Genomic DNA, 144,179 nt, shown 5'->3' with positions numbered 1-144,179 from the left:
AAAAAAAAAAAAGGTCATATGGGACCAGTTGGATTTACTGCAGAACTTATCACTGATCTGTCATATCTGACAATTAATAAATTTAAAACAATAATAGTCTGAGGAAGTCCTTTGCTGCCTTTACCCCTTATGCAGATTCACCAATTTGGACAAGCCCCCATAAACAGGGATACATGCCAGAGAGCTTTTGTGTTCATAGTCCACTTATGAGTCACACTGAGGGGCGGTGAGGAGGATGTGAGGATGTCAGGCTAAAAAAGCAAGCCTACAGTGAAGAGTTTCTGCAGCAGTGTGGGAAGAACGCAGTATTAGCCATCCAAAAGCAAATAACCTGAGCCTTCTGTCCTCCCCTAAGTGGAGAGTTAAGCACTGGTCCCTTGGTGCCTTCATAACTTAATGCAATATCAATCTTGGTTTTCTAATGTCAGTAGCTGTCTATGTTGTGCTATCTATTATTGGGTGATTGTGTTTCAATTCTGTACAAAGCACAGTCAAATTTCTCTTAAGGAAACATTAAGAAAAAAAGAAAAAGTCCTTTTGTAGATCCATTATTTTTCTCTCAGTCTCAGGCTTTAATCCACTCCATTTTTTCCTTTCTCCTCCTAGGGAGTGAGGACGTAATGTGCTCTCCAGACGTGGGGCTGAGCTCACTCTCTGACTAATTTTCCCAACTGGAACACCACAGAAAGGGGGAAGGGAGCAGTCGATGACTTTCTGTGAGACATTTTTCCAGCAGAGCGCAGGTCTGGACAAAGCATATTCTGCAGGCCTTAAAAAGAAAGTGTGTGCATGAGTGTGTTGCATTTGGATAATAGTAGTTTTTGTTTTAGATATTAGACCAGCTTCATCCTTCTATCTGGTGAATCTGCAGTTCGTCAGATATCAGTATGAGGATGTAAAAAGGAAATGATTATATTTTATGTGGTGAAAATGTAAAAGTTGATCAGTTTGGAAACCCGACACCTGTAAAGTATTTGCCTGGTATGACTCTGATTTACCAGCAAAAAATTGTATTAAATGTCATATTTTGTATGCCTTATCAGCTAATAAACATGTAGCTGAGTCAAATCTGATAAGATTTTGTTTATTTAAGACTATTTTGTTCATTTGTTTATTTACGTTGTAAGCCTTATAACTGAATGTGAATAGAAAATTGCTGATAAAAGAACAACATTAGCATTAACCAGTAACACTGCTAAAACAAGTGAAGTGGCTAAAACATACAATCTTACAAAAACAGTTTCAGCTAGCACCCTTTTTGGTTCTTTGGTTTATCCACCTGTGGGAACCCTTAAAGATTTTATATAAAATCTTTCCCTCTCAGGAAACATTCCAAGGTGCAGTCATTTAAGTAGTTATGGACCCATAACTATCTGAATAACCCTTAAGAAACCACTTTCTGTGTGTAGCGTGGAACTCATGGAACGTTTGTACACCTTGACTTTCCTATACTGTCTGGTTTGATTCTTTGGAATTCACTGAATGTGAAACATCTTGTGGAGACATTGCAATTGCAGTGAGCCTAAAGTCAAGCATGCTTACCTATAGAGAACTTCAACAAAAGTTGTGAAGAAAAGAGACAAAAATATTTCTAGTCATGATATAGCACCTGGTGAACCTGATATGTCTACCAATCCTTGCACCAAAACGCAATGGTAATTTAATTCAGGTTTTGTTTCCACTAATGAAGATGAGAGATGTGATTACTTATGAAAGTGTGACTACATGCTTGAAGCCTGAAGTAACAGGCTATGTGGAAATGTGGTCCAAATTTCAGTTGTACTCAATAACTTGTTAAAGATATATAAATCCATTGATCCATGTTGGATGACTTTCACCTTTGAAAACACAATGAAAACCTAAAAATACTCTAAAATGCCAAAGGATATCAAAGGCATAGACAGATTTGCTTAGCTCTCAGTTTCTTAGACATGCTTAAAAGACAGTGGGAATTTTCCTACGATGCCTAGGATCCTAGGAAATTGTTCTAACAATTGGAGTCAATTATCAGTAACTCACTGAAACAGCGAAAATTCTGGAGATCTGGGATTATTTTTCTGGCGGCATGAAAACACATGATCCTAATTAGGAAAAAATACCTTCTCATATAAGGTTTATTCTTATATCTACTTTGTTCTTTCAGTCAGGAAGATTCCATTACCCTTTTTGTACTGTCTGTCTCCATCTATGCAGAAAGTGGAATGGTCTCATACAATGGTGAGGAGTCAGTCAGGTGCCTTTGATAGATTTCTTTAATTGACCATAAGGAAACATTCTGAAGCACAGATACTATGAACAGAGGTTACAAAATAGCATGATCATTTGACAAAAAATAAGGGTTCATGCTCAAACTGTGATAGATGGCTAATGGCTGAGGTTTCGTCAAGGGTTCTTTGTATAGGGAACCACTATGTTATAGGATCCTACATAGAATCTCTAAGGGTTCTCCCAGAGTGACAATGAATCCTGAAGTGATCTAGATCTTTTTTTTTCAGTGTACCAGCTAAACTGTGTTTTCACACTGGTACATTTGCTTCATTCATGACTGCAAGACTGAAAGTTCAAAATCCTTTATTGTTACACAACATATACACTCTTGGTTCCTTAAGGATTCTTTGGATATTTTTTAGCCTCCTAAAGGGGCTCTGCTTAAAGCCTTATCTAAAATGGAAACTCTGCTGTATGGTTCCTTATAGAACATGTAAGAGTTCCTTGAGAGATGAATCGAAGTACCCTAGATTTCACCTTTTTTCGTAGAACGTAGGTTCTATTATTTCTTTTCGTATAGTTGGACCAAGAATGTCTCTGATTTATAATGATAAAATCTTCAAATGTTGGCGTAGAATATGGAAAACCATTTAGAGCCATGTAGAACCACTACCTGCAGAAATTTTAATGGTTCAAAAATTAAACCCCTAAGAGTACAACCTATAAATAAGTCAAAAAAAGTATTACCTTACCTTATGTTTTTCTCAAAATAGTTTTACTTTGAGTTTTGTATTGTATATAGCCTGAACTTTTATTATCTATGTATTTGTGGAAAGATATCTTTTTGCAGAAAGCCATTTTCTGCATTGGAAGTATGTTCATACCTCAGTCTCAGCCATTTTCACTTTTGCATCCTTACTTCCTAAAATCCAGATTCCACCCTTCCCCCACTTTAAGAAGAGGTTTCTCTAACTCCCTCATTCCTGTCGTCCCTCTACTGTGCTGTTGTTGCTGGCAGTGCAGACTCAGTCATATTTTCCATCAGCTCTCTCACTCTTCTTTCTGCCTTATAACGTTCACTGTGCACGCTTAGTAAACTTGTGAGATGTGTGTGTGTGTGTGTCTACTGCCTGGCCAATACAATGGAATGTATCCCCGACCTCTGTGACTCCAGGGTCTAAACTGTTTTGACTGTGTGTAACTGCAACTGTTGCTTTTTCAGCTGGAGAATGAACAAGAAATTTCATAATAATGCCATGCGTTCTGTGTCTTATAGAAGCTCAGCACAACACGGACAGAGAATGAGCACATTAGGACTGTATCATTCCATTATCAGTGTAATATCTTATTAGCTTTTACAAATAAGTGACTGGCTATGAGTCTATACAAAATAGGTAGGGTATGACCATCCAGCTAATTGGAATATATTAAGATGTCATCTATGTAGGCTATGAACACAATATTCAATACAGAGTTGATGGACCCCCTACTTCTAAATGAAAAAGAACCCTGAACATGCAGGTGAAGATCTAATGTAATCTTGTTTCATAAAAATATACTTCCATGGCTATATTTTCAGTAGGGATAGAAGTAAACTTGGAGCAGTGGTATCAGAGAGCAGATCAATGGCACACTCATTGGGGTCTGGGAGTGGGCAGGACACACATTTTGACTTTACTAAAAACTTTTCTATATTTGGCATAACAGGATGGAATTTTGCCCGACTGATCCACCTCAGCTTTCTACTGAGATGAACGCTATAGTTGTGGGTAAGATATATGGGTATTGTGGCAGTGAGATCAGGCTGTGATTTTGTGCTCTGACCACCAATATTCAGTTTTGTTTTGTCAATCTGCATGAGCTCTGGTTTGGGAGGCAATGAATTGTGACAAGCCTTCTTGTGACAAGTCTTGAATTGTGACAAGCCTTCTTCTTTCAGTGAGAAGTTTATCCAGATGGATGGCTAACACAATGAGGGTATCCAGTGACAAGTTACTGTCTTTACTGTCTAGATACTGCCTTTTCTCAACCCCTAACAGAAAGCAGCGATGAGAGTCAAACACTACCCACAACCAGTGTTGAATTCTAAAGCAAACTCAGATGCCATAGGTTGTCCCTGTTTAGGGTTAAGAGGAGTTCCCTGTCTACTTGCAAGTGGTTAAAGCCATTATGGAACAGATCAATCATAAGACTGTCATAAGACTGCATAGTTCTATGTCAGTTTAGCCAAACCGAAAAGGCCAAATCCAGTGCCTTAGCAAGCGCTGGTGGAACAGGGCTAGGAACTGCTAACAACAGCTGGTTAGCACAGGTTCCCAATGTGGCATGGATGGTAACAATCTGTAGTCATTTCTTATACCCAATGCACACACCTGAGCTGTGATGGTTTGATTTAAGTCATTAAAACCTACTGTGTCCATGTTAAGGATGAAGACATTAGGATGCAAGTGCAGATTGGGATTTATTGGTTTGGATAATTAAAAAAAAAACAAAAAAAAAACCAGGAGGATCAGGCAATATTCAAAAATCAAAAATCGGTAATAGGTAATCACAAAGCAGGCATCTGACTGGCATCTAAAGGCTCAGTAATGTCACAGACTAGATAGTTGAAGGCATAGTTGAAGGCACAGCCACTGCGGTAACAAATAATATAGGCTACATTAAAATGAATCTTTAAATAATAAGACAAAGATTTAAGGAGTTAAACAAGTCTGTGCTATGAGGATTTTTCTGAATTTCATATTCTTTCACTCTCATTCCATCAGCTTCATTCTCTGATTATGTATGCAGAGTTGTCAGGTTTTCTCAGAAAAATAAAGGCTGATGGGGAGGGGTTTGGAAGCCCTGCCTCAACCTGAAACACATAATCAGATGGAGAGAAGATTAAATTAATCCACACAAAAAAAATCATTCCATTCTCCCCAAGTGCTTCAGCAAATTACAGCCTCTCTCTCTAGCTCAGGTATAAGAATAGCCCTCCCTTTCTCTGCCTCATCTGCTGATCTGCTAAACCACATCAGCTGCTACACACATGCATGCTTATGAGTGAAACTTGGAAATTTGTTGCCTTCTCTTCTGACCACAATACCTTTTTGCTGTTATTTGGTTATGAAAATCCTACGTTTTCTTCCAAGGTTTCTTGGGTAGTTAAGTGTTCTTAGCTTCTATATGGAACCCTCTCTAATAGGAAACCTCTGTTGTAAGGCATCAACACAGACCTTTTAAGATTCCACCAGAGGTGCAACCCAAAGAACTGTTTTTTGCCCCGTTTTCTTCCCAGTGTTAGTAATTTGCCAGTTCTCACCCACTATCTAGCTCTTCCCTATCATACAACAGCTACCAAATTGGGAGGATGAAGTCCCTTATTCCACTAAATTCTATTATTGGGACTGAATCTCAAACATGTGTTTGGTCTTCTGTCATCAGGTACAAAATATTGATAAGAATTATTTGACCTTTTAGTGATGTTGATGTATTGTGTAATGCTGCATATAGGCTGATCATGGTACAGTCTTACATTACAGGGAGAGACCCCTAAAATCATAGACTGTAGAACACAAGGATGTCTAAAATGTAAAAAACTCCATGCATCCTCTGTGATGCCAGTGAACTGCAAGGAAGACACCAAGCAACCCTGTAATTGCACCCCGCCCAACCAGCTTAGAGTCCCCTTTCATTTTGCCAAAAACACTGCTTTGGTTGGGACATTCTGGCAGGGGAAGAGCTCTGCTGGTGGCTTTTTCACACACATATACACACAAGCAGACTCCATGGCCCTGGCTCAGGATACTTGGGCCCAATCATTACTGCTGTCTGTGTTTGTGTTGGGTTCTTGAGGAGCAGGTATCCGGTGCAGCGTGGCATACAGGTGTGCCTGGATGGGGGGCATCTCTTGTAGGTGTCCCTTGAGTATGTCCTTTAAGTATGTGGTGTGGCATTGCCCAACCAGGGTTTAAGTAATGAGAGATCTGCTTGTACTGTAGGCATGAAATGTCTTCAGCTTACCAAACAGACCACACAGAAGTTCTTTTAAAAACAATATGAACTATATGATCAATAGGAACCAATAGTCATAAACCCGGTGGGAACCTTGAGAAAGACAGTACAGATTCTGGATTCTGATATGCTGTGCATTTTGCTTGCTTATTTGGTCTCTTTTCTCCTAGAGACACAAAACTGCTCCAACCAACACAAAAAACCACTGAGACAGAGACAGATCTAAATTAACCCATACACTAATACTAAGGTAATCGTAACTTGACTGGCATTAGACACTCTCTAATTTCTCCCAGTGGTTGATTTGATTGACTGAAGTAAGCAGTTGGTGGTGTACTATCTTTTCATAATTTACAGAAGCAGTTTTACATGCAGAAAATGAATGGGTAGCATAATAATTCATATGCAAATCTGTGAATGTTTTGACTGGATTTAACAAAATAATCTCTTATTGTGGTTTCACATTGTGGTTAGCTCTTCTGGTTGTAAATCATCTTGCTGACTCAGCTCTTATAAACCCAATCAGAACCTGTCACAAATTCATAGACCAAACCAAAGAAGGTGATCTACCACTGCTTTACTCTAATTCATCTAAGAATACAGAGCCTTGTGCTCCCCCTTTTCATCTCCCTTATCATCTAGCCATGGTCACCATCTGTATATATTAGACTAAGGAGGGCTTCGGTGGGCACCTGTAATTGCTAGGGTTGAATTTACCTTGATGCTAATGACAGACATTTATAGACGTCTCCACCAAAGCCAAGGTGGCTCTAAAAAGGCTGATTTCTCCCCCTCACTCGCCCTGTTATTTGTCTGGAACGTGAGGAGGTTATCAAAGCAGGAGCGCTGCCATGCTTGCACCAGGCAGCTGTGTGGGTAGGGTGAGGGACTGAAAAATACAGCTTGTAGCATAAAGTTTAATCAGCACCACTATGTCCCTTTTCATCCAGGTAGCTCAATATAGGAACCAGGGTGTAATGTCATATTTAGATTAATTTTTCCTAATTTACCTGATCAAATATGCAAGTATGTACTGTATGTTTAAATCAGAGGCGCTTGCTTTAAGAATACTTGGGAAGCCTAGTCTCCCCTAAATTTTCATTAAAATGCAATGAAATATTTACCAATGTGTCTATAATATTCATCACTCTTGGTGAAATACAATATTAAAAATAAAAAATAGTTCACTGCAATAACGCACTGTTTGTTCATTTTGCAGATCTATTTCCAGATCTGTTTTCTTCAGTGGGATCCTATGACAGATTCAAGTACACTGTGTGGTAATGGAAGCAAAGATTACTGCTCACTGGACAGTGGGCTTTTAGTATGTCATTCTGGGTCCCATCTGGACACACAGCTTCAGTGGAAGTCAATGAGTGTATGGGTGGGTTTTGTATGGAAAAAATATCTCAATGTGTATTGGACAGTGTGTTGTGTCCAGTGTAGGATAAAGGAATGCACCGTTCTGTTCATAGAGACTGTTCGGTAATCACGATGCATGTCTGATTGTGCTGTGATCGTTTAGTCCTGCCTAGAGCAGGACGTGTTAAGAAAGTAGAGAGTAACAGGAAACATTCAGATGTTCGCTACATCTCTGGTGTCGTTGCATTCATTTAACAGTACACAGTGCACTCTTTGCTTATTTGATTATTGGCATTCGTTTAGGAAATTTTTAGCTTGTTTATAGGTGTAGCTAGCTAGATGTCAGTACCTTCTTCAGTGATATTTAGCTAGCTGGTTATCAGCTTAGCTGCTTTTTAACACAACATGGTAGATACTATTAAATTTGTCAACCTGATTTTGGGAAAGTCTTTTAATGTTCTGAGAATTAAACTGGAAGCCGGCCCAACAGATGAAACATAAAACATAAAACACACAGATATACTTCAATAACAGACACCTATGCTTCCCCTATTCTAAAAACTACTAGCCACCATTGTTTTTTTTAATGTATGAGATATAGTGTTAAAAATCATCTGCTTTACAGAACAATACAAAAAACCATGTAATCAGGAACACCTAAATAGTGCATGATGCATACAGTATGTATGCATTTAATCAAGGTTTTCTTTTGTGTCTTTTGACCTTGTTACTGTGCAGTGTATGAGACTGCAATGTCTGGGCAGAATCTGACAACTATAAAGATTTTATGAACAGTAAAAGAAGCATTTAGACAGCACTCCTTGAACACCTCGGGGTTATGATACCTCTTTTCATAAGTATAACTTATGAGGTCTCTATCTATGCTCAACACAATATCTGTGCCTCTTAAACATGAATCAGCTACTCTCTCTCAATCTCTTAAACACACACACAGTACTCCATTACAATTGTAGATATTTTCAGACTAAAGTATTCTGCCTGGAGTCCTCACCTGACATCATATGCTGCATTAGGAAAGGGCAAACAGACAGCTACTCTGTGGTTTAATCATGGATGAAATGGCAGTTCCCATCTACAGTGTAGTATGTAACTTCATATCTAACCATTTCTTATAATCTTAGGGGAAATTTTAACTGCTACACAAAAGTTCATGGTATAATATATAGAAAATTAGGATATTCATCAGCTCTGACATTGTTTTGCTTTTGATTTTTTTTTAATATACAGTATGCTGGTGCACCCAAACTTTATTCACATCAAAATACCACTTGTAATATAAAGTGTATCTGTTGTTGACAGCACCATGGAAGTGATTAAACAGAACCGGCCATTCTATTACAGGAAAATAATTACCAACAGAGTGGTGTGATGAAGTGGATTATTTTCCAGTAAAAGCACATCCTGAGTGGTTTATTCCTCTTATACCACAGCAATTTGCCAACGATGTCCCACAGCAATTTGCCAACTATATATTATTACCTGAAGAACAAAGCATCATATTTTTATTCATTCATAGTTATGTTTAATGCTTAGTTCCTGTTATCATGTACATTATAACAGCTATAAATAGTCTTTCCCTGACCAGCCTCTCCTTTATTCCCTCTCTTGATGTTACAAGAAAAGACAAGAAAAACACAGCTTGTCATGTTAATGAGAAACCTCAAAGCCCTCTTTCCCAAAGACTTTCACATGGTAGAAAACTTAGCTTTATAGCTTTACCTCTTAGTGTTACAAAGCATTGCCACTTGAGAGTCCTTCCAAAAATGCTAAATAAATGTCTCCTGTGTAAGTCTTTGTGCAATTGTTATTATAGAAATAATAATGTATTGGAAGGAAAAATAGAATTAATATGAACCTTGCAGCTGGCACTACTGTCAGAGGTGCTATTATAAAAAAATTCCCTTTGCTTTGAGACCAATCAGAATTGAATATTCAGCAGCAATGGCCTAAGCAAAATTAATTATAAATGTGATGCTGCAACAATGATTTGTGTGTGAATGTATCTGTCAGATACTGTCACTTACAGCATGACTGACAGCATACACCACTAGAGCATTTAGAAGCAAGTAGCAACTGGAAAACCATTTAAATGCACTTTAGAGCTCCTTAGTCAAGCATTCAGGCTTGCTTGATCAAACAGCACACATGTTATGTTGCAGGGTGTGACTTGGCACGGAGTACACTGTAGGTCTGAAGTGATTCCTGATGCAGTAAAGTCTGCAATGAGTTTGTATTTGTGTCTGCGTGTACGTGTTAGTTTCCTCACCTGCTGGGCAACAGAAGCACCTTGGCCAAAACAGGCGCCAACAAGCTGATCCTCCCTGTCCCGTAACTGCCAACAAGAGCTCTTGAAGTGTGTCTCACAGCATGCAGCTAACTGCCTTAGCACACAAGTGTGTGTACACAAACTGACACTAAACACACAAAAAGGTATCCCCAGCTACACAACTATTACTCCCCCTGATGCAAAGCATAGAGGATTGAGCCCACTGAGCCCAAGCACATTCTAGTGTTCTTTTCTCTGTGTTTTTTTAGGTTTAGGTCTGTTCTTTGATTAATAATCAGAGATGAAATGTCTAGGAAAAGGGACTCATCTCTCCTTTATTTTCTAATATGATATTAAAGGAAATAGAGTTTGTCTGTCATAGATAAATGAAGCTGAATTCAAAGAACAGTAGGAAAGAAACCTGCATGTGTTCAAATGATTTACCTCAAACAACATTTTCATTTAAAAATGTTGTTCCAACATTGTTTCATTTAAAAGTTTGGTACTAATGTTTTTAACAAGGAAAATAAAGCATGCCACTGTAGGGAAGCCTTGCTCTGACTTCACTTACTATAACTTAAAAGATGCCATTTGATTGATAGGCCTCCTCCTAATGAGGTACCTACATGGTGCCCATTCTAAGTGCACAATTTTGCTCTAAAACTGCCTTGAGCAAGCACTTCATACAGAAACATCTGCATACAAGCTGCTACAAGCAGCAAAACACATATGGGGAGGTATCTAACCACTGAAATTGGTTGCATGCTCATTAGGTTTCATTAAATATTACAGAAAGCCAACTGGGCATGTTATCATGGTGGTTTTGTATATAAGAATCCATGGATCATTCAAATTTTTTATTTGTGATTATTAAAGTGCTTATCAAAATATATGGAACAAACCATTTATACTAACATAATACGTTTAACAGTTTGTAAACGGATACATTGATCATCTAGATGATCCGTGGTTTAAAATCTTAATGTTCTTTCAGGCTATGTTTGGACAAAAAGCCAATACATAAATTAGATTTCTTTTAGACCCCTTTAAAAAAGTGTGTGTTTACTTATGAAGCTGAATAGGAAATTACATTAAGTGAAAAAAAAGATATATGGATACAATGCAATGCATTATTGTATAAATTATTTGATTACTTGAATAAATGTCTTAATTTTAACAACCCATGGTAGTTGCTTATCAATTAGGAATATATTAGTTTAAAATATCTCATATTATTGTTTTAACTTTGCAAAAAATTCACCTATTCTAGTGCTTATCATTAAACTGCAGACTTTTAACCCCTTAAACTTCTGGAACCCTTCTCATAGCTATATGCATTTCCTAATTGTTTTACTGTAGTTCCTAAATAATACATTTTAAGGTGAATGAATAATCAGATAATTAACCGAGACTGTAAGGGGTGAAAGCTTACAGCTTTCTGTCATAACCCTTTAGCCACAGTAGTGTGCTCAGGTCTCATGGAAAGTAGTGTCTTGATATGGCTAAAGGATGTTAATGATATATGACATATATGACAAGGTAATGAAACCTGTCTCTCATTACTCTCACCTTTTTCTATAGTCAAACATTATGACAGAGTAAAAGTGCTAGTCTAAAAGTCATTTAACAATACAAGATGAGAAGAGAGATGGAAGAATAAAACCTTGCCTCAGGTGATGAACACTTTATTTAAAAAGCTGATCTAAAGCTCTAAAGACAGACACTGAAATATCCAATTTACTGGTGCCCTGGTCCCTGTTTTGCGGATGTATGCAATCTGTGTGTGTGTGTGTGTGTAATGTATGATTATTAGGCTTAAGTGTGTTGTTGGCCCCCCTATCTCCCACCCGCTAACAGTGCTTTCAGCAAGCATGTGGCTTCTGACAACACTTCAAACGCTGGGCTTCCGTTCATAAAAACAGGGGGCTTTAAAACGAGGCACCTTTTGGGTCAGGCGCTTTGTGAGGATGGTTACAGTGTACTCATTAGTCTTTTCTTATGAAGGGTGATGGAAAAATAGCTGTCATAAAGACTTCATAACTTGCTGCAATGCTCAGGTGTTGTTAAATGGCCCAAAACAAGTTTAAATGGCTTTAATCAGAAGATTTTTGGCTTTGGGTCATAAAAAAAATGACTTATGTTTGTTATTAAACTGGAATTTTTATTATAGCAATCAGTGATTGGATATAATGCAAGGGAGTAAGGGTAAGGGAGACAAGTTTGCTAAAATACACTACATAAAGCCATATTAGGTAGTTATGCTTGTGGATTACATATAAAATATTATATATAAAGCTGCTTGAAGGACTCCCCTAATTCTCTGTTTAAAAAAAAGAAAGAAAGAAAGAAAGAAAGAAATAAATAAAGAAAAGAATGTTCATATATCATATGATGATGAAAATCTGTGGTCACATTTACTTTTTTTTCATGCTGACAATTTTGTCCCTAACTGTAATTCAACATTTTAGTAATTCAACTTCATTAAATTCTACCTGCATTAGAAGCCTTGCTGTTTAAAAAAAAAAAAAATCCTGATCCTCCCTCAGTATCTCACTCTTCATTCCAAGCTTAAGCTGTCTACAATCTCAATTAGCTATTGTTTTTTTGTGCTACTTTAGAGAAAGTGGGAGCGAGAACAGAAAGAAGTAGAAGTTTCCTCGCAGTAGAGCAGAGCTAAAGTCTGTCTCCAGTCAAGCTCCAGGCTGCTATGCAGTCCAGCAGCACTCCACCCATAATCACCAGTTTGAACCCAGAGAGACGTTCGCCACACAACTATAGATTACAAAGACCAGGGTCGGATGAGGAGGTTCTGTAAAATGGCAGTTTCTATTTCCACCCAAAACCCCAGCTGCCTCTGTTCCACTCTTGCACTACTTATTCAATAAGCCTTAGGAAACAGCCGTGGGAGGACAAGGTGCATGATGAGGGCGTGACTAGCCTTACATTTCTACACCATGTTACCTTCATGAGGGTTTCTTCAGATTTTTATTAAAAATCTTCCGTTGTTCCATACAAGCCGCTCTCAATTCATGTACATAAACATGACTGTGTGAAAAAAAATGTAGAGATAAAGTACATTTAGTACAGAGAAAAGCAGAAATAATATGATCAAGTTCTTATCCCAGTTCCATTCTTCAGATTCCTCATACGTATTTCCATTCCAAGACAATTTGCATTCAAGCATCTGGCAGACCTGAGCTCCAGAGTAGAGTATTTTTCCATGCTACCTGGACTGAGTCTACATTTAATTCAGCCCTGTGGTTAGTTTAACTGCCACAAATTTCTCTTCATCTGATCATCTCACTGCTTAATATTTGTCTAATGTGTAGCTAGATTGCAAATAAATATAGCTCAAGAAAAAAAAGGTTTTAGTATAATTTTCATGCAGAAGTCATCAGGAAGAACTAAAAGTCAGTAACCCACACTGTAAAAAAAAAAAAAAAAAAGACCCGCACATTTACAGATATCTTACACTCACTGAGCACTTTATTAGGAACACTACACTAATATTGAGTAGGGCCCATGGTTTCATGCTGTTGGTGCCAAATTCTGACCCTACCATCTATGTGCCTCAGCAGAAATCGAGATTCATCAGACCAGGCCACTTTTTTCCAGTCTTCTCTGTCCAGTTTTGATGAGCCTGTCCCCACTACAGCCTCCGCTTTCTGTTCTCGGCTGACAAGAGTGGAACTCAACATGGTCTTCTGCTATTTTGTGCATTCTGAGATGCTTTTCTGTTCGCCATAATTGTACAGAGTGTTTATCTGAGTTACTGTAGCCTTTCTGTCAGCTCTAACCAGTCTGGCCATTCTCCATTGACCTCTCTCACAGCAAGGCATCTCTGTCCACAGAAAAAAGATGTTTTTTCTTCATTGCACCATTCTGAGTAAACTCCCAGGAGATCAGTAGTTATAGAAATACTCAAACCAGCCCGTCTGGCAACAACAATCATGCCACGGTCAAAAAACTCAGATCACATTTTTAGCCATTTTCAAAGGTGCTGGCCCGTATCTGCATGATTTTACGCATTGCACTGCTGCCACATGATTGGCTGATTAGATAATTGCATGAATGAGTAGGTGTTCAGGTGTTCCTAATAAAGTGTTCGGTGAGTGTAGTTGGTACGTAGTTGCTATAGATACTGTAAGGTTTATTTACAATAATGTGCAGACTACATATTAGTTTAAATATCACTGAAATTTTACAGGTACAGTTTAAACTCTTTTATTGCCAAATCTACATCTTAAATAAATTTGAAAAAGTCCTAACAAACGAATCTAATAAAATGCGTTTATTAATCATTTCATTTTAGTAGCTGCTCCGAGTAGCCCTCTAACAAACTTTGCTAGCTGAGTATTAGAATGTTCGTGTGTGAGCAGGAACTAGCTATTAGCTAGCTATGTTAATGTAAGTCTAGGAGCACAACGTAATGATGGTCTCCCTTAGTATCAGTCAACCCTTCCAGTGTTTGATGGAAAGTTAGTTATAATTGGTATTTACAGTATAACTTGTATATAAGTAGCTGCTGTTAACTGTATGGATTACTTGTTTAAACTTGCTGTACTTACCCTGGTTTGCTGGTATTACTGAAGCCATGATGCTTTATCAAAATTTAGGAAAAAGGATTTAAAAATAGCCAGTACAAACGATGGTCCTTTGGTGATCAGTTTTACAGTAACATTAATGATACTGCACATAGTTACAGCAGTATTACAGAGCAACACAGTAAAAGGTACTGCTGGTACTGTACATATTTTCCCAGAATACCTGCTGTATCAAACTGAAAGCACATTTTCAGTATTGTACACGGACACATGGAGAAATTACAGAATTACTTTACAGAGTACATGCACAGGACCACGGGTCACACTGGTTGCTACATTCGGGTTTTCACATGTAACTAAAAAATAATCCAACACATTATTGAACACTCAGAGAGTACACATAGGATTGAAGGTGTTTTGTGGTGAATTATATTTATGGCTGTCAGCAATATTGCTTCAACAATGACAACAACATTTTGACTGTTTTGCTTTTTTACTCTTGAAATACTTTCAGCATTCAGCAAACCACAGAAGATATTATACATTATGTAATGCTTTACTATCTGTAGTGGAGTTTATATGCCAATGCAAATTTAATCATGCTTAAACATGAGATTTCCTTCTTAGTATAGTAAATGTTTTATGCATGTAGAAAACATAAAGATTCTGTTGCTGCAGAAGATGATAAAATTTATTTTATAGACTTCTGCATCTAGTTAAAACAATCATTTGAGCAATAAGCATACTGTTGTTCTCATGCCTGCCAATGAACATGCTTTTTTACCAGCACATTGTAGTACTTTAATTTTTTTCTTGGGAGTTTGGTCCAGGAGTTGATTTGTTTACGAGCAGCGTAACTGCTAAATCTAAAGCAAGGAGAAGAACATTTTCTTTTCATCAAACGTTAAAAAAATCTAGATGTAATGAATTAAAATGGAAGAAAAATGATCAAATGATCACTATCTCCATATCTTGTCTGTTATTCTCCACATGCCTTTGGAAGTTCTGCAAAAATTCTTTATCATACACATATACTAAGCTGCACTTTTCAGGGTAGAAACATGTCACTGGGGTGTTACTTTTACTGAGAAGACCTCAAGGATGTGGTACCTTTAAAATTTATTCAAGATGGACCACTATTGGAGCTTTGAGGATACATTTCCATTGCTTGTACCTTGATGAACAAATATGTATCTCTACAGCACCTTTTTTATGTCAGTGTATCTGATTTTTTTGCTGGTTTTCAAACAGGATTCCAAACGACCAAGAGGATGAGTACCTTCCTAAAGAGCAACAGCTGCAAAGTCTGCTTAATGGGGTAATGCTGGTATTTCTGTCATGCCAGGATTCTGTTTCTTGAAAGCACAGTAAGTGTAGGAACACCTGTTTGTCTAAAACAGACACCTTCCCATCAGACAGTAGTATTTTCAACTGTGTGAGGCTGATCTGGACATCTTAATGACACAATGGTTGGGCATCGATGCCAGCGTACCCCAATGGAGAACACTGTATTTACCTTGCTTGATGTGGGCATTCATAATACTTAATCAACTGTGAAAATGTTTTAATCAACATTCAATAGATAATTACACATAGCTATTTATTAAGCAGAATTTGTTTGGCACTCCAGAGTACCAAAATTACATTTTACCCCCAACTTTCCTTTAGATTCCTTTTTATAGGATATACAATGGGCTAAATTGGTGCAGCAAACTAACACAGTACATTGAATATTTTGTGGCTGCTTCAAACATACAGTAATGCCAAGGAATAAATTTGTATTCTCTTGAATCTATATCTTGTCTCACATGGTAATACACTTTCTCTAAAAAAGACAAGCCATGAAAAGATGAGGCTTTATGAATACTCTTCACCGGTTTTTCTTTTCCCTGTGTCTTGTCCAGGTTGGAGCCATCTGAGCTCTCTGTGTTTTGCTTGGCCACTTCTCGCTCCTGCTGACTTTGGACAACGCGAAAGCTCCCAGAAGCCTTCACTCTCCATGGATAAATACTAACACTTGACTTTTCTCAGTTGCTTCTGTTTTCATTCATTAGCTAGTCCCTTCTGTCTCCATAAATTTTCAGTTTCTTGAGTTACAAGCATGTATGCATTATTAAACAGCAAAAATCAGACTGAGAAGAGATGGATGCCTGCAGGTTTAGAAGGGCATAGCGATATCCAAACGGGACCTTAATGTACAAGTCTCTTTGTTGGAATCATTGAGAAAAAAATACCTGCACTCTTTCTCAGATATAGATGAACTTTCAGCATTGAATTTCTTTATTTCCACAAGCCTGGAGTGTTCATAAAGTATTGCTTGCTCTGGCTCAGGCCACATCTATTATAAATCCAACAGCTGGTAATTCCTATTTACAGTAAGACTCATCAAGTACCGCAAAAAAATTCATTCCTTACTCTCAGCTAAACGTGTGCTTATATAACTTCTCCTCAAACGGAGAAGTGTGAATGTTTTTATAAATGTGGATTTAAAAAAAAGTCAAAGATAATTCCATGGCCTATGATACCTTCAGTCTTGAGGAGAACAATTTCACTTGCCTATAAACTATCCACAGCTAAAACTGAATTTGATATTGAGATCCAACTAACAGAAGAGTGGCTTAAAATTCCTCTTTCCTTTATAAGGAAGCTTTACTAATTTCCTATAGACTGGATAAAGTCATGTGTCACTCCTTATGCATCACTGCAGGAGGGTTTTTAATTGTGTATGTGTTTGTGTTACTTTATATTTTTATTTTATGTTTCCAAAATATGCAATCAACTGTACATTGGGGAAACCAATAGAAGGCTGGTGGATTGTGTAGTTAAGCACCTAGGTACCATCAGAAGCAGTCATTTCTCAGTAAATCTTCTGGAAGGATATCTTCTTTGCAATAAATGGCCATATTTACTCTAAACATGCTTGATGCTTGTGTGTGAGACTTTTCAACTGCATGTACATCTCTGCTCAGGATAAGTAGAAGTGTGTTTTGGGGTGTTCATTTTTCACTTTCTCACCTTGTTTATTTGTTTGTTTGTTGTGGCCCCTTGTGCCAACTTCATCTATTTTTGTAGCTATTCAAGAAGCTTTTTTTTTTTTTTTTGTGAATTTCAAACAAAAGGTGTGTTTAGTTAATGGATCTCAGAAAAACTATTCATTCTCTACAAATATGAAATACAATTTCATTAATTTTCATTCATCTTCAGCAACTGCTTTATCCTGGGCAAGGTCACGGTGGATCTGGCAACACCGGGCATGAGGTGGGAACACAGCCTGGATGGGATACACTCATTCACACTTGGGGCCAAGTTAGCATAGCTAATCCAGCCAGTGGCATGCTTTTGGGAGGTGGGAGGAAGCCGGAGTACCCTGAGGAAACCCATGCAGACATGGAGAGAATATGTATGGACACCTGAGCTCAGGATCAAACCGAGGACTGTGTGGCAACAACGCTACCCATTGTGCCACCATGTTGCCTGCTATCAACCCGACCACCAGAAATGGTGTTATACATAGCATAGTGCATGATTTATTTTTTTAAAGGATATGGGAGGCTTGGTGATTTCAAAATGATTTGGCAAGTAACAGGTTTAAGAACAAAAAACATGCATGCAGATGTCCAGAATAAAAAATGGATGAAATAGCTGTCCCTAACATGAGGACAGCTGTGGCAAAAAATTGTCTTATATTGTCAGATATTATATATTATATTATAATCTCTGTATATAGCTTTAGACAGATTAAATAAGTATTACACAGAAATGCCTGATTTCCAAGTCTGTTTTTCATCTACAGGTTAATGCAGAGAGTTGTTACTTGATCCCCTATAGCTCCACTGGCAGCACTTGTTCAGCAGACATTGCTTGAGAATGAAGAGCAGGAGGTTTGCTCTGAGACTAACCCTAAACGCACCTGAAGGCGATGAGGTGGCGTTTTCTCTCACGAGCGCTCACGCTGCTTTCACCTCCCGGTGGTTAAAAGGAAAAAGAAAGCAGAGTCAGTTCTTGGATGGCGGAAAATACACGAAGTTAAAGAATGAGGGGGCAGAGCTGTGATTGGATCCTCACAGAGGTGCGACGTCTGCGGAAGAGAGATGAAATCCTGAAGTCGAAGTACTGTGTGTGTGTTTTTTTTGTTTTTTATAGCGTCAGTACGCGTGTGCGCAAAGCGGCTCGTGCGTGGCGCGCGTTGGCGCGCACGCGCTGCTGTGTGTCTGTAAAGTTCAGTATCCTTCTCTATCTGTTTTCTTTAATAAATGCTCTTATTTAATGCAATGAATTGCATTCGGTGAGTTGATTTGGAACCAACAGTTTCCAAACCTGGCCTGCATTTCATAGTATTTATAAATGACGCACAGAGGCTTAATTCCCAGTTCAATTCACACACCATTCACAATGTGAGACAGTCACATGTTGTTTATTTAATTTTTATTTTTAAAAACCTTCAAAACGTCCCCATGCACTGTAAACACTTTGCCAACACCCCTATTTGAAGGTGACATTTCTTCCCAAACCTGCATGAGATGAGGAGAATAAATTCAGATGAGATATGAAGTAGTCATATTTTTATAAAGTGCTCAGATTTGCACTAACCTGAGACAAACTGTACTAATAATTGAAGTGAATTACTTACTACAGGCCTAGTTATGTTGCACCAGAAAATCCTAAGAGATTAGTAAACACATGATGAGTAAACACATCTGTCACAGCTGAATACAGAAAAAGTCCCCAGTGCTGAAAGCGTTAATAGAGTTGTATTATTTTGCTATACTATTTAGTGCTGCAGCATGAGAGTGCATGCATTTAGCACTGGGGCTTTTGCTCTTGAAGTCGTGTGCATTCACATAAGAATGCAAAGCGCACGGAATTAACAGATAAACAGCCCTATACACTGAGAATACCTGAAAATCTCCTCCATTCGTTTCTGCAGGACATCACTAACTTTCAGCTGAAAGATGCTTGTGGCATGCCACTCTGTCCAACTGAATCAAGAAGAGGGTTTTTTTTTGGCTTAACTCTCACCTTTTCTTTAAAAGATCAAGTTTCTTCAGATGTTAGGGCTAAAGAGGAAAAAAAAAAAGTTTTAAGACAACCCCTTAGTCTGAAGAAGGAGGGACTTTTCCCCCGTTAAATGGGAACATGCCCGAGTTATCTGGTGTGGCCGGCACCTCCCCAAAACTTTGGAGTATAAAAGCCTGGGCAAAAAGTTTGCTTGGGCAGTAGGGAGTTTCTGCTGGGGTCCGCACTGGAATCAGAGGAGACCGGACCCTACTGTGTATGACTGGAGTCTAAAGGGAGAAAAAAGAGAACTTCCCTCGCCTCAAAGAGTCTACATGTCTAATATTTAGACATGTTCAGCTTTGTGGATATCCGGCTGGCGCTGTTGCTCAGCGCAACAGTGCTTTTAGCAAGGGGACAAGGCGAGGACGACCGTGAGTATAACTTTCTTTCTTTCCATTTTTTTTTTCTTTTTCTTTTTTTTTTTTTTTTTTGCTCTACCTATCTGAACTGAGGAAAAGCGATGCTATAACCAGGATGCAGAATGCAGAGGCCCCAGTGGGAAAGTGCCTCCTCTGGACTTGCAGAGTTGTTCTCTTTGTTCAGTGTTTTCCTCTTTCTGGTGCTTGTGAATAGCTCATGTTAAATGTGATAGAAGTGCAGAATAGGCTGTGGTTTTGAGGTGCACTAGCCCCCAGTGACCCTCTTTGCGTGCTTGCGAGCTCGAGCCTGTGAAGGCAAGTTGGTGCAGGTTTGGAGACGCGCGCCTCCACCCAGCCATGCGCTATCTACAGCCTGCAGCTACAGCTTTTACCATCTGCACATTAACATCACCTTCCTAACTGCTCAGGCAGGAGAACAGGGACAGCACAATTGCTGAGCATGACAACTCTTCAGATATGCTTTGGATATGTGTGTGTGTAGGTATTGGTAGCCTAAACACTCCAAATTTACAACAAAGCATGCTTGGGAAGATTGTGAATAGACATTAGATGAGTATAAACATCGAATGAATGTCTTGAGAAGGAGTTACATAAACCACTTTAAGCGTGTGTGTTTTTTTCTCATGGAAAAAGTGATGATCTCATCCTTGGATCAGTGGATGGAGTGGATCACGTAGCATCAGGCTGAATAAGCGCATCACAGCAGACTATGTGGCTTTGCTAGAACCAGAGCTAGAAATGCTGCCGAGTGATTAAAGAGATGAAACCTGATTTAAATTAGAATTAAATTAGAATTGTTAGCTTAGATGTTGAGAGCTTTGTCACTGTTAAGTGAGCTGAGTCTCTGTTCCCATAATCCAACAGCGCCTCCACGTGGCTGTGTGTGGAACTGAATGTTTTGGCAACTGCTTCTGAAGCCCCACCTTTTCCACCCCCCCCCCTTTTTTTTTGGGATAATGTAAAACATATGTGGACTCAGCAGACTTTCCACAAAGGGAAAAACGCAAGTCGTTGCCAAGTCGACAGTTTTCAATTATTTTCTGATAGTCACTCAAACCCAGAAGACGTGGAAGTTTTTTTTTCTACAGGGTGAACATTTTTACACAGTGTTGCGCCACCTAGTGTCACACATTTATCCAGCATTTCAGGCTTATTGGTTGTGTATACGTGTATATATAAACACATATATGTATATATTTATATATATTTTTCAAATTTATTTTGAGCTAATTGTCACCACTTTCCAGAAGTGCCTTTGATTGCCATGTTGGCATGATACTATCTGATTTTTAATATTGCAACACATGAGAGTTATCTTTTTAGCTCAAAGCATGGATGCACTTGGATAATAAGAGCATGAAAACACAACTTCATTTCATCCTCATCATTGTGTAAATTTAATCAATACAAATGCTTGCAAAGAATTATTTTCTTCTCACAACTAATGAGATTTTGGCCTAACAATAATATACTATTATTATCATTATCATTATTATTATTATTATTATTATTATTATTACTACTACTGCTAGTATGCACACTATGTTTAGTAGTAGTGGTTTAGTAGCTACAGTACTGACATACTCTCTCTTCTTTCGCTTAAGGCACAGGCAGCAGCTGCACACTAGACGGTCAGGTCTACAATGATCGTGATGTGTGGAAACCAGAGCCATGCCAGATTTGCGTGTGCGATAGCGGCACGGTCATGTGCGACGAGGTGATCTGCGAGGACACAAGTGACTGCGCCAACCCAGTGATTCCCCCTGATGAGTGCTGCCCTGTCTGCCCTGACGACGGTACGCTGGCTAGCTTCTGTGTTTCAGACGGAGCCTTACCATACTCACTAGTCCACATACCAGAAAAATCTAAGTTTGTACAGAACAGAATTCATGTAATTCATGTAAATTAACTCATGCTCATCACTCTATGACAGTCATCAAAGCCATGCCCATTTCACTATATAGATTCTATGTAGACTATATGTATTCGCCTGACACATTATCGGTGTTCTGAACTCACTAGAGCACATCATTTGGATCTTATTGCATTTTGTGTTGCATTGTAGTGTTTCATAAATGTGCTGCATATTCTGCACCAAGCATGCTTACAACATGGCAGAATCTCAAAACACTGCACTATATAGGAAATGGGGTGTGGTTTCAAAGTCGGTAGCCATCTTTCTTTTACTGTGGGAAATTTACTTTTGGCAAAGCACAACTGACTCTTTTTAATAGTTTAATAATCAACGTTGGCTTTAGAGAAAAAAAAACATACTGGAGATTATCAACAAATTCCTCTGGATTTCAGAGTGAATTCAAATTTCATTTTCTAGATGAAATATTATTGTTCTTGTTATACCAGAGCTTGTGTATTTCCACCAGTAGGCCCAACTACACATTTATCCCAAGACTTTGGTCCTCTTAGTAAATCTGGGAGGATGATTCAGGATACAGGGTCACAGTCATGTTATTAGTTGTCAAAGGTCATGGGCTTACCATGCCTAAAACATCTCTTACTGGATTTAGAAAGACAGCATTTATTATTTCTTTTTTATTAATTTATTTTTCACATTTTCACTTTTTTTCCATTTAGCAGAATTCCAAGAACCCAGAGTTGAGGTAATTCCTGTTTTATCACAACTATCAAAAATAATTTTATCTCTATTTATTTACTTATTTGTTTGTTTAGTGTCTAGTCAATGGTTGGCAATATATACATATCTGGTTCAAAGTACAGCCATATCACAGTGCATTAATCGTATAAAATGCTCCAAAATATTTATATAACATCAAATTAATTCATCTTATTGTGGGGAAAACCACAAGTAACTAATTTTATATTTTTTCTTTACTGTTTATTAGGGACCCAAGGGTGAGCCTGGCGAGAAGGGTGACAGGGTAGGTTTCTTTCCCTTTTTATCTTACCATGACTAATGTTACTTACTTTTATTGTCTTCTTGCTTTGCCTGGTGTTAGGATATTTATGGGACAATAAAGCATTTTATACACACAGTATGTGATTTACCAACAGTATTGGCATCATTAACTGTAACATTATAGTAACTCTAATATACACTACAGTGATATAAATATATAAAAACAACAGATGGTAAAATCCCCAATGCCAAATTAATGCTTAGTAAATACAGCATTATTTACACTGTACAATACTTACAGTGTTCATCTGTGTCTAGCTGGATTTATATTCACTGTCAGTGTTCATTCCACATTGCTATACCAAGTTATATCTCACAATTCTATTCTTCAACACATTGGTTAGCTGTTTGGCATACAATTTTAGATGGAAATATGAAAAATATGCACCAGAGAGGCTGTGTTTTTTTTTTACAGATATTGAGCACAGCTGGAACACAGATCTGTGGACTTTTATCCTGCATATTTATTTGCACTGAAGGAATAATTACCAGTGTGCTGACTGTAAACAGACAGCAGATCAGTGGCTGAATGCCATTCCTCTACAATTAGGCGGTTTCCATATGCAATAAAACAGATATTAATACAAATACATACAACAGCATAATCAGATTTGATATAGTATGTAAGCAAACTTATAGGTCAGGACCTTTTCTTACCTAAAGCCTCCATTTCTCATACACCCACTCATTTTCTCCTCTGTTATCAGGGTCCTCCTGGTCCTCCCGGCAATGACGGAATTCCTGGACAGCCTGGACTTCCCGGACCTCCAGGCCCCCCTGGACCCCCTGGCCTTGGCGGAGTAAGTAGACACCAGGAGAAGAACAATACCAGACAGACCACACAGGAAGAGAAGCAGATAGTCATGCCCTTAGTTACTGCTGATCGATCAGACTGATCTGTGAGTCACAGGTCAAAGCATGAGAAATCAAGGAGAACCACACAGGTTACAGTACAAATATATTTCAGCACCACGGGAATGGACAGCGTCCTGTGGATGGACCAGAAATTTGCAGTATTCCTCCATGAATGCTATGAAAGGGATAAAATCAATACTAAACTTTTGGTTAAACTGCCTTACTTTTTTTTCTTGACTTCTTTGCACCGTTGATATGCATCTCAGTACTCATGTACTTCACCTTTCTAGTGCTCGTCTTCCATTGCCCCTGTAGTAATAGCCATCAGGATATTCATTTGGACAAATTGGGTTTTGATACTTAGGAACATTTTTCAAATGTTCTTTCTAATGCAATAATGGCTTTCCATAATCACTCACCTCTAACCCTGCTTTCTGTATTTTCCACAGAACTTTTCTCCTCAGCTGTCTGGAGGTTATGATGAGAAATCTGGTGGTGCTGCCCTGGCCGTTCCTGGCCCAATGGTAAGGATAGACATGCATGCACCAAAACAGACAAAAAAAAGATGACAATTCCATATATTACCACTTTATAAATTGAATATAATCCTAATGTCATACTTTAAATCCTACGGCCTACGTAATTTAAATCCTAAGACATAATTTAAATCCCACGACTAGCCACAATACTATAGAAACTTTGGTTTGGGGTAGAAGAGGGAGACACCAAATTCAGCCACAACTAAATTTTTTTAAAAGAGGTCCAATGCTAAACTCTGCAATCTACTGGAGTCTGACGCTCCTGGTCCACAATTATACAAATTACAGTCATCACCCTTTCCAATGAATCTGATTGAAATGGCTTTAACATTAGATGATCAGTTGCATACCAGTGTTTGACAGCCATCTATTTTTATTTCCTGGTCCTGCAAGGAAATATTTTCAGTATTTATTAGTTAAACTGCATTATTTACAAATGCAGCAAGATTTTCTCACATACCCATTGTACATGTCTACCATGAATTAACAGATTTAGAATTCCACAAAAAGTTAATGCAGTTTTGTTAGAAGTGCTCCAGTGGGTTGATCTGACATGACATAATATAATACAAATGCTATTATAAACAAATGTTGTATGAAGCATGGATGGATGCCAATAACAGTGTGACTGCTACATTTCAATGCTCCTCTTCTCTGTGTCTTTCAGGGACCCATGGGCCCTCGTGGTCCCCCTGGACCTCCTGGACTTTCTGTAAGCATTGTTTTTCTTGATTATTTACAGTTTGTTAAGAAGAAACATGCTTTTTTAAATAGTATTTTGCCGAATGCAACTCTAAACTTGCACTAGATGTATTAGATGCTGGTGTTCACCAGTAAATTGTAGCATCTTCATACTAGTATCTCTTATACGCACTGTAAATCATTATTGTGAAAATGGAAACTAGTTAAATTAAGCTATAAGTAACTGAGCTGACCTTAACTGATTTTTAGAGCTGTTTCAACTTATCCACAGTCTCCCTTGAGATTAAAGATATGATTCTCATTTTTAATTTGTGCTTTGTTTCCTACTATAGGGACCTCAAGGTTTTACTGGCCCCCCTGGTGAGCCTGGTGAGGCTGGTGCTAGTGTAAGTGTCTGAATATATATCATTGATAATCACTCAGACATAAACATAACCTCATACCCTCACAAAACGATCAAAAGATCACCAGTGTAAATGAGTGTTGGTCCAAGTGTCACTCAGTACCACTGTACTCATGGAATGCATGATGTTTTAATTATAATGACTTCATTTTGGTTAATCGTTTTTCTGTTTGCTCTTATGTGCTTTCTCTTTCTCAAGTTCATATGCACATATAGACACACATAGGCACATGGCTAACCTGGTTTGTGCTGCTTGTCTTCTATAGGGTCCAATGGGTCCCCGTGGTGCAGCTGGTCCTCCTGGAAAAAATGGAGAAGATGTGAGTAGTTCAGTCCATCTCAACACAACATTGTCCAAAGACAAGATAATTCAAGTTTAATTTCCAACTCCTCGCTACTACTGAATATTCATAATATTAGCTCATGTGCACATCCAGTATGTTCAGTGTGTCTGTAATAGAGTGCATTAATATGACTCAAAACATGTATACAAGGATAGCAGTCTTGTTCAATTTCTTTGTCCTCTCTAGCCTTTTTGATTCACTGTACCTGTCTTCTGTAGGGTGAGTCTGGCAAACCTGGTCGCCCCGGTGAGCGTGGTCCTCCTGGCCCACAGGTCAGTATCTCTGCATTTAGCATTGGTCTTGTTAACAATGCACATACACTTTTGTCATTATTTTGTCCAATCTTGCCCAATTCTTGTCTTCTCTCTTACACAGGGTGCTCGTGGATTCCCTGGAACTCCCGGACTTCCTGGCATCAAGGGACACAGAGTGAGTGTTCATGCTAGTCAACAGGCACTGTCTTCAGCTTGGTGTATCTCAGCATCACCCAGCTTATCCTGAATCCTTCTTGTCATCTTCTTTATCTTAGGGTTTCAGTGGTCTAGATGGAGCTAAGGGAGACACTGGCCCTGCTGGACCTAAGGTTGGTGCCACATTCTAAATTCTTATCATAAATGCATTAGAAACTACAGATTACATTATGCAGTGCTTTATAATGTCCTGATTTGCCCCACAGGGAGAGCCTGGTGCACCTGGAGAGAATGGAACCCCTGGCGCTATGGTAGGTGTCACCAATACATACCATCATATTCATAATCTAGTTAATAAAGGAAGGAATTTCATATATTGTGGTTGTGCTCCAGCCTGACTTCCTCTCTTTATCTAACTCCCAGGGTCCTCGTGGTCTTCCTGGTGAGAGAGGCCGTGCCGGTCCTAATGGAGCCGCTGTAAGTCACTTCACCCACTGACCCACTGACTCTTAGGCCTATGCAACTAATTCCATAAAATCCATAACATTTCATAGACTTAAAAATGGTTTGTTTCAGTATTGAATAAGAACACCTAATTTCACAAATCAGATGCTAAACTCACCTGGAGTTGTATAGACTAAGAGCATGGGTTTGGTTGCTAAGCCTCCCCCCATAGTCTAGGCTCATCTTAACGATACATAAAAGTAGCTACTTAATTATGAATGAATGAATTAAAAACTGCTATGTTCACAGTTTTTTCTAAAATTCTCAGGTGTTGGTGCTTTAGCAAACAAGCAGATACTGATATACTTTTCCAGTCAGTTCATTTGTTAGACCAGAAAAGCATATATTATTATTTATATGATTTATTCTTAGTGTAAAGCTAACACACTGTGCTGTTGAGTTGTCTCTACATTGAGATTGAAATTCTTTGTATTTCTAATGTGCCTGATGTTTCCACAGGGTGCTCGTGGTAACGATGGTGCTGCTGGAGCTGCTGGTCCTCCTGTGAGTAGCCAGCTTTTATTCATTTTTAACCTGCATTATATATTTTGCTGTATGCTAGTACTTTTGTTTTGACTTCATTTAAAGATTACACATGAGTTTTGGATAAAATCAAATGTGAGGCCTGACATACTTTTTATCATTTATTCTAGGGCCCAACTGGCCCTGCTGGTCCTCCCGGATTCCCCGGTGGCCCTGGAGCTAAAGTAAGTGATCCCTATCAGCACTACATCAAGCTAAAGGCTGTAGAGCTAACTGTGTGTTCTAGCACATCTACTCTTGCATATTTTCTGTTCAGCATTTTTTATGGCACTCTGAAATTAGTTATACCAGTGGTGTATTTGTATTGGTTAAACTAAATAGACAAGCTTCATCAGCTATATATCTACATAGCAAAACCTCATTAAAAGATAGGTTATTCTGGGTCAGTGTGTTAATAGGGTAAATAGGGGTAAATGGGTGAAGCTTGAATTAACTAAGGACATTGGAGGTCAGATAAGTATGTCTTGTTACCTTCTACATCTCAGATAGCAATTTATATAGATAATATTAATTCATTTCAATCATTGTGAGAATCTGCCATGTATCTCACCTAACAGCAGTGGGTCTTCAACAAATTGGCTTTATGCTATTAGTATTTGATCATGATAGGCCTATTAGTTTCTTACTAGAGAGCAGTGAAAATGACTTCCTGATGCATGAACTTAATTGGTCTTCTGTGTACCTTTCAGGGAGAGGTTGGTCCTCAGGGAGGTCGTGGACCTGAGGGACCCCAGGGTGCTCGTGGTGAGCCTGGTAGCCCTGGCCCTGCTGGTGCTGCTGGACCTGCTGTGAGTGGATCTCCTTAACTTGAATGTTATTGCAAATTATTCATTTCAAAGCTGGAGCATTAGGCAGATTCCACTTTGATTCCACCTTTTTGGTTTTCTTCTACTCTAGGGCAACAATGGTGCTGACGGTGCTCCTGGTGCTAAGGGTGCCCCTGTAAGTATGATGTGTTTAAATATATTTTTTTTAGCAATCTGTCATTAGATTTATTTTAATTTCTTTTAATCAACACATACATTGCACTGACTCTTTGCTGCACTCTAAAGGGTGCGGCTGGTATTGCTGGTGCTCCTGGCTTCCCTGGACCCCGTGGTCCTCCTGGACCTTCTGGAGCTCCTGGTGCTGTTGGTCCTAAAGGTAACACTGTAAGTATATATTTATGTTATCAACTTTTCAAATCTTTTTTTTATAATTATACTTTTATAATTATATTCAATATTAAAGAATGATCAACCAACTGGGCAGTCATTTGTTCCAACATTAACATTTTCTTTCTTGTGTTACAGGGTGAAGCTGGTGCTCCTGGTGCCAAAGGAGATGCTGGTGCCAAGGGAGAGACTGTAAGTGCATCAACACAACTGACTTATTTCACAATCCTAATTAAAACTGAGTTCAAATCTGTTTTGCGAAGCCAAAGTTCAATCAGTATTTAGTCACCATTGCATCCATTTAGGCTGCACAGGTTGGCATGAGTTAATATTCATTCACAGTACGCAGCACTGATTCATTGGCCACTTTGTCTGACTCTCTCTTCTATGTAACTACTCAGGGTCCACCCGGAGTTCAAGGTCCCCCTGGCCCCGCTGGTGAGGAAGGCAAGAGAGGAGCCCGTGGTGAGCCCGGTCCTGTTGGTACCCGTGGACCCTCTGGAGAGCGTGTAGGTGTCCCACTTGTCTTCTGTGCATCTGCTCTCCCATATGCTCTAAAATATGTTTCCTTATTTCCATATCAGTTTCTCTGATCCTTTGTTTGGAAATAAAGGACATTGACAAAGCTTAATCGGTCATTATTCTGTAGAGAGAGACAGTAACTAAAAAGTCCCCTGTCAATTTTCCCAACATTTCCTTGTTTAGTTCAGATTATTTATGCACACAGCAAATACAATATACAACAGAGCATAAATATAGGCACACTAAGTTTGATCCACCTATTCTTCCTTGTATAGGGTGCTCCTGGTGGTCGTGGTTTCCCTGGTGCTGATGGCTCTGCAGGCCCCAAGGTAAGTCTAAAAAAATCACTTACTGGAATATAGCTGGACAATTTAGATGATTATTGACAGTGCATTCTTCTGTGCAAAAAGCCATTCCTAACATAATGGAACTCATCAGCCACTTGTCAGTCATGCTTAGCTAATTCCCATCATGTCCTTCTTTTTATTATAGGGTGCCCCTGGTGAGCGTGGAGGCCCTGGAGTTGCTGGACCCAAGGGTGCCACTGGTGAGCCTGGCCGCAACGGTGAGCCTGGCATGCCTGGATCAAAGGTAAGAACTAGTTTCTTGCATTTTTTTATTATATCTGAAAACTAGAAGTATTAGACAGGATATTACCATGGTACCATGGTGATTTTAGCTGGTTCATCCAAGATGGATGCTGGAAAAATGAAATGCTTCCCCCAGAAAGCTCTCCCTTTTAGTAGCAGTCATTAGAGATTTTTTTTTTTTTTTGCCTAGCTAATTTTGTTGCTAGCTCAGGTGCTCCCAATTGAAGATCACAAATGCCTGATAACTGACACATGCAATTGTGATCATTTAAAAACAGTGTCCATTCTATTCATTCTAAGAAATCTTTTATTTACTCAACTTAAAACCTCTTGCTTTTGAATACAATATTTATTTCTTTATCTTTCCTGACCTTTCTTCCCCTCGCTCTACATTGTAGGGTATGACTGGTAGCCCTGGCAGCCCTGGACCTGACGGAAAGACGGGATCTGCTGTAAGTAAACACTTCTCAGCCATCACTGACAATATTTATGCATCATTTCACTCCAATTTTATCCACACTACCAACAATTTAATCAGTTTTAATAACATATACCTCCTTAACCATAAAAATAGTAATATTTCACTGAAATAGCAAAATGTAGCTTTTGCTGTATTTGAATAATTGTACAAGTATGTCATTCTGTCACGTTAGAAGAATATTATGACATAGCAAGGGTCTGTTAATTTCTAATTATCAGAGTGCCAGATGCCAAGAAATACAAATATCCACACACATATACACATATATCTGTAATATGTCTGCTTTGTTTCTGCCAGGGTCCTCCCGGACAAGATGGCCGCCCCGGACCCCCAGGCCCTGTTGGAGCCAGAGGTCAGCCTGGTGTTATGGGATTCCCTGGACCTAAGGGTGCTGCTGTACGTATTTCATCATTTCACCTAATCTCCTAAATTGGATTCACTGTTAAAGCTTATACAATTTGGTAACATTTTTCTACTTTCTTCAGGGTGAGGCTGGCAAGCCTGGTGAGAGAGGTGTGATGGGTGCCATTGGTGCCCCTGTAAGTGTCAACATCTCTTCTTTGCAACACAATAAAATTTGCAGAAAAAATTATTTATTAGTAATTTTAGGGTTGTTTCTTCACTCTTTCATCATATGCGTTTGTGTATATATATGTAGGGTGCTGCCGGTAAGGATGGTGATGTTGGTGCTCCTGGTGCCCCTGGCCCTGCTGTGAGTATTTTTTCCATGTATCCCTATATGTCAACTAGCATCTTCTCTCAATTTCCAGATAACTAAATCCTCTGGTCTAATTACATTCCAAAAATGTTTTTGCTTTTGTCTGTAGGGACCTGCTGGTGAGAGAGGTGAGCAGGGACCTGCTGGTTCACCTGGATTCCAGGTGAGTGCCTACTTCCCTTGACAGAACACAAAGTCTCCTCAAGTACTATGATTCTGACAATTTGTATACTCATTACTTTTCATTTCTTTCTGTAACAGGGTCTGCCCGGACCTCAGGGTGCTACTGGTGAGCCTGGAAAGTCCGGTGAGCAGGTAAGACATTCATTTACATTTACAGCATTTGTCAGATGCCATTATCAGGAGTGTCTTAGAAATGTGTTTTGTAGTCTCCATCAGAAAGCATATCCTCATGCTCATAGGTCAGGGTCTAAGAATACCATTAAACTAAAACCTTGTTAGACAGAAATTAGTAGAGTGAGTTATTGTAGCAAATAAAGAGTACATGTTGAGAGATTTTACACTGACCCGTGAAAAGTCTTGTGTTTAAAATCTGTCAAATCAGAAATTACTGCTTCTTTTAAATTGCTAGTAAGCAATTTATGCAGCATGCATGTACAGTTCTACTGTACAATAGAACTAATGGATTATGCTTCTCAAGCTTAAAATGAGTTAATCAAAATTACAACCAGCACAGGGAAATGAATAGTAAGAGTTCATGTACTTCAAAATTGATTGTTGTGATTCAAGTATAAACCTCTTTGTTACAGGGATTGCCTGGTGAAGCTGGTGCCCCCGGACCTTCTGGAGCTAGAGTAAGTATCCATTGCTATAGAAGTTATGGGATCTTATTTGACAAATCTGCAGACCAGACCTAATGACACTCAAAACTTCAGTTCTCAGAATGATACTCATTCTCCCTCTCTTCTCTCTGCTCAGGGTGATAGAGGATTCCCTGGTGAGCGTGGAGCCCCTGGTATTGCTGGTCCTTCTGGCCCACGTGGTTCTCCTGGTTCAGCTGGTAACGATGGTGCCAAGGTGAGAGCTAAATGTTGAACTTGGTTGTCAGATCAAAGAAATGTTATCTCTAGTTAAGTGTTTAGCACAGCAATAAGCTGTTAAGTTTCTTTAAGCTTATTACTAGTCTTGACAATTTTCTTTCCATATTTCCCTTTCTTTAGGGAGAGTCTGGTGCTCCCGGTGCTCCTGGTGCTCAGGGTGCTCCTGGTCTTCAGGGTATGCCTGGTGAGCGTGGTGCTGCTGGTCTGCCAGGCCTCAAGGGAGACAGAGTAAGTGCCACCATGTTTCACAGAGATTTTCATTTGGACAGGATTTATTTAATTTCAGTAACAAAAACTGGATTACAGTAAAGTAATGTTCTGCAATGCTAATGGTCATGTACAATGTGACGAGTATTATTTCCACTGTGTACATAATCACATTTATTAGACATGGATGTGACATGCATTATAGTAGGATATAAAATTGGAGTTTTGTACAGTACAAATATTGTGGCTTACAAGTCTTACCTCATGGATAATGCATTGTCACAGTGGGGTATGACATAAAAGAAATTATATCAAAATAAATAGTCTAAAATAAAACAGAAGAAAAAGAAATACTTTCAGTATGAACACTGAACCAATTGTATGCACTACAGAGGCAACATACAGTCCTTCCCCACTGACTGATAGCTTTTACTATGTCAAGGCATTTTGATCACTAAATTAAATATAAATAAATAAATTAAAAGTAATGCTTCACTAGCAGTGAAAATTTTCTTCCCTGTCTGTGTTCAGGATAAGATTTTGTTGGTTGAAAATGTTTGATCTCAATGGTTTCTGACTGGAAAAAAAAGGAAAATGAACCTTTACCACTTTATCTACAAATTTTTTTACTCCAACCAGACAAAAATGATCCTGAATACTGCAAAAAAAAACAAACCTAGTGGATAAAGAACCAAAATAAAGAAATCAAAGTCATGAACCCCCAAGAAGGCAAGAATATCACATCTGACAGAGTTAAAACAGATATGTCAGGAAGGTATAGGCAAAAACTGGCCAAGCAATCTGGCAGCATTAAGACAGACATTCAAAAGAATGGGGGAATACTACTCAGTATAGAATAGTCCTGGCTTGCACAATTGATGGACAGCAATACTTCTACACAGTAAAATTGTCAAAGGAGTGATTCAGTAGATAGTGTATGATTTTTCACTGCTTTTTAAACTTCTATGTCTCTACATAATCAGTTATAGTGTTATATTGCATCAGGCAAACGCTGATGTCGCGTTGTGTTTCTACATAGGGTGACCAAGGTGCTAAGGGTGCTGATGGTTCCCCTGGTAAGGATGGCATCCGTGGTTTGACTGGACCTATTGGACCTCCTGGACCAGCTGGCCCTCAGGGTGACAAGGTTAGTCTCTTCAGTGTCTCTATAGCTTTCCATTGTTGCTCACAACCAGGCTATTAGAGGCTAACTGAATTTATTCTATCTTTACCAAGGGAGAGCCTGGTGCTGCTGGACCTCTTGGACCTACTGGTGCCCGTGGACCCCCTGTGAGTACTTTTTTCTCCTCGGTATACCAGACGCAATATCAGTTCCTCTCAAGGAATACAAACATGGTTTATTTTGATAATATGGACACTGATCATTAATTATTCTATATAAAGAGTTTCTAAATCATGGCATCTTTATTGCTAGTGTTTATTGCTATTATCTTCCCATGAGTGACTAGTGTCCATTTCTAGGGAGAGCGTGGTGAGACTGGTGCTCCTGGACCTGCCGGATTTGCCGGACCACCTGTGAGTATCTATATAAATTCCAAATCAACCAGATTAATGTAGCATATTTGTCTGCTCACTTAACTTAAAATTCCACCTTACCAATGATTGAATTATATCTATATAATCCATTTCAGATTGATCATGTTGAGCTCTAAGACTCAAATCACTATTAATATGTGTGCTATTTAATGAGAAATCATGTGAGTCCTTATAGACCTTAGTTGGCTTTTGAACAGGTTGCATCTAAGATCTCTATGTTTCTCATGTAGGGTGCTGATGGTCAGCCTGGTGCTAAGGGAGAGGCTGGAGACACTGGTGCCAAGGGAGATGCTGGTGCTCCCGGACCTGCTGGAGCTACAGGTGCACCAGGACCTCAGGTACAGGCAACATCCAGAACTCTGTTTCTTTCTTTTTTGTTTAATTTTCTATTCAACCTTTATAGAAACTGATGAAAGCCACATACAATGCTCAAATGTTTAGTCAAAAGTGTCTCACATATATAAAAGTATATGATATCAAATAGTTAGTAAATATGGCATAATAATTCATTTCTCCCTTGAATACTTTAGCCATAGACCTTGTCCTTGTTTTTTGATAACCTTATAAAGCTATCATTATAAAATTTAAGCTGAATATATTTAAAAATTCACCAAACACAACATTGTTCCCTTACAGGGTCCTGTTGGTGTTACTGGTCCTAAAGGTGCCCGTGGTCCTGCTGGTCCTCCTGTAAGTATCACTTTCTTAAATGATACTAAGCTTCACTATTTACTTATTTACTTTTTTAAGATCAGATATTTTTTGACTATTCAGATCAATCTCTGTTTCTTCTGTTAAGGGAGCTACTGGTTTCCCTGGTGCTGCTGGAAGACTTGGACCTCCTGGCCCTGCTGTAAGTTCTTTAGTATTGCTACAAGGCAAAATTCTTTAACCACTTCTCCAGTGTAGCTTCAGTATAACTTCTTGACTACACATTTATTCCTTGACTACACATTTATTGCTGTTCCATCCTTGCTATTTCCTATCCAGGGTAACCCCGGACCACCTGGACCTCCTGGAGCCTCTGGAAAGGAAGGTGCAAAGGGTCTTCGTGGTGAGACCGGACCTGCTGGTCGCACTGGTGAGATTGGTGCTGCTGGTGCTCCTGGTGCACCTGGTGAGAAAGGAACTCCTGGAGCTGAGGGTCCCCCTGTAAGTATTTCTTACTGGGTCTAAAAATAACCTTACAAGTCTTACAAGCCAGAAAAAGGACTAGTGTTAGTCTAGTGCAGTATATTTGGTATTTATGCAGTATGTATGTTCATTCAAAAATATTTAGTCATGGGTTGAAAACAGACTTTGTCGAGTACCAGGCTTTCTTCAGCATTAGCTTTTCTTAACAGGGCCCTGCTGGTATACCTGGACCTCAAGGTCTCTCTGGACAGCGCGGTATTGTTGGTTTCCCTGGACAGAAAGGAGAGCGCGGTTTCCCTGGTCTCCCAGGACCATCAGTGAGTATTCCGAGTGAACTCTTTAAACATACCCTTAATACCTCCAGTCAGTGTCACCCAAAGTTGCTAAACAAGACAGGAGATAACATTAGTTTTGCCTGGTTGAGCACACTAAAAGAATTCCATGTACCCTACCTTGCCCTCTACATGATAAAACCATCATTGGTACTGAGGTTCTTCAGAGTACTCAATATGTCGTGGAATTGGATGGATGTCAACCCATCACTTGCTCTTGTCACCTTCTAGGGAGAGCCTGGTAAGCAGGGACCTGGTGGCCCCTCTGGCGAGCGTGGACCTCCTGGACCCATGGGACCCCCAGGACTGGCTGGACCTCCAGGCGAGGCTGGTCGTGAGGTGGGCACATTCACCTGTGCACCCCTACTTTATGCAGACATAATTTGAATGAACTAGCACCATCTTGACTTTAGTTAGCAACGTGTGCTGAAATTCGTTATGGTCTATAGACAGTGCAAAATTAACTGCTCAATATTTCACCATTAGGGAACTCCTGGTAACGAGGGTGCTGCTGGCCGTGATGGTGCTGCTGGTCCCAAGGTGAACTGCACTATCATTAATCACCGTAAGAGTAAATCAGTCCTATTTTTTTTTTTGCTAGTGTTGACCAGGTTTTTTTGTATCCCATAGGGTGACCGTGGTGAGACTGGTGCTGCTGGTGCTCCTGGTGCTCCCGGACCCCCTGGAGCTCCTGGACCTGTTGGCCCTGCTGGAAAGACTGGCGATCGTGGAGAGTCTGTGAGTGTTTATTTCAGAACTAAAGATAATCTAGTCACCACTGAAACTACTGTTAAAGATACCTAGTGTGTCACTTAGTGCACAGTGAATCAGTGTCTGAATGAGTTCATTCAGCATCATCTGTCTCTTTACTCCATTAGGGTCCTGCTGGTCCCGCTGGTGCTGCTGGCCCTGCTGGCCCCCGTGGCCCTGCTGTAAGTTTGTGCTTTAGTTATTCTGTTGTTACCACACAACAATCTGATTAATTGTGACCCAGTAGTATAGTTCATAATACTCTATGGCCCACATATCTCACTGTGCAGGGACCCGCTGGAGCCCGTGGAGACAAAGGTGAGGCTGGTGAGGCTGGAGAAAGAGGCATGAAGGGACACAGAGGATTCACCGGAATGCAGGGACCACCTGGACCTCCCGTAAGTGATGGCCCATTTGCCTGATGGAAGATCTACTACTTTAAAAAAATATATATCTTCACCAGTACATAAAACCATAAATACCAAAATTCGCTGAATCCACACACAAACTGGTTATTTTAGTTTAAACACTCACAAAGACAAAACACTAGCACTGTAATGGGGCCATAAAAGTGAACTGGGAAGATTTGTTCTTTTACTATAGGGACCTTCAGGAGAGCCTGGACCTGCTGGAGCTTCTGGCCCTGCTGGACCTAGAGTGAGTTTTTTCTATTTTACTTTGCATAGGTAGTATATTGACATGTTATTATACAGATGGTCACTCATTTTTTGGCTTTATGTAATAATAGGGACCTGTTGGAGTTGCTGGTTCTGCTGGTAAGGATGGCATGAGTGGACTTCCTGGACCCATTGGACCTCCTGGACCTCGTGGTCGCACTGGTGAAATTGGACCAGCTGTGAGCTGCCTTTTCTTTTTAGTTTCTTTTTAAGTTTTCAGCCTGCACACAAGACAGCCATGTTACACCAGTATTTCGACCATTCTTTAGGGACCTCCTGGACCTCCCGGACCCCCTGGACCTCCTGGACCATCCGGTGGTGGATTTGACATTGGCTTCATTGCTGCACCCCAGGAGAAGGCCCCTGATCCTTTCCGTCACTACCGTGCTGATGATGCCAATGTGATGCGTGACCGTGACCTGGAGGTTGACACCACCCTTAAGTCCCTGAGCCAGCAGATTGAGAATATCCGCAGCCCCGATGGCACCAAGAAGAACCCTGCCCGCACCTGCCGCGACCTGAAGATGTGCCACCCTGACTGGAAGAGCGGTATGCAAAACTCAGCGTTCCTTGTAAATTGTGATAAAAAATAGGCAATTTTTAACCTACCATCCAAGTGTATATTGGGTCTGAAGAGATGTGTTTCACTTTGGTATAAAGAAAACAGACCACAGTGGAATTCAATCAGAACAGTGTATGTTTAGTAAAAAACATAATCCTGCTGTTGTTATGGTATTTAACCTGGTATGTGGTTTTGTAACACCTGTTCTATAAAAACAGGTGAGTACTGGATTGACCCTGACCAGGGCTGCAACCAGGATGCCATCAAGGTCTACTGCAACATGGAGACTGGCGAGACCTGTGTCTACCCAGCACAGGCTGACATTCCCAAGAAGAACTGGTACACAAGCAAGAACATCAGGGAGAAGAAACATGTCTGGTTTGGAGAGGCTATGACTGATGGCTTCCAGGTGAGGGTCCTCTTAATGTGTGCATCGTTTTAAAAAAGGAATTATACCTAGTGATATGCAGCATGTTCTCAAACTTTCTTGTCTCTCTTCTCTCCTCTTCAGTTCGAGTATGGCAGTGAGGGCTCCAAGCCTGAGGATGTCAACATCCAACTTACCTTCCTGCGCCTTATGTCCACTGAGGCCTCCCAGAACATTACATATCACTGCAAGAACAGCATTGCATACATGGATCAGGCCGCAGGCAACCTTAAGAAGGCTCTGCTGCTGCAGGGCTCCAATGAGATCGAGATCAGAGCAGAAGGCAACAGCCGCTTCACATACAGCGTCACTGAAGATGGCTGCACGGTGAGTCTTTTTTCCAAGTCTACCCCCACTGTATGTTCACAGTATATGGTTATTTATAATGTGTTCCAGAATATATCTGGGTTGTGATTAAGTTTAAAGCTAAAAACCTAGTAGCTTGAGTGGCATACTACTAGTAATATATGCAAGTAGTACATATATATATATATATATATATATATATATATATATATATATATATATATATATATATATGCTGGTGTTGAAAGGACAGTTAAGGGCAAATAAAGGGAATTTATCAATGAGCTTGTCTTTGAGACACAGATTAAGCCTAGTCTTGAACTCAACTGCAAAATTAGTGACAGCATTAATTTGAAAAAAAAAAAAACTTACACCACAGTGCTTATACTTTTCTGTTCATTCCCTGTAGTCGCACACTGGTGCATGGGGCAAGACAGTCATCGACTACAAAACAACGAAAACATCTCGGCTGCCCATTACTGACATCGCTCCTATGGACGTTGGTGCACCCGATCAGGAATTTGGCATTGAAGTTGGCCCAGTCTGCTTCTTGTAAAAAAGAAATCTGGACTTGAAATTGTTTGTGTGTTGTGTGTGTGTTTTTTCTAGCAGTCATCTCTCTAAAATCTTTTCTATGCATTAAAAAAAAAACCCTAGACTTCGATTTGGCTGTCCGAATGGTCCACTTGCTTAGAACTACGCTTCAGAAGACAGTGGTTATGTGTTATCAAGCTTTTTTTGGGACCACTATTTTAACACCACCAACACCGAGGACACTTTAGAAGACTCATTTGTTTCACTGGCCACAAGAAAATAATATATACTTGTAAAGTGTAAAATCCCCCTGGAAAAAGGAAAAAAACATCAGAGATACAGGTGACTTTTTTACCACTGCGGAAGGACAATGAAAAAGAGAAAACAAATGCTTTGTACCATGTTCAGGTGTTAAATAAATCTGTAAAATGACATTTAAGTGTCTTTGTGTTCTACCCATCAGAACAAGTGATCAACAGGCACAACCACCATTGTTCTCAGACAGAACAGAATTAATATGAGACAGGGGTTTTGATATCTTATGTCTACCTCAGAAAAGAAACCTATATTATTACCCAGTGTTGACCAACACCAGGTTAGGATTTTACACAGAAGTATGGTTAAGAAAGCAAGAAACAGCTGCAAAAGGTGCTATTTCATGAGGTCCTGTTAGTGGGATGTGTTAGAGCAGTTTCTAAAGTAATGTATTATTTCACTCTTGCTCACAGGGCCTTTGGTGCTAAAATCATATTCTCTTGCTGTCCAGTTATAACACATGCCCCTCTTGCTAAAGGACACTGCTTCAATTTCTGTAGCAGATTCTTTGTTAGGGAAATATAATTAAGCTTTGACGCACATCGTCTTTTCAAGTGTAGAAATAAGCAGGTGGAGTCTATTATTTTTCCAACACCTTTTGACACTTTTTGGTTGTTATCTTGATTTCTTTACAAAACATCCCCATGTTGTCCAGTGATTACTTTCAGTGCTTCCATTCTACCACTTTTGTATCAGGATTTGTTGGTTTTCAGTTTTTGTTTTTTTTAACTAGGGATTTTCAAAGATGGCAAGAGAAATAGGGATCCCCAAAACTAGTGAGAGAAGCATACACACAATAGGGGGTTAAAACAAGATGATCTGTACCTATTTTGTATATGTATAATAATTTGAGATGTTTTTAATTATTTTGAGTGCTGAAATAAAGCATGTTAAGTGGTCGATCTAATGTTTGTCAGAAGTGGTCTTGACTCATCCCTAAGTACCCAATGGACTTTAATGAAGCACAGCTTGCACCTGTTACCATTGTTTTGACTGGAAGGAAGATTAAAGAAAAATAACAGAAACAGAAATGTCTTACAATTGTACCTTTTTTTAACTCTCAAATTAAAATCGTAAAATCGAGTTTTAGTTTGTTCTACTCACACAGATGCCCACCCAGTCACTGAATTTAACCAGCAGTGAAGTTTTAATGACTAGCATAGCCTAATGCTCCTCTGTAGAGGTTCAGCACATTACCTGCTTTGAGTCTGGGCTTCTTCTTCTGCTTTGAATAAAATCTGATATAATCCAAAAAAAAAATGGGATCAACTGATTCTCTGCTGACAATCCCATCCGTCTGTGGAATCTCTGCCATAAATCCATGGAGACCATTCTTCGCTCTCAGATTATATCTCCACAAAAGAAATAACTACGTCTGACTAGCTGAGTCCTCAGGGTCACTCCATGCAGGGTCACTTCGTAGACAACTCTCATAATCCACCAGAAGGGAACTCGGCTTCCAGCTTTACCTGTACCTCACAGCCCTGGTACTGAAGTGATCTGTGCGCCAGTGTGTACTGAAGAAATCTTCATGGTGAAGGGAAGCTTGTCTTGCTTGATACAAGGAGGCCATTGTGTGGCTAGGTATGTGCAGGCTTCCGTAGTGGGGGGCTAGCTGAAATGTGAGCCGGTCTCCTGCTTTGATTTCATTTGGTATTCTGTAGATTCATACCATAACATTTCATCTACATTCCTATGAATATATTCTACCTGTTGTTCCAGCTGTAAAATTGTGTACTTATCTCCACAACACATCCATTTTTGTTAGGGCTTTATCTGTTTAATACACTGTGTATCTAGTAGCCTTATGATCTCTGTTTAAGCAGTGTGCACAGCACTGGTGCTCCCAAATGCCTCCTTATTTCCAGTATAAGTGCACCAAATAAGGTATAATAGAATGGCTTTTACACTCTTATAGTCCCCTATTTATGTGCAATGGAATTTGTTTGTAATTTATCTATGGAGTCATGCTTTAAAAAAACAAGGAATCTTATCAAATAATGCTGGATTAGATAGGCGTTAGTGAACCCAGATTAAATGTACTGTATGTCATCTTTTCAGATGAACATCACTTTACATCAGATTTCACAACTCAAAACATTAATTAAGAGCAAAATTAATTAGTTTCAATGGTGGAATGGAATGGAATAATGGAGAAAGGAATACTTGGGGAAGTAGGGGAAATGACCTGTATGTGTACTTAAATTACAACACTGTCTGTACTTGTGTACTTAACTTACAATACTGTCTGTATTTAAATTATAACACTGTTTCTACTTGTATACTTAAATTATAGCACTGTCTCTGAAGGTTCTAGGAGCCACTGAAATGTACAGTCTAAAGATGAAGTGAAGTAAGGGATTAAGCATGCTAGGTGTCAAAACCAGGTAAGCCCTGCATCATTTCTTTTTTTTTGGTTTTAACTTGAAAATGACAAGAGAACACCCCATCTAAATATATTTTAAAATTTACATAAAATAAAATAAGACAAAAATAAAATAAAAACCAGATAGAACAGCAGGCAAATGTAATAAGTTAACACAGTTAACACTGGTGGAATTAATGACCAAAGTATTTTCATTCATGCATCTATCAGTAATTTGAGTTTCATTATTGAAAATGGCGAAATGTCAGTCTAATATAAAATTGTGAATTCGTTTTAGCTGATTTTCCCACATGCCATCTTTTCAGGCACCAGAGATGGACAAATCTTTTAGACAGACAAATATCGACATCTACTGGCCATGAGGGGTCTGGCAATTCTCTTCTGACCTCTCTCATCAACAAAGCATTTCCGCCTGCAGATCTGCTGCTCACTGGATGTTTTGTTTTTCACACCATTCTGTGAAACCACTAGAGACTGTTGTGTGTGAAAATCCCAGGAGATCAGTGGTTTCTGAAATAATTAAACCAGCCCATCTGGCACCAACGGCCATGCCAAAGCACTGAGATCACATTTTCCCCATTCTGATGTTTGAACATTGTTTCTGATGTGAACATTAACTGAAGCTCTTGACCAGTAGCTGCATGATTTTATGCAATGCACTGCTGCCATATGATTGGCTAACTGGATAATTGCATGAATGGGCAGGTGTACAACTATTCCTATTAAAGTGTCCAGTGAGTATATAGATAGATAGATAGACAGGCAGGCAGGCCTCGGTGCTCTCACTGTTGCAGCCCAGGTTCAGTTCCTGGCCAGGGAACCAACCCCAGCCACTGGGTTTGCACAAGACAGTGCTAGTCCCAAGCCCAGATAAAAATCGGGGATGGTTGCTCAGGAAGGGCACCTGGCATAAAACCTGTGCCAAATCAAATATGCAAATCAATGATCCACCATGGCAACCCTTAAGAGGCGCAGCTAAAGAAAAAAAATGCAATTTGCTCAACTTATTTGATAAAGCGTGGAAAAGAGAATAACAGCACTGAGCCTCATCAAGTAATGCTTAACAGAGATGCAAAATGTTTTAAGCTCCTTTATGTGGACTAACCACTTCATTTCAGTCCCAAAGATGGCTATTCCACTGCAGTATGCTCATATTGCATTCTCCACGGCAAATTTTCAACTGTTCCAAACTTTTGAAACTTTTTATTAAATTCTTTTGTGTGAATATAATGACGATTAAGAATGATTTTTTTAATTTTATTTATATATTTTTAGCATTTCTAATATTAATTTCTTGACTATTATTATTATTATTATTATTATTTTTTTTTTTTTTTTTTGTGTTGAAAGCTCTTTGGTTTTTCCTGAAGGGACAAAGAGATTTTACATTGCCATCCTCATAATTATATGATGACAGTGATGACAGTTTGTTTGCAGTTGTTAAATATATATATTTAAGAAAGAAATTTAAATCATTTTAAACCTAATGTTTAGGTTATAATAATAATTTAAAACCTACTGACTGTTACAGGAATTGTTCACTAGTTGTCTGAGTGGAAAAATCAAGTCACTGTAATGTTTTATTCAATAATTTTTGGCTTTTTTTTAAGGGTGGCAATAATTCTCGAGACGAACCCACATCATCACAATTTAAAATCCAATAACATATGCTTGCTCATTCTAATTGTAAAGAATTTTGCATGGGTTTCTTTTATTTTATAATACAGAAATAAAGTCCTAAGTCCTACAGCAAAAAAAAAAAAAAAAGAAAAATCCATGAATATCAGGCTGGATGGTCTACATGTTGCCTTCAAAAAAAATTTTTTTAATTATTCTCAAACTAAAAAATTTTCACTCAAATGTGTCCCGCCATCTGCTTCCACATCTGCATGGAAATACAACACAGAAAAAATGCACAACATAATAGACACTAATCAGACACAGGTGAGGCTAATAATGGGTTTACAAGACAAGAAACAATGAACACATAATGGGGCAGAGTAAACAAAACCAAAACAAAAACAGAAGCACATCTGGATTAAAACTCCAAGGAGGTCTGGATTCTAGGTCCTTTCACTGCACAGAAACTATCTCTGGCATGGATGCGAGGGAAGTGAGGAGGTTGGTAACTGAGGACACATTGGAAGGGAGTTGTTCATGTTGGATGAGATAGTTCTGGAATATTCAGCCGAAGGGAGAATTGCTGTAGACTACAATGAAACGACAGAGTATGTCATTCAGGATTTTGTTGGCAAAGGCCAGAATTGGTGTTGGCAAGCTCATGCAGCAAAGTATTTATAATGTCCAGGGTGGTGGTGAAGGCCATCTTCCATTCATTTCATTCCCAGATACGTACAAAATTGTATGCGCTTCCGAGATCCAACATTGAGGCAACTGCTCCACTGTAGCTGGCAGCAATGGTAAGGGGTTGAGATACTTGACAGTGGCCTTGATACAGAGGCAGATTTCACCATCTCTCTTCTCCACAAAGAAGAACCCTGCTGAGGATGATGAGGTGAAAGTTTTGATGAAACTGTGCCTTAGTGCTTCATCGCCTCTATCTCCTTGCATGACAGAGGATATACCCAAGAATGCGGAGGTATAGCAACAGACAAAAGTTCAATGGCACAGACACCTGGTATATGCAGAGGAAATTCTGTAAACTTGGTTTTGCTAAACACCTACACTAAGTCACTGTACTCTAGAAAGGGATGTTAGGTTGTGATGAGACCAGCTCTCAGTGGAGGTGGAACCACACTGGAGTGGGAGACAGCAGCTGTAGCAACAAATGAACCAGTGTGTCAGCTCTCTCTAAGTCCAGGAGATCAGGGGATCATAGAGAGTGAGCCAAGGGAGTCCTAGCTTCAGAGGGTGATGAGGTGACTGAATGACAAAAAGCTCTATCTTCTAAATCCTTAATCCTTAATCTCCTTAATGATCTCCAAATAGTAGTGAAATGGGAAGTGTTCATTACTCAACCTCCTCCAAGCCGAGAGTTCAGCCATGCAGGTCTTGCCCATGTAGTGGTGGCTTGCAGGGTATTATGATGTTTTTCAGGACTCTGGCCAAATATCAATCTATGAATCAAACTATAAATCCTACCAATCAGGTAGGAAAAAAATCATTTTAAGGTGAAAGACTACAGAAGAAAACTGTACTTTACTCACTGCATTTTTATGTGTGTTTGGGTTAGCTCAACAACTGGCATAGAGATGATCTGAATACCCGCAATACAAGCACAGGCCTTGCTGATGTCTATGCTGCCATTACTCCAGTGAAAACTTAGTCCTTCCCACCTCCATGGGCTCAGAAAAACTGGCTGAATAAGTGCTGAGTGGTGTTTTCCTCTCTCTGAAGAGATTGTCCAGCTGGATTGAGAGGACAATGGCCTGGTCAAGAGACAGGGAGGCATAATGACAGGTTAGCGTTCTGTGACTCTTCCCACAATTTGCAGCGATATGTGTCGATTTGAGCAGAGTGATTTCAACTGCTGTTTGCAGCCAGCATATGAAAAGAGAGTGCATATTCTGCAGCTAGTTTATTTCCCTGAGCCAGTCATAGCGGTTTTTCTCCATATCCTTTATCCTCTGTAGGATGATCAAAAACTACCTTAAAGCAGGATGTGATCATACCACCATATCTCCATCCCTTGCAGCCCCATGGCAGCCCACTCTCTAGCTTTCCCAACCAGCAAGCAGAGCACAAAAAGAAGTGCTCTGATTATCACAATCTGCTAGGTTGTGTCTAAATGACAAAGAATGTGTTCTGATGTTCCTTCATCTGTATCTATTTTCACAGCATTCTTCCATCATGCAAAACCAAAAGACACAAAGAAACTGAGAATGCAAACTCAAGAAGGATGTTTAATAGCAACTCAAAAGAAAACACACATGGATTTACAAAGAAACAGGGATTAAAACACATGAGATGGAACACTATATGGGATGTGATTTTAGTTTTAGTTTTTTGGACCATGGGGCAACGGAAGAATGTGGCCTGGTCTGATGAATTAAGTTTTCTTTTACGTCATGTGAACACCGGGATGAGTGTGCGTCACATACCTGGGGAAGAGATGGCACCAGGATGCACTATGGGAAGACGGCAAGCCAGCCGAGGCCGCGTGATCCTCTGGGCAATGCTCTGCTGGGAAACCTTGGGTCCTGGCATTCATGTGGATGTTACTTTGACATGTACCACCTACCTATACACTGCTGCAGATCAGGTACACCCCTTCATGGCAACAGTATTCCCTTATGGCAGTGGTGTCATTCTTCTCCAAGAGACAAATAATTTTCTAAAGTGCAAAATTGTGGCATGTTTACTTAAGAGCATGTCGCTCAATAGCATGTAGCATATGCCTACAATAATAACAAAAACAGCTGATGGCTTTTCTTATTTTTTTCTATATACTTAGCAATTCAAAGTTGCTTTTTATATGAACACAGTTGCTGAACAATTATTTCCTCTTAAATGTGCCTGTCTTCACTAAATGAGTCTGATGACATGTAGGCTATAAGCAATTATATAACCTTAAGTAATGGGGGGCAGATTTAGTATAAGTAGCTTATGCCAACAAAGGCAACAGTTTGTAATTAGTGCAAATGGAGGCTTTTTTATGGGCATTTTGGATACATTACATTAACTATGTCAAGATATCAAAAATTAGATAGAAAAATAGACATTCAGATTCAGAATCAGCAATGCTAGGAGATCTAATGAGTTCAGATTTTTAAAGTTATTCAAATTAGAGAAAAACATGTTAGATGCGCAACATCCTTGCTTCCAAAATTGTAATTACTGTGCAGTAAGTACAATAATTATGTAACTTATTGTATGTAAAGCTTTTTGCTTGCATTGGCTTTGCCTGTGTGTATGTGTGTGTGTATGTGTGTGTCCATGTCCGTCCGACTGTCTGTCTGTCCGCAGAGATGTGCGTATAGTGATTAAACTGTATATAATATACATTCAGGTAGAGCCTGTTTGTGTTTTAATCAGGTCTTTAATTTGGATAGACACAATGTGGTTACGTGCTTACAAATTTAATTCACGAAACTTCCGTTTTATTTCCACCTTAGCACAGACCCACTTGTCCCTTTAGGTATACCAACTTTCAACCCAAGCCTACATCCATATCTGAAGGCCTGTTACCAGTGCAGGTTGAATCCATGAATGTGAAAAATCCGGGTCACCATGGTGGCAGTGAGGAGGAGGGGTTGCTATGGAAACTGTATCTGTGAGAGGAGGGGAGTGCAGCAGTATTAAGCTGCTTCTGCATGAACCACCTGCATTTATACATCAGCACCTTCTAGGAATATACTTAGAGGTCTTACTATTTAATGATACTCAATATGTTTCTTACATTTTCAGTAGACTTTGTGAAACATCACTGAATTCCATAATAGGACACGCATTCACCAGTTTATGAAGCAGTTTATAAGACATAAGCATAAGCATGAGTCACATGCTAATGTGCCACATCCAGGCTCACTTTTCTTTTTACCTTGGCATGGTATCATGTGGTGATTTAAGGAGAGTACCATATTTCTTTTCTAACAGTTTATTTAAAGGGATTGATTATGCACAATTTCTGTAGGTCTTAGCACTAATCTTTAAGTGGTTCTGCTCTGATTCTGTGCATTTTATCCATCTTATCCCCATACACAAAAATTATGAGAACTAGATAACAGTGAACTCTTACACACACACAAACACACACACACACTGGATTAGCTGGCCATATCAGCAAACAGAATTCCCACACATGCATTACTGTGCTTGCTGTGTGTAGCACTTTACTGTTCCCCAATTTTGCAAAGGTAGCCTATGAAATTATAATAAAATGACGAATTTAAAGCAATAGGTACCTGGTCAGAGGGGTGGTCTTGCAGCAGTGACGTTCCTCTAGGCTCTAGGTGTCATGTCCCCAACCCATCACGTGGTGTCGCTCTTCTCAATGCGCTTTCCAGAGGAGATGCACATCATGCCAAAATGGGTCAGTGTGTCTCCTACAGGGTGTAGTGTGACTGCTGCAGTGATTTCATTCAGCTTGTCTGATGAATTCACTCCTCACATAAATCTGATCTTAAGCTCATGAACAAAAAAAAAGCAAAGATTAGCTGTGATTTTATTGGTAAAGGTTATTGATGTCACTCAACACTTGTTCTTTAATACTAAACTACACACTTATCATCAACAAAATCAAGCAAATTATAAAAGGCCCCAATCCTTGCGACACTCCCTTTCCTCTAACAAACTTGTGCAATATCAAAAGAAATTAGTATTTTGAAACATTATACACTTTTATACTTTGTGACGAAATAGCACTTGCCACTCGTTGATGTAAGATTTTCCAGTAAGATTTGCCCTCTCTCCTTCTCAAAAGATTGCAAAGGCTGCAATCTGACTACTCTATAAACTCAAAGGATCAAACAGTAAAAATGTGTCTTATGTTTATCTTATTTAGTATATTTCTGCACTGCCTGTCATTCACTGGCCTAAATAATATAATCCTAAAGAGTCTTTTTAATGGTAAACAAACCATACAGCAGATGCTTGCTTCTACCAAACTGGAAGGGTTTTTTTGGGCCTAAACTACATTTCTCATGAAGTAGTCATGAAAAGCTGATGAATAGATTAACTTATATCTTTAAACACATATTTTAAAATTAAAGCAGATTTATAATCAAGAAAATGGCAACCCAGGATTCTGAAAGATCTGTTTTAGGGCCTTTGCTTGTCAATTCTGTTTTTTTTTTTTTTTTTTTTTTTTTTTTTTTTTTTTGTCTTTTCAAGAATGGATACTTTATTTGGAACTGCTAACTAAAATTTGTTATTTTTAGGAATGTGCAGAGAGTAGCACTGACATTTCACACCTCCAGGGTCCCCTGCTCAATCCTGAGCTCAGGTCGCTGTTTGTGAGTGTCTGTGTGGGTTTCATCTGGCTTCTCTGGCTTCCTCGGACTACACAAACATGCTAGTAGGTAGATTAGCCAAAATAAATTAGATGTGTGTGTGTGTGTGTGTGTGTGTGCATGGTTCACTGTGATGGACTGGCTTCCTATTCCCAGGGTGTATTCCTATCCTATGTCCAGTGATCCTTGGGTAGACTCTGAACCACTGTGACCCTGAATAGGATAAAGAGGTTACTGAAGATGAATGAATGAATGAATGAATGAATGAAGATATTAACTGTGGAAAATCTGTTAAATATTCTGTTATAAATCATTTGCATGCCTATCCTTTGGCTTTGTAACTATCTTCACCCTCCTTTGTATCCTTTGACCAGCTTTTGTAATCTAAGTAGTAATGTTTGTTGTAATATTGGTTATTTCTGTACAATGTTTCTGTTTGCTGCTTAATAATCTGGACTGTTGTCCTGGTGCAGGGTGCCCCAACAGCTTCTTACACATGAATTACAGTACAGTAGCATATTTTTCACTCACAAACCACGGGGATGCAAACTTTTGCACGGAGCTGCATATGTAGTATTCACATGTTGAGCAATGCTACCACGCTGCATGTTTCTAAGCCCACAGGAGGAAAATGTGATGGAAGCAGTGATGCCATGCGCGAGAGGAGGGGCGGGGCTGTGAGCTGAGCTGTGAGCGCGAGCCGGGGAGAGACAGCGCGGCCGCGTCACTGCTGCTCGCTCGCGGGGAAACCGACAGGCTGAAAACGGCTCGCGGACACAATGGACTCGCAGGCGGACGGAGTTTAACGCACTGGAGCTTTGATGAACACGAAAAACAAGGTGAGTCCGTGTAGTGACGGTGGCGCGAGCCGCTGGTGGTGCGTTTTTGTCCTCGTTTCTGTCTTTGATTGAAAAAGAGAACCGTTATTTTGGGCGACAGAAGATGCAGGAAGCGACGTAAGCGAGACAAAGGCTACATGCAGAGCCGTATACTAATGCATTAAATCGCAGTCAGCTCGTGCACAGCGTTCTGCTTTGGCATATTGCTATTTTTTGCGGTATTATTTGGACATGCGGTTTAGTGCGGTAGTACTGCGGTTGGGATGTAGCCTGTGTATTAGGCAGTGAGCGGGGGCCTCGCCGTTCCGCAGGGTCCTACTGTCGTGTTTTGACAGCCTTCCTGTTCGCTGACACACCGCAAATTAATCGCCTGCTATTCCGATAGGCTGTAGTAATTGCACCAAGCATGCGATTTTAGCAACATACAGTACCAGAAGCACAGAGTATAGTCAGGATGCCGTGTTTCGGAGAACTAAAGCCTAACCTGCTTAGATAAAATTAGTGGCATCAATCACAGGCAGGGTTTATAACAAAGCCTACTGCACCATGCCAGGATCTAGCAGGCTACAGGAGCGCATTCGGATTTATTTCTTATAGCCCGAGGAAAGCTTATTATCCAAGCCTATTAATGTTTTAATCAAGATCACACCTTTACAACAGAACCCATATAGTATTGCACGAACACCTTCTGATTTTAATGCAGCTATAGATCCCAGTTGGTGTAATAAATAAAATCCACTAGCAATAAATGCACAGCAAATACTGTTTTAATGTTTGTAACTGGCATAGTTACATATAAAAAGAATTACAAAGCCTCCTTCAATCAAGGACATAAATGTACGTAAAATCTAGGCCTGTGCTGGAGCCTATCATACCCACTCAGTGGATAATAAAGCAGATTAGTAGCAGATTCCTACAGTGTGTTCTTTCTTCAGCCTGATCATACAGATTGAGCTGAGCAAGGAGGATATGGTTGATATTTGTTGGATTTCACACAAATGAAGTTGACAGAAAATGTACGAATGCTAACCCCGCCCCTAGCCTTACAATTTTAGGGGCCAGAAAGGCTTGATCTAGCATCCTAAAGTTTTTTGGTTATGTTGTACTGAGAGAACCCTTAAGGGTTTTAGGTAGAACCCAGCAATAGAGGTTTGCCTACTAGAAAAGGGTCCAAGCAGAATCCCTTTAGAAAAATGGAACGTAAACCCATCCAAATAACCTTTACCCTCAACCTTCATTTATTTCGATATGACAGAGTTGTGTGAATTGTTCAAATTTGCAAGTGGGACACCATATTGGCCATCTTCGTAGGTATGGCTAGCATTTTAGCCCTCTTTTGCACTGACTTGCCAACCATTTTATATTTAATAAAACCTTGTTGTAGTCGCTTTCATATTTGTGAAAGGTTCTTCTATGTCTCGATCTTTTGCCTGTTTCATAATACTGATAATGGCCCCTGATTTGTCTCCGCTTCATGTTTGCTGCTGCTGTTGGGGTTCCACCTCCAGGGGAAAAGGGAGGAGGCTATGCCGTTTCATCTACTCTTTACCACCATTTGATTAACCATGATGAAGACTGAACCCCCATCTGCAGCCAGTGGCACCACAAGCACCACTCTCGGAGCTCGGAGTGCGTCGCCACACAGGAATGCATACGAGGCAGGAATCCAGGCACTTAAGCCAGTCAAAGACCCTGATGCTGCGAACGGTGAAGATGGCAAAGAGGGGAAGTCGCGACCTCTGGGACGGGGTCGCAGGTACGGCTCCAATGTCCATCGCATCAAGAACATGTTCATGCAGATGGGCTCCCCTGGGGAAGAAGAAGATCCGTCAAAGATGAAAGACCAGGCAGTGCGGCTCTCCTTGCCAAGAGCCAGCAGTCTTAATGAGAATGTAGACCACAGCGCACTTCTCAAGCTGGGCGGAACCGTTTCTGAGCGTGTGAGTCGCTTTGATGGGAAGCCTGAGGGCGGAGGTTCCCGTGGGCCTTCCTCTGGCTTCTCTAAGCTGCAGGAGACACGCAAGATTTTTGAGCAGCGCCACCTGCAAGAGAAGCAGGCTGCAACCAACCGCATCCTCCTGAAGAAGGAGCGTGCCTCAGGCTTCCAGGACAGCCGCCTGGACGTAGTCGTACGATTCAACGGCAGCACAGAAGCCCTAGACAGACTGGACACGGAAGGTGGGCCAGTTGAAGCAGTGTCACCCACCGTCAGCCAGCTGAGCGCCGTGTTTGAGAAGGCAGAATTGCGGAACAATCTCCATCGGCCGTCTTCAACCTCACTTCTGCCCTCTCGCCCCAAAATCATCCCCAAAAAGGTGCTAACATTCCCTCAACCAGGAAGCCAAGAAAATGATTTGCAGGCTAAGGAACAAGAAGCAGCCCCTAGAAGTCCGAGGAGAACAGGATCTCAAGCTAACACAACAAGCAACAAGCCATCAGCAGATGAGGCGTCTGTTTTGTCTGCAGAGCCAAACGCAAAGCAGTCAAGGGAACTCCAGGACTCTGCAGGAACCAATACAGAGAAGGAGTCCAAACCTGGGGAACAGGATGCTGCTAGTAACCAGGAAGCAGGGAGCAGATTGGTGCACGCGGAGGTTCATGCATCCCTTGAGAATGGGGAGGCTGAAAATAGTCACAAGGCTGCCGAGCAGAGAGATGAGCGCAGGCTGAACCAAGGAGACACCTCCACTAAAGAGGAGGAGGCAGCAGAGGAGGAGCACCTAAAGGAGGATTATTCAGAAGCTGACCTGATAGACATCAGTGCCTATAGTGGTATAGGTGAGGACTCTGGTGGGAGTCAGCTGGATGAGGACGAAGAGGCTGATGATGATGATGAGGCTTATGAACCGGAATCTAGCTGCACAGAGATTCCAGGACTGCTGACAGAGGATGATCCTCCAGCCAGTAGGAAGATCCGTTTCAGCACTGGGCCTATTAAGGTAAGCATTTTATGATGTCATTGATGTGATTTTTAGGAGTCAACCATTAATTGTAAAATAATCAATACTGCAGTTGTGGCCATTGGACTATGTTAGCAACAGAAGACTGGATGATATTTTGCTCACATGAATAGATTTTACTGTGTTATCTTCTGCAAGATTCTGACAAACCATAGTGCTCTTGCTACTTGACAGGTCATTTTTCGTATTCTGTATTGACAATGCACAGTACACTTTTTCTGTATTATTCACATTTCACTTAACCAGGGTACTCCTGTGTAATAATGTTCCACCTATGTTATTAATGCCAAATGTGGCTGAGAGTTTTTAATTTAGAGAAGGAGTGTCAAAGGATAACTACCAAGGACTGCTATTACTTTTACTATCACATAAATCACTTCGGTAAGTGCATAGGTAATTTTAAGCACACACTGGCCCTATGGCAAGCTGGTAGCCATTTCAGCAACACACATTTCAGCCAATGACAATCAAGCTGTTTGGCAGCATACAAGGGTTTGCTGAGCAGTTTGTGTCAGCTTCATTCTGCATTTCTACAAAGTGCATCCTTTACTGCAGGGTACAGCCACTTCCTGTAAGAGCTCTGGCTGATCAGGTGCCTTCATATGATCACATGCTTGCATGCTTCTGCAACGCCCATCACGCTGGCATTTGTACCCTCAAGAAAACTGTTAGGACATGTTTTTTTTTACATGTCACTTGCTTCACCTTCAGTCACTCAGGATATGAAAGCAGCATGTCACATTTTTCTACAAAGGGAGGACATATGAAGTATTTATATCAACTCTTTTTAATGGACTGACTGGTCAATAATATTCAAGCTTCTCTTTATATCTATCTGGTTAAAAATTCTGTTCTGTGGTCAAGTGCTGTCTGGTATTAGTGCAGTCTCTTGTGAAATATATAGTGGCATTTCATGATTTTACTGCCACAAGGCAGTAAGCTCTTATGGTACACTGGGCCAGCAATTTTGACTTGGCTAGTGTGCGGAAGTACCTTCTGTTTAGACGATCTTTGGCATAGCTAATCACAACTTTTGCTTATTTTGTTGCTTTTGCTTACTTATTTTATAAGTCAGACTATCCGGGCAATTATGCCTATATAATGTATGTATTGATGGGAGGATGTCCACATGATTGAAATATGAGACCTAGTGTTCTGTAAATATGAGATGAAGATAATTGAAACAGGTGTATTTATTACATTGTAGAAGACTTAGTCATGTAATGTATGGGGTTCCACCTTGAATGCTTCATGGATAGCAGTAATTAATCTGTCTTCTATAGGCAGTGTGCTGTAAGTGTCAGACAATGAAAAAAGCTGTATTCAACACTGAACCTGCCTGACAGTCATAGACAGAGGAACTGAAAGTAGGCTATTATTATATGTTAGGTGAATTCTGTACATCAGTTCACCTAACAAATTAGACCTCTCTATCTGTAGAAGTAAACATGGAAACACAAAACTGGTCTTAAATCCAAATACTGGGCATCTTTGTTTTCACAGCCTCAAACTATACATGGTTGTTCCTGCAGCTCTTAGAGCTATTACACCAAACAGTTTTACTCTAATAACAAGTAAGTGTTGGGAAAAATGTCATTTATCTTTATTTATTTTATCAAAGCAACTTACAATTAAGCTGAGCAGATGAGGGTTAAGGGCCTTGGTCAGGGACACAACAGTGGCAGCTTGGCGGTACTGGGAGTCGAACTTACATCTTTCCAATCAATAGACCAGAGTCATAATTGCTGAGCCACCCCCTTTCAATACTGTATTTAATCATCCCATCGTCGACTTCCGCCCTCGAAAGTATGTAATACCTATGTCACAAAAGTGACCACTTGCCGAATGAGGAAGGCAATTTGTTACACAAGGCCCAGTTTATTTGTAGGAAATTGAATGTTACGGTTTAAAAATATGTATTATTTCAAAGTATTTTATTGCTCTGGCTAACCTTTTTTCTGTCCCAAATCCAATGTGCCAGTTCACAATAATTTCTGTTATTTGAGCGAATACAGTAATGGACAGGCCCTTAAGATGGTGTCAGGGATTCCACCAAGAGCACGTGACAAGGGCAAGTCACCGTGTTAAAAACAGTGTTGAAACAGGGTGTAGTGATATGTATAAGAAAATTCAGTCCTGTTTGCGAGAAGATAAATTGTTTTAGGAAATCTTTCCAAATTAAATTTTCACACAGTATTGATTTTATGTGTGAGCATTTTGTGTGTCTGTTCACAATGCATATGGATTTTCTGGTTTCAGTGATATCACAGTGAAAATTTAAAAAGATGCTAACAATATCAAGAAAGGTTTTGTCCATTCATTCACTTATAGGGAATGGATTATTTCCATGAATACACCAGGCCCGCCAAACTGAAAGCACTTTGTATGTGGTGCTTTGCAATGCCAGGCTCCCAGTATGTAGGCAGAATACACACACTGTGCCAACTTATTGACATAGACAATATCACTGAAAGGGTTTTGTCCCTGCACCAGTGAATAAAAGCATACCCTACACTACACTGGATTTTAGGCTTTACTAGTGCTGCAAAGCTTTTCAAAAATACTGCCATAGTGACTTTACTATATGAAGTACTTTTAAATTATACCCAGGCTGTTCACTGTGTACCATTTCAGCACCAACAATTTTCTTTGTGACTTGTTTTGCCTTGCAGAGTAATTATAGGCTGCAAGAACCTTCTTCACAGTGAAGGTTTCCTTATCCACAACATTAAGCACTGTAAGGCAAATAAAAAATAGTGTCTAAATAGCAGGAAAGGGCAATTTCTACCAACCCTAGCCAGTCGTTTGCTCTTCCCTTCATTTTGTCCTCTGTCATTCCCCCTTTGTTTCTCCTCCCTCCCCTTGTTGTTCATCTCCCATCTGTAAACTTTGCAGCCTTGCAGATAACACTGCAGCAGCTTACAGTACTGCTAGAAACAAACTGCATGGTCTAGAGTGAAAGAATGAGACAAAATGATATGCCTTTGCAGTTTTGTATATGGTATTGTTATTTACGTGTTGTTTTTTTAAGAAGCAAGCATCTGTGTGGGGTCTACATGTATGTACATGCCCAGCTTTGTGACTGGCCTTATTATTAAGTGCTTCCTGATTCCAGGCAGCTTTGGGCGGCCCCTCTTATCCTTTCAAACACAGGAAGAGGTCCAGCAGTTGCGTGGAAGGAGGTGGCCGGCTTCATTGAGCTGGAGATACTTGTCCTTTTGTGCTAGTCAGAGACCAATATGGCATTGTCTTTGTTCTGGAAACTTAATGCTTGGGTTCAGCTTTTAAAGGACTCGTCCTTGTATACTCCCCATTCTGTAGAGTGAAAGGTCAAACGATGTTATGCGTGAACAAGAACTGTCAAGGCAATCAAAGAATGAGGATAGAAATTGATTGTCTGTGTCTGTACATAGCATTCAGTTCACTAAGAGCCAATATTGGATAGCATAGTCTTGTGTGAGCTCCCATTGTCACACAACTCATGCTAAGGTTGCTACTGATCTTATAGTCCATTCATTCTTTAAAATTTTTTTTTATTAAGTATGTATTAACTATAGACAATATACGCTCTTTATTCAGATGTAATTTCCTCACTTGGCTGCTAACTGTCAGTGGAAAACACAGCTGTCAGTCCAGTAGGCAGTCCAGCACTAGGCTAATATACTGTTCATATTTTACCCAGAAATGCACCAAAATCTGGCATCTGTCTCAGAAAACTCCTGTCACTTACAGCATTGCATCACCTGAACAAATGACAGCTGTGTGGTTTTGAAGAATGCTAGGAAGAGCTAATTGCTAAAAACAAACAGCGAAAGGTTCAACACCTTCCCTCAGACTTTACAACAAATCGCTTCCACCGAAACACAAGATGTGAAACATGGAAGCATCTCCAAAACAGCAGTTCTTATGAGGTGTTCCCAGTATGCAGTGTTGCAGATGGTTAGTATGTACCAAAAGTGGTCCAAGGAAGGACAACTGGTGAACCGGCAGCAGGGTCATGGGTGCCCAAGGCTCACTGATGCATGTGGAAAGCGAAGGCTAGCCCGTCTGTCCGATCCCACAGAAGAGCTACTGTAGCACAAATTGCTGAAAAAGTTAATGCTGGCAATGACAGAAAGGTGTCAGAACACACGGTTCTCTCTTTACATTCTGATCAGATATCAAGTTGCTCATCTGAGATTAAAAAAAAAACAGCATTCTTGACTTTTCATCCTAAAATTAGAAAATAAAGAATTACAGAAATATGCATATGCAGTAATTTAACTCTAGTACTTAAATTAAAAAAAAAATGCACAATGCACCTTAAATCCATACCAGTGGCTAAAAACAGTTTTCTTTAATCCAAAAAGAAATCCTTAGTCTGTGCAGGTGGCCTCAGAGAGGTCTCAGTGATCAGCACAATTCTGATTCAGTGCACACTGGATTGTGTATTTATGGGTGATTGCACATTATATTAATTATAATCTAATTATATAAAGATTTCAATATAATCTCATTATAATGTAATTTCCTGTCAGGTAGCTTGGAGGTAAAAATGCTTTCTAATTTTAAAAGGGTGGTTGGAAGGCTGTCTTCCAGGTTCAAAGGAAGCCTAACCATTTACTCGGTTAACATGGAATAAACGAACTGGGGCGTCTGTGTTCTTCACGCTATTTGTTTGCATTTGAGGCCATGCTCCATAAAGGTCTGCTGTAAAGAAATATTTTTGACCTTTCTGTAGTGATATAAATACAGGCTCCTTAATACGTGTTACAGAGAAATGTGTCAAAATGCAGTTAAAAATTGTGGAATTCCTCTTTAAAATGTAATTGAAGTAAAGTTTGTATTGTAGTTTCACTTTCAACTGCACTCAGGCTTTTTGTGTGTTTAACATTTTTCGAAATTATGGAGATTAAATAGAAGACATTAAAATTAGAGGGCACAGAGTGCAATTATGTAGTGAAACAATGATGATAGAGTTCTTTTTGCTTCTGTTTAGTCACTCTTAGTCACATGTTTTACAATTCGGAGATTATTTCATTATGTTTCTCACTCAGGTTTCTCGGTCGTCCTTGAAGAGTCAGAATGAACATTGTTTTACACACAATAATCTGCAGATGAATATTATGCTGGTTCGTAGCCAGTGCCCGCCATTGCGGAATTTGAAGAGCAACTCATACGAATTTTCAGTGGAAGAAATGAAGAGGTCTGAATCTGGCTCCAGTCTTTGCTTTCTCTTAGTGCTGTCTCTTTGTGAAGGAGTCAAAATGTATATTTCTAGAAAGATGAAATCCACTGTATTAATGTTATCTTTGTAAGAATAGCTTTCTTTGTCAGAAAACAAATCCTTTCATTTGCATGCACACAGTTTCTGCATGTTGCCTGGTTAACTGATGCCCATTACACTGTTATTGCTGACTCAGCAGTTAGCAGTTGCAATGGAGGTAATTTGTTTCACATTAATAGGAGAGATGGGCTCTGGTAGCCAAGATTTGGTTTGTGCCTTTATTTATTAAATGCTCTTAGAAGGTTTTTGAAGGTATTCTATAAGAGGCAAATTGTTTAGGTAGTCACGTTATTTTGTGTCTGTAGACCTTCTGGTTGGCTCTGCCTAATGGAAACTACATGACGTATAAAATTTCAGAATCAGTGTGCTGCTCATGAAACACAATCTGTATTTTACCTGGGGCCTTTCTGGACAAGCACAGTTTGATCCCAAATACCCAGTGTTTCCTGAAAATAAACATTGCTGCACCATGGAGACTGTTCGATTTGCTGTAGTTGTTGTTTCTGTGCTTATTTGTTCTTAAATATGCAATTAGATCATTCTGATAAAAACCCATAAAGATTATCCAGTCATGCTGATGCCAGTCTTCTCTTTATTTTCTGCAAGTATGCAGGATGCAGATCGTCCTTCACAGTGGTCATTGATGCTCTGGTTGTTCCCGTATTATCCCTTCTTGCACATTCACTGGCTATTGATGATAATGATTTTTACTTCTTATTGTACAGGTGCTCAGACTTTAAGTTTGATCACAGATAAAACTGCTGCACACAGACTGAGCACATTGCTTTGCTCAGTTGGGAGGGAGAGGGACACTGTCTGACTTGATGGCTGACTTGAGTAGCAGAATGACTGGCATACCTTCAAAACAGCAGACTAAATACATACATCTATAGTTGTAGTCAGTAATAAACAATATTAATCCTTCCCCATGCTTAAACATAGGAAAGGTTTCTTTTAGGTGTGTATTTGGCCGTATAGTTTTGGAGATTAAATATAAGGCATCGAAATTTGAGACACTTGAGATTCCTTGCTTTTTTATTGTAAGCTGTGACTATTGATTGTGTGGCTGTTGGTCTCCCCATTTGTCTTCCTGCTTTGTTGGTTTGGCTTTTTTTCAAGGACTGAGAATCAATCTAGTATGCTTAAAAAATCTGAAGTTCCAAGTAGGAGCAGCCATTTGAAGATTGAATGTCATCATGTGGCCCGTTGTAATTTGTTGTTATGTAAGAGACAGTCCTTAGACCACTGAGTCAAAGAGCAATGAGGATAATAGGATTACTACAATTGGTCCATTCTCTAAGAGCATGTTGAACAGTAGTGAAGTTTGTATGACTGGAAGACATTGTTGGAGTGCCAGAAGAATAAACCCCAATGTTTATTATCCATCTACAGTACCATAAAGTCCCAAGCTATATTAAAAAACAGTGGTATGAAATGTGCATTTTTGCTACAGTGAGATTCTGGTTAATCTGTCTCCTGGATGGACACTGAATGATATTAAGCTCAAATGTAGTGTAACATATGAAGGTTATGTCAAGAAGGCTTAGCAATAAGACAGTGTATTCACATATTGGCGATGTATAACACAGAATCGGTGCTAATCTAGCTGTCGCTCATTTTGGAAATGGATAGAGAAGTAGAGAATAATTTTAAACAGCTTGTGAATAAGGCTATTATTCCCAAAATAGTTTGCTTACATTTACTTATTGTACAAATAAGATAAATAACAGCAGCTTACCAATAATACTCTAAATGTAGTGATTACAGTTAAATTAGCGAAGGCAGCAGGCAGCATAAATAAATTCCTCATGAAGTCAATATGACATGATGTAGGCCATATTAGTTATGAGGCATTTAGTTATTATGTAGAACTAAATTGTTCTAAAATTTAAAGCAGTTTTAATTTTAGCTTGTTGATGACAAATACTATGAAACAAAAATACTGGGTGGCGTGGTGATGTACTCAGATATTGTGTTTTTTTTGTTTGTTTGTTTGTTTGTTTGTTTGTTTGTTTTTGATTTTTGATATAATTTTGAGTATTTTTAGATATCTTCCAATCCTATCTATCTACGCTTGTGTGGTACATTTGGTATCTACATTCAGCCTACTTTTCTTCTCAAGACTGATGGAGTAAAGACATAAAAGGAGGTCACAAAAGAAATAGACCTGCACTCTAAGCAGCAAGACTCAATAACCGCCAAACTCTCAGATCCTTCTTTTTTCCTCTTCTCGTAAAGCCTGTCTATAAATAGCTTACACATTTTTTGCTCTCTTCCTCATGCAGATTTCACAGAGGTATCATAAGAAATGCATTTATTCTTAAATTAGTCTCTTACAGGAAGTGGATACATAAATACCACAACATAACTTGTGGTCATTGAATTATACAGTAACACAGGGATAAAGTCAGTGTGTAATTAGTTATTAAGGCCAATTAAAATGGTTTATAACACAAAGGTAGCAAATTTCTGTTCGTGGGTATATGATTGTTCAGCAGCACAATGCACAATACAGTCAACTCCAGAATTATTGGTACCCTTCATGAAAGTGAGCAAAAATAAATATATAAATTGGATATCACATGCAATAACAGCACTGAGGCACTTCCTGTAATGTCTAACAAGGTTGGAGATACTGGTAGAGGGATCTTGTTCCACTCCACCATGCAAAACATTTCAAGCTACTTTTCTTAGTATTCTTGGTTTGCACATGTGGACTATCGTCTTCAAATCAGACCACAGGATTTCAGCAGGGTTCAAATCCAGAGTGAGAGGGCCATCATGAACCATTGATTTTGTTTTGAATTTCTCTTTTCTGTGTTTTGATTTGAATGTACTGTAGGTTTGGTGTCACTATCTTGTTGGAAGATCCATATATCAGCAAACTTTAACTTCCAGCCAAGTTTTGGACTAAAATACCGTGGTACTTAACAGAATTCATGATGACATCCATCTTCACAAGACACACTGGACCACTAGCCACAGAACTACCCCAAAGCTTTAATGATCAACCAAATGTCTTTTTTAAAGGATGCCAATAATTATTACAGTATTCACCGACAGGACCTTTACACTTGTGGTACCCTACAGTGTTAACTAAAAAGTCTAAGGTGTGAAGGTTAGACAAATAGTCAAATGTGGAGTTTGACCCACATAATTAAGAACCACTACTGTATGAAACCTTGGGCTTTCAAGAAACATTCAGATCTGGATAATGATGCTTTGTGACTATTGGTTGTCCAAGTACTATAAAAACTACTACATGTTATTGAATTGTTTTTCACTGTAGTGAGATAGGTTATTTGTTTCTCCTTGTTGAAGGTCTTGGAATTGACAAGTTGGCAAAATGAGCATGTTTTTGCAAGCAAATCTAAGAGTAGTGTGGGGTATAAATCTTAAGAGAGATTTTGATTTTGTCGTGTTAGAAATGAAACAGTTGTGATAATATTGTGTTTATTCTACTCCCAAGGCCGCCAGCAGAGGACTTTGTGTAATAAATGTATGAATCTGACTGTCTGTCTCTCCTTGACAGTCCCCGGCTTCCCTCACAGTTATATAAGCACATAAAGAGACCAGTGACGCACAAACACAGGCCAGTCAAAGCACAGGCCAATGCAGGATTTGTCATTGCATTGCCATTGGTTGCTGTCCTCATGCATTTTGCATAATTTGTAAGAAGTGACAGAATATTTTTTCCATTTGGTGTCTGGAGTATTTAAGACACAAGAGAATAAATATTTTAACTGTTTTGTGGTAAAAATGCTTCTGTTCTGCTAAAATGCATCCTTCGGATATAGATTGTATAATAGTAATAATAATAATAATAATAATAATAATAATAACAAAGATTTTGGCTATTAGCTGCATTTCACTGCTTTAAATTGCTTGTTCACACAAATTTGTTAGTGTAAGAGGTTGAAAAATGTCACAAGAGGCAGTCTGTGTGGTAATTTTACTTCTTCACACATACACGCACCTCACAGGCTTTCAGACCTAAGAAGTGAGCTTGAGTTTAAGAGAAGCTGAACAGTATTAAACTGATAATAAATAAAGACATCATATTCTCCAAACTGTGAAAACTACTTCTTTGTTGTCATGTTTTAGAAATGTCGGTGATTTTTGCATCTAAATGCAACCTGAATAGAGTTACTATCAATTTTTTTTTCATGGACACTTTAAAAAGGAATCCTTTTGGAAATCACCACCGTACACCATACACAACGTATCAAAATTTTTTTTATATACCTATCAAACAGTGATTTGTATGGCTGCCCTTCGAGGATACAGAGGATAAGTTACAAAGAAGCCTTAGAATAAATGGAAATAAGCTAGGGTCGTAAGGGCTAAGGCCAAATTAAAAAAAAAAAAATGTATGCAAATAAAAATGTCATGCCATAAACAGCTTAACCACTACGCTTCCTTTGTGATATGTAGGAAGTGAAATACGATAATGTAGTATACAGGTTTTAAAAGAACAGTCTGTTTTTAGCTGTGCTTGATGCTTTCTTTTTTGAGAGAGAGAGAGAAAGAGAGAGAGACAGAGAGGAATGTCACTGTGGACCAGTGGCACTTAGAGAGGTCTTTGTGATCGAGTGTTAAGCAAAGGCCATAGGACGAACACAAAGCATCCCTTTTAGAGGAGGACCTTAATGAGATTTCATCAAAGCTTTTAATATTTTAATGTTTTTTGGAGTATTTTTGTGGAGTATTTTTGTGATTGTTCGTTGGACCTTTTCAGGTTTTCTCAGCCAGTAAGTGAATGTAAAGGCTTTACCACAATGGTGGGTAGTTCCACCGCTGGGTATGGTGCGAAGAGGCCCTCAGTGCAGTAGTCAGTGTAGCAGAGGGGGTCACGTTGGAGTGTCCAGCACACTCGTTCAATCCCTTCCTTCTCCTCCCCCTTCCTCTTTAGCAGTCTTCTGGTGGCCTGCGGCACACTGCACCCTCTGTTCTCATCTCATGTGCCTTCCTCTCTCTCTCTGACATTCCCTCTGTGCTCTCACTCTTTCAGCTCTCTTCCACAAACAGCCTCTTGCATACAGCCTCCTCTTCCAGACACGCTCACTATAATCTTCTCTCTCTAAATATATCTCCCTTCTCTGACATATTGCCCTGCTTCTCTCTGCTTCCCGCCTCCACACTGTCTCTCGTTCTCTCAATCGTGCTTTCCCCTAATTCTCCGTTTATCTTCCTATTTGTTGTTACTCTTGTATCTATTACAGTCGTTTTATTTCTCTCATACATACAGTGTACAGTGGAAATGCACATACATGGTCTGGAGGGAGAAAGAGATAAAAAACTGACGTGTAGAAGGCAGGGGAGGAAGGACATATTATGCACACTACCCGGAAAAGACAAAGGATATAGGGCTTGTTCCTTTTTTTCCTTCATGCTCTCTGCCTTCACCTCCCTTTACATTTTTGTTTTACACAGACATTAAATCAGCAGATTGGAGGCTAGAGGACTAGTGGCTGTCATCGACTTAGGGGTGTTACCTCCTGGCTTGCTGGAAACCACGTTCATTCTGTTCCTGTATTATTAATTCAAGCTCTTGATGATTATGGTCATGTTTCTTTACATGAATGGTTAATATGTGCCCCAAGCTGTGGTTTTGTAATTTCTCTGATAATGAGTTATCTGCAGCTTCATGTTCGAGCGCAAAAGCAGTTATGTTGTGTTGAGAGAAGTACAGAGCTCAAAATGCGAGTGAACCAGAGCACATATAGATGTGTTGATTATGTAGTGTAAGTTATTATACACTCCTTATTTCTCTTGCGCTTTATCTTCTATATTTCGCAGCTTAGTACTCTCTCCACTATGTCCTGTTACTATAGTGTGAGACACAAATTGAGTCAAACGATGCTGATGTGCAAGAAGAATAGGGATTATTCTAGATATAGAGATTCTATGTAGTAATAAAGCATAATCTGTTGTGTAGTTGTGTAGTTCATACCATTTATGGTTAGGTTTAATGTTATGTAATGTCCGTGAAACGAAGACTTTCCTGGGTCAGAAATCTTTAAGGAACAGTGTAGTCTGTGATTGTTACAAAGCACTGGAGATTCATTCCAAAATGCTAAATAAACATCTCTTCACACAAAACCTATCAACAATTGTGCACAAGTTCATTTGGAGTGTCCACCATACATAAAAAAGTAACGTATTAGGACTTGCACATTAATATAAACTTTGCAGCTGGAACTATCGTCAAAGGAAACGTAATCAACATCTTCTGACCAGTCATACATAAATGAGTGTGTTCTGAAGTTTTTCATACCACAGCAACTGAAAGAAAAGAAACGTATGTTGTAATTTACATACATTTATAGTTACATGTAATGGTGTGGTACCTCTGCGAAACCAGTCATTTATGTTATAGCAGCTCTAAACAGTTGATCCCGCACCAACATTCACTGCCTTGTTTTTTTTCTCTTTTTCTTTGCATTTGAGTGTTACAAAGTGCTGACACTACAGTCTCCTTTGATAAATGTTCATACATAAATCTTGTTAGTTGTTACTATAGAAACGGTAATGTGTTACAAGTGCATACGTAAGCAGTATATGTAATTTGCTTTGCAGTCAGCACTACTTGTCTATAACCATGCTGTTATAGAAGACTCATAAATGCATTCTGAACCAATCAGAATTCAGCAGTTCCATGGTATTTGATTGTATGAAGGTTTAAAACTGATGAAAACTAACTATATAGAATACAACTATATAGAATTTATAACTAAATAACTATAAAGGCTGTCTATTGCTTGTTACATATCAGTAGTAAAGATAGCATTAATAGAAGGTGGACTGTTGCAGTATACCCAGTAAGTAACTCAAATAACTTCAGATAATACTGTATTGGTGTGATGTTTTTTTTGTGTGTATAAAATCATAGGTCCTTACCCTTGTTGACAGCATCCATTGAGAAAACTCAGAGTATGGCCATAATTGCCTCTGTCACTGTGCCCTGATCTTCTGGCCTTACTTACCAGGAAGTAAACAGCTACATATTGGCTCTAGTAGACATGAGACATTTTAAATACAGTTTTAAAAATGTAGACTTTTTCAGTGCGAGATATCCAATCCGCATTTCAGAACTAGACACGCTAAGGTAAGCTTTCATCCCTCATCCCACATTACTACTGATATACACAGAGGCCTTGATTTTTTTTTTGGAATAAGATCATTGTATAATAGATGATAAATTGTGTGCACAGTAAGTGAGCATGCTGGAGGTGATTTGCAAAGAAAAATTAGTAATGACGACACAGGAAAAGTAATGGCAAGAAAGAATATTTAAATAATATTATTATGTGCGCTATGTTTTGAAAGGCGAGTTTATATCGTTGAGAGACTCACTGAAGAGTAGAATAAAACTTGCCATGCATAATCGTGCTTCAAGTATAACAGCAATTAACAGCAGTAAGAGGCATCGAAAAGCAGCGTAAATGTAAAATAAGAAGTGTAGGCATGAGTGTGCGTTCTATTTATAATGTAATGCAAAGTAGTAATGCAAACGAGCTGACCCTTTGAGTCGGCTCTTTTATGTGAACGTCTGGAGTCGACTCTGAAGAGCTTTTCTTTTTTTTTTTTTTTGGAAATGTCAACATGGAAAATTCATCAGTAATCTGTAATCAAGATTCTCTCTGTTAATCACATCCACATCCAGTGAACTCAGATGCTGTTGTTTTGGCATATAACACTGTAGTGAGAATATTAAGATGTGTGTTTGACTCTTTTCTCCTGAGGCTGCATGAAGGTCCGACTGCACTGGTGCTAGTTATAATGTGTAGCGTAGTGTATTTGGGAGGTGAATATCACAGTGAATGGACACAAATCTCCATCAATTTGGACTTCAGTCAAAGTTAAATGCAGACATAACAGAATAATAATATTAATACAGGAACAATTGCTGTATTAGGCAATGGAAATACGTAGCACCTCACTGTTTTTACATTAATTTAAATGAAATGAAAAGTAATAAGTATAACACACTTTTGATAATCACAATATTTTATTAAACAATTTAAACTATAAATAGGCAAAGAATGACACATTTGGCTGGTTTTGAAAGAAAATCGCAGTGAGTCATGTGGGTACAAAAAGAGTCGGCTCTTACTGGTGAACTGAGCCGAGTGCTCTGGCTCTGGAAGTCCTATCGCTAACCTTTTCACGTGCTTTTTAACTGCTGCTGTCATCGGAAGCAGAAATGTGTGGTGAATACTGAACAGGAAACCAAGCTTACTGCAGACATTATTTTTATCATTTTTAAAAGCATTCTCATTATTTTGAGAGGCCTTTCTTGTAACTGGCAGAAGAAATGCGTACAAAAATATAATACCTGCCTTTCGGTAGGTTTATTTTGCGCACTTTATTTTGCGTTATACACGAACAGACTTTAAATCTTAGTAAATGACTTTGTGGGTGCTTAATTAATCTATTCGCATAGACACCTCCCTGTAAGTAGAAACACAAAATGTATAAGACATGCTATTTTATGCATTTGAAAGTTGCAACCCTTCATCGATCCTGTTTGTAAATCACCTTGCACATTTTTTAGCGGGTGTTATCATGTTTGCTTGTGTTTTTACACATGCAGACTTTTACTACATAGGGGCCTCGTTTGCTTAAGTATTTAGAGGTGCACTTTGTAGGTCTGCTGTAGCTCATTTGTTGCTATTCATAGTTTGTCACACCATCTACCATTAATGGAAAGATAACTGATGGAGATGGTGCATGGAAAAAGATGAGTAATATCTTTCATACATGTTGTACCAAAAGTTAGGTGCGTTTAATTAAGAAGGCAGTGAACGTTTTAAAACCCAGCAGTACTGCTGTACCTGATTCAGTCGTGTCGGAGATCAGGAGTAGCACATGGCCACACTTCCTGTGCGAGATTAATCTAGGAGCCTGACTCTCGGGGATTAGTGTCACATCCAGCCAGATTAGAGCATTACCCCGCCTTGCCTCCAATCCATCAACACTAATATGGGATTCATGTATGAATATCATCATGTTATGCTTCTGTTGTCCATTGACTTGATTAGTTTTGCAGATTTGAGGCTGGTTTTGCACAGGTAAAGAGATTGAGGTGAAAAGACAGGTGACTTTTTCTGCCCTCAGTCAGTCAGAGACAAAGAATTTAGGTTAATACTTTTAGCTTTGCGTGACAAAACCTGCCTGTGTTATCAGAACAACATCCAGCCTGGTGATTACAGAAACAACACACTACTGATTATTTTATATTTGTGAATGTATCCACTTCAATGGCCTTCATCTGTAGATTATGTGTGTTCTATAATGTGGCCTGGTGCTCCGTACTGAGTGTATTGGTGCTTCTATATGCAATATCATGATATTGTATTGGTATTGCAATACATTTCATTTATGCTCTTTTTTGTCAAATCATTTATTTTTAGATGTTACACCAATGAAACCAATGAGTATGCCTGTAACAATTTTGTCATAATTTTGTCTTATTGCATTTATTTGAGGTAATCAGGATTATTTGAAGTGAACACGATTAATCGTTATATTTTACAATCATAGGTTTACATACTTGTTAAACCATGTCATAAATGATTAGTAGATTTAGATTTAGTAGATGTTGATCCTTTGCCATTTTTGCAATCTAAACAGTAAAAAAAAGTAAAATAAATAAAAAAATAAATAAAAAATATGAAGTAACATTACTTATGTGTTCAATGGTGATAAACAGGTATGTGTTTCTATATAAGAGATTCCACAATCCAATATCCAGTATCAATATCAGGACAGTACTAGTTAAAAATGTTGGATCAGATATCAGAGGGAAAAAAGACTGATCAGACTTGCTTGTAATGAAATGTAATATAAGAAAGGAAAATAACATAACAGGGTTTGCTGTTGGAGAAAAGTAATCAACGATGGGGTGGAGTGATGTGGTCTGGCACAATGCAGGGGGCCATTGCTACGCCAGAGTTGATTATTTTCCTATAACAGCATGTCCTGAAGTGCTTTATTCCTCAGAGAAATTTGCCCGTGATTACAATTGTTTAATTATTAAAGAACATATTTTTCTCTCTCTCCCTCTCTCTCTCTCTCTCTCTCTCTCTCTCTCTCTTGAGCTTGTCACATAACGTAGGTCCTCTGTCCTGAAGACTCTTCCCATGGTGGAAACTTAAACGCACATCTTTATCTCAAAGCACTGATACTGTTTGAAGTCTTCTTTCATAAATGTTAAATAGAGAAAGCTTCACCAGAGCCATTTCCCGTGATGTGCCTTGCAGCCGGCACTACTATCAGAGCCAATCAGGTTCAACACTTCAACAACACTGTGGTATAAAGCACACAAAGTAGGCCATGCGATAATAATAGTAGCCACCTAAGTTACCATAACAGCAGATATTTAGCAAAGCACGTGTGGGAGTTCCTATCATGTCAGCTGTGTGGAAATACTTCGCACACAATAAAAAAGCTGTAATTTTTTGTAAGTCATGGTAATGGTTATGTAGTTCTTCCTGTAGTGCAGTAAAGTGTTTGAGCAGTTTAGGTAAGGTCATTTTAGATGGCCATCTTACATGAAGTGCTTCAGTTAAAATCACTCGTTTAAAACCTTGTAGTTAAAGAAAAATAAAGGATCAGTATCAGAAAAGGAAAAGTGCTGTTGTGCAAATGTTTGAATTATAAAACTGGCATAACTGAAAAGACTTTATAACAATCAATGCTAAATCTCTCATCCCAGAGTCAAGCTGATTTAATCGAAAATATTCATCAGGAAAATGCCCTGTGAACAGTCCCCCTGGGTTGCTGTAGTTCAGAAATAAATAAAGTCTGGTGAAAGCCATCTGGCTAGAACATCATGAAAAAAGACAAACGCTCGATTAGACTATCACTTTATTAGGCTCTTCAGGAAGCTCGTAATCAGTCACTCCTCTTTTTGGCCACGCATCCTGTGCCATTCATCTCAAACCTGGAGACGACAAACACTTTAATTGCACTGAACAGTAAAACACTGCTCTGTCTCACTTCGTCTCTCTTTTTCACACCTTCCTCCATCAGTGGTGTAGTGAATCAGAAGAGGAGAGCTGCAGTACTCTCTGTGCCTCTCTCTGATGATCTGACCTCATCAGGACTCTGTCAGCCTCTGTCAGGACCATTCCATGCTTTAATGATTGACTCTCAAAGCAGGAAAAAGCCTCTATCAGTAAGCATGTCACAAATAATTCAGATTATTTATTCATTACCGACATGTAGGATTAGCATTTATGATATTGCTTCCTTATATGCTATAATACACAGCTGTGTATGTATTAAACTCACATGTACATTGCTGGACATAGGTCCGAATTAACAATTTGACTTAGACTGGATTCTAAGCATTTTAAATGTGAACAGAAGGGTTCTGGATGGGAAGCATGGCATTACGCTCCCATGCCACTCAGAGTGACACTATTGAATCGTGGGTGCACGTGAGCTCTCGTATGCAGAAGAGGGCAGTTAGCGCTTTCCTCCGAGTGTGTTCAGTTACTCAGAGTATCTTAGAGGAAGCATGTACTATCCCTGGCTGCCGGATGTCATATAACAGGGTAGAGACAGCTAGCTGGTGGGTGGGAAATCGCAATGACCAACTTGGGAGAAAATGGGGTTAATAGGGGCTTTAATCAGGGACCAGAGGACTGATTCAGCATTTGCTTGTCTGCCGTTCTAAACAGATGTGCATCACTAGCATCCTCTACAGGATTTTTTTTTTCTTAGATGCTGTTAGATTTCCATAGATGCTGAATAAAGGCTTATTGTCCAAAAATGGTTACATTTGTTTTTATGTTTGTGTAATGCAGAATTATTTGTGTCTCCTAGCATATCCAAAAGCCATGGAAATTTTTGTGATTATCCACCTTTTCTTTCAAACAGAACAATAGATGCTTTTCCTTCTCTGATGTTTTGTAGCGTGAAGAGCCTGGGGCATACATTCAGGTTATAAAAGCCATTTGCCTGTAAGACAATGTTATACAGCAGCCATAAAAAAGTCAATAGACAGGAATGCTAAATATAATGAGAATCTTTAAAATGTTAATGATGAAGCCTCACTGAGTGTCAATAATGCACAAATTTTCTGTTTGATTTTTGACTCGAGAACTGTTTCTATGCTCTGTGGCAGAAGTAAGAGTTGAGATACACCCTGGCCATGTGAGTATCTCTATATGTTAGACTAACATGGTGGTTTCACAATGTTTCCCCTGCTGATCACAATCCACAACTTCCTGTTGTTGTAGCTGGCTTCCTGTTTCTTCTTTGGTCTCTGCCTATATGCTTGTGAGAAAGAGCAAGGCCATATTCCGTTGCAGCAAAGATTATTTGCATCTCTGGTTTAGATATTGAAAGATTTTTAAAATGTCTAACTATAAAAACTATAAAAACTGGCCTCATTCTAGTAGTGACAGCTGTACAGCTGTGTGTTGATATGTAGTGAAGTCATATTCTTAAGAATTGAGTTTCACATGTATTGTCAGAGTTTATTCAGCAGAAACCTCTTGCCTGGGTTGACAGGGCAAGCAGATGATGTGACTGGGCTATCTGTGTTTTATTTGTTTTTGCCTGGAGGACAAATGACTCAGTAGACTGCTCAGTCCAGCATATTTTTTTCTCCTGTCCTAGCTGTCTGCCAGAGAATAAAACTCTCTGCTGTCCTTCACTGCTAAACAATTTTTCATTTGCTATATTTCTGAGCCCACTCCAGTTGGTTTATATAATTCTTGTGGCATTGTGACCTGTATTGTTGCAACCCCTATATACATGTATAAACTTCCACTGAGAATCCATTCTGGTAGGCCCAATTTTAATTACAATTATATTAACCACAGTCTTTATTATAGCTGACTAGATGTTGGTTGAATTACATTCGACTCTTTTTCAAGTTAATATAGTGTTGTTAATGTTTAAATGTATTTTGTCTTTTGGATGGCTGGTTCCAATTATATTGATTTTTGGTCTAATTTGATAACACAACTTTAATAGCAGGACTGATTTGGAGAGCTTGAGGTGGCAGCTCGGTGAGTAAGCAAGTGCCACAATTTTTATAGCTAATGTTACTTTAAGCATTAAATAAATAAATAGTGTTAATTTTTAAATTGTAACAGGTTTGGCTGCTGTTATATAAATTGTGACAGATATTGAAATCCCTGAAGTCTGCCTGTGAAAACTAGAGCTAGGTTAGCTAGGTTGCTAGCTAGTTAACAAGCCAGCTAGCTAAGCTAATGTTATTGATGAAAGACTCTTGGGTCTTTTGATATATTTTAATGTGCATGTCTATGGTTATATAAGTCACTGAGAATAAGAGTCTTATTGAAATTCCTCCTAGGTCTAGGAGAAAGTGTGAGGTATTATGCTAGCAGGTAACTAGCCAACTAGCTAAATTAGTTAATGTTAGTGATATAAAGGTATTCAGCATTGCAGGGAGATTTTCAAACGGCATATTTTTGTATAGTCATCCCTTGTGTGTTGTTGAGGTTTCCTTTACGTATTCATAGTTTCGTGTTTCAGAGACGCTAATGTCTATATTTAACACTGTATACTATATAACACATTAGCCGGAAAATGATTGAAGCCTTAACCATTCCCTTTAGCTTTTATGCTGCAGATTACAGAAAGCTGTTGAAACGTAAATTAGCATGAAATCCCCTGTTAGTACTACACCAAATAATTAAGTATTTTATGGTCTATAGGTTATACATGAACAAACATACCTATAAAGACCTGCCAAAAAACCTACGTCTTATTTATATAAAGAACTTTGGAACTTTTGAAGTCATATCCATTCTTGTAAGCAGTTCACATATGATTAGGAAAAGTTGTGAAGTATTAAGTTAATAAAACAATGTTAAGCATATTTTCTAAGCCGTTAAATAGAAACTGGAGTCTCCAGGACTCCAGAAGAAACATAAAGAAACTTAAATATCTTCATTTTCATCATGGGTAAATGTGTAGAGATGTTGTTAGGAAATTTTAGTCACTTCTAGGGCATTAAAAACATTATTTTAAATGTTTATCATCCTACATAGATATATTTTAATGGTTTATAATTAACAGGTTCAGGACTATTTTAATTCAAACCAAAGTGAGTGACAGTTAAAATTGCCAAAGCAACATCAGTGGCTCTTCAGAATATAAACAAGTGAAAAGGTACAAGCATGCATTTATCCATGATATGATAGGTCAGCTAAATACTCGCTCACCTCATCTGCATTTGAGTGGGACATTAAGTGCACAGTTTCTAGGCAACCAAATAACGGGACTAGGTAGGCTAGCTAATAAACGTATTTCTATAAATATATAAATAAATAAATGCTGGTCCTTCTCCCATATTGTTGTCTGTCTCTGTTCTACGTCTAGCCTGTCCTGCAGTGCAGTCACATGCATGCATGTATTTTCTTTTGTTTCTAGAAATACAGGACGCTTGCTGTTCTAGACTGGAGTCAATGGACAAACCCCGCAGTGCTAAGAATAGTTGTCGCAACCTCCTCCAATGCCTGGGGGCTCTCCTGTGAGCACTTCATGTTGTGTGTGTGTGTGTTTGTGTTGTCGCCTTTCTGCACATAAAGGCGATCTCCATAGCAACCAGGCTCAGGGTGTCAAAATAGAGCCTGGATTGCCTGGTTTTCTCTGGTCATGTGAGAGGCGTGAAAGCAGCTGCCTGTTCCAAAACAGGGAAGAGCTGCAAGTGAGGGAAAATGCACTCACAGTTGTGTGCATTCCCTCATACTCAGTCAAGTGGTTTTCTTGACTAGACACAGATTACATATAGGCGCACAGACTCACTAGACACATGTGCTGCCTATTAGAAAAAGCTGTTGAATTTTACAGGTTTCTGTGCCAGTGTGTGTGGGTATGTTCTTATATTTTGGTTGGGGACAAAATGTTCCCACAAGGATAGGAATATCTGATATTTTTGACCTTGTAGGGACCTGCCAAATCAGACAGCAGCTTTTATTTATAAACCTAAAAGAGTCAGCCTGTTTCATTTTGGTTATTGTGGTTATGGTTTTGGTTACGTTTAGCTTTAATTAGTTGCATTAATAATTATGTCAACGAAAACTCTGCACAAGGACAGTAAGGCAGGTGTGTGTATGTGGGTATACACTCACCAGCCAGTTTAATAGGAGCCTGTACCAGAACACCTACACTTTCATACAGTTATCCAAACAGCCAATCATGTAGCAGCAGCACTCGGGATACAGGTCAAGAGCTTGTGACCAGGGCACGTTGTTGGTGCCAGATGGGATGGTTTGAGTATTTCAGAAACTGCTGCTCTCCTGGGATTTTCACGCACAACAATCTCACAACAGCGTTTACACAGAACGGTGCGATAAACAAAAAAACATCCAGCGAGCAGCAGTTCTGTGGGCCTTGTGGATGAAAGAGGTCAGAGGAGAATGGCCAGACTGATTACCGTAACTCAAATAACCAGTCTTTACAAAAGAAAAGCATACACACAACAAAAAAGTACACACAACACAGATGGCTGAACACGAAACCTTGAAGTGGACATTAGAATCAGGTTCCACTCTAGTGAGCCTCAGGAACCTGAGGCTACAGAAGGCATAGACTCACCAAAACTGGACAGCTGAAGAGTGAAAAAAAGACCAGGCGAAGTTCTTTCAAGCTTCTACTGTACAGGCATTCCTATTAAAGTTGCCACTGAATATATATGCAGCATTTACAGCATTAGTTAAGTGAACTCCAAGGGTAGTGATGTACAAATTAGATAGTGGTGGAATAGAAATGTTTAATACTATTATTATTCTACTAATGCATAATGGGTTTTTTGTGCGTACTGCGCTATTCTGTAATATTCATCCTCCTCCATGTAAGATTTAGAAGCAATAGAAGTAATTACATTCTCTGTATGTGTGTGGGTGTGTGAGGAGTGTACTGTATGTGGGTGTGACAGACTGATTTTGTGTGTCAGTACTAGGCTCTACTATTCATAGGTGTACCTTGTATAGTATGTGTGGGTATGGGTGCATGTGGGTCTAGGTGTGAGAGTCTGCTAGGCTATAGCAGGTTGTACCTTTTTAACCGTGTGTGTGTATAAGTGTGCATGTGTGTGTATATTTGGTTAGCTATGCATAGTTGCACTGTGTGTTTGTATGAGAAGCAGACTTTGGCTATTATGCTAACGCATCAGCACCGTCCTCTGCATGCCTACGGGACCTCGGGAATGGCTGAGTCAAGCAGAACTGAGAAATAACAGTAGCCAGACCAGCTGCTTTCTATACGGACACACACACACACAAGTCAGGCTGAGGAAACTGAGCATGGCTGTGTGTGATGTTGATTAAATGGTAGAGCTTTGAATTTTCAGCATGTATGAGCTGTTTGTTAGGCAGAGCTGATACAAAGCCCCCACACTTCTTGTCTCATCTCGCTGTCTCTCATTTGTTTTGTCCCTTCTCATCTCGTCTCTTCTTTCCCTGTCTCATCTTTTGTCTGTTTATACTGTTTCATTTTGCTTCATGCTGTCTCATCTCATCTTGTCTTCTCTGCCCTTCTTTCCGCAACTTCTCGTTTTGTCTCCTTGTCTCTCACCTTGTCATATTTCATCTTGTCCCATCTTCAGTCTTCTTTTGTTTTGTCTTGTCTCATCTTTTTTTTTTATCACCTCTCCTCCTCTCGTCTCATTCTGCCTCTGTTCTTAGCACATGTTCTCTCTCCTCTCCTCCATTCTCTTCTGTTTTTCTGCTCCCCCTTTATTCTCCTCTTTTCCTTTCCTCTCCTCTTCTCATCTATCTTCTCCACCTGTTAAGTTCCCTTGAAGATATATCACAGAGGTCATGCATGTGTCTCTCAGGCACATCTGGTGAGAGAGAGACTCCAAGAAGACACACACGCACACAGTGTTATACACAGAGCCCAAACACACGTTTCTCATGAAAATCTGGATAGCAGCTGGAATAGAGCAGAATATGAGCAGAAAGATCATGTCAAGAAACATGAAGAATGTAGATGGATATGTTTGAGTTGGACTGACAATCGTGATAGACTTCATCAGATTGAGTGTGTATGTATGTGTGAAATTGCATCAGTGACAATTCCTCAAAAAAAGAAGAGATGGAGATGAAAAAAGGAGTGTGTGCTTGTGTGTGAGAAAGACAGAGAGATAGACAGAGAGAGAGAGAAAGAGGGAAAGCCTGGGGGTTGCCATGGAGATGGGACCATGTGACCAAAGCGATGGCATTCATAGTGAGGGGCGATGGCTTTGCCTGCTGCTGTCCTCCACACACACACACACACACACACACACATGCACACACACATATGTACACACACAGAGTGCTTTTGGTAGAGCTAGAGATGAGTTGAAGAGGAATGAGAAAAAACAGAATAAAGGCTTCATGTTTTACTCTGGGTGGGATGCGGACTGAGCGGCATGGTTAGATGATAACGGTAGAAGAGTGATGTATATGACTTCAGAATGATAAAGCTACGAGTGAGCAGAGATGAGAGCACAAACAGCTGACAGTTAGGCCACAGGAGGGCTTTAACAAAGAGGAAGAGAGCACTAGAGTGAGAAGAGCAAAGGAAGTAAAACATGAAGCAATAAAATAAGGAAGATGATGAACAGGAACAACTGATAATCCGGTCAGAAGTGAAAGATACTGACACGCTTGCAGTATAATCTTTTGCATGACACAGAGACTCTGACATAATTTGAAGTAACACTGAGAGGGTGAGATGAACAAAGGGATAAAGAGATAGAGAGAAATGATGTATCAAACCAGATTTACCTAAACCTGGTTAGAACAGCATTGTTTGAACATTTCTAGATTCGACATCTACATAGTAAAATGTCTAGACTGAATAGGACGAATGGAGAAAGTGTGAGTAGAGAAATAGGTGTTTTTTTTTTTATTCTTTTCCTGTGTCCCCTAATCTGACATTTGCACCTTTCTACCTTCTATAAAGTTATTGGATGGATCCTGGATCCAGAACTCAGAGTCGACTACAGAGAGCTGTTTTTATTTCATTATCTTTCAAAATGGTCAAACAAAATTACATCCAATAAAAAGTTTGTTTTTATTTGTTAAAATCAGTAGTGACATTAACTGGCAAATACGAGGTGCTAGTCATTAAAAAAACAACGTTTCGGAGTATATATGTGTTGTCATCTCACCATAAAATATCTAATATAGGTGTTATTTGTAGGTATACTGTTAATAACTGAAGCACATCTGTTTAATCAGCAATTGACCAGTTTCCCTTGCCTCCATCTATTGAAATTATACCATAATGCCACTGCTCAGCAGTTATTCCATGGCTGGTAGACTTTTCAATCACTCAGTGTACCACTATAGTAGGTACACTTACCTTGTAGCTACACTTATTGACTATTCTGTCATGTACATGTACATATAGATGCACTTGTAAGTGACTTAAATGTAAGCTCCAGGGTTGTAAATGACTTGTTGGCTGTGGTAACTCAGTGGTTAACACACTGGGCTACTAATTGGAATGAAGGTCATGAGCACCACCGAGCCTCTATGGTTGGGTCTTTGAGCAAGGCTTTTAACAAACCTCAAATGCTCAACTGTATCACTTGTAAGTTGCTTTGGATGAAAGTGTCAGCCAAATGTGGTAAATGTAAATGTCATTGTTAAGTACATTAATACAGACTAAGGGAAACAAATGAGTATATAAATTCCTGGGGAAAAGACAACTGAGGATCCTTCTGATAATTTTTTTTTTAATGTAGCACATCGTGTTTGTGACCTCGACAAAAAGTCATGAAGTCGTTGGCGAACTCTTTGGCTATGAGCCACAGTGTTCTTTCTTGCATTGCAAGTAAAAATAATATTAGTGTCTGGATAGTGTCTTTGTTTTCTCTTGGCATGTTTCACCACAAGCTGACTGCATGGGGTGCTAGCAGAGGAGAGTGATATGACAGCTTCACTCTGCGCATTATTTTGCTCGGATTTGTCAGTGTGTCCACCTACCTACATGTTCCTGATTCTGAAAAGATCATCTGTCATCTGCTTAGTAAAAATTGCTCTACCTTTAGCCAGTATTTCCATAAACCTGCATGTTCCTGATTCAGAAAAGCTCGTAGGTCATCTGTCCATGCTAATTTATCCAACTAGTAAAAGCTGATGTGTGTAGTGCAGCAGGCGTTGGGATTCACTTACAGCATTGGCGTGTGTGATGCCATCATAAAGTGCAATAGGTTTAAACGTACATTAAATCAAATGAAAACTTTCGTTTTCCAAAAGTCAATGGGGGTAAGACTTAGTTTTTTCTCTGATTGTTAACACTACTTGCAACTATGAATAAAGAAAATAATTACCAGGACATGGAATCTTCTTGTTTCAGGCACACGGGCTAGTGATTTTTCCAGTCTTTACTTTACACATTAATATTAATAATTACTAATAATTTTACAGACTTTGAATGCAAGAGAGACACATTGATTTTGACCCGTGACTGGGAGTCGACTGAATGCTGCGTGACTGCAATGACTCTGTACGGGAACAAGATGAATGGAGCATGTCTTTTTGTAAATCGCCACACTTGATGCACTATGAGCAACATGAAAGCGCCATCAGAGATGGATGAGGTGTTTAAACAGAAACAAGTATTTTCCGATTAGTAAGAGAAGCCAATAACTCTGTCCAGTAGATGAACTCAATTCTCCTGATGCCGACTCTTAATTATCTCTCACTTGTGTCCTCCTCTCATTCTTCTCTCATTCTGCCCTCATCCATAAATGTATTACTGTGTGTAAAATACTATGGCAGGAATGTTTACACAGCCCAGTGAGGCACACTTCCTTTTATCAACGCCCAGAATTTCTTTTCTGGTAAGCAAATTAATTTGCAATCTAAGCTTTTCAGTGCATTTGATGAATCATTCATTCTGGTTTGAAGTTTGTAGTATGTTTTAGTCTACATTAAGGTACAGCTTGAATAATCTCCAGCTGAAAGGTTTTGCCATTACAGCCAAGTACACACACACACACACACACACACACACAGACACACACACAGGGAGAGAGATATATAAACCTTCCATAGGTTCTGTTGAGTGCTTTCAAAAATGGAATGTATCCTGTCATGAAGAGAAGAGAGTCAGATTAGATAATTTCATTAGGCATTTCCCTCCATCATCTATAGCCACAGATCCACGTCTGTAGGTGCTAGTGTTATCTGAGAAGCCTACATACTGACCTGCCTGCTTCCTCTTGGTGTCTCAGGGGTGGACAAATCACTAGCCTGGGCACCCGGGACAAGAAGATTACATGTCCAGGCTATCAGTTTTTTTTTATCAGCAGAAAAGTAGTTAGATTTAGTAGGCTAGCGGTTACTGGTGTTTTTTCGTCATTCAGCTACCACAGAAAGAAAAAAACTCTACTTGCTATTGACTTTGGCAAAACAAACATTTTTTTGGTGTGTATATTTCAACAAATGTGCTTTACAGCAGTGTGACACACCTCAATGCTGTAAACATAGCATGCGCTACTCGTTCTGAATCTTACCACTCACTGGTTTTACTAAAACATCAGGTTTTACTAGGCAGATTAATTAGCATGTATGGATGACATACAATCTCTCAGGAATTAGGAACATGCAGGTTTGTGGAAAAACTAAAGCTGCCATATAAATCTCCTGCTATCATAACATGCAGTTTACCTCACTGCTGTAGACATGTAGAAAGAAAAAAAACGCTAGCCAGACTTTAATAACACGCTTTATGTGTGATGTGCAGAGAGAACACCACAGCTCTTCGCCAAACATTGACCAGCAATTTGCTGACTCTTCACTGAGGGCACCACCGTGATACTTCCTCAGATACTTTTGTAGAAAACGATAAAGACTATGGCCAGATTGTTTTCTGCACTGGAATTTATACTCGTTTGTGTCTATACTGATGTATCTCACTAGCTAGCTCACCATACTTTATTACATTATGTTAGCTACCTTTTTTCTTGCCTACTCACCAATTCATGGGACTGGCCAGCATATTAGAGCTTTCACTTACCTGGTAGGCTAGCTAAAGGATTTCTACCCCATGTCTTTTCATAAACAGAGAGACGAGGCAGGATTTTAGTATCCTCAGGGATGCGTTTTACATCATAAATTATGAGTCCTGAGTTTAAGAAAACAGTAAAAGTGGATTCCCATTCTACTATTTCACCTGTCTTAGTGTTCTGATATACTAAGCTTCCATATTTCATCCTGCTGCTTTACCTTTGACCTCCAGGTGTTCACCACGTACTCCAATGAGGATTATGACCGGCGTAACGATGACGTCGACCCTATGGCAGCCTCAGCTGAGTATGAGCTGGAGAAGAGAGTGGAGAGGCTGGACCTTTTCCCCGTAGAACTGGAGAAAGGTAACACATTTAATTCCTCGCTTTAGCTCAGGTTTAATGCAGAATCGCTGCTGGGTGGTTACACTATTAATACTACAATCTAAGTCAGATCACTAAACGCTATAATTACAAAAGCTTTTATGTAAATCTTGTATGTGTAAAGCTTTTGGCACAGATTTTACTGATTATCTGAGGCATTTTATGGAAAGCCAGTCCCCTAATTGATAGCAGTTGCACAGAAAAGGCTGTAGCTCATACCAAACTGATCCATTAAATGTTTGTGGTAGCTCATGTAATTTATCTGTTAAAACAACTGCTCTGGAACAGAACATCATTAATGTAATTACTCTTCACTTGCAAATAAAGAACTTTATGATAAAACTACTGATAGTATAGTACTGTTGAAACCATGAGGATCTTTCTGTGCGGTTCTACACGGTCAGATGGCGACGGGTTGGGGATCAGTATCATCGGAATGGGCGCTGGCGCAGACATGGGCCTGGAGAAACTTGGAATCTTCGTCAAGACTGTGACAGAGGGAGGTGCTGCTCACCGTGACGGAAGGTCAGAAATATATTAAACAGATATAGAGCCACAAAACAGACCAGAGATCTGATTCTGTTTGTTTATAGCTTCAGTTATACTTAATCAAGAATCTTCAACTCACTAAAAAGGACAGTCACTTTTTCTAACATAGAGAGAACAGAGACTTGGTAATCAGGTAAACCTGAACTCAACACAGCTGATGCTAAATGTGAAAACTCTTTACATGGTGAAATTTTGACATTTTTTTTGCTGTTGGTATTTCTGAAAACTCCAGACTTTCCTGAATTTTTTTTTTTTTTGCATGTATCTCACAATGAAAGTCTGGTTACCCAAAAAAGTGAAAAGGAAGCATGCAGAGGGTGGCTCACAGACATTTTGAGAGCTATTATCCGATTACAAACTGAACTGATTTGATTTGTATGTAAGTTTCACTTTGGCCAAAAGCTATTTCAAACTTGATCAAGGCATGAAATTTACTGTGTGAGCAAATCACACTTTGCTAGCAAGGTTTTAGATGTCTTTAGGCAGACTTTGTGCAGACTGTTACCACTTTGTTTTTTTTAAACAGAAAAATGGTCCATTTGGAATTTTAAATTTGGAAAATTTTGGTCAAAACTTTTTTGGCTTTTTCTTGTTATTTGCCAGAGTTCTGCCACAACAACAACTGACAGGTTTTCCCAGATTGCCCATTATGGATTGTAAAGCCAACCATGCTATGTTTCTGTGAGTGCCCAATAGCACTAGCACATGCAGAGACCATGTATATAATGTCCTCCACTTTCATTCAAACAGTGGGACAGGCATTAGATCCCACATCAGTCCCTCACTGGCCATCTGAACTAGCCTAAACAAGTAAGAAAGTAAGCTACACACAAAGATCCACTCTTTATGATAGAGGAGGCAGAGAGTAGCAAATTATTTTAATAGCCATGAATTACTGAAGGCTGGCTCCTCCCTTAATGTTAGCCCTAAATGTTTTAGGTTTCTTTCAGAGCCTCTTATGATATAACAACTCAGTGTGTATTTACAGTTAAAGTAGTAATTGTAGACGATGACTCAGCTCAGCAACTGTGAATCTAATTTTCCCAATTATTCATTACTGTAATAGTGAAATTAATAAAGGTGCTTAATGAATTAATACACTCGTCATGGGAAAACGGCTTAACAGAATTACTAAGACTGGTCTGTATCTCATGTTCCTGAAAGCTGTCTTGTTTCCCCGCCACCAGGATCCAGGTGAATGACCTGATAGTTGAGGTCGACGGCACCAGTCTGGTGGGTGTAACGCAGAATTTTGCCGCATCTGTCCTGAGAAACACCACCGGCACTGTCAAGTAAGCAAAAGCATGCCACTGTTACACTTGTAATGTACGTACTGTAAATGGAGTGTATCAGTAAGAATGTGTGTGTCAGTAGCCAAATCATTAGACATCCCTACAGTTATAAACAACACTCACCATCCACTTTATTAGGAACATCTGTACACCTGCACATCATGTGGCAGCAGCGCAGGTCAAGAGTTTCTGTTAATGTTCACATCAGACATTATAATTGGGAAACATCTCAGCTACTTTGACTGTGGCATTGTTGTTGGCGCTAGATGGGCTGGTTTGAGTATTTTGGAAACTGTCGATCTCCTGGATTTTTACACACAACAGTCTCTAGAGTTTACATAGAATGGTGCGAAAAACAAGAAAGGTCAGAAGCCATCAGAAGGTTGAGACATGAAGGCTAATGGTAACTCAAATAACCACTCATTAAAACCATGGTGAGCAGAAAAGAATCTCAGAATGCACAGTTATGCAGAACCTTGAGGTGGACAGGCTACAGCAGCAAAAGACCACATTGTGTTCCACTCCTGTCAGCCAAGAACAGTAATCTGAGGCTACAGTGGGCACAGGCTCACCCAAACTGGACAGCTGAAGATTGGAAAAACATCGCCTGGTCTTTTTCCAAATTTCCAATCTTTCCCCACTCTGAAGATTAATCCGAACATTAACAGAAGTTCTTGATCTTTGTGATTTTATGCATTGTGCTGCTGACACATGATTGCATTATTGTAGGAATGAGCAGGATTAATTGGCCAGTAAGTGTATATACTGGTTTACTGAGGATCTGTAAAAAATAGATAGTTCTTGACTTCAGCAAGTCAGAGGAATCTTTACTGATTGTATCACTAACCAATGGCTGAAATCAATCTTACCCTTCAGTGTTGTAAGATAGTTCCTACTTGCTGTTATTGCATAATGTTCATGCTTGTGTGCTGAAATCTGAACCTACACCATTCTAAAAAAGGACACATTTTATCCACAGCATGTGCTTGTTTTTTTCCATGAAAAGAAACACATTTCAGGACTATTTGCATGGATTTTAGTGCATTGTTCTTAGTGTGCAATGATATAAGATACCAAATAGAGAGTTTTCTTTGTGCAAGTTAAATTACAATTTAATCTTTAAATAGATTAGATTATGTTGTAAGCAGAAAAGTGCATTTCTCCATCCTACTGTTTTCTTACAGAACTCAGCCAAGCTTGAGCAATGTCAATCACTCTCACATATATACAAAAGAATCTTATCTCAGAGACAGTTCAGTGGGCTCTGTGTTATCAGTTATGCATATTCAAAAATTCAACTGCCGCTTTATTTTTGACGGACAACATAGTTTCTGAAAGCTCTTTCACACTCAAAACAAAAAACATAAGTGTTCTTATCAGTATTTTAACCAGTGATGTTCAGGCTTTTTGTAGCCTTTAAAAAATATCAGTCACATTTGCCATGAAAGTCTGTGTATACAAGATGGGACATATAAAAAAATCAATAGATTTGATAGAATTTACGTTGCAAATACTTGAGTTTGTCCACTACCAGTAGGTGTTTTGAGTAATTTTTGTAGTCGAGTACTCAAATGCATAGAAAAAAACAGAACCAGTTTAATAATTATAATTTGACATTTTCCGTTTAAGGCTAGCGAGTGAAAAACAGACATCCGACTGAATAAATTAAATAACCAAACTAGTGTTTTAGACAGAATCCCAAATGGCTTCCTATTCACCGATTATGCTCAGGGGTACCAATAGGTTTGGGCCCTTCAGTTCCAGTAAAGCGAAATTTTAATGCTACAGCATACACAAGCTTTCTATACAATTGTGTGCTTACAAATTTGTGGCAACAGTTTGGAGAAGTCCTACATATGGGTGTGATGGTCAGGTGTCCAGAAAAAAAATTGTTCAAGATTGTTAACTGTGTATACACACTAACACTTCGAGAATATTTTGTTATTTATGAAAGAAAGAAATCCATGATTTAAAAAAATTTAGATGACATATATTTAGACCTTTTCATACATCAGGTGACATGACTTTTTTTGCCAATATTTAGGAAATTGTATGTTCCAGTGGACTTACTTTAGACAACTAACATCAAATGATTTTTGTCTTGAATACCTGAACATTATGAAATTTAAAAAATGGACTGAGGGCATCAGTGTGACTTCATTGCCTTCTGTCCATACATGAACCTGCAGGTTACATTTAACTCCTCCCTGTTTAGTCCTGTTTACCCGTTTACTTTACAATTCACACCCAAGCCCCTTTCCCAAAGTGCACATGAGAAATGGGCTTGGGTGTGAATTGTCAAAAAAGCATGGTGAAACTTTTCAGGTTCCCAATCAGACATGAAAATTTAACCCTTCACTCAAAGACTCTTTCACCTTCCCCCAGCTTCCTTCCGAGTTTTAGCAGTAGTAGCTTCTCGTTGTTACAAATGCCATCTTTATCATATAGCAACACCACCGCTCTGGTCATGTGCTCTGGTGCATACGTCTCATGTGCTTTCCTGCCATAACTGTCTTTTCCTGTATTGCTGCTCAGAGCAGACTCGTCCACTGATTAGTGCATTGCATAGCGAGACTGGAGAGAGGCCAACTGGAACCCTGGGCTATAGATGCCATTTGGCACAGCTGTGGATTAGATTAGATTCATTGCCACTGAATGCAGAAGCAGTGCTTTTGCTGGAAGAGCTACCCCAGGGTAGCAAGTGTACACTTTATGTTGCTGTCTTTCTGTGTCAGTTTAATGCAGTTTAATTGGCCATTAAAAAAATGCCAGGTGGCTGAAATTTCATTGTGGGTTACAAAATAAACACATAGTGTAGACTGGTTTCCACTGTTGTCATATTTCTGACTGTTTTCTCATTGTGTATGCCAAGAAAACAAGCATAAGAGTGACCACAAACAACATTCAGACACAGGACATAAGAAATAACACTGAAAAAGCATTGCAAAACAATTAAAAAACAGGAGCAATCATACTGATGAATTGCTTAAAATCTGATAATGAGATTAATTGCACAAGTCATTCCATGATGATGGGGTGCTAAAGCTAAAAGATGGCTTACTATATTCAGATGTCACCAATGTGTGTATTGCAGGTTTATCATTGGCCGAGAGAAGCCCGGTGAGCAGAGTGAGGTAGCGCAGCTGATCCAGCAGACGTTGGAGCAGGAACGCTGGCAGAGGGAGATGATGGAGCAGCGCTATAACCAGTACATGGAGGAGGATGAAGAGGTTAGGCTTCACACACCCATACAGAAATGTTTCACACACAGCTGGCAAGAGGCTGATATCTTTCTCACTTCCTCAACACAGGGCCAGGTAGTAGCCAGAACAAAGATGGTTTACAGCTAATATTAAACATGTAGAATCCGGAAATTTAATTCAGGTGGAAGTTTAAACTTTTGGGCCACAGCACAGAGAAAGACAGTCAGACAGGAGGAACTCTTCATCATATCATCATATCATCACTTCATTACTTGATCACTGTATTTTCAGTTTGTGTACACAAAGTAAACCCTTTCAGCATGGTTCTAAATGTTGCTATACTAAGGATCTGTCCCAAAGTGTAGCTTCAGGATCTGTATACCCATAACTACAATTTAATTATCATTAAAGCTACTAGTTTCCGCCTGATAAGGACTGTGTGGGTGTGTAAGTGTCAGGTTGCATAATGATTGGCAACGGCTTCTCCTCAGCAACATAACGAGAGTGAAGCTGGAAAAAAAGGTTAGAAAGTGATAAAGTGGATTGTTTCTGCAACCCTTTTATTTTTAGTCACGGGTAACAAATGTCGCAGGATATATTTTTGTAGGGACACAGCTAGCAACATAAATATGGTAAGAGATTTTTTGAGATTTTTTGCCTGCTTGCTTCTTGCATCCAGCTGGTTTAAATAGCAGCTACAGTGATTAAGATAGCATTATACTACAGGAGTGCGTAACTGTGTAGAAGCAGTGCAATTAGTGCTTATTTAAAACGAGCTTTTATTTTGTAATATTTAACTTCCTACTATCACACAGCGAAGCAGAGTGTAAAGGTTAATTAACCAGAGGACTAGATCTTACAGCACATAGACGGTTTACTTGTCGATGGTGACTGCTGAAAATCGTGATTATATCATCGTAGTGCAGCCACTCTGCTAATTCGTTTCACTCTGTCTTGACCACACAAATTATAGGCCTGGAAATCATGTATGCAAAATGCTGGATACAGTTTTAAGTCTGAATGAGTGTGAAATTATTTGGAATTACCTATATTGAAGAAGACGAAAAGAAGTGAAAAGATGAACATCGTTCTTTCCTTTGTATTTGGGATTAAGTTGACATCAGAAGTTACTGCTAATCATAAAAAGCTGTATAATTTGGGAATAATTTGACAGGGGCTTGTAGATGTTTCTGGAGTACTCTTTCATTAGTTTAATTTTGTGCTGGTTATTTGCAGAAAGCAGGTGAGTATTATTGGTCCTGTATTCACACACGGTATTCACACCTTCATCCGTCACACTGGGTTTTCCAGCCAAACCTTCCTCTGCTCCTCCTCCATGTGTGACGCGTTTGGGTGTAAAGCAAGTGGTAAATAATTCAGCAGCGGAGGATGTGCTGTGATCAGGTCGGGTAGGACGTGGGCATGAAAGAGAAAGCTGGCTCTGTGTTTCCTCCACACACAGTGTCTGAGATGATTCAAGATTGTGGCAGTCTCACACTTCCAGAACATTCAGCTCATCTCCTGCCTCATCCACGCAAACCTCTATAAACATCAGTTTTAATGTCCAAAATCAAATGGATGAATGCTATGGACAGATTTTGGGAATTTGACATGAATAACCAGATTAGAGCCCCAGCGAGACAGTATTGTCTTTGTATTTTATCTTTACCCTTTTTTCCCATGAAAGACAACGCATCATTTCTGATTTCTCAAATTAATTGTCGTCAGTGTGCATTTAATCTGAGTAGATACTTATGTAGCTGCAAACAGTGCACGTAGATCTGTGCTATGACACAAATATGTCCTCTCAGATCATTTACATTGACATTTGGCAGATGTTTCATGCAAAGCAAATTAAAGCTAGTCTGTTTTAGTGGAACGCAGTACTTTTGCTCTGTATTTTTGTTCTGAAGTTTCCTAACAGCACTAACATTTAGGCTAGGGGTTTGTAGGAATGGGTTCCTCTTCTTCACAGTGACACAGTGCTGTGACTCAGTCATTGTACATCTGCTGTCTCTATTTGTAGCACGAGTGTATTGTTTAAAGGCCCAGGAATCACTGAAGGTGGAAGCCAGGTTTTGGGACTACAGCAGCTTGTTTGATCAACGAAATTCTTGTAATTGTGAAGAATATAGTGAAGCATGACTCATCTGACTATAACACTTTTTTTTTTTCTCTGTAGGCTGGTGCTAATGGTTTTTGCACCACTGAGCTCTCAAATGTGTGTTCGGCTTTGCAATGAGGGGTTTATGCACTGCAACCCTACTATAACATCCTTCAGTATGTAGTTCTTGATGAACTTTTCTTGCTGTCAGCTGTACTCTTACATTTTTCTTATGCTCTTAAGCCTTTCCCATAGACCTAAATGATGTCTCTGTTCCTGTTGAAACCCAGCCAGTGGAGTAGTCTTTGTGACTGAAGCCGTTACTGAACCATCTTTAAAATGACATAGATCTCATACTTTTGACATCTTGATCCAAAATCGTGGTCACCTTGGCCTGCTCAGTATTTGTGTACACACCAGAGAGCATGGTAGGATGCTTAGTTGTATCAGGCAGTACACCTGTCCAGAAGCGTCTGCACTCATTATGTGTCTCCACCCACTTTGCTTTCGATGGGGTGAGATTCTGTCATGCAAACACTGGGATGTCACCAATTATTCATGTTATGTCCATGCATATTGTGTGCCAAGACCAGCATTAGCCCAATTAGATTTAGATAGATTTTTGAGGTTGTCTGTTATGTTAGTTCTCAGTTTGTTATAAATAAAATGTAAGATATTTGTGTTGCCTGTATTACAGAGATTAGTGCTGCAGTCCAGTGATAATGAGGGTGAAATTTATGACCTTATCTTATGTACAGTTTACCAATATCCAATTGGTGTCTTCAGACACTCTGCCACCTTGTGGCCTTTTATGGAATTGTCACTAATGTTTGACTGCATCACACGCACCCACAATTTGAATTATTTGTAGCAATGTGTGTCTGAAATACCAGGAAATATTACAAGTTTATTGAATCAAAACCTTGGACTGATCTTACAGCTGGCATTGAGGTGAAAATATTGCACAAATTAGAACAGGGTTTTGGACCATAGTCAGTTTCCTCCCCGCTGCTGATTGCCATGGATTATCTGTCATTTTTAATGGTGAGACTATTAAACAGAAGCTGTACTGAAATTCAGTAGTGTTACTGGGTTAATGAATTACCTTTCCACACAAGGGCCAGCCATTTTCTATGAGATTTAGAAAGAACAAACATCATCAGGCTTTTTCTCTTTCTTTCTTTCTGTGTGTGTGTGTGTGTGTGTGTGTGTGTGTGTGTGTGTGTGCAGGCCGGTGAGTATGGCACAGATGAGGATGAGGAGATGAGCCCCATGTTCCCTAATACTATCGAGGTGTTTGACCTGGCTGAGAGTGAGGACATGCTTTCTCCTGTGGAGATGGACCCAGAGAAACTCACCCACAAGTTTAAAGAGGTCAGTGCTGCTGGTGATCATTTGTCTTCCTCTTGTTCTGACCTCACCAAAGAGATTCAGGTTGAGAGAAGAAAATAAAATGTGCAGCTTGTCAGTATATATATATTCAGGTCAAGAGACTATGGTGAATAAAAGGTGCAGTATAGAAAAAAAAATGTGTGTAGTGCATATCAAGAATTCACTTCTAGCATCCATTGTGCGCTCTCTCACATGCATTTGCTCCATCGATCTCTCTCCAGCTCCAGATAAAGCACGCCGTGACCCAGGCTGAGATCCAGCAGCTGAAAAGGAAGGTAAGAACATCACAACTGTTTCAACTTTACAAAAGCTAGCAGATGATAAAAGGTTTTCAGATGACATAGTGAGAGTTTCCACCTTCTTTTTTTTGCTCTTTCTCTTTCGCAGCTGGCTCATGCCGAGCAGGAAAAGCTGCGTTGGAGGATGGAGAAGGCCCAGCTGGAGCAGACCGTGCGAGAGACGAAGGAGCGCATGGAGAAGCTAGAGGGCTACTGGATGGAGGCCCAGAGCCTGTGTCAGGCAGTGGATGAGCACCTTAAAGAGACACAGGCGCAGTACCAGACACTGGAGCGCAAATACAGCAAAGCCAAACGCCTCATCAAAGAGTACCAGCAGAAGTGAGTGGGCAGGGAGTGGAACGACTGCTGTGGGGGAAACGTGATGTGTAATGCCAGGTGGCAGTGGCATGTAGTTAAACATGACTTTGTAGTTTTAAAGTGAAAGATTAGAGAATAATGAAAAAAATGAAACCAGATCCTCTGATGAGCTTTATACTTTTTGTGCAGGTTGTGTGTTCACACAAGGAAACTCAGTGTGATGTAGCATAGTATTTTAACCTGGATAATGAACTATTAATACTGAAAAATTAAAGGTGCACTAGTCAAGATTAGTCAAGATTGAAGCTCTAGTTGGCAAAGTACCACAAAATTGTTAAAAAATGGACTTGCGTCCCATTCACGCCCATGTACACTAATCACACCCCCAGAATCCACAGTGGCCAATGGAGTAAAATTAGCTGAGTGATTCTGTTAGCATTTTATCCTGACCTTAGCTTGATCACTAAGTTCTAACACTCATACTCAGCTCATACTGATTTGCGAGAATGGTCAAGAGTGCCTTTGCTGTCTTGTTTTTCTTTGTAGTGAGCTCCTATCCCATCCAGTTCTTCATCCAACCATCACTACAGGTGTTAGCTAGTCAGCATTGTTAGCTGCACAGAAGCTAACATTATATACATTTCTATGAAGGTGATTTATCTAAAGCATTACCTGACGTGGCTCGCTAAGTGCTAAAAAGGTATCTACTTGATTCGCTATGTAAAAACAGACATTCAGACAGGTCAACGTTTTATACAGATTGTGTTTACATACCTTTCCAGGAGCAACGTGGCTAATTCCATGTCCAGCTTCATCCCCTTTGCTAATAACAAATTCCTCCCTCTTGGAAAAGTGCTACCAACATCTATTCTAATTTTACTGTTTCTTGTCATTAATTTTTTTTTTTTTTTTGCAAGTGTGGCATGACTTTTTGCTTAAAGTAAATCTGGCTGTGCTGTGCGCTTACCGGTGTCTGCCATGTTTTTCTTCTGGACAGACTGAGATGTGGGGGCAGAGTTAAGGGGTGTTGGGGAGTGTCTCAGTATGTTCCAGACTGAATTTTTCCAAACAGATTTTCTCAGACACATAATACACTTGTGCTGATGCCGTTACTTAAAAAAGAATTTTTACTGTGTGCATATTTTTCATATTCATATTCCTTTTTCCTGTTCATATTGTTCTAGAAAGAAAAAGAAGTTAAAATCCACTGTTGCACTGTTTGCACTTAGTGAGCGCAGTATAGGGGCCAGAGCCACCAGAGTGCACTGTGGTGTAAAAGTCAGAACACTGCTGTACTGACAAATGCGAATTAGTACAAAAAAAAGGTTAAACATGACATTTTGGGCATTAAAAAAGGGGTGTTTGTTCATATCAAGGCTGTTTTAGCACAGGCTACTGATATAAGGTACTGTTAAGTGTCAAATGCTAGTCTGTGTAGTCTGTGTGTGGTCAGTAACTGGTGTGTGTGTGTCTGTGTGTGTGATGCAGAGAGATTGAGTATCTGAAGAGGGAGACAGCACAGAGGCGTGCACAGGAGGAATCAGAGGCCGGCCACAAGGAGGAAACAGACAGCCTACAGGAGAAGGTACAATGGAAGTGGAAAAGCAAAGATTCATTTCCTAAGTGACTGCATTAAATTACAGATTCATCTCAAGCAAGCATTAAGGTTTTTTTTTTCCAATAATAAATTAAAGGCCTATGCAAATCAAAGAGATTTTCACCATCCATTAAACAAATAAAATGTATTAGTGTGCATGTGTATCATGGACAGAACAGACTCTTTTTGTGGTAAAAGACAGATCCTATAAAACATTCTGAAGACACTCCGTAGATTATTTTTATCTGAGAAAATCAGTGGAAGAGAAAACGCTACTATTGGATTCCACCGGCTCATTAAAGAGCTAAAACTCAACAGCGTTATCATATTTCAATGTGTAAGTATCTAATGTGTTGCTGATAACGCTGATGCCCCACAGTAGAAAACAAACTCATGAATTACATGGATTTTTTGACCCCATCTTCACTGAACGTAACTGTGATCATTGAATTTTTTAACTGGTCAGTCATATGAAAAAACAAACACAGAAATCAGCCTTTGTTACAATTTTAAAAAGATGCACCGCAACAGAATGGCCTTGTTCTCGGTGTGCTAATTTCAATAGAGGAATTCATTTGTTTAGTATTTTTTATGGTCTGATTTTCTTGCCTGTTAGTTATGTCTGTGTGCAATACTGACTCTTTTTCGTTATTTTTTTAACATGCCCTTGTTGACTTGCCCTTACTATTTTTATTAGCTCACGTTAGGGTGGTTAGATGACCCTTGGATAGGCGAGCATGGGGCAGTGTTATTCCTACCCCACTGAGCCTCTATTCGCACTTGGTGCTGTTCCCATTTTTGTCCACTAGGTTCAGTAGTAACTCTGTGGCACTGAATGGGGCAGTGAGCGTGCTGCCTCACGATTGCTCAACATCTAGAAAGGAGAGCAGGTAATGGAACATCGGCTTATATATGTCCAACTTTTTTTAAATCATTGGTCACTCAAAAGAGGTAATTAGTATTTCAGTGGAATTTAAAAAGAGATGGAGCTAATAAGGATTTTATGAAAATTACCATTTGGTGAACGATCGACATATATGGTGGGGCTCTGCCTCAACTGCCCCTGTGGACAAGTCACCACTGTCAAGTGTGTTCCTATTTTAATATCTGGTCACTTACGTGATGTAGCTGTTATACACTTCTGAGTTACGAGGGGAAGTCATCAAGGGCCTGTTAAAAGAGTATTGAATTCAGGGTCTTAGATTTAACCAAGTGAGTTTTACACATTTAGAAAACTCCATTTTTGCTGTTTCCTCTTTAGATCACAGACTTAGAAACGAAGGTGGGTGCACTCAAGAGCTCTGAGCCCTCCTAAACCTGCACAGGGAGTATAGAGAACGAGGGAGAGAGCAGGAGAAAAGTCTTTCAGCCCTGGCCGTCCCTCCTTCCTGCATGTTTTCCCCTGTGGCATGCAACAATGGACAACCAAATGACTGCAAGAAACATTAAAGGGATGTTACTGGGGGAAAAGGGGCGCGACAGAGAAATCATAATGTCCTGCCAGACGTGTGGCACAGGCCTGCTCACCTCTAGTCTTCATGACAACCCATGTAATGTAGGACGTGTTTTTGCTTTCAAACAGTATTTGAATTTGATTTTTTTTTTCTTTTTTTAATGGCCCTATAAAACATTACACAGCTTAGTCTTGGCAACTCACAGCACATTTGAGTGACACGCCACCTGGACCTGGTGCCAAGCGAACTAAGGAAAAGAAAAATCTGTGCAACAGACTTTTGGTTTTCGCCAATTTTGTTTTTTATTTTTGTTTTTTTTGGGGGTTTTTTGCATCATCTGTGGCAGAATGAGTTGCTGTGGGTTGTACAGCAGTGTCAGAACAGCTGATGGTGTTTGTATATATTCTTCAATGTATTTAAAATGCTTAAGCAATGAGCTGTAGGGGAACAGGGGAAGAGACGGGGTGGAGGAAGTGCTTTGTGGGAGGGGGTAATGCCAGGGTGCAGATGGGTAACAGTAAAAGTGAACGTAAACTAATTTCCCAGTTCTAGACTGGCACAGGTGGAGTTGTGTGTTTCTTTCATGCATTTTTTGTCAAGCAAAATGGCAAACAGGGTGTGAGACTCATGTAAGTTGATGATTTTGATGTACCTTCCAAGACTTACATTTCACACTTTGCTTTCCTCTGGACAGTATTACTGGAAGTGTGTCGTGTGATTCAGGCCTCTGGGTCGCTGTCTCCTGCATTTCCCTCACGCATCAGTCACTATCAGTGTATGAATGACAAAGAGAAGCTGTGTAACAGGAGGCCTTGCATGGTTAATTCTATCTTTTTTTTTTTTTTTTTTAAATCTCTGCTCACCAGATTATTCTTAAAAGTCCAGTAAATGACAGGTTGTGTCAAACTGCAGAGTAATACAACAGTGACACTTCATCTAAAAATTCCAAACAAATGTCCCGCTGTATTAGTTATTTATCTTAAAGCACATGATTGGGTAGTTACTATGCATTATTCTGTAACAGGAAAGGTGTGTAGTTATGAGAGTGAGGAATGTAAGCCCGGACCTGCCTATGGTTCCTGGGAGTTTCAGGGGTTAAACATTATTAGATCAAAAGTAACTCTCTTATCAGTGTAATGATAACCGTACATTTGCAGTCTTTTAGCTTTTTCTGGGATGTTATTGGTGAGCAGCTTTCTTTTTTTTTCCTACTTGACCTCAAGGCAGATTTTATTATTGTATTCAGTCAAACGAATTTGGGAAACTGGAATTTAGATTTTCAGCTTTTAGGTAGACGTTGGCCTTCAATCTGATTTTGGACCAGCGTCCACAGACGAGATCACAGCTCAGTCATAGCATTAAAGGATAAATCTGGTATTTTTGAACAAATATGTGTTTTTCACAGTAAGGGCATGGTGGCAAACTCCAGACGTTTTCTTGCGTGAGGCGCTGTTTAGTCTTTTTTTGTTTTTTTGTTTTTTTTTAATGAAGACGTGTCTGGGAGACTGTCGACCTGCAATTACTTTGAACTGTATGCATTTAGTTCAAACCTCCTGGTGTAATCCTTTAAGGACTGGTGTGGAGATATTCTCTCTGTTTGCAATAAGAAAGAAGCTCTGCTGTTGGTATATGTTTATTCTAAATTTCAGTTAAATGGATTGAACATTGATTCTGGAAAGACAGTATTAGTTTGGGCAGATCGAATGCATTAGCTGTAGTTTCCATGGCTTTCTCATGTATGTAATTTAATTCAATCCATTGCTTCCACTTGCTATGTTTTGTGATGATAAAATGTCTCTTATGATGCAGTATTGAAAGCGACGTCTGGGGTTTTATCCGACCTTTTAACAGATATTTTAGTGATACAACAATTATTACTCTGCAACAATATATAATGGGCTTTGTTATTGTCAGTAGAGTATAAATAGAGTTTTTATGTGTGGAAATAGATCTCGCATCATTCACTTGCTCTGGATCCAATTTGAATTTTGTGCACATATGCAAGAAGAATCGTAACAGAGCACACTGCGATAGTCCAGGGTCTGTATGTATCAAGCGTCCCAGCTCAGCCATGCATAATTTTATTCATCAGTATGACAAGCGGAACTCATCGTAAAGCAGCGCTTTTACTCTTGAGAGGTTTGATACATAAATACAATCCCTGAACTACCTCAGGTCTATTTTTCTTTCCATTTGTTTTTTTTTTTCCTCCCTGCTCTTTTGAATATTTTTGCACATAGACAAATAGAACACCATTCATAACTGGAAAAAAATGTGTAAATGCATTGAGTTCTACATGCTACAGTGGGGTTGATTTGATGACAGTCAGCATGACGTAAGCTTGTCTCTGCTCCAGCTGTGCATCTGTGCCAGTACACCTCCGTATGATCCACTCAGGTTGAATGAGTATCAAGTACATGGACCTATTCCGGAGAACATACAGGACTCATTTTTGCGATCAAGTCCCAGGAGGACACTGGAATTCCATTATTCTCTTTCTGGCACAAGGATTCGTTCCGTGCTCAGTGTGTCGCTGTTTACACAATCAGCAGAACAGAATTAAGTTTGTGTGCTAGAGCATACATGCTCATTTTGGGTCAGCTTTTGCCTTTTGAGAAATGTGATTACTGCAGTAGGACCTGATCCTGTATCAGAATTCCTGATGGATGGGCCAGTAAAGAACAGAGCACTATCAGGACGAAACACAGCAGGACAAGCTACGTGCTGAGTGATTATCAAAGCACTGAAACACTAGTCAAACATTCAGAACTTACATTCCACTCAACTTGCTTTTGCGAACGTTGTAGCCTTCTATGAGGTTCACTTGCTTCTGTGTACAGAGAGGAACTCATTCCTCATGCTGGTGTAAGGGTGTTACTCATTTTAACGTGAACTAAAACTTGACTCCATTCCTTCACCATTGAGGTTTTTTCTTTTTTTATTGCTTTGAGTTGCAACCATATAAATAAGAAAAAAAAGTTCCATTTGAAAGGAGCATCATGTTCATCTTGCATAATTTACTGTCATTAACAATAAATGCAAAAATGTGTTGAATAATGAGAGGAGATGAGAATTTTTTATGAGTGTGTATGGAGTCTCATGCGTCCAATGCATAACAGATATAGCGAATATTTTGTGAAATATTTTGTGTCACAATATCGTTATAAGTCATTCTGGCACTAATCATAAAGACTAAGCAGTTTTGGCATAAAAATCTTGATAAATCTCTTGATAGAGTGTTATTCTTGTCAGGAGATACACTGTGTATGTTTCAGATAAGTGAAAACTTCAGCAGTTAATACTGTAGTATGATGTCTTCACTGAAACAGTTATAATATAGCATGAAATCCACAACCACTGCTAGAAAGTATTTCTAAAACACAAAGTTTGACTCGTGAGCTCATCAGAAGAGGCTTTATTTAAGATTTGTTGGGATAATTTTTTATTTTTTTTTTTTTCGGAGATGGAGGCGGAGCAGCGCCTCCTCCTGACCCGCCTTCCTCTCGCCTCACTGGACACGTCTGAGTTTCAGAGGAGGGCACTGTAAACACGGACTTCTGTACAAAAACCAAAAAAACAACACCCAGAGATTGTAGATTACCCGCTTTAAAAAAAAAAACCAAAACAAAACAATAAAATCCAACTGAAGCGAACACATGCTGTACAATTCCAGTAAATCGCAAAATAGAAAACAAACCAAAAAAAAAAAAAATACAACCAAAGATAATCAACAAAACCATAATATATATATATATACACATCATCTACTACAGCTAGGAACCAAATAAAAACTGCAATGCAACAAAACCAAGAAGAAGATATGCTGTACAGTTCTTTCATCATGAACATTAGACTCTCAATCTGTTTTTAAAATGTACACATACGTTTTTACCCCCTCGGATATACAAAACAAATATTCTCATTGAATGTCCATCTTATTTCTCATACATAAAATAGAGTCTTCATATTTATTTAGCTATTTACATGAACATATGTACACGGAGGCTTTTCAGACAGGCCTCTGCAAAAGGTTCTCAGCAGGAAGAAAATCCTGAGAGAGTCGCATCCGAGACGAGTTAAAGCAGCCAGCAGCGGTTAGACGTTTTCCCTGCGGCCCGTCTGAGAGCAGGGTTGCTTTATAGCTTATGATGGCTCCGTTTAGGGTTAGGCAAGAGATGATGAACTGTGTTTGAGAGCAGTTTAATGGCCATGGCATTGAATACCACATACAGGATGTGAAGTCCAAAAGAAGAATCAGGTAAGAGCTTAATTCATTAGCAGTTAATCAAGCTATCAATTACTGTCTTTATTAGGAGTGAGTTTGGTTTGAATTCTAAGAGAATCTAAGAAAACTGAGATACATAAATACAAATATACTGAAAACTTGCAGATTAACTAAGAGTTTGTAATTTCTGTGACAAACACTCAAGGTGGCTAAAGGCCTCAGCATACTTCATATGGAGACGCTGTTTGGACATCTTCCCTGAACAACATGACCTAACTGCAGAGCAAATGGACTTGTTCGTGCAGAGATGCTCGCCATGTCACACACACGACAACTGGGCGAACATGCTACGCAGCAAAGCCTGCGACTGGAGCATTCGTACACAACAACCAATAAGAAACCACAGAGAGACGGTTTCAACTTCATTCAACCCTGGTCGACGTCGTCTTCGCATTAAACATGCTGAGGCCTTAACTGATAATGCTGCATGAAGGAGCTGGTCTTGGGTTGGCGACTCGTGGTAGGGAGGGTGTGTGTTTAACACAGAGCTGAGGGCTGCGGGGTTACAGTAAGTGCCAAGTGCCTTTGTTGGCTTGCGTAGGAGGGAAGGGAGGAAAAAGTAGAGACATATTAAAGTCCACGAGGTCAGATTGTCTCATGTTTTAGTTGGGGGGTTTTTTGTGTGAGGTAAAAGAGGTGAAGTCAGGTCCATAAGCATCCAGAAGAAATGTAGTGTGATCCCATCACATTCGCTTCAGTTCCACTGATGGCAGTGCAAACTGGACAGATCTCACAAACAATAGTGAAAACCAAAGAAAAAACTAAGTAATATATAGAAAAAAATCTGAGAAAAGCCTCTGTGGAACTGATCGAAGGTCTTCACTGAGTGAAATAAACACTGAAATGTTGCAGACGTGTGAATAAGCGTGCTGTATAACATTTAACTCTGTCCCAAAGTACAGACTCGAGAAGCAGGAGTTCCTCCTGTATATCCTGACCGATTTCACTACTCTTCCAGCAGTCCAGCTGTGATGGAGAAGCAGAAAGGTTTGTTATGAGGAGGGAGGGGTCTGAATGGCAGGATGGGAGATGATTAGCCCTGTTACATATCTTTGGGCTCGAGCTTGCAGGACATTTCGAAAAGCAGGTTCTGATTGTCGATGACCTGCAACTGGCGCACGTACGCCTTGGTCTGGAGGTGGGAGGGAGACGGCTCGGCTTCCATCACTATGAGGGAGACAGAGAGAGAACAGATGCAGCAATTCAGACTAAACTGACAAATTCCGTTTAAATATTGTGTTTGAATTTTAATTACTTACAACATTTAGTATTCGAGTGTATCTGAATATTAATGAGCCAAAAGTTTTAGACAGAAAAAACTGAATTTTGAATCAGAAAAACCACCGGAGGTGAAAACTGTATTGCTTAATTAAGCAAAGCAAAGTTAAAATTATATCATTAACTTCTTTGTTTCATGCTCACTGTTTCTATTTACCCCAGTAGTGTTTTATATCACTGATATTTATCTTGATTTTACATGTTTTATATGTATTTACATGACACATACATAAGCCATTCATAAGAACTGACAGGAAGCTACATAACCATCTATAAAGCCTTTTCCAACAGGCAGCAGCTGTAATAAAGACTGTGTTTGTCAGTTTTGAGGTCAAGCTGATGTGTCATCATAATGTTTACACTTTATAACATGGCTACATAGTGAAGGCTTTGACAGTGACAATCATTACACAATGTATATGTTCTAAAGCAGAAATATGAAATTCACTTGAGGTGTTTAAGAAAACCTATGACAATGGCATGACACTATTTTCTCTAACCCTAAGCCAACCTGAGTTTGGTTTTGATGTTTGACATCATCACCATTACATCACTCTGACATACAGGCAGTGCACTGAGCTACAACGGCAGTTGTCATGGGCCCGTTAATACCAATCAATCGTCGCTTGAATGCCACAGCCTATTTGAGTATTGCTGCTGACCATGTGCATCCCTTCATGGCCACAGTCTTCTAATGGCTGCTTCCAGCATGATAATGCACCATGTCACAAAAAATCAAAAGTCATCTCAAACTGGTTTCATGAACATGACCAATGAGTTCAGTGTTCTTCAGTGGAATTCCCAGTCACTGTATCTGAATTTGCGATATGGTAGAACGGGAAGTTCACAGCATGAAAGTGCATCTGAAAAATCTGCAGGAATTTCCTGATGCAATCATGTCAACATGGACCAGAATCTCAGAGCAATGAATTGAGGCTGTTTTGAGAACAAAGGGAGGCCCTACCCAGTATTAGTATAGTGTTCCTAATAAAGTGCTCAATGAGTATGTGAAAATGTCACATACTACACTTTTATTCAAAGCTTTTTTCCTGCACTATGCAACATCTGGTCAAAACATTTAGAAAATGTTATGCTAGACTTAGGTGACTAAAAGCATAACATGGGATCTTAAAGTGATTTTTTTGCTTTTAAATAATATTTGAACAATTCCAAGAAATTTGTTCTGACAACCCTAAAAGAAATATGATCATACATGTATACAATGATTTCTCAGACACCTCAGGAGAGTCTGAGCCTGACCTCTAGAACACTGACAGAGATGGTTCAAGATAATTAGACTGAAATTGGTACCAGATCATCAGCAGTGACAATACTTCATTCTGGAGTAATGCATCTGCAACTGACCTAAAATACTCAATCCCACCACAAGGTGGCCACATTGATATAAAATCTCTTAACCCCTTGCACCAACACTCACAGGTCCATTTGACTGCAGGAGTTCAGCATCCGTTGCTAAGACACACTTAGAGAAAGAGAGAGTAGGAGAGAGAGAATGTGTTGTGCCTGAGAGGAAAGAAGAGCTATGAATAGCTACACATTGTCCTCTCTCATCTCCAAAAAACTCGTGCAATTCCCCTGTTCATTCACAGCCTGTCAGACTTTTAGTTCTGTTTTTCACTGATCCTGGACCAGCGTCCCTCGACCAAAATCCTAACCAAAAAATCATTCCAAAACGTTTTCTTTTTTTTTTTTTTTTTTTTAAAGACTAATAAGCACAAGTGCCGTTTCAAGCCACTCCACAAACAGCATATGCTCTTCTCCTTCTTTGTTTCTGGACAGGAAGTGCACATTAGATGTGATTACAGCGCTATTAACGCCTACATCTGACTCACATTTGAAAGTTCAAACCCATTGAGGTGGACACAGAACTCAGATGTGCTGCAGTTTGCTCGAAATGCCAGCGGCCATGATGGGAGGCTTTGGACCACTGTAACTGATGTCCTTTGACATCCTCGCATCAATAATGTCATCAGAGGATGCTGAAAATGTCATTACAGGTAGGCTAGTATGCGCAGTAGCAATCTCACAGAATGGCTGGAATGCACTGCCCTGCACAGTCTCAGGTTCGTCCCTGCTCCTGATTAGGTGTGTCACTTAGTCATGTAGTCACGTGTCACGTTTTCACAATTAGTCGGCATATTCAGATGGTTATGGTCACTGCTGCAAATTAAAATACCAATGCCAATTTCCACCTATTATACTGTTCATCAAATTCCTTAGTCCAGTGGTTCTCATTCCTGTCATGTCTGGCTGCAACTCCCCAAAAATGAAAACTGAATTTAGCAATCTCCTCCCTCTGAACTCCCCCTAAATCATGCTAACATAACCTCCGTGCCTTTGCGCAGGGGACACGACTGCACTAAAAACACTTCGGCTGTGTAATCTGCTACTGCTGTAAACATGTTTCTTTGCTGCCTCCACTCTCACCACTAGAATGCTTGTAATTTTATCATAAACAATGGCTATCAAACATGGAATTGCTGATCATAAATAAACTATTAGCTATTTTTGGTTAGGCGGTGCTGCACACTGCCACATTTTTCTTGTTTATTTATTTACTTATTTATTTCTTTGTTTCTTTGTGTGCCAACTTTCCTCACAGCCTCTTTCAGTTCAACAGTGTGATATACACTGAGGGTGTAAGAAGTTTACAGAAAAAAATAACGTTCTTAAAACTAAAATAAGAACAATTAGGCGATAGGATTGTTTTGTTTCCTTTCGGAAACAAAAGTGCAAAGAGATTTTTGTTTTAATTTTTGATATTTTATTTTTTTTAAAAAACATAATAAATTTTTCCTTCAATTTACTGTGAAGATTTCAGTCAGTAGCACCCTACTCCTGACACACCAGAACTGGTTCATTGGCTCTATCGAGAGCAGGAAATAACCTGCCATAAGCAGAACTAACATGATACATGTAAAACAACATGCAAGGTAATACTTCACAAGACCTTTAACAACCAATAGGAGACTAGCCTGAAGCTTATTACGAGAATGAACAAACAGGCTTGATTTCTACACCAGACTGGAAGCGACTGTCTGTATAATTCAGCGGCAATCCCCTTAACGCAAACCAATAAGTGTAATCCACTCAAGGGGATGAAGTGGAAAAAGCACTCCAATGATTAAGCCAGAAGAACACGCTTCAGTCAGAGGGACAAGGTTCTGATAAATGTCATATTTCAGCTTCTCATACAGACCTGATCCTAGAAAACAGATTCCTTACAGAAAAACATGTTTCACATATTCACATATGGAGAGTTTCATTAATAAAGTACTATATGTGGACCTTTTTTTTGGAGAAAAAGATCTTAACATGATAAAGAGCATTTATTTAAGTAAATATTACACTTGATTTCTAGTAGTGTAGTTTTTGTGAAATACATTATATAGGATACAGACAAGGACAGACAGGATCCAGTTCAGTGCAACACAAAAGGTAATAATTTGTGTAGTCTTCATCGAATGCTGCTTTCTACCACGGCGGACCTATTTGCTCTTCTGCCAGACTCTTACTCGTGAGTTTTATTAAACCAAGCAGGTGCAATAACTCGAATCCTCAAATATGATTTGTGAACATTTCATTGCATGTCTCTGATTAACTGGCTGTGTGACTTAGAACACTACACTGCGTAAACTGATCTCTGAATGAACTCGGTCATCTTGGACATTAGCTATCTGGATTAGGAAGGTGATTTGGGGAAATGAGTTACATTCCTTTCATTCAAAACACCTGAGAATTAAGGTTAAAAGATTTGAACGATCAGAAAACAGTGAGGCTTCCACCCACATGCTTTTATTAAAATTTAGTATTTACTCAGAAATATCACCATTTTTTAAATGTCTGGTCAAAGCAGAAAATCATTTTAAATAAGTGACGAAAGAAAGTTGATTGATATACCTTATTTTGCTTATTTTTGTCTAAATATGCTTTTCTGAAATATAGTGGATATCATGAAATCTTTTTAAAATTAAATTAAAAAAAAAATAAATAAATTTAATTGCAACCTGCCTGGAAGCAGCTTATTTGGTTACATTTTTTGTACTTAATCTTTAAAATTGTGAAATGTAAATAAATAAATAAATAAATAAACCATTTTTTTCTCCTTTTCAGTACTAAATATTTTTTCATGCTTTTCATAAATAAAAACCTTTTTATATAAAATAGACATACAAGTCATCAAAAAGTTTTTTAAGGCATCACAACAGTTTTGCTGGCAGTTTGAGAGAAATTCTGTCTATTCTGATACATACTGTGTAGCGTAGAAATGCCTTTGAGAATCCTCTACTTAACCACAGCTACGTGCCAATGATTTCCCCTTTTTCTTTAAAATGTCATAATCTGATATACTATAACCACTAGTGACTATGAAACAGAACTATGACTTACAAAGTGCTGACACTGACGGCTCATTCCATCAGTGTACTTTGTTACTATAGTAGGGATAACACATTAAAATGAGTGCATTAATTAATCAGAATATTAATTAATAATAATAATTAATAATGAATAAATAATATTAAATTATAAACATGTGACTGGCCTTGCAGGTGGCACTAATCAGAGCCTTGCTGTTACAGAAAATTAATCAGGATGTTCTGACCAATCAGAATCCAGAATTCAACAGTTCTGTAGTAAAGGGTTGTGATAAATAGTGACAGGTTTTCAAGTATATAATGACCAAGGCAGCATTTATAGGATTCTCTCTAAAGCTTATATTGTGCAGCTCAGAATATTTGCATTAAAAAAAAAGAAGCACACCATTCATATTTTTATTTCCTTTTTGGAAATCTGTTTATCTGTTTCATTTGTGAACAGTTTGACGAAACTAAGACAAGCTTCACTGAATGAAAGGAAATACTGGGTGTGGAGGTATAAAGTGTGATTATAGTATATCAGGCTGAGTTACACTGTGCTTTAGCAGCACGCGACGAGTTTCAACATTATTGCCTGAGGTGATGTCATGGTTGCCATGGTGCCTCGGCTATTGTTTGTCTGATTGGTTTGATTTTAAATGAAAATATGTGAGCGGTAAATGAAGGTGCTGGAAGCCACACAGCTGCTGCACACAAAAACTGACTCTTTCATGCTTATCACGGAGGGGTTGCCTATTACTAAACCCCTACAGTAATGTTACACAATAAACTGTAAATTGTTTTCTGATCAGAATCACACACACACACACACACACACACACACAAACCAGACCTTGCAGTAACACGTGCACTAAAAGCAATTGATTCTATTATGTCAGATGTGCGTAATAGGTGTGTGTGTCTGTGTTTTGAAGTGCTGCTTGCTGTTTTGCCGGCCCTCAGGGCTGTGCTGTTCTAAACAGATGGGATGTGGCAGGGTGGAGCAGAGCTCCCCCAAAATTAATCCACTCAGACAGGTGTGTGTCCGAGCATGTGTGCATGTTGTGGGTGGAGCTGTGTCCTGCTTTTTTCAGTAATCCTTTTCGACAAGTTGGTTTCTGTCTCTGAGTGTGTGTGTGTGTGTGTGTTTGTGTGTGTGTGCGAGAGAGAGAGAGAGAGAGAGAGATACATTCTTGGATTACCCTACCTAGCTGAGTACTCCTGTACCGCCTGATGCTCCTCACCATTTCTGCAACTTTATGCTGACAGAAAAAGAAAAAAAAAAACGGGACACCTTGAAATTTCTGAAAAAAAGTCATGACACATGACTCACTACAGATCTGCTGGCAATACAACAGGGTATGCACGTGCATTGTTACTCACCATCTTCTCAAAATTAACCAATTCCCCATGGAAGGTTTTACAGCTCTCATGAAGGAAAGTCAGATCTACAAATAGAAAAAAAGAGGAAAAAAAGACAAAGGGACACGGTTAAAGCATGGCAATGCAATGACAGGTCAGCATGTGTCACCTGCTCTCCTGGTTCGCACACATCAGATGAAAAAGTACAAACAGAGTAAAGACACGCAACATTCCATGATCAGCTCTGTCTCTTCCACTCCACTGCATTATGATGCAGAGAAGGCCAGATGAACATGCTGGGACAAGCCAATGCATACCACCAGGAGCGAATATCTGAATACAGGTGATTCATTACAGAGAGTAATACAGAGACAGACAGAGGGGTTGTTTAGGTCATCCTCAGATAACCTCACCACTCTGCATGGCTTCAGCAGTCTGGAGCTGGTAAACAGGCATTAAAAATGCAACACTGAGGCACAAAGATAACCTCAGCAATTTCCCAAAGGGCCCAAATATCTGGAACAGCCACTAATAATTTATCAACTGAAGAAACTGAATGATGAACAGTAGAGTGAGACTCTATAAAGTTACAAAATATTTCTGTTAATAAAAGACTGTTTAATATGGTGATGTAGTGTGAAAGTCTGGGATCACCATACCTTACTGAGAACTACTAAAATATAAATAGTTATATAAATAGTTTGGTCACTTGGGCTATGCACCACAACATGCCGTGGTGAACTTCAAAACATTCGGCACCCTTAGAAAATGAGGGAGAATGACCTTAACTGTAAATAACAGCGCTGAGCCTCTTACTATAATGTCTAACAAGGTTGAAGACCTGTGTAGAGGCATCTTGGTCTCCTCCATTAAGAACAACGTCAATCAATGTGTGTAATGTTTGTCACACTCATATCTGCCTGTACTCTTGAAGGGCGCAAGGGGTTAAGATTATAAAAAAAATAAATAAATAAATAAAAAACATTTTTTCAAAAATGGTTGATTACTGAGCCAATCTCCAGCACACTCTTGCAAGGAAAAACCTCAAATAATTGAAATGTACAATTCCACCAACTCTATTGATTTGTTATGTGTCATAACACAAATGTGTGCATTCCAAAAAATAGCAATTAAAGGCAGCAAGTTTGAATGACACAAAGTCTGAACGTGAGCGGTATGTGAATAAAATCTCGGATTTCAAGAGTGAAAAGACGGAAAACTCAGACGCAGCATTTAATTATGTACCGTCATCAACAGGCAGACTTAAAAGGTTACCTGGAAGTTACAATAACATGGTGAAAGAATGAGTAGTACCCAGACATCAAAACAATAATATTTAGATAATAACAGATGCAAGAATGTTTTTAACTAGTGTTATGTCTGCAGCACTTCTGTCAATGCTGAGCTCATATCAGAGTCTGATAGTAAAGCTGAACTGACAGGGTTCTGGAGGAGAGTCAAAAGGAGCTGAAGGGGAGGTGAAACAAGTAAGAGGCAGAGCAGCAGTCAGACTGGACAGGAAAGAGGAATAAGCAGGAAGGGTTTTGCTCAATGCATGACTTCCTGGAGGCATGACTGCTGATTATTCTGTTTTCCAAAAATCTGTAATAGCACAGCGTGTGTGGGACTGTGTGTGTGTGTGTGTGTGTGTGTGTGTGTGTGTGTGTTTTGCAGTAAGAGTGGACATCGTAAGGAGAAAGGTGTTAGCACAGAGTCAGTGTCAGACCCAGCAGGAAGTGTGCTCTGAGTCTGGCTTGCACAGTGTGTGGAGAACCAAAAGGTGTTAATTAGCCCAGCTGGGTGCTTGGGTTGCTTTTTAATCAGGCAGTGGCAGGGCCGCCTCAGCAGGACAAAGCTTTATAGTAGCACATCTGGACAACAGCTGCTTCTGGACGATGTGTATGCATAATGTGTTTGTGTGGTTCACACCATGTACAGTAATGTTTATGAGGTGTATGTGTAGATATGCGTACAGATGTCAGTTATGTCGATGTATGAGGATGTGTGTTTTCAGAGTCTCACCTTTGAGCAGTAGTGGGGTGAAGGGGATGAGTGGAGCCCTCAGACTGGCTAAGAGGTCCCTGTATGACTTGTGGTTCCTGGAGGGATCCTGAATAACACACAAACACACACACACACACACAGAGACATAGAGTTTACAAATGAGCTAGATTTCTAATCTATTGCTGTGTGAACTCAATACAGTGCATGACTATCAGATCAGGTATCACTATACAAATACTATTCAAATTTTCATAATTTTCACTGATGTATTCAAAGGTAAAAATCCACATTCAAATATTTAAGATTATACATTCCATTTTTAGTTGAAGTCTATCAACCAATAAACCTTAATCACAACACTTGTTGGTTGATAAAAAGAAGAAGAACATGCATGTCACAGTTTGGTTTCACATGTGCGTGACTCTGGGAAGAGTAGCCAGGCGTTGCTGTGGCTGGATTCTGGCAAACAGCCAAAAATTACGAAGAATAGGTTTGGGCCAGAATAGATTTTTTTCTGCCTAATAAGATAATTCGACTCCTCAAATTTAAGAAAATACAAATATATTTCACCAAAATGAGGCGGTATTTTTTTTGGTTACCACAAAAATGTTTCACTAAATATGTTTCATCAAAACATTCAATTTTTTCAATTTTCTTTTTAATTTTGCCTTGGGTGTCTAGCTGCAAAGACAGTGATGGGTAAGTAAACCTTGTCTAAATGTCTAAAACATTGCTAATTAAGTGTGTTTTTTACCATACAGTGAACGTCATGCTTTGATCAAGGCGATGTATAGCTACGTGCCTTACGGAAACAGAAACAAGCATAATCCATTCAGTTTGTACTCAGTTACGGGCCGTGAAAATGCCTGCGATGCTCCTGCACTGCAGAAAGTGGTAAATTTTAGAACTTTGAGATACAATATATGGTCAAACATTTGTGGACACCTGACCATCACACCCATATGTGGGCGTTCCCAAACTGTTGGCATAAAATTGGATGTGCACAATTGTGTAGAATGTCTTTGTTTGCTGTAGCATTACAGTTTCCCTTCACTGGAACTCAGGGGCCCAAACCTGTTCCAGCATTACAATGCCCCTGTGCAAAATGCAAGGTTCATAAGAGACGGTCTGATGAGTTTGGTGTGGAAAACTCCAGTGGCCTGCAGAGCCCTGACCTCAACCCCACTAAACACCTTCAGGATGAATTGAAACGTCAATTGCCAGGCCTCGTCCAACATCAGTGCCTGACCCCACAATTGCCCTTTTGAATATATGGGCAAAAATTCCTACAGACACCCTCCACAATCTTGCAGAAACTCCGTATTATTGCCTATGGTTTTGGAATGTGATGTCCAACTAGCTCATATACAGTAGGTGTGATGGCCAGATGTCTACATACTTTTGGCCAAATAGTGTAGCTCCTCTGGTTTAAAGTGCTGACTACACAGATATTTACAAGATGGTGTATTTGGCACCTTCCTTTCTTTTAGTTACTGCAATCCTAACTTCTTCTAACTGACTTCCCTGTTAGTAGGTGTCTATGGAGATATACAAAAAAAACATAAAATCAGGATTCACTTTGTTGCTGTTTAAGCACACTAATGCGGAATTGCGTCACTGACCTCTGTGAGAAGGTCCAATTGTGGTATTGTGCATGCATAATAACAGGGAATTATTCAAAGTACTCTACTGCATTTAAGACAATTACTGTAAATACAAAGGCATTTCATTTTTAAAAAATTACTATGGTATGAGAGATTAAGTAAGGTATGTGAATAATATGATGGCTCACCGCAATGCTCTCAAACTGCTGGAACTGCTTCCTGAACTTTCCGGGCAAGCCCTGCCGAAAAAAGTGCAGAGAACGTGGATGTTTCAGAAACATTCATCCCTTTCAACACAAGCTATATGTCAAGAGGAAAAGGTTGAAATGAAGGATTAATTAAAAAGTCACTGCATTGAAATTGCAAGGTGTGTTTAAGAAGTGCTTCCTTTAAAAAGGTGCTGCTTAGTCAGTTCAGTTGCCATGACTACAGCTAACAGGCCTGGGCCAGGAATAACACTTGGCTCTTGGCAAATGAAAGAAGGCAAAAAAACATTCTATGTACAAGTGTGTGTGATTGTGTATGTGTGTACATGTCTGTCTATTCAAGCAAGCGAGAGAGTGAGGGAGAGAGAAGAACAAGATATGAGAGAGCAAGTGTGTTTGTGACAGTGAAAGAGGGGGAAATTAGAAAGTGAAGATTAGAAACAGGAAGAAAAGGGAGAGAAGAAATAGAGGGAGAGGAAGAAAGGTGGTGCTCACCTCCCAGGTAAGGCGCAGACGGCTAACTGCAGGGTTGTCCAGCCCCAAAACTACAGCGAGGAACGACAGCAGGTCCTGCTGCTGCTTGCACCTAAAACAAACCCCACCAGACTGTTAGGACATGCGCTGAAAACCTGAAATCCAATAACGATTATTAGATAATTAGGTGATAATTATATGAGTTCTACAGGCTAATTGCCATGCCTTATTCATTCTGGATGAGCCACTAATAACAGCCAAACTGAATCCAAACACAGATGCATACACACGCATACACCAGTTTACTCACAGAGCTGCGATCTTGATGAACTTTCGCAACAGCTGCACCCTCTTAGGCAGTGACTGGCACTGCAGAATCTCAGTAGCGACCCAGTGTTGCACCTCGCTGCATCGCTGCAGCACCAGCTCGAGGTTGAGGGGGCGCCATCGAGCCTCCTCTCCATGGAACACATAACACACAAACTCCACCTGTTTAAACACAAAAACCCGATTGGCCCATGCAGTGATTTTTTTCTGTTTCTACTATTATCTGACTGAAAGGTGAGGCAGCTGTGGAGAACTGGAACGTGTGTGTGTGTGTGTGTGTGTGCTTTGTCTGACCTCGTGCACACAGCTGAAGAGCTCCCAATCAAACACCACCAGCTGGTTGGCCACTTCCTCTGCACTCATGTCATGGAGTTTACTGTCACCCGGGGACCAGTGGATCTCCTCAGGCAGGGGCATCTAATGCACACACACACACACACACACACACACACACACACACCTATGAGAACTCTCCACACATGGTGAAACTACAGGGTTGGGCTTGTGCTTATCTGATTCTTATCAACAAAGCAATTACTCACAGTTAACCTCTGATTTGTAAAATCACAGCACACATCATTCATATGGAAATTAATGTATTGTAATATTCAGACTCACTGACACTGGACAGTTGAAGACTGGAAAAAGACCAGGTGATTTTTTTTTTTTCAATCCTCAACTGTCCAGTTTGGGTGAGCCTGTGCCCCTGATAGTCTCGGATACTGTTTCTTGGCTTACAGGAGTGGAATCTGATGTGGTTTATCCACCTCAAGGTTCGATGCTTTGTGCATGCTGAGATGCTTTTCTGCTCATCACAGTCGTAAAGAGTGATTATATAAGTTACTATATCCTTCCTGGCATTTTTCTCTGACCTCTCTCATCAACAAGACGTTTTTAACCACAGAATCGTCGTTCACTCAGTGTTTTTTGTTTTTCGTCCCATTCTCTGTAAACTCTAGAGACTGTTGTGTGTGAAATTTCCAGGAGATCAGCAGTTTCTGAAATACTCAAACCAGCCCATCTGGCATGAACAACCATGCCACGATCAAAGTCACACAGATCACACTTTTTCTTCATTCTGATGCTTTGTGTGAACATTTACTGAGACTCTTGACCTGTATCTCCATGATTTTATGCATTGTGCTGCTGCCACATGATTGGCTGATTGGATAATTGCATAAATGAGCAGGTGAACAGGTGTTCCTAATAAAGTGGATGGTGTGTGTATAACAGCTGGTCAAGTATTTTGTCTTAAAATAGCAGTGAAAAACCATATTAGAACCAAATTCTCTTAACTCCTGATAAGTTTCTGACCCGAAATTGGGAAATGGAAATTCCCCTGTAATACCTCGTCATCACTGACGCGGTGCAGCTCTATAGTAATAGTTAAAACACAAAGCAAACATGGCTAATACAAAGTCCAAGACACTAATTTGCAAAGTATCAGCTGCATAGTTAATTAGAGCCTGCTGGTCCTTACTCATTTTTCATTTGGATTTATTTCATTTTTGCATGCAGGTGACTCAGTGCAATGTTTCTCACCAGGCCCTCGAGCTCAGAGGGTTCGCAAGCGAAAAGGTGCGTGTTGACGCCCAGAGTGGTGAAGACAGCCTCGTCACTGGGACGGAACACAGCTTTCTCTGCGTTAAAAGACAAGGGCACAGATTGCAGCAGGATGTCAATGTTACACATGTGAACTCAACCCACACTGATGAGCACACCTAAACGTCAACACATCTCACACACAGTCCACTGCCCGCAAGGCTGTCACACTACTGTCAGCTGTGTTTCTACTGTCTCTTACAGGCTATAAAATATGCAACTGCGGCATCTACTTCATGGGGATTTTTATAAGCATTTATTTACAGGGAACTAGTAAATTACACATGAATATCACCAAACTGTTTCTTCCATGCTTTCTACTTCCTGTTTTTTTTGTGTTTTGTACAGTGCTTCTTGGTTTTGGATCTTGGATCTTGATTGGATCATGTTAATTGGAAATTGTTTCTTACAATTTCTCCTAAATTGGATGAAAATTTGACTTTTCTATTCTGTGTCCCTCTTAATACTTGGATCTGAGTTGAATACTTGGATATTCTGAGTTGTTCCATGACACTTACCTCCAGATGAGGTGACAGCCACCAGTATGAGGTTGCCTGGTTGAGTCGGTTGCTCCTCACTGTACTGGAGCTTTTCTCGCACCAGAGCCAAAATCTCTCCAACGCGGCAGGACAGACGGCTGCGGATGGTCACGTACGAGTGGTCGGGTGTGTACACCCTACAAAAAACTACAGACGCAAATGTCTACTAGATCAAAAAGCCCTGCAAACTTAAGCAAAGCAATTTGGGCTTTGTATTACTTTGTATTGAAAAAAATTCAATGTAATTACTTTGTATTGAAAAAAACATGTTTCAAAATAGTGTTTACTCAAAAGTGTAAAATCTCTCTCTTGCAGTGAGAGATGTCATTCCCACACTATTTTATTAGCATGTTTTAGTTTATTTTTCACTGCTAAAAGGTCAACAGTTCAAAAGTAACTGTTTCTTGATCAATATATTGGTTTGCTGTCTGCTTCCTGGTCTGGTCATACATCTTCACTATAAATAGGCCTCAGCGGGCCAGTGAGGTCAGCAGCTATTTCCTCTTTAGGATTGCTTATTGACTAATTGCTTAGTGAGTCTGGAAAGCACTTGGCTTGAGTCAAATCTCCAATAACGTCATACTAACTAATGAAGTCCAATAATTTATTAAAACAATAATAAAATAGGGTGTCCCCATGACCTCACTTCTAACATACAGTGCTAATTGGAACTCCTCCATTAGCAAATAGCTGGAGTTCCAATTTAACTGTAACCTTTTTTTATTTTTAAGCTGTAAAAGTCACGCAGTTAATTAAGCAGTCTGAACTCACTTTCGTCTGAGCCACGGAAAGCCTCTCGCGGCTGGAGGCAGGCGTCGATGCGTCTGAAGTGGCGAAAGAGTGGACGCACCTGCTTCTTCCGACTCTCCTTGTCCTCCTCTGCCCTAGAAAAAGAAAATACAGAAAACATCAGCAGTGCCTAATATGAGGGAATTTAACATAACTTGTAACACAGAGGCCTGCCAGACAGTACGAAAACATGGCATTATGTGCACAATTTATATCAACAGCACAACCTGCAGCTCGTCTGCTAATTGGAAAGACATTAACAAAACTGATCATCTACTCCGTCCAGCATTCTCTGGGCATAAAGTATGATCCAATCCCATCAGTGCTGAAAAGCATCAGTTCCCCCTGGTAAACTATATTAAATCTCTACACTCGCAGAATGCAGAGTGGTGTCAGATGCTCTCAGGTGTCGTGCAGCCAGACGACTCACAACCTGCCCCAATTAGCAACTGAATAAATATTAAGGAAAAACAGAGTATAGCAAACTTGCATTAATAGTGATCAGAAACAGCTGTGGTGGACTTCTCAATTAGCAAACAAGCTGCAAGTTATGTTGCTAAGATATAATTTGTGCACATTAAGTCATTAAGTAAAACACTGCCAGAGGATTTCTAGGAAAATACAATACAATGCAATATTATAATACAGTATAATACTCTCGTTTAATCTCAGATACTATATACACTATATGTAACAACACTGATAACACTGATTTGCACACATGTATTGAAAACATGAGTACAAACACTTCATAACTTCAAGCCATTGTTCTAGACAGATTGACACTTGCTATCCAGACTAACCAATGTTTCTGGCTGTGATTCATGTCTTATAAAACCACAATTTCCCGTCATTATAAATCACTACGCAGAAGCAAAGTAAGACCATACTACGTCTTCTATAGCGACCAATGTGCTTGGGATAGAACTATATTTTTAACCAACAAGATGAAATTGTTTCACATGTCAGTGGATTCCTTGGGCCTCCACCCAAATCCAGCCCCAGTACAACTGCCTCCATCAAAACAATATACTCTACCTAATACTTTGCCTAATGAAAATTCATAAAATGGACATTTATTATTTTCTGTAATCTCAAATTTTACTGCATTAATAAACAACAGCTCAAACAAAAACTGATAAAAAAACACCACAGTATATAAAACTGGAACAGACTCAAACTCTTATTATGAGAAGGGTCTTCCACTGGTCATGTTTAATCATGGCTCAAGATAATAATCTGAATTGTTAATCATTTCTATCACGACACATCTGCATGCTTCTCGTGTTGTCTTTGGAAGAGATATAACAATAGATTTTATGTCTAGTGTGTATCCAGATAGACATGACAATGAACATCTGTCCTTGTCAGAAAGCAAATGAGTAACAATTATCAACACTGCATTTGCTGTATCAACATTTGTTTCCTATTAATGTATTCACTCTTTCATAATGAATAATGATAATGCATTTATTCTATTATATAAGGATATACAAACTCCCCATGTGTAACGTGTTTTGGATATAGTTTTAGAAATTAGACATTTTAGTTATTGCTGCTAATCTTCCATAACCAAAGATAGCCTACCTGTTTTTTTCTCACTCCCCTTCTGGGGGCTTTTAACTGTGTTATGAAAACAGCTCTGCTCTCAACACTGCTTCACACTTTTTGTTCCGGTGTTGTGCTTTACTGCTGCGAGCTGCACACGAATAGCACTGCAATAAATTAGTGCACGGAACTGACAGACAAAGCAGCACATTTAAGGTCTGAAAAGAATGCTTTTATTCATTTATTGTGTTTTGGTTGGAAGTCCTAATTTATTTGCTTTTTGTTCGTGCTTTTATCCAGAAAGAAATTTCTCAGAAAGTCCTTGGTTTCGAGTCCGAGTCACCCACGTGCGACTCAATTGTGGGAAAAAAGAAATTAAAAAATAGAAAATAAATCACAAATGTTCCTAATTATAAATAAGCTATCTGTCAATAGTGAAGGAATAGTGTGCACAGGGATCTTTTTTTTTTTTTAAACTCTAATTAAAAAGTGCAGGGTTTAAAGGTTTCAATAAGTGGTGAAAGGATTTAACATCACATAAGGAACACATCAATTACCAGATGCAACTCCATTCCCAATTAGCATTTTCACAGAACCATGGCCTTGTGGTTCATAATAGGCTACAGCATGTCCTGTTAGGAGTTTATAGCTTGCTACTGTATAATAATGAAAGGAGCCAGACATATAGGAAGGGGTTGGTGGGGGGTTGGTGGGGGGGTGGGTGGGTTTGTCGGGGGTTGATTGTCACTTCAGATCTTTTTGTAATTTCCTTTAGAACATTGCAGGGACCTGTAAAGCTGGATTTGGGGGTTAATGAGCAAAATTTGGATTTTCATGAAAATCATGCCATGATGTTCGTTACTAGTGTAACAACATACTGCTTGCTATTAACTTGCACAGAAAAGATCAAAAGCGGAGTAACCGTTATGTTTAGGTCACTCACGGGTTGTGAAGGATCTCAGTCCAGCGCTGGAGCTTTAGAACGTCCTCCACCAGCTCGGGGAAGCGGCTGAGTTCTTGCACGGCACAGAGGTACAAGTCCTATATCAAGAGGAAGTAAGAATAGGAGAACACACCTTAGCAAATAAACAAGTGGAATTAGTGAGCCACCAGGAGTTCTAATGTTTTTTTATTCATCGAGGGAAACAAAACTGATCTGTGTGTTTGCTGGAGAAGTTCAACTTGGAAAAAGTGGCCAAAACAATTACGACCTCAGATAGGCAGTGCTGACTCAGTTTTGTTGCCATGGCTACGCTGATAGACTCCTGCAAGGAATAACACTTGAAACCTCTGGAGTGTTTTTCTCTCGGATGTGTGAGTGGATGTGTGCGTATATGTGTGTGTGTGTGTGTGTGTGTTGAAATTTGTACCTTAGGGAAACTGTTGGACCTGTCCCCCTCCTCCTGTAACAGTTCCCTGTATGTGTCCAGGTAGCGGAAGGCCACACTCAGCACAGCCTGCTTCCTCTCCGCTCCATCCCAGGTGGGCCAGCCCTCGCCCTGCTTGGGTTCAGCTCCAAACCTGAGCACACCGTTAAGGAGCATCGAAACCTGTGGACATTAGCTGCTGTGTGCTAGAGAACCTCTTACGTGTAAGCATAGACAGAAAGGATGAACGAGAATGTGGCTGTATCTCAAATTCACAACAGACACACAAACACGTATGCATGTGTACACTACAATCTCTCTTTTATTGTAAATTGGGATAGACCAAAGGGTCTGTTATAAGAAAGCTGAATTACAATTACAATATAGTACAATATATCAAACCATAGCTCTGGTGAACTCTCGATTCTGATTGGTCAGAAATTGGCAAGTAATTTTCTATAACTCATACTTTAGCTCCGACTACAAGGTTTATATTAATGCACTTGTTCTAATACTTTATTGTTCCTATAGTAACAACTTACAGAGGGACTTTTATTGCAGATTGAAAAGATAAAAATGTGCAAAGTTTTCTGTGAGGAAACATTTTCCATTTTTGGAAGGAGTCTCTACTGTCAGTGCTTTGTAACATTCAGAGGTAAAGCTGTAACTGTTTTCTGACATAGGGAAGACTTCCGCATGAAAAGGAGTTGTGATTTCTCTTTAACATGACAAGTATTTATGCAGGGTTTTTTTTTTTGTATGTTAGTAGATAGCAAGGATTAGCTGGCTGTTAGCTAGTGGGTTGGTGAGCATTTTGCTAGTGGCCCAGCTAATTTAGCTGATGTTAGAGATGAAAAAATCTACAATGTTATGGTATATTTTGACAGTATATGACAGTATGAAGCCCATTCATATCTATCTTTGATAAATTCAAGGTAATTTATTAGCAGATACTTAGCCAGCTAGCTAAGTTAGCTAATGTTAGTAATCAGGCTAGTTGGGGTGGCAGGACAGCATGGAGATGTTGCCTAATTGCATGTATATGTGTAAATCCTGGCTTTTCATTCAGGTTCAGATGGACTTTACTGATACAAAATTACATATTAACATCTAATCAACTAACTTCCTCTCAGTAACAATGAAGGCACTTGATACTCGTTCTTTAGAAAAGTGACGTTATAAATAGTGATATCGATATCACGTTGTATTGCCCTGCTGTAAAGCACGCACACAGACACATGAGCAAAAATGTGATCCTATTCGTCTCTGATCATCTAACAAACAGACACAAGCATGGAAAAACACAAAGAATAGCATGTGGCCATCCAGGCAGCATAATTACAACCTCAGAGAAGTGGTGAAGGCAAAGGAACACACCCATCACGTCTACACGCACACACAAAGACACACACAAGTTTCTTCCCTCATCTCGTGTAGTTTGTTATTAACAGGGCTGTACAGGAAGTGCTAACTTTTATTCGCCAACAGACAAAACATTACAAAACAGTCAGGCATCTTAGTCATAGAGACAAAATGTTGCCTTAGCAAAACACGTAGTCACACCTGTGCAGTTGTCAGTATGATTAGAACATAATATATTGATCAGAGTTTTGTTTTTCTGTCGTCAAACTTACATTCAGGCCAATCTGAAGCTGCCCTGGTTATCTCCAGCTCTGCTCTTCAGATCTATTTAAAGAGTGACTCCCTAACACCCTGTCCACATTTAAACCACTATTCCTGTTCGAAATGGCCAAGCAGGACATGTGCACAAGCTGCCTTTGATGACAGTCCAGATATAGTAACTGTATTTATGTCCACCTCTTGCCAAAGATCCAAACATCGTGTTGAGCTCAGTGGCACCTGGTTCTTAGTGGAGCAAACCAGCTGAGTGTTACAGAGAGCTCATGGGTTTTCATCACTCACTCACTCACTGTGTGTGTGTGTGTGTGTGTGTGTGTGCTAAGTAAAAGACAGGGGTTCTATTTTAAAATCTAATCCAATCAGGAATGGCGAGAGGGAAGAGAGCCAAGGGGCTTTCCCTTTGTCTTCAGGTTCAACAGGAAGCAGACATGTTTCTACAACAAAAGATTTGATTAGGCCTGGATTTCCAGACCTGGAGAGGGGTTTTGAGGAGGTGAGATAATCAGGGGAGAGAGACACAGACACAGAAGAAAAACTGGGTGCAGACACTGGGCATTAGGAGCAGCGAAGCTATGCAGACTTCCCAGCTTTATGCTCTGGGAGCAGACGAGTCCCTACAGTACTTCAGCTACTGTAGTTCAGAGGACAGACAGACTCTTCAAACTGGGAATCTAGGTCATACAAGGAGATTGGGGGCAATGGCTGTCCTCTATTCACACGCACAAACACAACCCCAAACAACCACCACACACAGGCAAAGCAGATGTTTGGCATCAAAATGTTTGTATATTCCTGGTTTCAATTTTCTATATAAAAGGTAGTATTTAAACACAACCTGTTAGGGGACAAGGCAGTGGACAGTACAAAAACATGATATTGTTATAGTGATGATTTTTTTTTTCTGAGATTATTGTGGGTATCATCAATAATCCTAAAGCACAACTAACTCCAATGTTACTAAGAGTAAATCTCGTTCCATTTAGTGTACCTCTGTAATACTTCTGAAAAAAAAAACAACAATGGACTTATTACTGCACTTCTTGGCACCCTACTTTGGAAGTCGCTCACGTCACTTTAAGTTTGTTTCTTGTTTTTTTTTTCTGATGAGAAATGGTAACATGTAAAGCCTACAGCCCACCACACAATTAATACACACTACTTTTCTTCTAAAATGTATGTGACTTTGATTTACATGTCACATGCTAGGCTTCATACTAACTTTAGAAAAGAGTAGCATTATTGCCTAAAACACTTCTCCTTTCCTAGCTTCACAAGTACTGCTTCGGATGTTCTATAACTGAAGTTTACTCAGAGCCATAGTAACTATAGTGCAACCCACTATGAGTAGTGACTTACAGTTCTTACAAAAATCCAACTTCTCCCTGATAATATAAATAAACAAAACCCGTTGCTACACGTCTGGAACAAAAAAACGCCTCCAGACTGTACACGGTGAGCTTTACAAATGATATAAACAAACACTAAGATTTTCCAAGAGATTTTCTATTTTCTTTATTTTCATGGTTTGGAAGACATGCTCCTTAAATGCACATAACTGATGCAAAGGATACTGCTGAAGCAGGACCTGCTGAAACTTGTCAGATGCCAGGAAGATTGGGTGTGTCAACATGAAGTCGTCCAGGAGTATTTCTGCAGAAAGAGAGGGAGAGAGAATTAGTACATTCAAAACGTACGTTACAAAAGCTGTTAGATGTGGAAACAGGAGGTTTACACGAAGAACTTTTCAGGTAAAAATATCATTAATCACGCGACGTACACCTCTCCTCACTGACAGACTTGCTCGACCGGTCATGAACCCAAACATCTCGGTGTGAAATGAAGTTGTATTTTACCTTCTCAACTGTCACTATGTTTTTGTTCTTTTTAATCTATTGCACAAAGGATGCCTGAGTAAATGCTTTCACATTCCTTTAAAATAGCTCCCGGCTCTTACATGTACAACTTTTTATAACTGTCACTGGTTCTCAGGAACTCAGTTCAAAATTAGATCAGTCTGATCAAAACATATCTGAAAGTGAAAACTCTGACATGCTTGGTCTAATCTGTCTATAGTACAGGGGAGAATAATTTAAATGTGTTTAAATTTAATATTTTTGTATTATGTCTGAGCCTGTGAAATGCATCTCAAGTGGATACTCCATGTAAATGGGTTAAAATATGTGTAATCGTTGATATGGTGTAGTTTTCAATTTTTGGAAGGAGTCTCTAGTGTCAGTGTTTTGTAACAGTCAGAGGTACAATAATGCTCTAACTAAGTTTTCAGACACAGGAAGGTCTTCAGGATGGAGTGTTTGCTGTTTCTCTGCAACAAAGCAAGCAAATTTTTTGTCTTAGAGAGAGAAAAAAGGAGATTGGTGAGCAAACAACTGTTTCATAAATGCCTCAATGTATAGCATGTCAAAAAAAATTGTTAGTGTTGGCAGACTAATGTGTTATAACAGGAATAAAACACATTGGGATATACTGTTATTGGAAAATAATCAACTTCAGGGTGATAATGGCATCACACCATGTTGATTATTTTCCAATAGCAGCACACCCCATCATATTTTAATTCTAACATTTAGTGGAGTAGAATTCTACTTGGTTTGGCATGTATCCTCTTCCTTGCTTGTACTGTATGTTATATTTATGTACAGTATGTGTTATTTTTAGCCACGAGCCAATCACAGTGACGTTTCAAATGCATCACTTGTGTGACATAGGATGGAAGTTTTAGGACACGTTTTCGTCATGGCTGAACTGAAGAAAAAAATCCTACAGATTTCAGTTTTGCTGCCAACGTATAAACAAAAAAAAAAAAAAACAGAAACGTTTTTCACAATATAGTCCCTTTAATAAACACTACACAGAACTACACAAGCACAAGGAGAGATCAGATCCTGTTATTTCTACATACTTGAGTTTATATATTCAACTCAAAAATCTTAAAGCTAATAATGTTCATAGATCCCTCATTAGGTTTTTTTTTTCCCAATGCTCAAAATAATGCATCTGTATCTAGGCTACATTAATCTGTTGCATATTAATCATTGATTAAAACTGCATGTGCTGCCACTTTAAAAATGATCCAAAAGAGTAACCTCAAAATGAACACAGACCTGAAAAGTAGGCCACATCCTCCACATAGTATGCAAACCCATGCAAACAACTACGAGACAAACCTCAGGCTATAACCCAAAGAGCAACGCACAATGAAAATTCACTAAAAGACAAAGCATCTGAGCCCAGTGACATCAAATTGGATAAATGACACTGGGCATTTAAGCTGATAACCTGATATCACAGGTTTCTTTTATCTGACCGCACTGCTTCTTTTTCCTTTATGGTTTCTGTTCATGTCTGTTTCACTTTGACAGCAAGTTAAAAGCCAGATCAAATCCGTGTTTACTGTCTGTGGTTAGAATTACAACGCTGCGACTGGCTCAGGAGCAGACCTCGCTGTAGCTGTGCTAAAGGCCAGGCCAGATGTGTGGGAGATGTTCCTGACTGGTTGAGGCTTGTCCTGTCTCCTCATGGATTGACTGGAAGCTCCTCCGATGTGACGTCAACAGACTCTGTTGACAATTGTTGAAGGCAAAATTGTAGGTGAAAGTGAGCGGTGTAAAAGAACAGTGAGGCAGAAAAAAACACAAAGGGTTAAAGTGCTCATTAACATGGATGGACAAAAGCTGGGGAAGGAGGAAAGTAGTGGACTCAGCACAAGTGTAAAGCTGAAAAAGTCACTATACTGCAGATTTTTACCTGACTCTGTGCGTGTGTGTGTGTGCATGTGTGCGCATGTGTGTAATAGTGGGTGATAGTAGGTGTGTCATTTGGAGCCCTGTCCACATCTTCACAGCTGCAAATTTCCCAGGGTTGCTAAGGAAACAACACTATAACTGGTTGTGTGTGTGTGTGTGTGCGTGTGTGTGTGCGCATTTGGGGGAGAAAGAGAGAAAGAAAGAAAGAAAAACAGGCAGTGAATCAAAGTGCTGCACACCACATTAAAGCAAATGGGATGCAAAGTTGCAAGGACTCACTCCAACTCAGTAGAGAACAGAGTGCATGAGCGACAGAAGCAGAGTGAAGACAATGATTACTCCATATTGCCTTTAGTCCCCCTTGTGTTTGCGGGTTAATCTTTATCTAGCCCTTACTGATATGGCAGAAGTCTGCAAAACGCAAATAAATGCTCTAACACAGTATCACTTTTGGCCTTCAGACCGATCTGACAGTTTCCTGTGGGTGTACTGATAAATTGTGTCACTGATTTAACAAAACAAGACCAGTCAAGCCTAGATTTTCCTGAACCTCAGTTTGCCCACCAATCAGACAGATCAGAAAGTCATCCACGTAACCACAGCAACCACTGCAAGACGCATTATTGTTTCTCCTCAGACTTATTCTGAGAAATCTCATTGGTAGAGAAGGGAAAGGCTTTACTGTCACATATACAAGTCCACTACAGTGAATTTCTTTTCTTCGCATATCCTAGCTCACGAACTGAAATTTGTGAAGGTCAGGTTACATGAAATTCCTTGCTTACAAAAGGTCTGGATAATCACCTAACACCATAGAATGGCGACAACAGTTACCTTCTTAATGTTTAACTATTAATGATTAGTTCCTGGCTATAAATAAAACAATTCGAAGGGGTTATGTTTTGGTTCACACTCATGCTTATGACTTGTGTCTAGCACTACAGTCTCTGCAATAGAGGTGCGTATGTGTTTGTTTGGTTTTTTACTTCCACCCAAGACCACTCCTATAGAAAGTTTGTCCAATACATCACCTCCCTGCAATATTTCCTAACAAATGTAGCCGGTTCTGTAGTTGGCACCATGACTCTGACTTGAATAAAGCAGTTCCTGAAGATGAACAGAAGAATGCGGTGTATGTGTCATGTCAGCAAATGCCACACGAGCAAACTGTACATTCCCATATTAACGAACGAGGCCTTTCTTTGTCCAGCTTCATATCTGACTGCCTGTATTAAAGTAAAACCCACCCTCTCTGTTACTGCACAGCTCTACTCCGAACAGATGACCTGAAGCACAGAATAAACATAATTCTGTTATACATACATCTTTTAACTTTCTGTTATCACTGCCTTTTTTTTTAATCAAGTCATGTCATGACTTCACTAATCAGACCAGGAAGGGTAAATCAAATCTAAAAAAAAAACTTCCCTTTCTGACATCTGTAGTTTTCTCATACTGCTAGAGTATTTTTCAAGGACTTGGGTCATTCCAGTGCTGGATCTATATCCGGACCAAGGTTGGTCTACGTTTTAGATTAGTATACAGATGTCCTGAGCAACTACCATACATACATATTTCATCAAAGAGGATCAGTCAGTCAGTGTATAAAAAAAAATGGCTCTTTTAGATCGGCCTTGACAGCAATCCAGTTAAAAACAAATCACGACACACAACCTAACCAATTCGTTTTACTATATTGTAAGGTCTATCGTGAGCGCAGTGTATAGCAGTGCTGTGTGCAGTGTGCTTTTTTACATATCATGCACTCCTAAAAATGGGAAATAAACCGAAGAAGGGGTAGTCCCTATAGTCCAAACTTAAACCTAACAACACACACAGCACTAATCCCCACTGCTGAGTTAACACTTGTGTGTAGATAAGCCTAGATGAACCAAAAATAACACTGTAAAAAGTATGAATCCATTTCTATTACTATAGACAGTAAAAGTTCATACAAAATACAAGCTGTTACAAAAAATTAAATAAATAAATAAAAATAACCCATGCAGCTTATAGAATTGGACTCCCATGTGCATTTTGTTGAACAGTTTTTCATTCAGCTCCTTTTTCAGAGGAAGTTTCAGGTTGATAAGGACATGCTGTGAGCATGAACTCGGGGGGTCTGTCCAACTACACCACAAACACAAATCATACAACAAGAAGAAAAAGACAATAAATTAAGTACATTGAATTCCATTTTAGAAATTATTAGTGCTGTCAAGCATGCGTCTGACAATCCCTGTTATCCCTGACAGAAATGTAACATCTAACCTGATGATATGAATAAGGTCCGCAACCTAGCAGTATCTAAAATATAGGAAATAAAACCTTTATGCCTCCATGTGAAAATCCTTTTCTCTGCCCCCGCACACTCCATCTCTCTCTTTCATCCATCACTCTCTCTTCCTGCCCACCAGTGCACATTAAAGTGCAGTTTTAAGTGCAGCAAATCTATTGCCCAGTCTGTAACAAAGCACATCTTCAACACCCACTCCTCACGACACACACACACACACACACACAGAGAGAGGAAAACCAGAGCATTAACAAGGATTATAATACTGGCACTTATTATTTGTCATGAATTTTTATCCAAAGCAATTTCCAGACAGAATACAATCCTATCAGAAATCACTGCCAATCAAAGACACACATTTCATTCCTAAACATAGAACAAAAACATCTAGTTTCATGACCAGAAGACATGTTTATGAAGTTTAGAAGAGACCCAAAATACAACCTTGATGTACCTCAAACCATATTCATGCACCTGCTACAGCTGTCAGAAGGAACTGTACTGTTTGAATATTTTAAAAACGCACATTTGAATGTTTTAGGGTTCCATATTCTACTTTTAATCACCTAACCTAAGTCTATTGAAACAAATGTTATCTATTCATTTGGCCAAATGACATCGTCAAGTAGCTTAAAAAAATGAGGTCTTAAAAAAAAAAAAAAAAAAAAAAAAAAAAAAGTTTGTAATTTGTTTCCTCCACTTGATATATTGATGACTGCCCGAGAACATTTCATTCATTCATTCATCTTCCATAACCACTTTATTCATCATATATATTTTAAAAATTTGCATTTTATTTATTAATCAGTTCTGCCTTATTTCCAGCTTGGTGTCATAAACACAGTACAGAGTCAAGGGAAAAGTGTGAGAGAAAAAGATGGCATGATCCAGAGACAGAGACAGAGAGAGAGAGCGCTGAGAGAGAGAGAGAGCGCAGAGAGAGAAGAGCATGATGCAGAGCGGCAGCAACAAACTAGCTGAGAGAAGAATGAGTTCCCGGTTAATGCTTGGACGTTAATTAACTCATGAATTACATTTCATTATGCTTGACTGATTAGTGAGGAGAGGCTCAGGAGCACAGTTCACACTCCTCTTTATCGGGAGCTGAAAACTAAATTTGCTTTGCTGTTTCTACAAGCGGTTTTTAATCCTGCAACACAACATAAGATGTACATATCGAGTGTTTACCTAGATAATATCATGGCTTGGAGGCCTTGTTTGCTTGCAGCTCCACCTCTGCTCTGCAGTCTGTGTGTTAGATGAACCTCATTAATAAAGTCAGATGAAATCCTTCTTAATCAGTTATATGTGCAGGAATTGTACAGAACATTTGTTTAATGAATTTTATTGAAATTATAACGCAAAATATAATTTTAATATGAAATTACACAGGAAGATAAACGTAAATGTCGTTAAGTGGTGTTGTCAGTTCCAGGTGTCCAACTAAAAGGTGAGAACTGAGAGTGTGGAGGTGTGAAAAAGACAGACAGAGAGAGAGAGAGAGAGAGAGAGAGAGAGAGAGATGGATATCAAGTGGATAGCAGACTCCAGTACAGTTGAAATGATGCAGATGATAAGTATGACTGCATGTAAATTAAGCTTAGTGGTTGTTAGTCCTAATTTAGGCTATACCACAGCGCGGTTGTGTCTCTAATCAGAAGAAGTGCACTCATTTTCTACAACAGCACGGCTCTGTCAGTAGTTCCAGCTGTAACATAAATGTTACGCTTACATTAATGTTGTTTGTTCTAATGCATTATCCTTCCTATAGTAACAGCTCGTTCACATGAACTTGTATGATGGACGCTCCACATAATCTAAGGCTAATAAACGGATTGTAAAACAAATGTGTTGTTTAACAAAGATAATCTTCTATCAAACTTGTTGATATTTTATGCCTTTCTGTTAGGGGACGTTTATGTAACATTTATGAAAGGAGTCTTGAGTGTCCTCGCTTTGTAACAGTCGGAAAGTTTCCCAACATAGGAGAATCTTCAGGACAAAGAAACTTTCTGGTTTCAGTGACAGGACATTTTTCTAATTAACTTCAAGTGAAAGAAAGAGAGAGGCTGGTAAGCAAACGACTGCGACTCAAAATTTTAAATGAAATATTCATATTCTAACTGAGTAATAAAATGAGCATCGCTATAAAAGTAATAATACTTGTAAATAGTTATTAGTTATAGTCATTCTTTTTCTGTGGCTAAGTTTCAAATGTCATGCTGCTGGGTATATATAGGTTGCAGGATGTTGGTTGTACAGTTGTGTCATACTCTATATACTGAGCATATCTGTAGTGAATAGGAAGCCATTGGGAAGCTGTGTGTTGGTAGATTTAAATGAACAATATGTGAAGAAAGGTTACATTTAAAATTAACGTAAATGTCAGTGCTGAAATATTTGCTAAAATTATTATAATGCCAATTTTCCCCCTTTCTATAGTGTATGCAATATAAACGCATGTTTTCTGTTCGTGGGAGTAAAATGTACTGGTGCGTTAATATTTGAATGCATTCGAATACTAGACCGTTCATGTAATTAAACTTTGATAGTTCTACTGCATATCAGTGAGTGTTTTTTCTCACCAGCGTGAGTGTTTGTGTGTGCGCGCATGTGTGTGTGTGTGTGTGTGTGTGGGCGGGTGGTGGAGTTGGGGGAAAGGAAGGGGGATGCATTGTGAATATGCTCCAGCCATTCTGACCCCTTCCTCAGCCTGCAGTTCAGAGAGTTCACCGGTTTAGAACGGGAAACCTCAGAGCCATGCTCGCATATACACCATAAAAATGAAGGCTGGAATCAGCTGGGCAGCTGAAATAGATATTTCAATGCAACGTTTCAGGCGAGCTGAATAGAGGAGGGCAAGATTATATAAATTGTGATAGACAACCCGTTACCATGGAGGCCTTATCACATCTGAACCCCTGCTGCCCACGCACACGCTCCTTTCCTTCTCGGTTTCTCCTCTCCTCATCGCTCCCTCACTGACGCTGAAGCATTTGGCAGTAGGCAGAGAGATGCAGAGATGGTGTGGGAGTGTGTGGTTGTGTGTGTGAGAGTGAGAGGAAGAAAGGATAGCAAGAATGGTGAGAATGTGTGTACCAGGTCTCTGTGCGTTCTCGAGAGCTGCCTGTTCTTGTTTTCCATATCTGCTTCATCTCAAGCCATCCGTTTTGTTCCAGTGGGTATTACGAGCCTCCATCAGCACACACCCTACTTACACTTCCAAATGTGCGGAATCCATTAAACATAGCTAAAGACATGTCCGAGTTACTCCACAACCATGCGTGACCTAGCCATGTGAAAATGTTATGCATTCAAACTTCTAATTTTGAACTAGTTATACAGTTTGTATATGTGCAGTGTGGGTGGATGGCAGAGATGGTAGCACAGTAGCAGTAGGGCTGGTGATATAATATTCTCAATATTCGGATAAATTATATCACAGTACACTTTTCTGAGCTATCTCTGGTATCATGCCATAAAAATGGAAACATTTTTATGCTGTTTAGTAACAATTATAAACTTTGAAAGCAACTGATTTGATGTTAAACTTTTGTACTGAACCTTCAAAATCATTTTATTAAAAGTTTTTTTCAATTTTATTTTTGGCAGACATTAAATAAAAGTATCATCAACTCAGTTTTTCAAAAGGTTCACTACTGTTTTGATGCAGGTTTATTAGAAAACCTAAATATTGTGATACATATTGCGTATCGTAGAAATACCAATTATAGTGATTTGCTATTTTGGTCACCCATCCCTATGCAGCAGATAATGTCTTTTTTAAAGCATCAAATGTATTTATTAGGTATTTACCCAATTTGATTATATCATTCGGATTAAACTGCTAATGCATCCTAAACAAATACAAATACAGATACGAATTGTCGGCAGACTACTCAGTTTTTTATGGGTTTTTTTTGTTAGTTCAGGAGGTAGTTCAGAATATAATTATATTCTGCAAATTGCTATTTGTTGTTAATGAAAAATAGCTTCTTTTTCTAGCAGCCCTGTTTTTGTCAGTGTTTTACAGCGTTTTTAGGGCATTATAAAAAAAAACACCTGGTATAGACTACACCCACTTTTGGTTTAAATCTGAAAATGAAAACAGATCCGAATATTTTGAGCAAAGTAAAGAAATACAGATTCAGATAACGGTATTAGGTTACTACCCTAGTAAACATCGAGCAAACTTTAAGAATTTTATATCCTTGAGCTAAAAAGATCCCTCCCTAAAATAGCAGAAGCTCTTTTTTGGCCTAACCCAGTTGGTAGTGGCCTCTAGAGGGATCGTGGACACTCTGAGCATCACACCAGCCTCATATCTGGAGCGCTGGGAGAAATGACTTGGCACCACTTCTATTACATAAAACAGGAACAAATACAATAGAGCAGGCGTGTGCCAATAATCACTTATACAATATACTGAATATGCATGATATTGTCATCAAAATATCATTACTACCTGTGTGTAGTGCTCCTGAGATAAAGTCTGTTTCATTTGGAAGACAGCTCAATAACAACTGTCTTCCAAAGTTCCTTATTTTAGATTCATCTTAAGGCATGTGTGTTGCATGTATTCTTCTCAGTGAAGGTAATCCCATAATACTGTTTGGAATCTATATGTAAATGTAGGTGATATAGCTTGTAGACAATTTTACAGTGACAGCAAACATCGGTGCCACATTCAAAAAACACAAAAACTATGAGTTCAGTGATACATAAGGACTAAAACACGATGGAGTGTGCTGTTATATGGAATTATACCACAGTGCGGTTGAATGCTCAAATCTGATTGAAGATGTGTATTATTTTCGCGGCTCGGACAGTAGTCCTGGCTGTAACATGCACGATATGTTCATATTAATACCCTTTAATTATTAATTAATTTGTTTTAAGAATTATTAGCTTTAAAAATTAATTAGTTCTAATATGCTATTGTGTCTATAGCTCATACAGAGACTTGTGCAGCAGATGCACCACAATCTTAGACCAATAATAAACAGATTTTAAAAAAAATAAAGTGTTGTTTAACAAAGTAAAACATATAATCGTTGATACTGTGACATGTTTTAGAAGACATTTATTTAATGTATATGGAAGGAGTCTCAGTTGTAAACATTTTGTAACAGTCAAAGTTTCCCAGCATGAAAGTCTTCAGGACACTTTACACTTTTTGGTCTCTTGGTAACTCGACAGGCTGTGTTATCAGTGTGTGTGAGTATGTGTGTGTGTGTGAGTGAGAGAGACAGAGAGAGAATGAGAGAGAGAAAGCTGGTGAGGGAATGACTGTTTATCGCGGCTAATATGTAGTTGAGAACAGGAGCTACTTGTCTCTCAGATGCTCCACAACCTTAAATCTAACTATGATCCTTTAAAATGTTGTTGGCATCGTTAGCAAATCGCTGTGGTATAAGCGGAATAACTCACTCCAGTCCGTGCTGTAATACGAAAATAATGCAATTCGGGGGGAGGTGTATAAGAGCACGCTCTGTCGTTTTCTGTCATCAATGTGCCAATGACAACACGTCATACTTTTTATCAATTTATAGTTACATTTAATGATGTGGAACACCCCGAGACAAGAAATAAATTTGTTTATTTGGCACGTCCAGTATACAAGTCCCTGTGTAACACAATATTAATATAATATACTAATATTGTCCAGCCCCAATTCCACACAAGCTTGAAAAAAATGCAGACAGAACTGCCACAATGATTCTGTTCTTTCTAATTAAACTGCTGCACAAGTACATGCACAGATGACTATGTAGCTATTTTCAACATGTACTGTTGCGGTATTGTAAACTGCGAAAAGCTTAAATCTGTATCGTAGCTATATGCCTACTGTAGAGCATCACCCACACTGTCAGCACTAGCACATACACACACACAAACTGCAGGAAACGCCCATGCAAACCAGGCCACGGCTGACCAAGTGCACGTTTCACACACCTGTTTACATATTGCGGGCACGAACTTTGAACTCTCAGTGATACTGGAGCCTCAAGGTTAGTATCGATCATGCTTACATCAGTAAAGGACTTTGTGTTTTTCCAGTGTCCATGCTTAACTAAAACTCCAGAAATAAAATACATCAGAACAACTTTCTCAGGGTCGGCAGCAGGCAAGAATATCAAAATAGTAACGACACCATCTTAGATCACATCAAATCATTTCTGTCTAATGTGTTATCAGAAGCAGGGATATAACACGCTGCAGAGTGATTCAAATCATCTGGTGTGTTAGAAGAAGGAAAATATAAATCTTTGTAGGTCTGTGTGTGTGTGTGTGTGTGTGTGTGTGTGTGTTTGTGTGTGTGTGTCCTGCCCTAATCTAACAAGCTTTAAACATAATCTACTTCTATACAATATGCAAGCAACCTTCTTATTGTAGCACATGTCCTAGTTTCCTCTTTTACATTCCCCTGAAGGCTCAAGCTGCAACTCAAGAAAGTTGTGTGTTTAATTGTAGCTTTCCGATGACCAATAATGACAGAGCAACCGGAACATTTCAGAATCAAAACTTCTACCATACCAATCTTCTTATAGTCATCGACCCTCAATGATGAATTCTGCCACCACGTTAGAGAAAATGAACAGAAGTTGTCTATGTATCAACGTGTGTGAATATACAGTCATTTTGTCCACTGGTAATTTTTTTTTTTAAGCCGCAGCTCGGTGACTCCACTTTTCTAAATATGAACCACAGCGGCTTCTGTTGTAGATAGGTTTCAACATTTATGTAAATTATTTCACTAAGGACAACTCATCATACCACTGAGCTCTTTAAATTATGTCAGTCAAATACATTATATGAGCTGTGTTTCTCAGGAAAAGAGGTTTTATTTATTATGCATCAGCTCTTCCTGTGTGACTGAGCACCTTCACACAAGAACATGCTGGTCTGTTAACACCAGTGACTCACTGCCAGCACATCAGTCCTAACAAAATGATTTATGATGGATGCGCTAATGCGCTCATCACTATTACTTTCTGTGAAGGCTTTAAAGAAGACCTTTGACAACACCCATCTTAAATGGTTCTTGATGAGCTTCTAAAGAAAGTATGCATCCATTTAGACATGAAAAAACATTCTGGTTTATTCTTAAAAGGTCTTTGCACTAAATGCTACACTGTACAGGAGTTGGACAAATCATACATTCTTTAGCTAGGTCACTGATCGGAAAAAAAAAAAAAAGAAAAAAAAAAAAATCAGCAAGTCACTGGCCAAAGTTTCAGCGTTGAGATGTGTTGTGATTGTACAAAAGCTTGGCTACCATGTTTATTTTCTCTCAGTATGTCTGAAGGTCACTGTAGGTTGTGCTACTAGAAGAGTTATACGACAGCTTTATGCTAGACTTTACTTTCCTCAGTGCTTCCAGACACCTAGGTGCTCCTCATCCTGAAAAAAATCGTCTGTTATCTGTGCATGTTAATCAATCATGCTTTACAAACTGCTCTACAGTCAGCCATGATTTGCAAAAGTCAATTTGTTAAACGTATTTGTCCACCAGGTAACACGAAATCTGTTGGTCCTGGATGGTCAGGTTACTGATTTGTCCACCTCTGCTCTTAGTATTTCAATATAGCAGTTATAACAATAATACACGAAGTAGTCACTATAATGCAAATATACATATTTCATGTTCTGCATCCTTTCCCCTTCAGTGAATTGGCTTTTCTGCCAGGGCAAATTTTATGTATTTTTGATCTGACTGCTGCTTTATCTGAAAAAGCCAAAAAAAATAAATAAATTTCAGGTTTTCAGGTGCCTCCCATATCACTGCAGTAAAGGGCAAAAACTCGACTAAACCACAAACGTTGGCATGTGTGTTTTGGATATAGATTTGGCTTAACAGTGGTACCACATAATAAATATAAAATACTACAAATATCATGGAGGTAGAGATGAACATTTTGATTAGGAGTTTTTTTTGAAAACGTTGGGCTTTTCTTACAATAATGTATCACCTGTAAGCTTCCTTGCAGTTCCTTTTTCCCAATCCAGCCTTTCTATGTTTAAAACTCTGAATCATATCTCATGACACAACTGTTCCATGACTGGCAGAAAACGAGACTGCAAAGTTACACCGATTCCCAATAAGGCACATTCTCCTTCGAATAATAAAACTATATGCTATACAAGTGCAAATGAAAATATGAAAACACTCACAGATGTTAAGAAGTGCTTTAGAATGCCTTTATGACAAGACATATATTCACACACATATGTTTTTATATATTCAAACTCTGTTCCGTTCTTGCTCGCCAGATCATGGGGATCCATGTTGCTTTTTGTATTCCAGATATTTGACAGCTTCTTAGTCATGGCGATGACGGTTGCTCTAATCACATCCCTCTTTCTCGTTCAGCCCGGGGAGGCAGTTCTGCTAGGCTATAGGCTGTTATTAGGGCTGTCAGTCGAGGCACTGATCTGCAAGCTTTGGGCCATCTGTGTGTGTGTGTGTGGGTGGGTGTGTATGCTAAATGTGGCCAACAGGGTGGCAAAAAGAGAGCAACCACTGCTGTCACTTCAAACAGCCTTCACGTGGTGTTTTTACCATAGTAGGGCTATGGTTTGTGTTCAGTGCAATTCTGTTTTAGTATGACGTGTGAGTTTATATGATGAAGTGTGTGTGTGTGTGTGTGTGTGTGTGTGCGTGTGCAGAAGATATTGAAAGTGCCCTCCTTTCGGTTATGTTAAGGCTGCACAAGTTCCCTCTTTGATACATTACACAGTCCCTGGGCTTCACTGTCTACTCATTGTCCCTTCCCTTGCTTTTTATTCACCCTTCCTCATCTTCCTCATCCTCCCTATGAAGGAGCGCCGGTTACCATGTGAACGAGTGCTATGCCTAAAGAGAAGCTTTTTTGCACACAGGCATATTTGTAAAGGAGCATGCATACATACAGGAGAACATACAGTGCATCATAAACATCCTGGAGAATAAATATGAGTCAGAAATGCAGAAATGCCTCCCACTTATACACAAGCATGCATAAGGCAGCCTAAGTGCATGCGTGCGTGCGTGCATACACACACACTCACACGCGCACGCACACACGCACGCGCACACGCACACGCGCACACACACGCGCACACACACGCGCACACACACGCGCACACACACGCGCACACACACACGCACACACACACGCACACACACACGCACACACACACGCACACACACACACAAAACCCAGCAGCAAAACATAAGGCAACACACATTTACATTGCGCATGGTCAGAGCAGCAGCCCTGAGGGCCCCTATTCCATCTCAGGTGCGTAGGTATGAAAAGAGCGAGTGGGCACAACCAATAACGGAGTGAGTGAGTGTGAGAGAGAGAGAGAGAGAGAGAGAGAGAGAGAGAGAGAGAGAGAGAGAATAATGTCATAAAACGCTCTCCAAAGGGAGGCCAATGAGTGGGCAGTCATTTCTTCCTAATCTCTCACTCTTTTCAGAAGAAAAACAGTGTTTCTCCCACGCAGACCCATGCCACCACTTTTCCTTGTACCACTTGTGTTTCTCCCTTTCTCCTGCCATCTAAAGCTCTCTAAAAGCTCCTTCAGAACCGCCTGAGGTGTATTGTGCTTTTTCTGAAAGGTGGCATATGCAGTTCAACCAACCAGGCCACGGCAGAGCGAAGCATGACCCAAACGCATGCACAAGTCGAGTATCATAAAGCACAGGTGATGACAACCAAAGTCCAGGATCACCTAGGCATGTGTGATATTGATATTTCCCTGATTTCGATTTACGTTGTACCCAGGTTTACTATGGGTTACTGTTTGTGTGGAATTTCACATGTTCTCCCAACATCCTCAGGGGTTTACTCCAGGTTCTACGGTTTCCCCCAACCTCCCAAAAGCATGCCAGTAGGCAGACTGGTGACTGTAAACTGCCCTAGGTGGGGATTTGTGTGTGTGCAAGGTGCACTGTGATGCACTGACACCCCAGAATGTATTCCCGACTCACACCCAGTGTTCCTGAGATAACCTCTGGACCACCCTGACCAGGATAAAGTGCTTGCTTAAGAAGTAATAAGCCAGAGCAGTTTAAAAAAAAAAAAAAAAAAAAAAAAAAAAAAAAAAAAAAACGACCTGTCGAGTGGCTTTATTGAATATCATTACACATTGTTTTGTATAAATGGGACACTATAGCAATGGCTTAAGACATTTGTTTCTGTACCTATAGAAGCTTTTATAAATTAAATGAAAGAAGTCTCAGCGTATGACACCAACCGGTCATGGATTATTTTTCTGTAACGAAACGGCTTGTCCTGTTTCCACGTCACAGTGATTTGCCAACCATCACCATTTTTAATTTATTAATGAATGCTAGTTCCTGTTATAGCTAATAACAGCTACAAACAGTCATTTCCTCACTAGTCTCTCTTTCTTCTCTCATGTTACTGACAAGATCTCTGTCCTGTGACAGAAAATTCTCACCGTTACAAAGCGCTGACACATGAGCCTCCTTCCATAGATGTTTCCTTACAGAATTCTCCACAAATTTTAGGTCTCTTAGGCCCCAGAGTTGGATGGAGGGGTGCACAATATGAAATTAAAAGCTGTTTGGGGTTACGAGCAATATTCTTTTTTACATGGCTCAGAATTTAAAGCTACATTTCCATCCACCATCATACAAAACTTTAATCAGCTCTATAAGCTGATTTAAAAAAAAAAAACCCTGTTTTCAATTCCTCTGCATACAGTAAAACATCCTTTCTTGTGTTCACCACCCAGCTAATGGAAATTACATTTTTCTTTTATATTTACAATTTAAAACAGGGGGGGGGGGGGGGGGGGGGGGGGGAGTTAAATAGAAATTTGTGCATATAGTAACATGATGAACATCAGCCTCACTGAAACATTGACATGATTATATCAAACATGCATACTCTCATTTACAGTAACGCTGAGTACATGGTATTTTATACCATATACACAGAATACTAATCTAGCATGTATGTTCATTAGCTCTATTTTCTGAACACTTGTGTGTGGGTGTGTACACTTTAATTGCTGCTGTCAGAGACAGGGAGGCTGTAGGGCTCACTCTCACACGGGTGGAGGCAACAAAATGGCTTCTATATCTCAATTCACACAAAATCACGACAGCTGACAGCTGGAGATATTATGGCACACATAGACGGAAACAGGATAAGATGTTTGTGCATGTCAGCTAAATAATACCCTAGAGATATTCGAGTTATTACAGTTCACACAGGATATAATAATTAATCCTCGATTGTTGTTAAAGGTGGCAGCTTTGTGTGGACATGCCTCAGCCAGGACACACCCCTTACTACACAAGAGGTGTGAAAGAAACAAACTGACGCGTAGTGGGAATAGCAGGGAAAGTCCATGTGCCAGTTTGTACTAATGTTAACGTGTGCGACTCGTTCACCTGTCAGTGCTGCTAGGACTTTTTCTAAAGTTTCGCTTTGAACCCCTGTCCTGACATGCTAGCCTGGGAAATGCCTTGTGCTTTTGGATCTTCACTGTAAGGCAAAAGTAAACACTACTAAAGAACAATGAGCTAGTCAATCTCAGTCAAGCTCAGAAACTTTGATGCTATCCCTTTAAAAGGGTCTCAGTCGACTCGACTTGGTTAAACAAAAGTGACAGAGAGTTACCAGGCTGGAGGGTGAGAGCTGTAGAGTTGTGTAAAGAAAAAAAATCCAACTTGTATATTGATCTTTAAAATGAACATGTGGTCTTCAGTGGTGATTTTTTAAAATAGGGTAAGCACACATGTCTGATATTGAAGTATATATTTGTGTGTGTTCAGTTTTATCTGTTTCAATTTGCTGGTCTGGACTCCTGTTTAATTCTCAGACTCTCCAAGTAAGAGCATCAAAAGACTTTTCCAAAAGCAGGTCGACAAAATTAGCAATGTCTTAGCTTGAACTTCTTTAAATTGACATGTTGGACTATTTTCACATGGTTTCCTACATTGCCCACAATGCTGTTCGACTACGTGTTGGTAGTGGTGCCAGTGGGATTTAGTCTCAAAGAAAGCGATGCAGCGGCACTTTAGTGCTTTACTTCTGTCCAGCTATCTCACCTTCTCATCTGTACACTCTGTTCAAATAGATAAGCTTCAACTTTCATGATAATACTGCTGTAATTCTGCTTCTTGCAGCTGCATCCAGCGTTTGCACCAACTTCTCCACCACTGCTACATTGGATTTCTCAATACTATGACACTGAACATTGCTGGAAAATGTTAGGAGCTAACAGGAAAACCTGACCATTATACCTTATGTTTGAGTGGTTTACCCAGACAGGTGTGAAACAAACTTCAAACCTAAGGAATGTTGTTAATATCATGAGAACAGGAGCTATAGATGAACTGTGATTTTCGTTACTATTGTAAAAGGTGTGAAAGGTTCCCGGGTACAGCAGTCACACGTTTTTAACATGAACCTCACAACTGTATCCTTTAATAGAGAGTTTCACTAGAAACAGGTGTAAAAAAGGTCATTTGAATTTTTTACAGTTGCCTATAGAGTGTAGTGACTGGAAAACAATTTGAAGACTTGGCAGTGGCTTGGAGGTAAGATACCTTATCTTCCTGACCCAAGATCATTACAACACCCCAATCCATAATCCACACATTCACTGCTACAGACAGCAGGTCAGACTGAGAGGTTCAGCCTCAGAACCTATCATTAAGTAGCCTAATCCAGGATTAGCAACACTTTTTCAAATGTTCTTAAACCTCTGGAATGACAGACAGTACAACAAATAAATGACAGGCACATACAGAGATGGAACAAAGACACTCGAAAGTCAACCATTAAAATGTAGACAGTACTGCACATCAGAAAAAACAACAGTGAATATTTAAGCCAATTATTCATCGTTAACATGAATTTATTATGAAGCCAAGAAAATTTATGAGCAATCATTTTTTCATTAACCCCTTAAAGAGCAACTCCAGTGAGAGTAATCTTTTACCACATCCCTGTGTTCAAATACCACCTGTATCAGTGGAAAATAGTGTTTATATTACCTTGTAGGTTTTTCAGTTAAGCAATAATACAACGCAATGAATACAAAGAATTTTAACAGTAATGAAGATTAGAAAGTGATTTGCTCTCCTACCCCCGCAACACACAGATGCATCTTAACAGACGCACTGAGCAGCAGCAGATCAACAGTGAAAATGTCAGAGGCGTTTCACGAGGCATTAGACAAGCGATTTGTAATCACTGTTCATGCCAACTAAAGGGGCTTCTACACCCAAGGACATCTCCACTACGGGTTTGATACAGAACTTGAAAGATGGCACCCCGCTCAGTATGCATCATACAGCAACATGGAAGCAAAAAGGAAAGTCCATGCTAGAACCCTGACGCCATCTGTAGCCACACTTTTTGAAAAGATGACAAAATTCACAAACGACAGTGCCAAAGTGGAAAGTACAACTAAACATATAATAAAAATTCACTGCCTTGGATGGCCAGCTGTTCTCGGTTGTCGGGGAAGTACTGAGCCTTGTTATACAAAGCCTAGTCATTTTCAAATATATGATTCAAATTTCAACCTACCAGAAATGTACAGCATATATGCAGCTCACAATCGTGATCTCCTAGCTACAGGCATTATGAAATTCAGAAATTTTTTATTATTATTATTTTTCAGTTTTCAGCCCAATGTGTCGTAAATTTCGTTCTGGCCAAGAAATTTATAATTAATTAATTAATTTTCTTTCATTTTAATCAGTAGTTTAACTAATGCTTCAAAAAAATTTAAAGTATAGAAAACAAAATAAATGACTATAATTTATGCAACAGTAAAATAGCTAATAATAATAACAACAGAAAAAAATCCATCCCGAGAATCAGTGTTTAAGTTTTGGCCAAGATTATTCACTTTGGTGCAGTATTCAGCAGTATACCACATGGCCGAGAGACATGGAGCCCGAGTTTTACATTCCTAGCAAGTATCTTGACATGACCTGACAAACATGTCGACAGCGCATGCATAACAGTCTAGGTCAAAGCATGTATTCAGAGGGTCACAGGGGCCTCCAGAGAATGTGCTTATTGGAAAATTCCAACACATGATCACTCTATTTTGAGTTTCTAGTTGTTTCAAGTGCAGTAAACACAAGTCAGTTTCAACAGTTATCATATGGAGAATAATTCTATCCTGATCACTGCTATGCGTCTCAGCAGCATACATGCCCCCACAGCATAACAGAGCCATTGTTTTTTTTCCTTTCCCATGTCACATCTGTATGTGTAAGCAAGTGTAATAACACAATGTAGCACCGAAAACTACGTATTGTTCCTCTATACATGCAGCCCATTTCCCACAGACAGGCCCGCATACATGGCCATCATTCTCAGGGTCCCGCTGTTTCCATGGTTACGTCTTCATAACACTTCACTGCACATGTGCGCTTGGTACTGCAGCACCACAACCGACGAGGATCAGCACTGGCAAATCATTACTGACTTAGTTCAAATAAGTGTGTAATGAACATGTCTAGATACTTAGATATATTGATGATACATGAGGTAAAGCTTCACTGGCACACAGACAGCTTTAATGGGAACATCAACATCAACCTGGAAAGCACCTCAGAGAATTATCACCCGCATAACAGGCGAAATTCCCTCTTCCACTGTAGGCAAATCAGTCTGCAGACAGGAAAGCCCCAGCTAAAAACAAAACTCTGTCTGCAATCCCTGTCCAAACATTCAGCAGCGTCATTTCTCATCCAAAGCAAATACTTGGTACTTTGGGACATCATTCCCAGTGAAGCGACAGCTAAACTGCATCTAAATTGCAGATAATTAAAATGTGATTTTCACAACCTGGTACATGACTAAATTCTTGTGGTGCAGCCAGTAACATGACCTGGGTGTCGAAATAAATAAATAACACCACACCACATGTCGTTTTATTTTCCCCTCTGCCTTGTAGTTGCTCTAAAGCAGAAGCCATTTAGCACAACTTATTCCAAATTACTAGGTTTGCAAAAGAAACTGAGCAACATGGAGTTAAAGCAATGCTATATGTAGGGATGCACAGATCTGATACCGAGTACCGATATCAGGACTGATGTTGGCCTGAAATGCTGGATCTGTATGGGGTCGGATTTGACAAATTTCCAGATCCAACCCACTGCTGTGAACGTGCGATATGTGAAACAAACTGCCTTTTACACACCACCATCACACCTCTGATGTTCCACATATTAGCTTCAAATATCACATCAGTGTTCATGTCAGTGGATACTGAGAGTATTGTTTTGGAAATGAAGAAGGTGGAATCAGTGCATCCCTAGTAGTTTTCCATCTCCAGTGGGGCTTGCATGTGAACTCCAGTGTTATTATGTAACCTCCAGAGTAGTGTAGTGCTGCAGTGAGGAATTAGAATTTGCCCTAAGCGCTATCAGACACACTCAGGATGTAGTCCGGACTTTCACATCAAGTCAGATGTCATTCTGGGTTACACCTGAGGTCTATTTTGGCAGACAGGTCGTGACGGGGAGGAAAAAACACAACACCTCAAAACCGCATGTTAATACAGCACGTCACCTGGTATTAAAAAGTTACAATTAGTGCAGCTAGCTATGTATGTGTGTGTATGTGTATGTATATGTATATATTATATATAATATATACATACACATGTATGTGTATATGTATGTATGTATGTATGTATATATTATATATAATATAATATGTATGTGTATATGTATGTATGAATGTATGTATTATATATAATATAATATGTATGTGTATATGTATGTATGTATGTATGAATGTATGTATGTATATATTATATGTATGTATGTATGTATATATAGACATATATATGTATGGTAATCTACGTCACCTGCTATTTGATATACTAATTGCTCATTGCCTGTGCAGTTTTAGGCGCTCTATTTTTTTTTTCTTTTCTTTTGCATGTTACTTCTCCAGAAACAAGCCTTGCCAGGTGAGCTGTTCAGGGAATCTTAAAATACCGGGGATTTTCTACGTCACCTGCGCTGCGGTTCTGGCAGTAGTGTTGGGAAAGGGCATGGTGCTTTATTCATTATTCATTTGTTTCATGACTGGGCCGTACCTGTGCAGTTGCCGTAGCGCTTGCCCGCCACGCTGTCCAGCAGCGCGAGCGCCAGGTTCTCCGGTGTGTCGGCGGGAAGCGGGGTCCAGCCCGTGTCCAGGCTCGCCTCGGAGCTCTGCTCGTCGCTGGACAGAGACGGGCTCCGGATGTCAGTAGCGGCGGCCGACGGCCAGCACGGAGCCTCCTCGGTCTCGGGGCTGAAGACGTCGCCGCGCGCCGGGCCGCCCTCGGGCGAGCTCTCGCGGAAGAAGGGCACGACGCGCGAGAGGCTGGGGCGCCGCCGAGCCGCGCTCGTGCCCGCCGCCGCCTTCTCTCCTCCGAAACCACCGGCCCGAGTCAGCGCGTTCGTCTGCTTCTTAAGGAACTTCTCTAGAGGCTTCATTCCGGCCGGCATTTTGATGAAGGTAGCACGTAGAAGAGCCCTGCGTCGATCCTGACTGATAACCAATACAGCAATACAGGCAGCGGGAATAAAACCGCGCGCGTTTACATTGTAGCTCAGTTACCGTGAAACAAACAAACACACAAACAAAAAAAAACCCCGCAAATGCTGCTCACACTCCCTGCTGCAACTGGGTCATGAACACGCAGCCATCAGTGGGTCTGCCTGCTGAAGAGTGAAGTCTCAGAGCGCGCGCTGGGACTGAAGGATCCACGAGTCCAGAGCACGCAGGATTGAGCTGAGGGCCACTTGCTCCCTCCCTGTCTCGTCCTCTGCAGTCGTGCAGGTCGCGTCGGAGAGGCGGGCGATTTTCACTCACTGCATATAAACCCAAGACATGCCATGCTCAAGCATGGTTCCAGAAATCAGACGAGTTGTCCGTGAAACGCAGATGAAGCGTGTGCGAGATCCACGGCGCCGTTTTCCTGTGTCAGGATGCAGATGGGTGACACAAATGCTCGGTGCTGCGTGAGGCTGCGGGTGAAGAGGCTCCACCGCCTTAATGAAGCACTAGCACAGATTCCACAAAGCTCCCGTACACACACAAGACGGTGAACTAAAACACGGCGCTTTCTCTCGTGCCTACATGCAGTATACACACCCAACGGGGGTGTGTGTGTGAGTGTGTTGTAAACGCGACAGCAGCTCCTTTTCGATCCTCCTCCTCCACCTCCTCCTCCTCCTCCTCTGCGGTTGTACGGAGGAGCTTCTGTTTGCCTAGACTCTCCCCCAACCGTCAAACTAGGGACACGTGATTAACCACGTGACCGCGAGCGCGCGGAACAGGTACAAGACGCCGTTTAAAGGCCCTGTCGACCTATTTTCATAATTATCTTATTATAATTAACCTTATAGTATGAAGCGTTTTGTAGTCGGCGAGTATACCACTACAAAAAATGAACAATGATGGTCTTGTCAGTTGAGATAGTCCTGAATTTTGTTTTTTTCTTCTGGCCAATTTGAATTGGGCGGGACTCTATTTGGTAGAGGTGACGTCAGGTTCACCTATGTACCAATCCGAGTTTGCGCTGGATTAAGTTAGCTCCCCATTGTACCCCATCCACCAGAATGAAAATGGATTCTTGGTCACACAAAAAGCCACTGAGTGAAACTGCATCCAGTAGCAATATACAGTAAGCACTTTATACACACTATTTACTGTAGTAGATTATGTGTGATAATGAGAAGTATATTTGCTTATGATTTAAATGAGAATTAGCAGAGATAATCATGCACTTAGTACTGTAAAAAGTAGCCACCTATATGCCCAAAAAAGTTTGTGGACTCCTGACCATCACACCCACATGCTTTCTGAGCATCCTGTTCCAGATTTAGTCCTCCCTTTGCTGCTATAATAACCTCCAGTCCTCTGGGAAGGCTTTCCACTAGATTTTGGAGTGTGGCTGTGGGGATTTGTGCTCATTCATCCAGAAGAGCATTAGTAAGGTCAGGCACTGATGTCGGGTGAGGAGGTCTGGGGTGCAAGTCGGCGTTCCGGTTCATCCCGAAGGTGTACAGTGGGGTTGAGGTCAAGGCTCTGTGCAGGCAACTCAAGTTCTTCCATTCCAACCTTAGCAAACCTTGTCTTCATGGACCTTGCTTTGTGCACAGGGGCACTGTAATGCTGGAACAGGTTTGGACCCGATCCCTTAATTCGAGTGAAGGGAAACCGTGATGCTACAGTATACGATGACATCCTATACAATTATATTCTTCCAACTTTGCAGGAACAGTTTGATGAAGGCCTGCATATGGGTGTGATGGTCAAAAAATGGTCAAAAATTTTCCATATAGTGTATTTTTGCCTAATTACCTATTTATCAATTTTGCATATTATTTATAAGCGGTCATACTTTAAAGTCAAGACTCTACATTTTCTGTAAAATCCCACAATGTTATAAATGGAAAAATGTTAACAACAAAATTAATCTGATTCCAAGCTTGTGACTTTAAATGTAAATTCATTTAACTGTCTACTATTACAGTTAAATGTGAGGACATTAAAGCTCAGTCTAAACCATTTTAAACCAGATGCAATAAGCAGACTGCTCCTGCACAGTGGCAGTGCCATGATCTGCTGTTACGTGTAGTTTTTAAACTAACTGGAAGACGGGAAGTTGCAGATACATACACACAAACCAAAATAAGTACCAAATTACTTAATTTTTCCATTGTTCAACTAGAAGAATGCATGAAATACACCCACACACCGTGCAACTTGTTTGACTTGCAACTTGTGTAAAAGCCACTCCACTCCAACATTCTTAGAAGTTTTCTAGCATTAGATCTGTGATAAGTCGTTTACATTGCCAGGGAGATACCGCTTTCAATCAGTATGTGATGGGGGTGTTGTAGCTTTTAGTTATGATTAAACCTTAGTATATTTCTTAACACTACTATTGCTAAATGCTTAGCAAATGACTGGTCTTTTTAGGTATGACAAAGAGTTTAATACATTTAAAACTGTGTTGTCCAGGGCTTTAAATTCCCATCAACACATATACGGAATTGTTTTCGCAAATGGATAGCATTAGAAAAAGTACAGCTGTAATACTTTTTTTTGGGGTTAACAGTCTTTGCTACTCAACTTTTTTTTAGGCATAGATGCTATTTGGCATTGATTACTAGAGTAAGATTCTCATAACTTACAAAGAAGTGTAATGCAGAGCATTCTGTGTTGCACCATTTGCCTAGCTGATATTATACTTTGTTGATATTTTATATTTGTAGAAAATTTATTAATGTAACTAAACAATATTACATAAAAATTGTAAATATGTACTTATTACATTAATGTATTTCAGTGAATGGGTGGCTGTAGGCCTGTTTGCCTAGGTCAGTTAATGGAGTATTGAATATTATTATTAAATGAATATTATTTTGATCTAAATAATATTTTAACATGTTACAAAATGTGTTATTTTTCATAGACAGATAAATAATGACAACAGTAAATGTTTAATTTTAAGATCAAGTTGGCACAAGTACCTATTTGAGATGAAAGCAAGGTTTAAAAAAAGTTCTCTACAAAAACAGAATTTTACTGATATTTACATTGCAGTTTTGTGCACGTTGTTAAAACTTCACACATTATAAATGACAATATCATGGAGATGTTTAATGTGTTACAACTGCCTTCCCTTTACATGTGTACATAGGAGTCCTTCTCTATGTAATTAGAAGAGCTTTTTTTTTAATTATTGAGAGACAATGTAATGTGATGCAGAATATGTTCACTGTTCCATGGACACATTCATTGCACACAGATATGCTTGTGTAATAAGATCTATAGTCAGGAGAGCTTTCTGTGAAACCTGTCATTATTCGCAGCTGGCCCAGCTGGAGGATGCCAAAAATGGATTAATAATGATGTAATTACGTCACTGGACCTAATGCCTGTTGCATGGTCCAACATTCAGCTGCCTAATAACTATGAGCAGCCAGGCAGAGTAACCTGATAATTGGTGTTAGGTTGCTACCTCAACTCCTGTCATCATTAAAGGCTTCCTCTGAAACTGATAGGTTTCACATTTCCAGAGTAAAACCCCTAATTAAAAGTCACAGACATTATGTGTGGTGGCCATGTTATATTGCTTTAAATACTCCACAACTGCAAAAGTATTTGGGTCAGTAATAGTACCAGTCATATTTATATGACTGTCTGGGAGTGTAGATTGTCAGGTTTAATATAAAAGCATACTTAATATAGTTATGTAATAACTGAAGGGAAAAAGATCACACCCGAAACTCCACCTCCCTTCTAGTTAACGTTCTATCTTTCCTCTTCATTTTTCATTCCTCGGTTTTTGCCCACAACAGCTCCCTGTCTCTTCCTTACTTTTCCCTACTTTTTACGTTTCCTCAATCAGTACCTATACGTCAGTAGAAGATCTAGTCTCCGCTTGTAAATAAAGGAAAAAAGGATGCGTTTTATCAGAAGAGGTTATACCACAGAGCTATTTAATTTTCAAATCTGATTTGTCAAAGAAAATTGATTAATTTTCTATTATGGCATGGCTCTGAGAATAGTGCCGGCTGTATAAATGACCTGTTCACTAATAAATAAAAATTGTAATGATTGGCAAATTGCTGTGGTATAAGAGGATTGTGCTGTGATAGGCAAATCAGCTTTGAAGTTGATAACGCATCTCACCACCCTGTTGTTGTTTTCCATTCCATCAGCATGACTTCTCTCTTACAGGGGATGAGAATTCACTGAGCATCCTCACAGCTACCACAAAGTCACCTGAAACTCAGCTCAATTGTGTGACATTTGTCATACTGACAATGTGATTCAAAAATCCAGCAAAACAAGTTAAAGGTGACATCACTTGCTTGATGTATGTACTCGATTTGCTAAGACAGGAAGCGTGCAAATGCCTGTCAGAGCATCTAAAATTATGCATTCAAATCTACTACTGCATTTAATGAAGTAAGCTGGAGACATGCAAAATGTACATAAGTAACTGTGTTTCTTTACTGCACTTAACTGTCATTTTAGGATATTTGTATTCTACCTAAGTATAACTGAAAATAAAAATACTCATAAAATATCACTTAAAATAATTAACTCTTACACAATTATGTATTTCCACTCAAAAACTCCTTATACTTCCAGTTAGACCTTCCATGTACTCATTATACTGTACATCTCCAATGATGTAGGTTTTTGACACTATTTTTTAAGTATAGTTTTTCTGTACTTTTTCCACTTCTGAGCATGATGTATGTCCAGATTCCACCATGGGCTTTTACCCTGATGCTGCAAGTGTACTGTAAGAAAACCAGTAGTAAATGATTCTGTGAGATGTATTTGGAATTAACACCCTCTTTCTAACTAATTGCCCAAACCATTTTAGAAGCTACAGCTAAGTGAAGTGTTATGTTATATATTTAGGCCTTCTTCTCTGAGAATTCCCCTCTTTCATCATGGAAATAATGCTGACACCGTGACGTAGAGAGGTGTTGCACAGCACCTCGGGTCTGCACAAGGCCGCTGGTTACTGTGCTAAAATAAGCCTGTGCTGTGGTTTCATTTTTAATACGCTCGTCTGCACATATGCTCTCTCTCTCTCACTTTTGCCACTTCTCTTTTCTAATAATTTGTTCCATTTTGTTAACCATTTCATAGGCTAGCACTAATTCTTTCTTAAAAATAGCACTTCTATAATTTGTCTGCCAAACCTGACTAACCAAAAACGCTTGCTGCCAGTCAGAGAGTGTATGTAGTTCACGCAGAGAATTCTCTCTCGTATGTCATGTGTCAAATGCTTTTAGGTGCTATTATTTTAATCCAGCCTCAGAAGAGCAAAATCTGGTATTTTGCAAGTAATCGTTTACTTATTTATTTAATATCTTTATGATATATAGCATTCACAAAGTAGCACAAAATGCTTAACATAAGATGGAAAACACAAAAAAATTTAAATATACCAAAGGAAGATAAAGGCAAATAGTCCACCCCAATGCAATAGCTAAATTATTGCTCTGGCAAATAGGCTCTTTTATATACTGTAGGTTTTTATTTACTGTATTGTTTTTATCACTATCTCAAAAAAGTATCTGTTTGTTTGCATGTCTAAATGTACAAACTGTTGCTGCTTATTCCATTTGTTCATCATGAAATTACACTTGTTACACTTCTTCCTGTGTATATTGTATAAGTGTCAACTCTACTCAGGCATGTTACATGTTACTTTTGACTCCTACAGAAGGACCCTTTAGAGTTCTCACTGTGTAGCCTTAACAGGGAGTAGGGCATAGTCACGGTCACTTCAAAATGCACCTCACCCTAACAATGTGCTCTTGTCTGATTATTCCTAGTCTATATTAAAGCTTTCTTGCCTTGGTAAATGCTTGCCACGAGTTTGCTCTTTTGCGGAGTGAAATTCTACTTACCCTCAGTTTTAAAGGTGTTTGCCACATCCTGTGTGAGCTAAGAAACGTGGTGTGCTGTACTGTGTTATTTCTCTGACATCGTATATTCATATTGCATATTAGCTATGTTCGAGTGGGTTGTCTTCAATCAGATAACTACTCTTTGGTCAATCAGAAATACCCATTACACCATCCACACTCAGGCTTATTTCACTCTGGAAACTCCACTTGACATTTTACAGAAAGGGCATTTACTTTATCACACTGTAGGTGTACTTAACTTTAACAGTGCTTTTGATGTTTTATCTCAAATATAGGTATCCTGACGTCAAACATCTAGAACCAGGCAGCAGCTGTCTGTATGACTGTCTCGTCTTTATGCTCTCTAGTGCTCCAAATGTTTATTTTACTAGCAAAAAAACTGTTAGTTTTAGTCTGAAATTATCTTCTTCCCACTGATTGGGAGAATTCGTTGGTGTTGGTCTTAATGATCTCCTACTGCCCGTAAATAATGACTGTGAGTAATTAATTCCATTTTAGAGGTGGTGGTTGTGTAGATCTCAATCTAAAGGAAAACAAATCAGGAACCCTTTACACATCACTGAGCCGTTGTCTTGGCAATTGCGTAACCTTATCTCAGCCTGTGCTGAATGTGACTCTTGATGATGTGTATGCGTGGCTAAGGAGACCCTCCCACTCCACCCACACACACAGAGAGATGACGCACAACCTTACTATGGCCCTGGACTGGACTGACATGCTGGAGTATGTGTCTGTAGTGATTCACAGAAAACAGGGAACTAACAAAACAAATTGCATTAAAAAGAAAACTGGGTTGAAAGTGATTTCTTAATTCAGAGTGAAAAACTCATTTGATTTCTAGAACACAAAGAGTATTTCATCATAACAGTGCACATTTTAGAAAATTATAAAGAAAGTTATAATGAAATACCAAGCCACGTTTATCACTTATTACCATGTTCTGGTGTTATGATTTATATCCAAAACCACCCTTAACATGCATTTTAGTCATCCATAAGGATGAAAATATATATATATATATATATATATATATATATATATATATATATATATATATATATATATATTTTCATCGTCTGAATGTTGTGTAGATTTTATGAGATGGCGTTGTGTGAATGTTGTGTAGATTTTATGAGTTGAGGTTGTCTGAATGTTGTGTAGATTTTATGAGATGGGGTTGTGTGAATGTTGTGTGTACATATATATATATATATATATATATATATATATATATATATATAAATATATATATATATATATTCATTGGGAAAGAAAGAAAGAAAGAAGCTTAGAAATGTGAATTAAATAACATTTGGACATTTTGACTCAGAAAGATTCATTTGCACACAAACTTCTGAGTCATTTTTGTGAACTCCGTATCATTTATTATTTAATGAAATTTTTTTTTAACTTCTGCCTAATTCAGCGTGGAAAATCACTATTACTTAAAGATGAGTCATACATTGCTAATTTGTCTGAGCGTAGATATTTTACTAAAGTCAAAGATTGCTGCTTATCGATGGTAATAGTGGGTTTTAGATCAAGAATGATAAGTGATTGAAGACAGAACAGGTGGTAAGTGATAAATGTGGCTCATTCTTATAAAAAATCTGTACTCTTTTAAGCATTTCATCTATGAATTAATTAAATCAAATGACCTAGAATTTATTTTTTTAATTCACTTTTTTTTTTTTTTTTTTACCAAATCCGATTCATTTTTGCTACTTTCGTCCCACACTAACGTACAGCTTTCAACATTGCTATAGTGTACAGATGTCCCCATTTATTTAGTTTTAATTTTAATTCTATTCAGGTATTCTGGACTGAGCATGAAAAGATCAAAAGACGATCAAAAGAATAACTGAATGTGCATTTTAAGAACAGAATTTGTGGCCACACCCCATAGTTTTGATGCACATGGGTACTGGGCAAA

At 39.4% G+C, this 144,179-nt stretch overlaps 3 protein-coding genes across 4 annotated transcripts; 2 read left to right on the top strand and 1 right to left on the bottom strand.

Annotated features, from left to right (window-relative positions):
* Positions 1 to 19,603: 19,603 nt before the first annotated feature.
* col1a1a (collagen, type I, alpha 1a) lies at positions 19,604 to 39,304 on the top strand. Of its 2 annotated transcripts, none has more exons than XM_026916760.3 (51): positions 19,604 to 19,826; positions 21,440 to 21,631; positions 22,431 to 22,453; positions 22,697 to 22,732; positions 23,478 to 23,570; positions 24,075 to 24,149; positions 24,832 to 24,876; positions 25,199 to 25,252; positions 25,536 to 25,589; positions 25,832 to 25,885; positions 25,989 to 26,042; positions 26,143 to 26,196; positions 26,290 to 26,334; positions 26,447 to 26,500; positions 26,987 to 27,031; positions 27,181 to 27,234; positions 27,760 to 27,858; positions 27,968 to 28,012; positions 28,123 to 28,221; positions 28,363 to 28,416; positions 28,626 to 28,733; positions 29,022 to 29,075; positions 29,239 to 29,337; positions 29,735 to 29,788; positions 30,115 to 30,213; positions 30,303 to 30,356; positions 30,476 to 30,529; positions 30,645 to 30,698; positions 30,797 to 30,850; positions 31,306 to 31,350; positions 31,475 to 31,573; positions 31,717 to 31,824; positions 32,843 to 32,950; positions 33,040 to 33,093; positions 33,286 to 33,339; positions 33,591 to 33,698; positions 33,997 to 34,050; positions 34,160 to 34,213; positions 34,351 to 34,512; positions 34,704 to 34,811; positions 35,058 to 35,165; positions 35,313 to 35,366; positions 35,457 to 35,564; positions 35,705 to 35,758; positions 35,867 to 35,974; positions 36,180 to 36,233; positions 36,325 to 36,432; positions 36,523 to 36,802; positions 37,034 to 37,224; positions 37,327 to 37,569; positions 37,958 to 39,304. In XM_026916760.3, exons 1-51 carry the CDS (start codon positions 19,745 to 19,747, stop codon positions 38,102 to 38,104), a joined length of 4,350 nt encoding a protein of 1,449 aa, XP_026772561.1. In that variant the 5' UTR covers positions 19,604 to 19,744; the 3' UTR covers positions 38,105 to 39,304. The 2 variants fall into 2 exon arrangements, with proteins under 2 accessions (XP_026772561.1, XP_026772560.1); XM_026916759.3 differs by having other exon boundaries at positions 22,428 to 22,453.
* Positions 39,305 to 48,376: 9,072 nt separating this feature from the next.
* Positions 48,377 to 91,169, top strand: ppp1r9ba (protein phosphatase 1, regulatory subunit 9Ba). Its single transcript, XM_026916517.3, has 11 exons — positions 48,377 to 48,533; positions 50,042 to 51,472; positions 77,988 to 78,120; positions 78,543 to 78,663; positions 79,875 to 79,979; positions 83,074 to 83,209; positions 86,517 to 86,660; positions 86,900 to 86,953; positions 87,066 to 87,295; positions 88,763 to 88,859; positions 90,133 to 91,169. The coding sequence occupies exons 2-11, from the start codon at positions 50,099 to 50,101 to the stop codon at positions 90,184 to 90,186; spliced, it is 2,448 nt and encodes an 815-aa protein (XP_026772318.1). The 5' UTR covers positions 48,377 to 48,533; positions 50,042 to 50,098; the 3' UTR covers positions 90,187 to 91,169.
* A 2,556-nt stretch (positions 91,170 to 93,725) lies between these two features.
* Positions 93,726 to 137,027, bottom strand: rapgefl1 (Rap guanine nucleotide exchange factor (GEF)-like 1). The gene is made up of 15 exons (XM_026916700.3): positions 135,886 to 137,027; positions 115,299 to 115,377; positions 112,090 to 112,240; positions 111,663 to 111,760; positions 109,154 to 109,266; positions 108,362 to 108,529; positions 107,784 to 107,881; positions 106,536 to 106,658; positions 106,225 to 106,403; positions 105,936 to 106,026; positions 105,423 to 105,473; positions 103,649 to 103,736; positions 101,648 to 101,712; positions 101,472 to 101,526; positions 93,726 to 95,777 (listed from the first exon to the last, which is right to left on the bottom strand). Exons 1-15 carry the CDS (start codon positions 136,277 to 136,279, stop codon positions 95,653 to 95,655), a joined length of 1,878 nt encoding a protein of 625 aa, XP_026772501.1. The 5' UTR covers positions 136,280 to 137,027; the 3' UTR covers positions 93,726 to 95,652.
* Between the last annotated feature and the right edge of the window lie 7,152 nt (positions 137,028 to 144,179).

This window comes from Pangasianodon hypophthalmus, chromosome 13, assembly GCF_027358585.1.
Source record: "Pangasianodon hypophthalmus isolate fPanHyp1 chromosome 13, fPanHyp1.pri, whole genome shotgun sequence".
NCBI lineage: Eukaryota > Metazoa > Chordata > Actinopteri > Siluriformes > Pangasiidae > Pangasianodon > Pangasianodon hypophthalmus.
This window is presented reverse-complemented; position numbering and strand designations above follow the sequence as displayed.

Coding starts and splice junctions, on each gene's coding strand:
- rapgefl1 (XM_026916700.3), bottom strand. CDS start 136,279: ATGCCGGCCGGAATGAAGCCTCTAGAGAAGTTCCTTAAGAAGCAGACG. Junction 111,761..112,089: donor GGTCCAACAGTTTCCCTAAG/GTACAAATTTCA, acceptor CTCTTGATATAG/GACTTGTACCTCTGTGCCGT. Junction 106,404..106,535: donor TCTTCAGCTGTGTGCACGAG/GTCAGACAAAGC, acceptor GTGTTTAAACAG/GTGGAGTTTGTGTGTTATGT.
- col1a1a (XM_026916759.3), top strand. CDS start 19,745: ATGTTCAGCTTTGTGGATATCCGGCTGGCGCTGTTGCTCAGCGCAACA. Junction 29,789..30,114: donor ACGGAAAGACGGGATCTGCT/GTAAGTAAACAC, acceptor TGTTTCTGCCAG/GGTCCTCCCGGACAAGATGG. Junction 31,351..31,474: donor CCGGACCTTCTGGAGCTAGA/GTAAGTATCCAT, acceptor CTCTCTGCTCAG/GGTGATAGAGGATTCCCTGG.
- ppp1r9ba (XM_026916517.3), top strand. CDS start 50,099: ATGATGAAGACTGAACCCCCATCTGCAGCCAGTGGCACCACAAGCACC. Junction 87,296..88,762: donor ATCAAAGAGTACCAGCAGAA/GTGAGTGGGCAG, acceptor TGTGTGATGCAG/AGAGATTGAGTATCTGAAGA. Junction 88,860..90,132: donor CAGACAGCCTACAGGAGAAG/GTACAATGGAAG, acceptor TTTCCTCTTTAG/ATCACAGACTTAGAAACGAA.